This window comes from Diplotaxodon limnothrissa, linkage group LG7 (genome assembly GCF_057381915.1).
Source record: "Diplotaxodon limnothrissa isolate DT_005_m linkage group LG7, D_limnothrissa_male_GT1.1, whole genome shotgun sequence".
In the NCBI taxonomy this organism is placed as follows: Eukaryota; Metazoa; Chordata; class Actinopteri; order Cichliformes; family Cichlidae; genus Diplotaxodon; species Diplotaxodon limnothrissa.
The window spans coordinates 17,001,007-17,136,214 of NC_140602.1; the positions used below are offsets into that span (position 1 = coordinate 17,001,007).

At 40.8% G+C, this 135,208-nt stretch overlaps 6 protein-coding genes and 1 pseudogene across 7 annotated transcripts; 3 read left to right on the forward strand and 4 right to left on the reverse strand.

The window, feature by feature from the left end:
• Positions 1-37,008: 37,008 nt before the first annotated feature.
• On the reverse strand, positions 37,009-45,981 carry hbp1 (HMG-box transcription factor 1). Its single transcript, XM_085357570.1, has 11 exons — positions 45,935-45,981; positions 44,390-44,553; positions 44,121-44,298; positions 43,664-43,784; positions 43,418-43,532; positions 42,868-42,986; positions 41,861-42,017; positions 41,570-41,714; positions 41,090-41,377; positions 38,077-38,218; positions 37,009-37,937 (listed from the first exon to the last, which is right to left on the reverse strand). The coding sequence occupies exons 2-11, from the start codon at positions 44,526-44,528 to the stop codon at positions 37,920-37,922; spliced, it is 1,422 nt and encodes a 473-aa protein (XP_085213696.1). The 5' UTR covers positions 44,529-44,553; positions 45,935-45,981; the 3' UTR covers positions 37,009-37,919.
• A 1,569-nt stretch (positions 45,982-47,550) lies between these two features.
• On the reverse strand, positions 47,551-52,954 carry prkar2b (protein kinase, cAMP-dependent, regulatory, type II, beta). The gene is made up of 11 exons (XM_085359351.1): positions 52,690-52,954; positions 51,605-51,640; positions 50,498-50,550; positions 50,326-50,409; positions 49,970-50,076; positions 49,672-49,825; positions 48,390-48,491; positions 48,226-48,300; positions 48,053-48,121; positions 47,827-47,962; positions 47,551-47,684 (listed from the first exon to the last, which is right to left on the reverse strand). Exons 1-11 carry the CDS (start codon positions 52,952-52,954, stop codon positions 47,551-47,553), a joined length of 1,215 nt encoding a protein of 404 aa, XP_085215477.1.
• Positions 52,955-58,527: 5,573 nt separating this feature from the next.
• Positions 58,528-63,958, reverse strand: hsp90b1 (heat shock protein 90, beta (grp94), member 1). The gene is made up of 18 exons (XM_085359350.1): positions 63,811-63,958; positions 63,240-63,342; positions 62,779-62,920; positions 62,570-62,686; positions 62,154-62,485; positions 61,788-61,899; positions 61,549-61,677; positions 61,245-61,361; positions 61,022-61,159; positions 60,848-60,925; positions 60,681-60,746; positions 60,160-60,429; positions 59,818-60,063; positions 59,560-59,696; positions 59,391-59,469; positions 59,071-59,226; positions 58,770-58,865; positions 58,528-58,667 (listed from the first exon to the last, which is right to left on the reverse strand). The coding sequence occupies exons 1-18, from the start codon at positions 63,857-63,859 to the stop codon at positions 58,644-58,646; spliced, it is 2,391 nt and encodes a 796-aa protein (XP_085215476.1). The 5' UTR covers positions 63,860-63,958; the 3' UTR covers positions 58,528-58,643.
• Positions 63,959-69,381: 5,423 nt separating this feature from the next.
• Positions 69,382-79,752, forward strand: nt5dc3 (5'-nucleotidase domain containing 3). The gene is made up of 14 exons (XM_085357571.1): positions 69,382-69,756; positions 70,746-70,930; positions 71,382-71,456; positions 71,551-71,606; positions 71,713-71,803; positions 72,811-72,948; positions 73,760-73,820; positions 73,982-74,084; positions 74,723-74,824; positions 74,968-75,049; positions 75,148-75,234; positions 78,155-78,295; positions 78,425-78,489; positions 78,597-79,752. The coding sequence occupies exons 1-14, from the start codon at positions 69,465-69,467 to the stop codon at positions 78,856-78,858; spliced, it is 1,740 nt and encodes a 579-aa protein (XP_085213697.1). The 5' UTR covers positions 69,382-69,464; the 3' UTR covers positions 78,859-79,752.
• Positions 79,753-80,397: 645 nt separating this feature from the next.
• Positions 80,398-83,303, forward strand: parietopsin. Its single transcript, XM_085357572.1, has 4 exons — positions 80,398-80,773; positions 82,289-82,617; positions 82,767-83,012; positions 83,148-83,303. Exons 1-4 carry the CDS (start codon positions 80,422-80,424, stop codon positions 83,301-83,303), a joined length of 1,083 nt encoding a protein of 360 aa, XP_085213698.1. The 5' UTR covers positions 80,398-80,421.
• Positions 83,304-83,318: 15 nt separating this feature from the next.
• Positions 83,319-87,927, forward strand: LOC146628100 (uncharacterized; annotated as a pseudogene).
• Positions 87,928-89,899: 1,972 nt separating this feature from the next.
• On the reverse strand, positions 89,900-121,115 carry LOC146628101 (A-type voltage-gated potassium channel KCND2-like). Of its 2 annotated transcripts, XM_085357574.1 has the most exons (6): positions 120,004-121,115; positions 94,068-94,230; positions 93,430-93,528; positions 92,207-92,305; positions 90,938-91,158; positions 89,900-90,074 (listed from the first exon to the last, which is right to left on the reverse strand). In XM_085357574.1, the coding sequence occupies exons 1-6, from the start codon at positions 121,113-121,115 to the stop codon at positions 89,900-89,902; spliced, it is 1,869 nt and encodes a 622-aa protein (XP_085213700.1). The 2 variants fall into 2 exon arrangements, with proteins under 2 accessions (XP_085213700.1, XP_085213701.1); XM_085357575.1 differs by lacking the exon at positions 93,430-93,528.
• Between the last annotated feature and the right edge of the window lie 14,093 nt (positions 121,116-135,208).

The following is a 135,208-nucleotide window of genomic DNA, read 5'->3' on the forward strand; positions in this document are numbered from 1 at the left end:
GATTATATCCCCAACCTTTTACAGTTATGACCAGTTTTTAAATGTTACGTGAACCTCTTGGTAAGAATTTCAATTTGTGACTTGAACATTTTTCATTTTGCTAAAACTTTCAAAATATATATGATTATACAGTATATACAAGGCACTGGAAGATTGTGAATGTCTTTTAAATCATTTCTACAGTTTAACCTTTTCTGATTTGAGATTATTTAGACTCATTTTTAGAGTTTATATGTTTTAAGAAAAGAAAACAGTTTGCAAATGCAGGATGTATTTTTCTCTAGTCGCAACATACTTTACCAGCATTATATTGAACTATAAATCCTTCTGTAGAGCCTAGATGTACTGTAAACATGCATTTAGCAGAAAAATAATGAAAATATCAAAAGACAATGACTTTTCATCCAGCAATTGTTGCCAGTTGCAGAGAAATATTTGAATATGACCCAGTTTTAGGAGATTACTTGCGTTTTGCTGACGTCAGTGTCTAAAACGCTGGAGGCCTGAGAGCTTCTGCATGAAAGAAAGACGTCTTAAAATTTTAGGAACGCTATGCAGGAAGGAGGGCTGTGGGAAAACCTTGTTTGAAGTTTCAAACCGGCTCAACCTCAAGAGCATAATAAATTTAGAACTACTAATTTCACTAGACTCTAAGCCTTAGTGTTGCATTTAAAAATCTCTGCGTCTCTGATAGAGAATTGTTAGGTTGCTGTGTTACTCGGAGTCTGCATCCTGCAACTGACTGCTTCATTGCTTACCTGGAGTTTTGTATGAGGTGTGTAAAAACAAAACAATCGGGCCCATCAACATGCTCAAAACCATTTTATACTAATAAAACCTTGTTAACCTTCTAAATAAGCTGTCAGGACCTTTAAGAAACACAGCCAGCTCACTCCGTTATTAAACTGCGCTGTTATTTGTCCTGTTTTGTGCATAATTCTCATTGTCCAGATTTGGCTCAGAGATAACTGCAGATAACAGATTCCAGAAGTGAGTTTTGTGTTTGTAGGAAGATGTGGGTGGGCACCTCTATCAGAGTCCATGTAGATAGGAGTGCAAAGCTAAATAAGTAAAGCACTCTCTCAGAAATGCTAATCTGTTTAGTAGGCTCACTGTTAGATTTCCTGTAGCATAGTACACAATTAAAGTGATTGTATTGATTCTACATTTCCACTGCTGATAAAAAAAACTAAGATAAGTCATTACTGCAGTCATGGCATATCCTCTTCTGATTTTAATAATGTGCTTTTTCAGCCTCTATTACATTCTCTCAAAACTGCCTCCTGTCCTTGTGAAGCATGATGCTGCTTGATGGATTTCATGGCGTTTTCTTGGCCTTGTGCATTGAATCCTCCCCCTTCTGCATTCCCCTGTGGCAGCAATTATCCCTCAGTTTGTCAGAGGCTAATGGCTTTCTAACCGAGTCTCCGCAGGTAGTTTACCTGTTTGTGGAGGTTAAACGGAAACAATGCGGGCAGGACAAAGATCTTCCCCCCCCCCCCCCCCCCCCCCCCCCCCCTTCATCATTTTATGGCAAACAGCAGGAAACAGTGTCCTCAATATATAAGTGTCATCCTTCCTGTCTCTCAGATTGTCACCCAACTGCTCTTCATCCAGTTTGCTGCAGTATCGTGCTGTTCAGCTTTGACTTGTACTTGACTCCTTTAGTCTCCAGTAAACCTCAAAATTCAACCTTACACCAAATGTATGCCTATGTTAACACATTTAAAATTTACAGTACGCTTTCACATCAAAAAGTTAATTGACAGTATGACATTTTTTTTATTTGTTTTACAGGTTTTTTGATAAATTGGAAAATTTCACCTTGCAAAACTATTCCAGTGCACCACCATGCATCCTTCTTCTCATTCCTCCGCACCACATATATCTTTGCACCCTGCATTTTACCTAGCCCCTACTCAGCTTCAATCTTCTTTCCAATATCCCTCTCCTATGGTACATTTTCCATTTTCTATTATCATTCTCACACAGGGCTGTCTCTTTTCTTTAGATCCACAGTTGCCCATCTGTGTGCCTTTTTTCAAAAGCTTTTCTTTTTCTGCCTGGACTGAAGGACACCATCAACATCTCTAATATCACTTGCTGTATTTTTAAAAAATGATTCTTACATTCCTGTTCCCCAATTATTTGCTAGCTATGGGACAAACCTAAAATAAAAGTATCATCTCTCTCACCTTCATCCAAATGAGCACCTCTTCGTATTGATTGAGTACTAAGTGCATTAGTGCCTAAACATGGACTCTCGCTCCCAGCCTGGTAAAGCAATAAAAGGCTATTGATCATCCTGCTCATCTGACATCTGCCTTTTTTGTATGTGTGTGTGTGTTTGTGTGTGAGAGAGAGAGTTTCAGGTCATGCATTGCTGATGGAAGTGTTTGTTACATGTTTTTTTACAGAATTTTTTTTTACAGATTATTTTTTTCTTGCATAGTAGAGACGTGTAGCAATGTAATGGGAAGCTAATCATTTAGCTATGCACAGGTATAAGCCATTATGACAGAAAGAATAGCTTACAGCTGCTGTCCACCTAATTGCACCTGTTGACCTTTCCGAGGCAGTTTGGTGCAAAAACAGGATTGCATTCACAAAAACAGTCCCGTGTAATTATTGTACACTGGGCAAATGAATTTGTCAGAGTAGGTTTGTGGGATTTCGGTATGGATTTTTTTGCTTTGGGCACAACATCTACATACTACTGTCTGAACTAATTGTTAGTGAATGAAATCTCAATCATGCATCCCTCTATTTTCTTCCACTTTTCTGAAGTTGGGTTGCAGTGACAACAGCCTTAAGCAAGGTTTTCTCTCACCATACGGTTCTTGTTAGTGGATCCTGAGGTAATCCCAGTCCAGAAGAGATATAGCTCTACACCAGGTTCTGGGTACACCCCAGGATACCCAGGACCTGGGTATCCCGAAAGAATCTCTGAATGGATCCACCCAGGAGGCATCCTTGAAGATGCCCAACCCATCTCAGCTGGCTGATCCCAGCCACCCTACAGGGGAATTTCATTTCAGTCACTTGTATTCGCAACTTTAATATTTCAGTTATTACCCAGATCTCATGATCATAGTTGAAGCTTGAGACATAGATTGGTGAATCGAAAATTTTGGTTTTTAGCTCAGCTCTCTCATCACCGTGACAGTTCGATTCCTGCATTACTGCCTGTACCACACCAACTGACACTTGAATGCTTCATTCCGGCATGGACGGCATGAAAAAGTAAGGTTAATGTTAATGTGCATCATGGGACTGTAATTGTGATAATAGATACTATTTTGCTAAAAGTGTCAGCAATTACATGGAGGGGAATTTCTGAGTGCGAATAAATCAGACATCACTTACATTAACAATCATTGCCGAGCTATCTCAAAAGTAAATTAGGTACATATTTACCCAGCAGCCAACTATGATGATCACAAGCTTCATAACTATATTTCTATTAGGATATATTTGTCAGAAAGCCCAGTCTGTGTTGTGCTGCATGTAATTTATGAATTTACTTTCATATATAACATATCTATATATTGTAAGTACTGGATTCATTGTCAGTCTTACATAACTGATTATCAAGTTCATATTAAAAAGTGAAAACATTTTTTACTGCAGTCAGCTTACATTCCCATTCCCACTTCATCATTAGCTCATGTGGGAATCATCATTAGGTATGCCAGATAAAAGGAAAAAGTATGTGGAGAGAAGTGGGAAAATAAGTCAGTATGTTGTTATAGGATAATCGTTGCTATATGCATGAAAATTATAGTCTATGTTTGTTGAGGGGGGATGATAATGGAAAACTCCAGACCTCAAACTTAGATTTGGTCCCTCCAAAGCTGACTCCATGCCTTCCCACATGTTCATATTTCATAATAAATGATTTAATATCATGAAAGGTTTCTCTGGGTGTTTTTGTAACCTGTGATGCATCACTCAGTTTCCTTGACCATAGAACAAGGTGTTACCTCTGGGTAGTGAATAAGAAGGCAACGTGCAATCATAGAATTTCGTAACCTGACCGTAAATATCAGTTGCTGTACATTTAATTTAACTTTGATCAATCTTCCCTTCAAGGAAACCCCGTAGCTCACTTTCGCTCGTACAGTAAAGCACAAACTTGTTTAAATAGCAAAGATTCTGTGTTCAACTCAGCTAACATTCATGTGTAGGGTCATCACTGATGACAGTTCCCAGTGTCCAAGTCCAAAGGCTGTGCATCAGGTGAGAAGCAGAATCAGGAGCATTTTATCAACATGTGCAGCTGACACAAGATCAAATGCAAATACTGTGCAATGACATCATGGGTATGCTAATCAGCACTGTTAAGCTGTGTGTCATGGGTTAAACATGCCTGTGACATTTGAGCGCCTCATAGAAAATACAGAGATATGCAATATACAGTTCATTGTCATTCAACCTAAAAATACCACAATCTAAGTTTTGGTCCATCTGCATCAGAAAAAGCTGAACAGCTGTGTTACTATTAAGCAGTGCAACTTCTTAACTTCTGCAAGTTTTCAAATATTTAATCTTCATACAGTTACAGTTGATGTGATCTAAAGTGTGCAATGTTTTGTCATTTTAACCAGAAATGTTTAAGATGTAAAGCTTTGATCGTGCTCCTTTTTTGTGTTCTCATCCTAGCCGGATTCAAAGACAATTATTTATTACACATACAAAATATTCCACTTTTACATTTTTCTGTAGTTGCAGGGTTCCAAGATGGATGTATGGCTCAAATTTTTATGCTAAATGCTAAACACAGCACAATTCCCATACCACCAATGTATCAGTATCAGATCAGAGCATCAGAATGAGGAGAATAAAACACAGTAAGCCCAGCGAAGCCTGGAGTAGCATTTGTTTGACCCTATCAATCCTAAAAAAAAAGGTTTGATCCATGCCAACAACAATCCTTTAGAATAGCTTGGGGCAATAATTCATGGTGCATCATACTTCTTATATTGCTCAGCATGTCCTAAATTATTCTGTACAAATTTCAAGGCATAGAACAAAGTGTTATTTGGGTTCACTTGTGTTCCTGTCCCGTGTTTCTGCTTCTGTGTTGTACACAGTGTCCTCTTGGTGTCACTTCAGAGTTAGGACAGCTGGCACAGGACTATTTGTTTCCCTCTGTAACGTCTTTTAATTTTGAATAAAATTAGATCTCACAGGGCCGTAGCTTATATGCAGATCCAAGTCACACCAGTTTGTCCTTTGGGCTACTGGTACCCTTTTTGCTACATTGTGCAATATGACGAGCCTGCTCCCCTCTATGAAGAAAGAATTAGCATATCTGAAAAACCCATTGCCTGCACAGGTCTTTGACCATTATGTGCATTTGATAATTTTGTTTCTCTCGAAGTGGCTTTTGAAATAGAATTCACAGATACAACTGTACGCTTCTGTATCTCTTTCCCACTCATTTTGCTCAGAGCAGTGGAGCAGAAAATGGGAGTGTGGTGCATGGGATTGTGTTTATGTGCGTATGTGTGTGTGGAAGGGGGGGGTGTACGTACTTGTGCATATTTGGAGTGGGTGTCGTTTAAAAGATGTGAGATTATGTGCATGTGAATTATCTGGTATTTTCTTATGTGGTTCAGGGACATCAGCTCATTTATCAGCGAACAGCCTAATTACATTAATTCAAAAGCCACGTGGTTTTCAGGTTAAGTGACATTTAAATTTTGCAGTCTGTTTTCGAAAGGTCTTTTTAACGATGTTGCACACGATGGAGAAGGGTGTGTGTGCATGTGTGTGTTCTTGTGCGCGTGCGTTTTTGTGAGGGAGCGAAGCAAAAAGACAGAGGGGGTGTGTGCATAGAGAGGTGAGAGAGAAGGAGGAGGGATGTGAATCCATGATTAATGCAGTATTGCCCTTGTATGTTTCAGAGGAGAGAGGACGGAGGTAAGCCTAACAGCATTAGCATTCTGCTGTACTCCTGGAGTAGTCTGCTGTGCCACTGTACAGATGCTCCATTGCCTTTCCGATTACTTGATATGTGCTTCACAGACACACTTTAGTCTGGATGCGCACTAAACAGACATTTTCCAAAATCAGTTTTAGGCCTATAGTGTACTCATAGATCGCTTTATTCTTTAATACAGTTTTTTATGGTGTGTCCATTCATCTGGTCTCAGCTGTCATCTCTCTTCATAGCTCTCATTCTAATGCTATTATTGAATACATAAACAATAGAGTTTGCTACCTACTGTAATTGGGGAATCGCTTTAATGGTACTGGGAAAGTGAAATATTATTGCCTTCAAGTGACAATGTTGTCCAAGGGCCTGGCTTCAAACTGACTTCAAAACTCATCACATATTTAAATCCCGCCACGCTGCCAAAAACCTTTGGGGTGTTATTTGGAGTAGTGACAGCAGGCACTTCAGGGTTACTGGTATGCAGAGCAAGCCGTTCCTGCACATGGAAGAGCTACTAGCCTGACGGTGCAACTTTTGACATTTCTGGTTCTGTGCTGCATTATAATGTGAAATATGAGCACCAACCTAGCAGAAAACTCCGTCACCAAGTTAACTTTGGTTCTGTACATGCCTGAGCAGGACCAATTCTGTCCAAACTACAGACACAGGCGTCCCAATTTAACATTTTTCTTCTCACGTGTGACACAGATCTGAATGTGAGCAGCAAAAAGCACAAGAGCATTATTTTTCTAGTTTAAGTTGGGTCAGCTTTTGTTAAAACCTCAATGAAACAACTCAGAATGCTTACATTGAGGATGAACCCATGCTTGGAACAATCATTCATCAGCACACAATATATGAAGTATTTAAAGTTTTAAGTGTTTCTGCAGCATTATTTGTTCTCAGGAGCAAAACCATGGTATACAAATTGACTGCTGATCATTTTCAAGACCAAACAATCTTCTGTTAGGAGTGTTTTCCAACCTTTAACATATACGTAGTTTGAAAATGACAAATTATTTCTGTTTCTGTTGCTTGTGTTACTCACTTATGGCAACAGTACCTCAACAGTGTTGAGGTAGTTTTTCAGAAAATGTAATTCATTATGCATTACTCATTAATTTCCTTAAAAGTAATGCAATTCATTATTTTTATTCACTGTACAGAGTACTTTGTTATACTACTCAAGGTCAAGGTCAAGGTCAAGGTAACTTTATTTATACCCAAAGGCAAGGTAAATTTGCTTTACAGAAAAATGACAGCATTACCTTACTGTGGTCGTGAAGCGTACTGTCACGTAATTAAGGTCTAACGATATGAAACTAAGGCTACCATCCAACACACACACACTTTCTTTTCCTTTTTGTATGAACACAGAAATCAAAAACGTAAAGCAAAGTTGAAAACGTGCAGCTTCAGCATCACTCTGGGGTTATTGCTAGCTTTGTGTTAGCATACTTCTGTCCAGATGCTTGCTTGCTAGCTAGAGTGGTGCTAGCATAAAAATGTGGTTTTTATGCACACATTACAACACAGGAAGTAGGGCTGATTGTAGCACTAAGGAAGAAAAGAACATGTTTTTTGGAGTTTTTTCTTTCTATCTGCCTGTCGTGCTGATAACTGCAAAACCTTTGTAATATGAGTAATGACCTTATTGTAACTCTAATGTAATTACTAACTTATTTAGTACGGTAATTTACAGTAATAAAAAGTGCATTTTCTTCTATCTGACAAATGTAATGTGATTGCAGAAGCACGTTATTTTGGAATGCATTACACAAAACCTCATGACAACAGTAAAAATCAGATGATGGAAAAGGCATTTTTTCATGACAATGCAAGAATTTGCTGTGAAACCATGCGTCTTGGTATGTTGTTTTTACTTTGACATATACTAACCACCAAAACATTGCTACAGTGAGCACCACCCCATCACCCCAGCCCTTTCACACTGAAGAAATTACTTGAGGAATGCAACAAAGCAGACCCCAAACAATTAGCCAGATCCAACCCCAGACCTACTCAGCAAAGAACTCAAACAATCTATTGTCACCTTTGTGATCTGGACATCAAAGGACACCCTCGGAGCTCCTGCATCCATGACCGAGAACTTTAACAGGTAACAAAGGCAGTGATGAGCAGTCAGGTTTGTAGTGTTGTAGCCTTGCACATGCCTATGAGAGGCTGAAGTCTCCTGCTGTATAAAAAGCTACATCAACGTAGAGTCAGCCTCAAAAGATGCACAATAATGAGATATGGATATTGTGGGGGAAAATAGACAGCTCTTGACATTGCGATGGAAAATTGATCTTTGCATTTACTCAGTCAGTACCTCTCAATGGATCAAACCTAGTATTTCATTAACATCCAGAGGTAAACCATATGTTCACACTGGTCGTGTAGAATTAAGTAATGCTTGGAAGTTAATCACAGGTCTAGGTACTAAAATGGTCAAAATCTCATAGTTCTTATATTTTGCGGTATAAAAATTGTCATCTCGTGTTATTGTGGCTGAAAGAGGCTTGTTTCAGAAACAACGTGAGCATCTCTTTGTGTTGTAGGAACTGCTTGATTTTTGTGCCGGCAGTGGAGGAGCTGTTTAAGAATGTCTTTTTGATCCATAGAGCCGAGATCATCACAGCTGCCATTGTACCAATCGATTCCTGCATTTACCCTCCAGTGCTTGTCGTTGTCCTCGTGTTTCTTCTCCGCTGGGTTAAGGAAATGTTTGCACACATGGCTTGTTCGGGTACTTATTTCTGCTCCTGCCTCAGGTCACATATTGAGCTGAACCTGGCAGTAATGTTTGTTATATTGTCGGTCAGACATTAACTCTGCATTGTCTCCTTGTTACATGCTGTGCCAGAATGATTTTTTTAGCACTTTGACCTAACTATCATTCTTAAAGGACAATCAGTGTGGTATGGTTATTTTGTCTATACTCATCCTTAAGTTTGAATATCACCACAGATCAGTTTCATATTGTTAACTAATGGAGTCTTGGTTAATCAACCAGCTGATATGCCAAATGTATGTTATCACTGATAATGTGTATACACTCATCAGCCACTTCATTATATCATGCTAGTTCTGGGTTGCTTTCCAAGCAATCCTCGGAGATATATTGACATGATAGAATCACAGAGTTGCTGCCAATTTGCTGGCTCCACATTCATGATGTGAATCTCCTGTTTCACCACATCCCAAATGTCCTATATTGGATTGAGATCTGGTGACTGTGAAAGCCATTTGGAGTACATTTGAGAACTCATTGTTCTGCTCAAGAAACCAGCTTGAGATGATTTGAGTTTTGTGACATGGTGTGTTACCCTGCTGAGAGCAGCCATAAAAAGATGAGTACATTGTGGTCATAAAGGCACGGACATGGTTGGCAAATATACTTAGGTAGGCCGGGACTTTTTAAACAAGGTTTTCGCTAATGGGCCCAAAATGAGCCAAGAAAATATCGCCGACACAATTACACCACCAGCAGCAGCCTGAATTGCTGATACAAGGCAGCATGGAGCCATGTTTTCATTTTGTTTATATTATTCTCACCATATTCTCACCCCACCATATCAATGCTACTATAGAAATGAAGAGTCATCAGACCAGGCAACATTTTCACAATCTTATATTGTCCAGTAAGCATGACAGAACTGGAGCCTCAGTTAGGTTATGAGAAAGGAGTGGCCAGTGTGGTCTTCTGCTGCTGTAGCCCATCTGTTTCAAGGTTGGCATGTTGTGTATTTAGAGATGGTATTTACCATACTTGAGTTATAACAAGTGGTTATTTGAGTTGCTCTTGCCTTCCTATCAGCTCGACGCAGTCTCCTTCAAGCGCCGGCATCAACAAGTCATTTTCACTCGGAGAACTGCAGCTCACTGGATATTTTCTCCTTTTCCAGAACATTCTCTGTAAAATCTAGAGATGGTTGTGTGCATAGTCATCCTAATCTAAGGAGCTTGGAAAGAAAAGCGTCTGGACTTCTTTAAGTTGCTTGAAGACGTTTCACCTCTCATCCGAGAAGCTTCTTCAGTTCTAGGGTCAAATGGTGGAGAGTCCCAGATTTATGCTTTGTGGGCGTAACCCACCGAGAGGGACAAAGGACCTCCTAATGATCCTCTACCTAATCACATGAGCATTTTCACACCTTGGCTCATGTGATTAGGTAGAGCTTAAATCTGGGACCCTAGAACTGAAGAAGCTTCTCGGATGAGAGATGAAACGTCTTCAAGCAACTTAAAGAAGTCCAGACGCTTTTCTTTCCAAGCTCCTTAGACTACAATGACCTGGATGACTGAGAACCTTCACAGACATAGTCATCCTAAGTTCATTGAAAATGTTGGGCAGTATCATTATTTGAGTTAATTAGTCAATAAACCAGTTAATTTGTGATTACCTATGAAGCAACAAAGTCACTATGTAACTATTATAGGGATAGTATATCTGAAATTATTTTAATAATGAAATGCATACAGATTAGATGAAGTTTAACTTTGTTTGATGGGTGTAAATGTAACCTTAGTATTGTAAAACCTGTTACTTCATTCATTTCAGCAGTTCTGAAACTTTTCTGGCACCATCATAGACTCACATGAGAAACTGGAAAAACCTCAAACTCTACACCTTAAAGGTCTTTTATCAATCTTTAGAAAGGAAAAAAAAGGATCCAGGTTCAATTTTGCTTAAATAATGAAGGTCAACATTTTCACAAGATTCAGTAAAGTCCTGCTTATTAACTTCTGTACACTTCTTATTTTTCACCTGGTTGTCCACACCCTAACCAGAAGGGTTTCGGCATCCTACCATGGGGGGCAAACAGTTTGAGAACCACTGATCCGATCCAACACTGCTGAATAACAGCTGAAGGAACCAGTTTATATCTTCAGATGTTGCAGACAATAGGCACGTAACTGGTGCACCTGATGTCTCGGTAATTTCAGAAATTGTCTGAACTTATGTCATCGGATGGGATTTTCTCATTCATGCTTTCAGGAATCATAAAATCTTCCCATTCTTTGCTATCGATGTCTCTGCAGAGGGTACAAATGTCAGCCTCAGAGGTAACTTTTGTTCACCAAATTCACAAATGTGATACGCATATTTTTAACCTTATTCACATCAGTTACACAGTTTTAATAGTGTTTTTTCTTTACGTGCTGTGAACTAAAAAATGACTTTCATCAGTTAAAATGTAAAAAATCTGCTATTTAAACAGCAAAACCTTATCCACGGATAACCTCAAGTATCACGTCTTCCTTGTATACATAGTATTTCAGTGTAGTTCATTATGCAGGCATATTGTGTTCAGCCACATTTAAATCAGAATCTGTTTTCAGTTAACAACCCACATTCATCTGTTCACATCTTCTACCTTTGATACTATCATCCATATTTATCTGGCATATTTTAGATGTGCATAACACAGTGGTTTGGATGTGCACTGTGGGACTTGTGAACGTTGTTAGCCAAAACAGCTTGCATATGTTAAACTATAGGTAATTTCCATAAGTTATCATTGATTACCATGTAATTGTTAACGTCTTTTAGAAGCATAGTTATTAGTTAAAAATCTTGCTGAATGCTAAATCCATTTTATGTCACTTACAATACTTAAACACTTCTGTTCAAACAATATATAAGTTTTAAAATTTAAGTGAAGTTTGTCTCTAGCTCAGAAGTAGCAAAAGTGTTATTTTTCACAAAAAAAACAAAGCCTTCAGCTCCTGCCTAGTCATGTGTTGGACTGGCTGTCTGAACAGTCGTTGCAGTGGCATCTTTTTCTTTTCTTTCTTTCTGTTTTTCCCTTTTTTTTTTACTGCCCTCTGCTTCACTGCATTGTGGAAACGGATGACAGCACCGATACAAACAATGCTATACAGTTACACACCACAGATTCAAGTTTAGAAAACTTTTTCTTCCCCTTTTCACGTTCCGCCTTTAAATATCTTTTGCTGCAGCTTCACCATTTATTGAAACAGACGTAACCTTTGCTTTCCCTCATTGCATATGGTTCCCCTGTGCTTTTGGTGCATCCTAAAATACCTCTAAAAATTGTTTCATGTGTTACTGAAGTAGGGAAAGCAGGCAACCTTTGGGCATCCAAATATGAGTCATGAAATAATTTGAGTCCTGTGGATGTGAGGATATCTTTGTGTTGGAGTTAAAAAATATCAGCAAGCTGAAATGTCATGGGGGTCGTGTCTATTAGTGAATAGATTTTTTTAGGGGGATCAGGACCTGTTGCTGTTTCTAGGAGTGACTTTCATGACTCTTAGCTTTCCCCAGCACCTGGGCCCCAGAGCTGGGTTTCTGTGTTTGATGTAGCTTAATTACTTTAACTGTGCTGTAGAAGTCAAGGTCTCCACCTGTCTCCGGTGCCTGAAGTATAGTTCATTTTGCATCTTTAGCTATCCTTTAAATTTTTAAATGCTCTGCTGAGAAGGTGATTGGCTGCAGACTCCCATCTCTGCAGGACCTGTACACCTCCAGGACACTGGGGCGTGCAGCTCGGATCACAGCTGACCCTTCACATCCTGGACACAGTCTGTTTGACCTGCTCCCCTCAGGCAGGAGGCTCCGGTCCAGTCGCACCAGAACCTCTCGCCACAAGAACAGTTTCTTCCCCTCTGCTGTTGGACACATGAACAGTAACCGTATGACTGTTCCCACCACTAACACATGACCCTACGCTGTGTTCACTGCATCATTCCATGTTTGGCACTGATCACCACCTGCACTCATGTATATATCATGTATATATCTATCTATCTATCTATCTACTTAGCACTTTTAATTCTTATTCTTATTTTTATTTTCATGTCTATTTTAGCGTAATTTATGACAGTATGTTTGCACTGAAGCACCGCAGCAATTTCCTAATGTTGTAAACCTGCTCAACATTTGGCAATAAAACCCTTTCTGATTCTGAAATTGACGTCAATTCACTCCTGCTTGGCTTGAATGATAGTCAAGTAGCATCCTTCCTGCCACTTTCATATACATAACTTTTATTTTACAGGAAATTTTCCTCTTTATTTATCCTGCTGTATCTCAAAACATTTTATTCTGAAAGCAGCGTAACAACAACAAACCAAAACATATGATAAAAAAAAAGTATTTTCAGCAACAAGACGAACAAGGAGTGTGTAACAGATGGTTTGACCTTAACAGAGACTTGATCTAAATATCCTCAAGTCAGTCTGATATTACAGAGACAGATAGAGACAGAAATACTGAAACAGACAAAATCTGCAGAAGTGCGGCAAATTTTCTAAAATGCTCACGCAGATAAATTGTCTGGTATTTGCATTTCAGCATGGACGTCCCTGCCAACTATGTGTATGGACACTTGTTCAGGAACCATTAATACTATTTTTCCATAAGCAGGCACATCTTTTACCCAAAATCACCACCTTTTCCAAGTAGTTCCCCCAAACTGTGGCCTCCTAAATATGGACAAAGTTACAGCTTAAACATTTGTCATCCATCCTGCCTTTGTATACAAAGTCCTGCTTCAAACAGGACTGTTTAGTGTCCAGTAGCCGTGGTTAATACATCAAGGCACTGACACATTGCGTGTCTGTCACTTAGCACTTGATACCCTTAAATGTGACTGTATTGAAGATCTTCTTTGCATTGTTTTTGAAGGGGTACTGATTTAACATCAGCGCTGCTAATGCTGTATTTATACAGGGTTTTTCTTTGTTAAAAATAATGCAGTCTGTATACCTCTGTCCACCCAAATCGTACACAGTGAGTCATGGCAACATATTTCAGGCTAATGTACAAAGAGCAGGTATGTAATTTCAAATATTGCAGCTTTGAATAACTGAAATGCTGTCAGAACCACCTAAAGCATTGCTTTGGACATCATTCTTTGTTACTGCACCTTATGCTCTAAATTATTTTCTGTGCTGTCAAAGTGTTTAATGATAATATGCTGCAGATGATTCATTATCACTGTGGTTTAGAACAGAGTATATAAAATGAGGCTGATATTGCTCAATTCATCTTAACCCATGCATACGCTGTATATGACCGCAGACTGTGTTAAACTGCGGGACCAACATCACCCTGCGCGCCACCTTTTCCATCTGCTGCCCTCAGGGAGAAGGTACAGGTCTATACAGGCCAGAACATCCAGACTGGCCAACAGCCTGTATCCACAGGCTGTGAGGCTCCTGAACTCTCTGCCCCCCTCTCACGGACAATAACCATATCCAACTTCTTAATAGCAATGAACTGGTCTGCATTGGTGCATCATATCTTTATTCTCTTCCCCCTCCTGCCCCCCCCCCCCCCCCCCCTCTTTCTTAAATAGATAACTATTATATCTGATATCATATCTCACAGTACAATAATATTGAATGGGTTGCATTGTTGTATTTTGTCATGTTTCTCAGGTCTTTGTCTGAATTTCTACGAACATTATTGCTAAGGATTGTCTTATTGCATTGGAGTCACACTGGGTTAAATATGTACACTTGGGTTTTAAGGGGTATTTATTATTTTCTTCTCTTTTTTGGGTTGTATGGAAGCCCCAAACGCAATTTCATTGTTCTTGACAATGACAATAAATAAATAAATACTAAAATACACAATCACTAATATAAATTCTCAGCTGTTGAATATTTCCCCTGAGATGTGTATGCAAAGCCAAATAATGTACTCTCTCCTCTGTTGATAATTAGAGACGTTCACCTAATCAGGGTTGTGAGACCACCTACAGTAATGTTAATATATTAAAGTCCCCGATCTTCCCGGTGAGATCTTATTCCTCTGCAGTTCACTGTGTTAGACTTTTAAGACCCAGATCTTCTCAGCGGTAGCTTCTCCAACCCTTATTTTTCAAACATTGTATTATTCTCCTGCTGTGCCCCAGGTTTGAGGCTGTTGTCGTCATTAATTCTGGACACAGCGCAGTGTTGCTGTGACCCATTATAACCCACATCTCCATCTTGGTTCTGTGGTGATGCATTGCTCTATAATTCTCATTAATAATCCCTACTGCAAATAGCATGGTGGTGGGATGAGGCATGGCAAATGCACTACAAAAGGTAAGAAAGCAGTGTTTAGATAAAGCAAAGCAGAAGTAGCTGATGGCAATACTGAATGGAGTATTAAACCACCTGTGTAGGTTAATTACTGTGATGATCCATTAAAGTAGCTATGTCCACTGATGCTCCTGGGAAATGTAGTACTAAACTAACTGGTCATGGTTGTGTATTATTAACTTTCAAGGAGCTAAGACAGACCTGAGGGAGGTTTGTGATATCACAAATATAAGGCAGACATGTTTCCCTCCCACAGCCTTCGCTGTAGCTGAAATGATAAATATTTTTAAGGAAACAATCTGTTTGTGCTTCCTCAAGTTTTCAGTGTTCAAAATGTAAATTTTACCATTTAAAACATGTCTGAGGAGATCAGTCATCACGTAAAGCTATTATGTTTTCTAGTGGTGAGGAAAAATGTCAAATAATTAATCGATGGGAGATAAACAACATGTAATTTGTGATAGCTGCGAGTCTGTAGCGTTAGTGCAATAATTTATAGCAAACAAAACTGCTGCAATGTCAGGAGAATCTGGGTGTAGTACACAACAGAAGACAGGCAGAAAGATTCAAGGGTTAAGCACAGTTGCTGCCTGGGTAGGACATGCAGGACACGTGACATGCTAGATGTGATTTCTCTGGAATATTACCTGCACTCTACTCACACAGACTTTTTCCTCTGCAGGTTAAAGGCTGTTTAATGTCTCATGTTGGACATTTCAGGTCTCGCATCAACCTCCATCAGATAATGTCTACAAAAGTTGTACAAAAAGGGTGCAGTGCATGTGGAAGAACAAAAAACTGTTAATGAATCATTTATTCTGTCGGTTCACAGAAATTTACATTATTGCGGTGCACTTTTAGAGCTTTCAGCAATACATCGCATGGATTTTCTTAACAACTTGTTGACAGTTTTCTAGTGTCTTTCAGGATGATTTGTAATATTTTACAAAGATGCATATTTGCTGCAAAAAAGCAATGTTTGTGGATCTTTACTGCTAGCGAGCGTTTTTGTAAATTCAATAAGGAAGATCTGATCTCTTCTCTGCCTGCTTTCCTGGGTGGTCTGCTGCTTTTCTGTTCTTTACATGACTACAGCTTTCCCACGCTGTCAATCTCAATACTGACATCATTACTTTAGACTCTCCACCTCCTCCCCATCTCCACCTCAGACACCTCAAGCCTCAGTCTTCATCTTCTCCACCACCAGCAGCTAGACTCTGTGGTGTCCTGTCCTAAATCCTATCACCACTGGGATTCTCTTCTGCCGTGATGGTTCATCGGAGTCTGATCGCTAAATACATAAATTTCACTACCTCAATAAATCACATTCAATTCTTTGGAGTCTGAAGGCACTACAAGCTCCATCGCCAAAAGTCACGCCATGTGTGTTGTTAATTTGTGTTATTTTTAGACTACACATGCACAGATAATGGCCTGCATTGTCAAAAATTTCATGTAGCCAGTGAGCTGATATTTCTAGTGATTGTTGTTAGCACATACTGTACAGTACAGTGCTTTAGGCTGCTGCTGGATTTCTGATATTCTTCATATCATAATTAGATCTAAACAGCTGAGATGGTCTTATCAAACACGCAGAGCTTGTTCGGTAGTCTTGTTAGTAAATGGAACTGAGGCAAAAAATTGGACTCAGACATGAAGGACATACTCTATTCACTGCACCATTCAACATTGTGCAAAAGTCTTATAGTCTAAATTTTCCTGGGAAAAGGCTTACAAAGCAATTTACGTGCAGCATTTTATTCAAACAAGCAAGCATGGAAATGCTGTATAAAAGACTAAAACAAAGCTTGTACAATTATAACGAGCTTGAAAGTCAATATTTGGTATGACCACCGCTATTCTCCAGCACAGTATGAGCACTCTTTACTTTACTGTGTTTCTCTAAGTAGCCCTAAGCTCTCTAAGCTCTTCTTTGGATGCTGCCTGCCTTTTTGTTGCATTTGCTGTCCAAATGATCCCACACTGCTTCCAAAATTTTGAGTTCTTGGCTGTGGGGAGGCCAGTCCATGACTGATAGGGTCCCATCGTGTGTTTGCGATCGTTGTTATTCTGAAAATAAAGCCGTTGCCAGTTAGATGTTTTCCTGATGGTATTGCATGGTGGATCAAAATCTAACAGCAATGTTCTCAGTTCATAATCCCATCAGTTTTGACAACATCCCCGCCACATTATTGACTGAAGCTGTAGCTCTGAATCAGAACAGAGCCACCTCTGTGTTTTACTGAGTGCTGTTGACTCTCACTGTTGTACCTCACCTGATGAAGGCTCAATCATCCACATGAAGAAATCCCAGAAAGTTGATTCTGTTCATCTGGAGGCAGCTTTTTCAGCTGGAGAAAAGTTTCTAACCTATAAGAGAGGATCCTTTATGAAGATGACAAAAGCCTAGAGAGTCTGATGGAAATATGTTTGCTGAAAATAAAGCTGTAAAACTATTTAATATCCTATTTGGCAGAGCGAACTTTCTCTGTGAAACTAGGGGAGTTTGTATCCTCTACTGCTTCTCTTCAATGTGGGGTTCCACAGGGTTCAGTTTTAGGCCCGCTTCTTTTCTCTCTATATCTCCTACCCCTTGGGTCTATTTTCAGGAAACATGGGATTTCTTTCCACTGCTACGCCGATGACTCCCAGATTTATTTCCCACTTAAAAAGATAAATGGCTTCTCAGTAGACCCGCTGCTCAGATGCCTTGATGAAATAAGGACTTGGATGGCTTTGAACTTTTTACATTTTAATGAACAGAAAACAGAAGTGATGGTTTTTGGTGGCGCTTCTGAGGCCACTATTATAGATCTTGGTTCACTGGCACAGTATGTTAAACCAGTCATCACTGATCTGGGAGTTAAAATAGAGGCAAATCTTAAACTTGAAAGCCAGGTCAGAGCTGTTGTAAGATCTAGCTTTTTTCATTTGAGGGAATTAGCCAAAATAAAGCCTATCTTATCGAAACAGCATTTTCAGACAGTAATCCATGCCTTTGTTACTTCTAGGCTGGATTATTGTAACGCACTTTATTTTGGGGTTAGTGATGCGTCCATTAGGCGCCTGCAGGTTGTGCAAAATGCTGCAGCACGTCTTTTAACTGGAACAAAAAAGTTTGAGCACATTACCCCTATTTTAATTTCACTCCACTGGCTACCTGTACATTTTAGGATTGTTTTTAAAATTCTCTTATTTGCTTTTAAATCTCTTAATGGCCTGGCCCCCCCCCCTACCTCTCGGAGCTACTACAACCATATACACCTGCCCGTTCCCTTAGGTCCGCCAATCAGCAGCTCCTTAAGGTACCGAAAACTAAGTATAAATTTAAAGGTGATCGTGCTTTTGCTGTAGCTGCTCCAAAGTTGTGGAATGATCTGCCCTTGCATGTTAGGCAGGCCTCTTCTCTCTCTGAATTTAAAAGTCTTCTTAAAACATATTTATTCGCTGAAGCCTTTGGCATTGATTAGAGGGGTTGACTCAATTTGTTTTAACATGTTTCAATTTATTGTATCTGTTTATTTTATCGTATCTCATTTTAATTTTCTTTACGTATGCTATTAACATGTACAGCACTTTGTGAAACTCTGGTTTTATGTTAAAGTGCTTTAGAAATAAAGTTGGTATGGTATGGTATGGTATTTGTTTTGAGGGTTATCTCTCCCATCTTCCATTTTCTTCTTTTCACTATCTCTGACTGGATCACTTGGAAAGGCTTACCTGTTTGAGCCTACTCACTATTCACTCAAATACAGGGCTGTCAGGCCTAAATGAAGAAAACAAGAGCATATGTTGCTTGCCACCAGGGTGACTAGGAACCTCACTGACAAGGCAGTTTGGCACACTACAGAACTCCCAGAATTAACAGTATGTTGAACGTCACTGCCAGGACTCCTTGATGAATCCATCACACTGTCACTGTGATACTCAGAGGATTCCTCATTAATTCAGGTATTTTTTCACACGACCACATTCACTTTAATGGTAAATGGTGAGTCTTTCTATGTAAGTGCTTTCTATCTACCATTCACACACATTCATACTCTGATGGATGTATCAGAGAGAAACTTGGGTTTAGTATTGTGCCCAAGAGCATTTGGCATGCCGAGTGAAGCAGACGGGGAGCGAACCCTCTGATTAGTAGGTGACCTGCTCCACCACCTGATCTACAGCTACCCCATAATTGTGATACTGTTCTCTTGATTGTCTATTGACAGTCACTGAATTGGCTGATTTATTATTAGTAGTATTTTTTTAAAGACTGCTACTATTACTTTTAAATGAGATTTCAGCTATATTTGATTGCTCAGGCCAGCCCCTTCAGGTACTGTTTCTCCATCTGTCAATCTTTCTGATTTGTTGCATGGCAAAAAACGAAAATGCAGCTCACAGTATTGACCATTGCAGATTTATGTCTTAAAATTATTTGTCATTTTTTTAAACTGTGGGCAGCTAACTGCAGGCAAAAGCAGAAAAACATTTGATATCTTTCTGATTATCACTGATTCTGATGGATGGACAAATGTTACAGGTTGCAGGTGGGCTACAGCTAATTCAGCTAAAACAAACTGCACTAACTTGTTAAAAAATACTGCCTGTGAGGCATGAAGTTAAGGGATTATTCAGACAAGTGTGTCATTTTCATCTGGTCGTTTTTCAACAAAAAAAGGTGACCACTTGTAAAGGAATGTGCTCTAGCTTGATCACATCCATTAACCCTAAACAAGTTGTGTTTACTGCTGTGACCTAATCACCACATGCTAGAAAAGTTTAACATGAAGGGTAAGGGCTGCCTGCTCACTGAGTTTATTAGTGGATCCGTATGTCATGAGGCAAATGCAGTAACCCTGGTTCAAATATTCCCTGAGGCCAGTTATTTCCTTCCCCCGGTCTTTCTCCCAGCTTTCCTGGCTTCTCTCTCTCTCTTGGCTGTTATACCTGTCACTTAAGTGTCAACCCAGGGTGGAAACATTAAATTCAAATGTCAGCATACCCAAGATGATGATCCATGTGGAACAGAGGAAAATGAAAGAACAGCATTGCTTTGTATACAAAGTTTTCCACAAGTATAGGATAAGAACAAATATTCAATGTTATTATTTTAGTGTACATGCTTTTTAATATATATACATGTGTGTGTGTGTGTGTGTGTGTGTGTGTGTGTGTGTGTGTGTGTGTGTGTGTGTGTGTGTGTGTGTGTGTGTCATCTCTGGTAACACTGAGATTTCATGATTTTTCTTGGGAGTGACCAGCAGGGACAGGATTGAAAATCAGAGGGACAGCTCAGGTTGAGTGGTTTGGAGACAACCCTAGAGAGAAAAGCTTGATGTGGTTTGGACATGTGCAGAGGTGGAGTGCCACAGAAAAGATTCATGGATGTTGTGACGAAGGACATGCAGAGCATTGGTGTGACAGAGGAGGAGGCTGGGGTTAGAGCAAGATGGAGGCAGATGATCTGCTGTGGCCATCCCTAAAGGGAGCGGACAGAAGAAGGAGACCATCTCCGGTAACACCGACAGGACTGCTAAAAGTAAACATCCCCAAAAACTAATAAAGAACTGTACAGAGCTGGTAATGTTACACTAAAATCTGATATCTGAGAGAAGCAAGCCAGGTCACTGTGCTGTTGCTCTTATGTTCTCATCTTGGAGAGCCCAAAATATGACACCACTCTCCAAACCATCTAAATATGCCTCAGTTCATTCCCACCAATTTAGGTGTTTAGAGGTCAAGTGTGTTTGGTTCTTTTGTATTTATTTGTATTTTCAGTAAAATGCAAATTCTCCGCTGTTTACATTTTTCATAACGTTTAGATGGATTGTTGCTGTTTTATACGATCCTCGGTCTATCACGAGAACCAAAAAAAGACAGATTTGTGGGATTTATGAGTATGGATTTAAACTCCAACTTGCAGAAATGGATTTTTTTTTTTTACATCTAGTTTTGAAATGTTAAACTGTTGGAAGGCGCTCCTTTAGTTGTCCATAAAGATTAACTACTCAAGTGCAGACATCTGGGGAGACTTCCTCAGCAACTGTGATGCTTATGACTCTGCCTGCACACAGCAAACACTTGATGGCTTAACACTGGGATTTCCAGGCTTCTACCGTTCTACCTTTAAAAGCCGGAGAGCAGTCAAATGCTGGAAGTGGAAGCTAAATTGGCTAGTCATTCATATGTATATTAGGTCGTTACCTAGGAATTCTGGAGGGAGGGGAGTGGGGGTGAGTGATTGAGGGGGTGGGGGAGTGGAGTGTTTCAGTTTGCCATCTTAGGGAGAAATCAACACATGTCCTTTGTATGTCCTTTGTTGCTGACATTTATTGATGAAAACAGTACAAAAAACCAACCATTTGTACACATATTTACAAATAATGATAAAAAGTGAGTGAGTACATTTCAACATTTTCAGCAATCACTCACAATCCTGGCACTGCCACGGTATCTGTCGTCTGCATTTACCACATGTGTACCTGTAGCAGTGAACACATCGCACAGTGGCCTGATTTTTTTTGCATCTGTGTTTGACCTGACACGTGGCCCTTTTTCCAGGGCTCGGTGTGGAGGGTTGTGTCCGAAGCAACTGATCTTTTCTTGGAGAGTTTGTGAAGTGCCACTTAATATACTGATCATCACCTACTGTAAGTGTGAAAGTCCAGGCATGTCGCTCCATCTGTTAAGAAGAAGCAGTGATTATTAGCTCGCGTTAGGGTTGTTGTCACTGCTAGCTGCCCAAAAAGCAATGTGTTCAAAGATTAACCTTAAAGCTTGGAAGATTTGTGCCAATGTATGAGAGGGGGAGGGGGTCAGAGTACTGCATGTATTATTCAAAAACACTTATTTAATCATCAAAAAGAAAGAAAGAAATGCATTATTGACCAGTTGCTCCGCAAATAACTATGACTTTATTTGTTTGAAAGCACCGGATAGCAGTGGTAAGAATCGGATAACAAGCAAGGGCGCCGATGCAGTCTCCTCGTCTGTCTCTGATCCTCCTGACTTTCTCATCCCGAGAGTATAACCGTCATCTGTGGGCTAAGATCAGTGTCTTAGCTGAGAAGATCTTCTTTCCTCATATGCAAGCTATGCAAGTGTTTTATTTTGTGGGTACAGTCACAGGACGATCACGAATGGTGACAACCACGTATTTAATGATTGGTTGTTTTTTTTCTTCTATGGAAGATCAGAAAGACGTGCTCTATTCACACTAAGTTTTCTATAAAGATAATTTTGCATTTCTGCCACATTGGTTCTGTTAGACTGGACAAAAGTTGCACAGTTTTTGTTCAGTGTAATTTTGCAGAAATATTTCAATGATTTTTTTTTTCCTGTGGATGGCTGAAGGAGAATAGAACAGTCTGGCAGACTGTGGCATAACACTCTTTCTTATTTACATAATATGTCAAATTCACTGGAGAAGCAATGATATTAGAGTCCACTGGTGCTTTTGCAGCTTTTATTTAAATGTTGGGGGGGGGGGGGGGGGGGGGTTCTTGCTTCTCCATCACAGCAAGAAAATTTTTTCTCACTTAACATAGTGAGATTACATATCCACTATGACAGAAAATAATACACAATCGACATAATCTTCCCTTTGCCTGGAACAGTGAGGAAAGAGATGAGCAGGTAGCTGATAGTGAAATAAATATATAAATTTCAGAATCAATTTTCCTCAAAAGTGTATGTCACAGAGTTCATCAAGCGCCATCTCTGACCTTAGAACTTGAGGCGAGTGAGCGCACCTACATGAATGAATGTGACAATTACGTTCAGGCTGCACTGCGCTTGCTGATCAGATCAGCCCTGTGTTTACATTCCTGATGCCTCCCATTCATCACGTGAAAAGAAGACTATTTTTTAAGCGCTAAGCATCACTATGAATGAATTATGCGATCGTTTTATAGCTGAACGTGGCAGAAGTCCTTTTTGATTTGCACTCCAAAGATAAAGAGGTGTGTAATTCAGCAGTGCTTTTGCTTATTTTATCCATTTTATTTTTTAGACCTAGTCAGCCTCGTTGATTTGTATTGAATCTGGCAGAGATGCAAAACTCTTTATTATCTGCTTTGACTGGCTAAGAGCCTCAATAAGTGGATTGCATACATGTACAGATAGTAGTGCTATAATATGTAGATTAACTGAAATGTCATCTTTCCAACTTTCTTAGATTTTGCAGGTATTATGGGGATTACTGAAACATGCTGCAGAACATAACCATTCAGAAAGCGATGATAGCGCAACCATCAAATGGTCTCTGGCAAATCCTGCAGAGACCATATGTCAAGCAGTATCTTTGAAAGAGTTACAGCTGGGTATTTTCCTCGCACGTTCACATTTTCCTTCAGTACTGATGGCTATAAAAAAATAAATAAGAATAAAACTGGGCTAGTCTCTTGGCGCTAGGGGTTCCAGAAATACCTGCAGGTGATAACTAGCTGAGACTTTGTAGCAGGTGTCCTGTCACCTTCACCATTATCATAGCTGTGAGTGGAGGTGGTAATTAACTGTTGTTTGCCTTTTTTTAGAATGTTGCCATGACAGCTCTCCCTGTCTCTCTCTCTTTTCACCACTATTTTCTCAATAACGGTCACCTACTTCCAAATGTCTCTGCTTCTACATTTTTACCCTCTAGCTATGTGCCATTACACTTGTTCCTCGTTGTTACATATTTTTTTAAAATAGAAAGTCTGCACAATGCAGTTAAAATAGAATCATCTCATCTTACAAATGTGTGTGCATGTGTTTGTGTTTTCTTCAAATAAGGATGGTTTTGATGGGCTGACAATGTCATCCATCACGGTCAGGTCAGTTCATGCACTCTGCCCAGTGGGCGGTGGCCTGCAGGTAACAACAGCTGCAGCACGGTGTCTCAGTTGTCATCGGGGTACCGAACATCAGTGCGACAAGCCCTGCCCATGTCAGCCTGTTGTAATTCAATGGGCGCACACGTAAAAACATCCCTGTTCTTGTTGTGCTCTGAGCCCTTTAAAGCCTGTTCTTTGATCGATGTTGATATCCAGGCATGTGGGTTTTAAATTACAGTCTTGCAAAAGAAGAGAAGATTTTTTTTATAGTTGGGTTTATTTATAACAGTTTGAAATGATTAGTAATTATTTGTTAGCTGAGAGACAAATGCTTAAAGGGGAACTATTAGAGTCATTTCTGGCTCCATATTTTTATTCTTGAACTCATCACAGGTCATCACAGCGGGCGGCTCCGCATATCGGATTTGGCTGATTTTTTTTACGCCCGCTGCCCTTCATGACACAACCCCCAAGGGATTGGTGTCTCCTCCGGGGGGCTTTCACTTGTCCTTGTTTATCTTACCTACTGAGCTTGTACTCGTGCAGCCCTTCAGTCCATCCACAGTCCAAAACAAGTCGTTTTAGCTCCATTCTCTTGAAGCCAATTTTCTTCTGACTGGCTGCACCTTGCAGGCAGTAGATTTGAAGAGCATAAGGGAGGGCTTGCTGTGTTGACAGCTAGAGCTGTGTGCCTGACATGACTATATGAAGTATATCTGCTCTCACTGACATGATTCAGAGCCAAGAAGAAAAAAAAATGGAGAGGTCTGACTCCTGATCTTTTCCTCACTGGGATTACTTGCACATATGCTGCCCACAGGATTTGAAACTTTTACCATGTTTAACATGACCATCCTCCATTGTTACAGTGCAAAGATGACAGAAAATACTGAAAAGCATATCAGATCTCTTCGAATTCTCAGAGTTTCTGCAGAAATCCTCGTAATTTTTACGGTCCACAAAGCTATTCTTGCGACCTTTTTCTTTTTAGCTCTTCCTCTTGTCTCATTCAAATGCACTTACTGCAAGTTGCTTTGGGCAAACGTAATTGTCCCGGGAATGTAATGTTAAGGTTCAGCCATGTATTGTGCTCAGAGGGAAATGGAACACTTAGAAATGATTCTCAAATAATCTGTAATCTACTGTACCCGTGGATTTGTTTTTTCTGTGGAAAGATGATTCGGTGTTGCTGCTGTTGGCTTCGAGGTTTCCTGCTCTGTGTGGATTTAGTCATATGCATCTTACAGCGAATAAGCATGTGGTACTACCTCTGCTTGTGCTTGTCTCCCTTCTGTAGCACTATAGCTAGATGCTGAAATTCCACTGTCTTAATGCGGGGATGAGGATGAAAAACGGGTGTATAGAGAGTGCAGGTGGGATGATGGGGTGACATTACTCTGTAATTTAGTGAGTGAGTAGCCCCGTGAACACCAGGCTGCGGCACACAAAAATGAACTCACTTCATATCGTTATGTATTAAACTCCTATTAGGTCAGTCCCAAATCATTCCGGCCCACTTCAACCCCTGACTGTGCTACCTCCCTTACTACAGATGAGTTTTTTTGTGATGACAGTTTGTCATTCAGAGTCAGTCACTGGTGAGTGAGCACCATCATAGCCATGATGGATAGGTCCCTTCGAGGGGACCCTTTCCCCCAAAGGAGCAGAAGCTCAGACTTGTCCAGGTCGAGTTTTCAGGCAGTCCATCTCAATCTGCTCTCAGATGTCAGCCAGGCAGGCATCAATCTGCATGGAGTGTAGCGTATCTGGGAGCAGATAGGTCAAGGAATATGAGGACAGAAGAGTCTGTAGCGGAATGAAGCTCTCGTGCTACTGCGAGGATAGGCAAACTAAACTGGTGGGGATCTAAGAGGTAAGCAATTCTGTTTTGGCCATTTGTGGGTCCAGTGTGTGTTGACAGTGTGATAGTGATAGCGGCAAATTTGACAGGAGTAGAAAAACCAGACAGGTTTTGATAGGGTTGGTCCAAAAGGAGAGAAGGTTGGAGGTGACAGACTAGTGGAGGATAGATAAATGGTAGCAGGTGGGAGCAACTGGAAGTCTAAATAGGAGGCGGGGTATAAGATTGGATTATTTTAAATGGAATTAGATTGTCCAGGTGTTACTGAATGAGCACGTTGTTACCAGTACAAATTGTCACATTAAAAATTATGTCTAACCTCTCTAGTTCAGTGACAAATGAAGTAATAACATGAAAATAGTGTCACGGCGAAATATTTGTTATTTAAAAACCAGGATAACAGATATTAATATTGTGACTGAAAATACTAGTGCAGCATCATCAAAAGGTGAGTATTAGTTGAAGAAGGAGATGATGCTTGAGTAATGATATCTCAGGTCTGCGAAAGCTCTCCTGTGCATCTGCTTGAACACTGGTGATGGAGAACAAAGGCGATAAAGAGCAGACATGCCAGCATTAACATGCTACTGTAAATCACTCAGGCTTTGGGGGCCTATTTTGTAGATTGCTTGCAAGGCTCAAGCGCTTGTTATCTGTACATGTTTTCACCATCAGAGAGTAAAAGGTTATATCTTCTGTATTTCATCTTCAGCTGGTTGATTGAACTTGATTTGATCCTGTATTCTTCTGTGCTGAAATTGATCTACCACAATGATGTCTAAAGTGTGCTGTGTTAAATCTAGCAGACCATAACTCAGACAGCACTGTAGCACATTTTAATGGTTTTACTGCTGGGAGTGTGCGAATGAGGATGATCTGTTTGGTTGTTAAGGATGTTTTACTGAATTAGACACACAGCCCCTGTGGAAATGCAAAATAGCTGTTTTCAAATCATGCAGACTCTTAATTCTAAATCTCTAAAGCAGGGGAGTCAAAAAAGTCAGTCAAAATTGGCCTGTAAAGACTCCAATCCAGCTAACTGAATGGCTTTAGAAAATGTGAAGGGGCGCATACATTTTGGACTTTCAGCTTTTGCTCCTCTATCATGGTCATTCAAAGAATCCTTTCTTTTATTTACCACAGCAGCATGTCTCTATCATGTAGAAAAACTGAGACGTACTGTTGATTTTGCATTTCTTATCTTAAGATATCTCTGGGATAAGATGTGTAGTTAAACTCTTTTACACTGACAGGAGGGAACGTTTGACTGCTCCAGCCCTCTTAAGATCAAAGTGGGCTGCATGTGGCTCATGATGTAAAATGAGTTTGACATCCTGCTCTAAAGAGACACGTATGTTTGCAGGAGCGCTACTAAAACTGACAGTAAATTTCATTCTCGTGATTCCCGCCAGACATCCGCGAGAAGCCGATATTCTGCAACAGCATTGATTTTTTTTTCTTTCTTTTTTTTTTTTTGTACGGTCTCAAATTACAAACTTCAGCTGGTGTTTTTGGAAATCTTTGTTGAATGTACTATATACACTTGATGGACAGACCCGATATCAAGGATTTAGCCATACCAGTGGGCTTAGAGCAGCAGCTTATTAGGTTTTCATTAATGTCTCCAAAGATTCAATAAAAGATAAAGCATCCAGATCTGAAGCAGTGCTTGCCCCTCTTCTTCTGTGTCCTTGGCACAGACTAATTCTCACTCATGCTGGCATATTTATGGTGTGAAGCACAGGTTGACTGCCAGGTTAAAAGATTTACTTTTGAATTTAAGAGGATGTTTGGAGTGAGGGGGGCTTGAAAGAAAGTTCATATTATGTGGTTGGGAAATAGGCCTGTATATATTGTGAGGCTATAAATTTACCAGTCTTCAGATATTTTTACTACACTGTTTACACCGTGACAACTGTCACTTTTATAAAGGTAGCTTCGGATGCAGAAGGTCTTTGTGCACTATGTTCTAAAGTACTGAGGGCAGCAGCTTTATGGCAGTATTCGATTTTTCAGCCATTCTATGAACTCAAGGAATGTCACAATTGATCTGCCTGCCAGCCTGTCCAGAATAAAATCTCTATTTATTGGACGTACTGCTGAAATTTGTCATTTCTACGATATAAATCTGGATGTTTTTTGACAATGCCTCGATTTTTCAACCAAAGCTTTCAAGTACAGTTAATCTTTGCATATTTTATGGGTTTGTTGGATTGCCAAAAGTTATTTATTTTACTTATGCACAGTTTTCAGGTCAGAATTGATCTAACATCTATCTTAGGTCCATTGATGAAATTCCCTTTTGCTGTAACTGGTGTTAAGTAAGTAAGTAAGTAAGTAAGTAAAGTTTATTTATATAGCACCTTTCACAGACATGTGTCACAAAGTGCTTTACAAGAAAGGTAGGAAAACACAATACCGTCATAAAAACATCATAAAAACCCCGGTCTAATTAAAAGCTTTTTGACATAAAAATGTCTTTAGCTGCGTTTTGAAGGCAGAAATAGAGGAAGTGCATTCCAAACAGCTTGGAAAGATCGGTCCCCTCGAGTTCTGAAAAGAGTGTGGGGGACCACTAAAAGGTTTGGATTCGCTGACCTCAGGTTACGAGAAGAGGTACGTGTACAAATCAAATCAGCAATATAGGGAGGGGCCTGTCCCCGTAATGCTCTAAAGGTTAAAACTAAAATTTTAAAATGGAACCTAAATCTGATTGGTAGCCAGTGTAGCGACATTAAAACAGGGGTCATATGAGCTCCCTTGTTCGAGCGGGTCAGTAGCTTCGCTGCAGAGTTTTGAACAACCTGTAGACGAGCTAGCCCTTTCTTGTTTAGACAAGTAAACAGACTGTTACGGTAGTCGAGTGTTGTAGAGACAAAAGCATGGATTATCATCTCAAGTTCACTTGTTGACATGATAGATCTAAGTTTTGAAAAGTTCCTCAAGTGAAAAAAGCAGATTCTTACTATCTGATTTAAATTTCCCTCCAAAGAAAAAGCTTAATCAAAAATAGCATTTAGATTTCTAAGGTTATGCTTCTGTGAGGAACCTAAATCACCCAGTCGCTGTTTAATATCAGACATTGCACTGTCTGGTGCAATAATCAAAGTTTCTGAACTTTGATCTTATGAACTTCAGAAGGCTTAAATGAGTAGTATAGCTGAATATCGTCAGCAAAAAGATGATAAGATACATCAGGAAACTACAGTATTATCTAGCCTAAAGGAAGGATGTATATTGAAAACAGAATAGGTCCCAGCACGGAGCCCTGAGGAGCTCCCCACAGCAGCTATGTAGATTTTGACATAATCTGGTTTGCAGATACACTAAAACTCCTTTCAGATATGTAGGATGAAAACCAGTCTAGAACAGAGCCAGACATCCGAACCAGGTCTCTCAGTCTGTTTATCAGGATGGTATGATTAACTGTGTCAAAGAAAGAGGTAAGGTCTAACAAGACTAGGACTGTGATGATAAGCTGGTGTTAGTAGGCCAAAGGGCTAAGCACACAAGATGAACAGTTGTTTCCATCATTCTTTGTCATTATACGCATGATCTGCTGCCTCACAGACCTGCTACCGCTGCTGAAGACTTACAATATGCTGACAGGCTGCAGGGTCCTGTGTTCGAGTCTTGCTTCCTGTTCACCCTCTATTCTCCAATCAAAAAAAGGTTGATATATTCCTTTAAATACTGTATAGGAATACTTAAAATGACATGTACTTTAACAGAGGCTTTGGTCTACAATGAACCCCCCTGCTTTGTGCAAAGGCATTGTCATTGCCTGTCTATGGAAGCATACAAACACCACTACACACAGTCATTAGCGCTGAAATTCTCCTTTTAATTCATATGTAAATTGCTGGAGCCTGATTAAGTCAGGATTAAGATAATGAAATTAAACAGCAAAGGTTCAGAGATGGTAAAAAGGTTTTGAGAAGAGTGTGTAAGGCACCTGTGGGAGTTTAGTAACAACAATGTCTGGATGTCTCAGAGCAGCAGTGTTGTTAACCTGTATTGTTACCCTTCTCTGCGGCTTCCTGGGCTTTTGTTTGGGATATTTAGTATCGTTATGTAGTGTAACACAATAAAGGACCCACGCGCACAGGGTTGTAGGTTGAGTATTATTATTTTCAGAGTGTCTTTGCGGCAGCTTTCAGCTCACCTCCCCTTCTGTTTCACGGTGCACACAGTTTTGTCTTCTTATTCCAGCGACATATTCAAATGGAGAGACATGATCAAATGATGGAGGTCAGATGTGTGAGTCAGCCTCCCCTGACACCACACCCTGAACTCACTGCTCCACCCCTCCAGCTGAGCCACAAACCACACCCCACAACATGCTGATTAAAATGATTTCCTTCACAGATTCATAGTCAAATTAATCTCTCTCTTACTCTCACTTATTAGCAGTGCATCAGATGGTAGCTTATGTATTAGTTAATGAGTCACTCACACTTGAATTTATTTAAATTATTGCTAACATATGTCGAAATACAATATATAAGTCAATTACTGAGCTTCAAAGTCAATACTTGGTATGAACACAGCCTGAACTCTCTTACGTTTCTTTAAGTAGTCTTCTTGAAGGACATCCAAAGCTCCACTTTGCCTTTTTTTTTCTGTTCTCTGTCAAGATGATCCCACACTGCTTCAATAATATTAAGGTCCAGGCTCTGGGCTCTGGGGAGGCCAGTCCATGCCTAATAGTACCAGTATTCAGTTGTGCGTTTGGGTTCATTGTCATGCTGGAAAATTAAGCTATTGCCAGTGTGGCGTGATCCACATGGTATTGCATAACAGATGAAAATCTGACAGCATTTTTTTCCACTCATACTTCTATCAGTTTTAACAAATCTGCTTCTCACAAAGGCTCCTGAGCAAATAAGAGGGCAATAACATTATGTTGAGGTAGTAGTGATTTAATTTAATAAAAGCATTTTTTTAATCCACCTAAACATATGAGAACAATCAATGAATTATATTTCCCAGTGAGACCACATTCTACCAGTATTTTATGGCACCTTATAGAAAAACTATTTATTAAGCATCCATTCACTCTCAGTGAACCCACTGGAACATAATGTGAGCAGAGTCTGATGCCTGACTCCATACGTCTCTCTTTCATGTCTTGAAGTCTCATTAGCTGCGTGCTCTAGGGCTATTGATCTCGAACAGACGTTAATTACATTATCAGAGCTCGAGTTCTATCCTTCGTTATAGTAAACACAGGAAATGAGCATATGAGGCTGGTTTTAGTCATGTACTGACTCGGGCCTCTAAGTGAACCTCCAGTTTCACTGCTTGAATAATATTAATCAATTAATATACGAGCAGCAATAAAAGCTCCTTGTATCTTGTTTAATATTTTCCTGTGAGAGATGCCTTTTGCTTTCTAGCTTCCTCTCTCTTACTTCCTTTACATTTGCAGTGAACTAACAGTATTTTTTCTTGATTGTTAGTTTTTGAGAATGAATCACTGCACCACTTCCTGTCCCAGTCCCAAGATCCACGCTCATTCTGTGGGTTATTATTATATGTTGAATACAACACATAACAGGCAGTAAGCTGATTGGTATCACTTCTAAATACATTACCACTGAGTAGACTGATCATAAATGTCATCTGTGACAATTAAAGATTAGTGGATTCAACAATCATACATCGTTAATGATACTTTAAATAGAATATCTACATTGTGTTACTGTGTTCCAGCAGCGTATTGGACCTAATGCAAGTTTTTCTTAGTTAAAGGCTAATTCATCAGTACAAAAGCTCTTTTCCCGTCCTGTTAGCACAGCTGATAAAAGGAGTAATAAATCTGGCTAGCTGGATGCCCGGAAGCATTACCCTGGTACAAATGTCTCAAAGTGGGGGAAAAAAGGCTTGTTTTAAAACTGTCAGAACACTCTCGGGGTTAAGAAATGCAGGCTACTTTATCAAGGACATTTCCAAATTTCGTACAAACATTATATACTACTCTATTCACAGAACACCACAAAATGGGAAAATGGGTCTAACCTTAATGGAAGAAATGATGTCTTCTCTGGTTGAGAAGCAGTTGCCTCACATGACTTCAGCTGGCAGCTTTGTTAAACGGTACCTGCAAACCATCAGGATGTAGGCCTTCTCGCTGTAGTAGGACATAAAAAGAGTTGGAGTGACCCATGAAGCGAGGGATTAAGATAAACACAAGAAGACAAAGATAAAGAAGAAAAAGATATTAACAGCAGACAAATTAGATTCTAGATGCTTGGATCAAAATTAAGGACATCTGTGAACAGACAAAGACATGCTAGAGGAGTGCTTGAAGTCTTTTTGTTGGGAAGTCTAGATATTTACTGAATTATCCTGATATTTTGACCTGTACTGTAGTGGATCACAGTTGTTTTGGTGATTCTTTGAGTTTTTATGTCTCCTGATAGATTTTAACAACACTCACTAGATGAAGTGACGCAAAAATGACACATTCTAACAACTGTCCTCAGGTTTTCATGATGTTGACATTTTACTTTGTACCATAAGCAGCTTAAATTATATATTAATTAACAAAATTAATGTTTTAATTTTTCATTGCCCTTCTCATTCTCTGATCATTTCAGCCCCAGTTTACTTGGTTTTTAAAAGGTTCTGTAACCCAATTGTGACACAACTTTTTTTTCATACTCCAAACTCAGTCACGCAGAAAGTGTGCGTTGTTAACATTAACAGCTATCGCACATAATCCAGGGCAGCAGCTACTCTTTGAGCATTAGTGTAGATTAGTCTGAAACAGCGGCTTCTCTGGAGCAATGTTCAACTCGTGTGATTTCTGTCCTTTCAGCTGTCCTGTTGTTCAGCTGTCAGAGCAAAGTGCAAATTCTATCAGCAGGAGTTTATTCAATCCAGTTTTCCCCAGCCTGAAACCTGTGGACCGAGAAAATGGAACGATTTCCCCCCCTTTCACAGTGTTCACGCACCATCCAATTAGAGCGCCGAAACACAAGGGACAGCGCAATAGGCAGGCAGAAATGTGGGCAGTGTTAAAGGACAAAAGAATGGTAGTACGGCAGGTCATAGAATATTATTAGAGAAGGAAGGACACACAAAGAGGCGCAGAAGTGGTGTCCTTGAATGCCAATTATGTGCTTGTATATGAAAATTAATTGAATACATTAACAAATGAAAGTTCACTCTGTAAGTACATGTGTTTTCTATGTGGTGCAAAAACTGAGTATTTTAGAGCTAGGACCAATATATTGCCCAAGATTTTCTTTTGGTTACTAAATCAGATATAAATGTTCAACTGCTCATTATTGCAAATATCCAATTAGCCAATCACATCTCACAACCAGCTCTAGTGTTTACAGAAAATGGTCCAAAAAAGGGAGTAAAATCTCCAGTGAAAGACAGGTCTCTGGGTGAACATGTCTGGTTGATGACCTGATAGGAAAAGACCTATAACTGAAAAAAACGATTACTCAAACTAAACTAAACAACCAAGGTATGCGGAAGAGCATCTGTGAACACACACCACGATAAACATCGAAGCAGAAGACCACACAGGTACACTGCTGTGAGCTAAGAACAGGAAACAGACTACAATTCCCATGGTTTTACTACAACTCAGCAACAGAAGAGGCCTTCCAGCTGTTCTGTTTTTCAGCTGTAATAGCTAATTCTATCAGTTCAATTCAGTTTTATTTACAGAGGCTTATATCACGGCTGTGTGTGTCGAGATGGGCCAAAATCTCTGAGGAATGTTTGAGACTTTAAATAGTAAAAACACTCAAATATCTTTTAAATCGATGTTTTCTTTCAACTGCATTAGGATTGATTTTAAAAGTCCAAGCTGTCTTATAATTTAATTATATACACTTAAATCTATAGATCAAGTTCCAAATCTCTGACATGAATAAAAATGATTAGTGTTGTTGCGATTTGGCACTACATGAATTGAATCGAACTGAGTAGTGCGCAGGATAGTGGATTTCTTGGTTTTTATACCATACGAGAATTCTAGGGTGCATGTCTTTGTGGCATGCACTTTCCCACCAGACAGATCTCCTGCTACATGCTGCCACTGCATCAAAAGGCGTCCCCTGAATCATCGTTAACCTCGGCGAGCAGAGATTTCGTGATGATAGGTGTCGGTCCTTCCCACACAGCACTGATGGAAAGGACCAACACCTTCTTCTTCCAGCGGTCAATTTTAAATCACAGGGGGTGACTGCGTTTCTGCTTGAGTAAGGCAAAAGTGGCAAGTTAACAGTCGCTATTCTTTTCTGGACTCTTTGCAGGTAGAACAAAAGCAAAGTGACAAATATCTTTTAGGGTCGGTGCTGAGCTTATCCATCACTTTGGTAGCAGAGCTGTCAAAAATCGGAGTGTTCGGCAGCCAAATTGGGATTTATGTTTTGTATTTTAGGGCAACTAAAAGAAATAAAAGTACTGACTTTTCTCTGACGCAACTAAAGTGTAGGTTTTTTTGTCTATTTCTAGTATCAGTTAAATAAAAAAGAAAAACACAGCAATGTGTTTTTCAGCAATGTGAAATTGGTAATATTAAAGTGCTTTTCAGTAGACTTAACACGGCTGAAAAAAGATGCAGGGGCATCTCACTCTTCCAAACCTTTTATTTAATATGCATCAACTCCTAATGAGAAGTTTGTGCATATTAGATAAAGATCACGAGCTCGTCTTTTTCTTAAATCCCAACCTTTAACTGTTTTTTATGTTCTCCGAGTCAGACTGTTGCGAGTGATAGCTTTGCATTTTAAAGCAGCATTTAAAATTATTCACTGTGCAAGTAAAGTTCAAGGAGAATTAAGCAACCAAGAAATTTTGTAGTAGGATGGGGGAAAAACACTCAGTGCAGCAATATATCCTATCACATTCTCTTGTGACATGTTATATACAAACTGTATGTTTTTGTAAATACATACAGACGTTCTAAAGAGAACTCTAGTCCCAATTTTAGTAATATCACCATAATGACCAACTGACTGTAAAGAAGAAACTCAAATAACAAGGGAAAACATTTCACTAAGCTAATTAAGCTGGCACATTATTGGAATTATACTTATTATTATTATTATTATTATTATTATTATTATTATTATTATTATTATTGGAATAACATTGATAATCCTTATACACACTGATGGAATGTAATGAATAAATCCACAAGTTTTGCTTTTTTTGGCCTTTCCTGTTCTGATGCTCAGTTTGATCTTCAGAAAGTTGTGCCTAAAAGCATCGAGCTGCAGTCATGCGACTGGCTGATTAGACGTTTGCCTTGAGGAGGAGTTGAATGTGTGCGCCTCACAAACTGGCCAGTGAGTGTATCGTGATAGTATCGTATCTTGTGCTCCCTTAATTCAAACATCTATCAAACAGACATGATTGTGTGGACTGGTGGGGAATAAGTGGACCTAGATTGCCTAAAAAGCACCCTTTTGTAGCTCACTTAAGTGACACATACGTCTTTCCCGTCACTACTGACAACCCAGTGAGCCTGCAAACATGTTCAGCTCTCTTCAGATGCCAAGGCAAAAGTGAGCTGCTGCTGATGGCTGTAAAGACTTGCCTTTTTACAAGTCATCTCCTTTTTTTTCCCCCTAAATCGTCAAAGCATCTTACACTGCGACATGTGACAAATAGGCCTCTTGCATGCATTCAGCAATCTACTCACATAATATCACACAATGTTTGTCCCACAGAGCTTCTTTTTTGTGCTTTACCAGATTTTAAAATGTGTAATGCTTAGTGTGTGTTAGTGGGGGGGGGGGGGGGGGGGGGGGTGGGGAAGGCAGCCATGTATCCATAAGAAAAATGTCATTAACACATTACTGCCAAACACTTTGCTCTTACAAAGACACCAAGAGTCTGCTATCTCTCAGTGAATTACTAAAGCTAATTGCCCCTAATTAGAAAGCCTTGATTAAGGTGCAGCTTTTGATTCAGGAGGAAGCCAGCAGTGATGATCCCCTGAGTTTCTCGCCATTCTAATTTTTCATTTTAGTATTCGTCATTTCTTCCTGCAAAAATAAAGGGGCTTTATGCATGAAGGCAAGTCATTTGTCCATGATTGCAATTTTTCTGGATGGCTGTGTGGATTGCAACTCAGCGACCTCTCACATGAATTGTCTCTATCTTTATTCGTTTTCTAGAAAAATCATCCAAGATGGCATTTTTGTACGATTTTTTTAAGGGTTTCCATCCTTTTGTTAAACGTGAGAGCAGCAGACCTTTAAAATCCAAATGTGAGAGGACACAGCTTATGGGTTTTTACTGTTAGGTGTCAGGTTTGCTCACTGTCCACACCTTAATGTTCATAAATAAGACACCACAGCCGTTTCTGTGTTATCCTTATGGCAGTGATACATTGTTTTAATTTACAGAGCAGTGACAAGATTTGAAAAATGCTTTTAATTTTCCACCACAATTATGACATTCTTTAATTCTCCTTTCAGACGTACAGCAGCGTTCAGCCAGAAGCACGTCAGACTCAACTTTTCATTCCCCTCAAAACACCATAAAGTATTAAACATCGACTATTTTAGAGCAGTCTGCTATGGATATGCTATAATTAGATTCCTATGCTTGAAAGGCCTGCAGGGTGTTGATCATTGTTATTTTATGAGGCATGTTTTTCTCGCCAGTTTTAAAATTACCATTTTGTGCTAGCAGCCAAACAGGGACCCACAAAAAATTTTATAAGCATAAAAATGCTTTTATTTGAGCACCAATCACCCGAGGACTATATTACTCTTTTATTGTTTAATTACAGTAAGGAGAAAGGAAAATCATTTTCTTTCTGTTTTTCATGCTGAAGCATCATTTTGTAAAATTCACACATGCTTTTATACATGTTCCCTTTATGATGACCTAGAAATCAGGGTATTTTTTATAAAGAGAAGATTGACATGGAAGAATCAAAAAGCAACTGTCTCTTTACAAAAACTGGGTGATTGCACCCTCTGGTGGTAACCATACATATATATATGTAACGCCTAAAATGATTGCTTAGATTAGACAGACAGACAGACAAACGGGCGCATGCCAAGGTCAGATTCCACTGAGCATAAGATTCAGCTAAAACCTTTAACGCTGCTGTCATTCAGCACAAGAATGAATTCGGCACACTTCCAACTTTGTACATGGTGGCTTTGGTGTGGTAGACAAACAAAAGATTAAACTGCATTAACCTGTGATGAAACTGTCAGTCTTTCCCAGTTGGACTTTCAGCTCAGTGAATATTAAGAGCTTTTAAAACTTGCTCATGTAGGAAACTGATAATTACTCAAAGGATTACCAGAACAAGCTATAAACACGTCAAAATATATTCACACTTAAAGCCAATCACCAAAGAAACACACAGCTGGAGAGAATTTTAAAAAATTATTTATAATATGATACAAGGATATTTTGTGCAAGAGGTTGTTGGTGCTGTAAAACCTGTACATTATGAACAAAAGCATTTAAAACTTAAGAGAAACCTGAAAGCAGAGCATGGCTGCTGGGCCACGATTGTGTCAAATGGCTAACTGTCAAGAGACGAGCTGTATTATACAGTTTCCCCCTGTATACAATGGCTGTATAGGATTAGATTACATATTTATATAAAGTGCAGAAGAAATAAACACTTACAGTGAAAGCCTGAAGTGCTTTATGACTGAGTATAAACCCACCACCGCATGCGGAAAGCCCTGTCATCATGTGACCGGGTGGTCGGGCAAAAACGACCTAAAGACTTGCAGGGCAGTAATCACAAACTGTTCGCCATAGTTCAGCGGCAGAATATGCTGTATACTGTAATACAAAATGTTTTAATAGATTATCTATCTGTGCAATATACTGAATATTAAAAATATCACTATGAACAGGTTTGAAAAAGTTATCTGAAATTCCCCCTTTTGTCTTTTTTTTTTTTTGACTGAAGCATAGCACCACAGGCTCTCATGTTTTCCCACCACTAGATATGAAATAACCTGAAATTCATTCTTATTTCAGAGGAATAAGACCATTTTTGACATTAAAGATATAAGAAAATATATGCACTGTTAGTGACTAGATTAAATGCTTTGTATATATATCTCATAACTCTGTTTTGTCACTATAATGTTTCATGGTTATAAAAAGCAAGTGAATTCAGCATCACAGTCGAGTCTCAAGAATACAGGAGAGCAAAGAGGCATCAAGCGGTCCATCAGACTCTGTCCAGCACCTCTCCATGCCAAAACAACAGCAGCCAGGGATGTGGGTAGATTATCTAGGTCTGCTGGGAACCCTGTGCAAAGACAACAGGAGTTGTAGATACACAGCAGACTGGACCCATGTTTAAAACCATAAAAATGCAATGTCAGTGTGCAATGTGGAATCGGTTGTGAAATAGAAATCGGTGCGTGATATCTGATTTTGGTCCTTACCGAGTTGGTTCTTTTACGTTTCCAACAGTCTGGATTGAGCCTTTTCTGCTCTTCGGCCAGGGCCTTGGCCTCCATGGTGTACATCCTCCTCTCCTCGTTCTTCATCTTCTTCCACTTGTCACCCAGAATGACACTAATGGCTCTGGAGCGAAAGGTTAGAGACAAATCGAGATTCAGTTTTTCAGATTTTTGACATGCCAGAATGTGTCTTTGTTTTCCTTTTAACACCGTCCCGTTTGCTCCTTCTGTCCAGGATATAGAAAAAGCGGCCCGCATACGTTTGATTAAGAAGTGAAACTAAATGTCTTTAGAAAAAAAATGTACCGTAAATGTCGGGCTATAAGCCGCTACTTTTTGCACAAGCTTTGAACCCTGCGGCTTTTAGTCAGGTGCGGCTTTTCTATGGATTGTCCGTGATTTTTGTCATATCGTAAGACGATTTGTTTTGTGTGTTCCGCTGTTGTACGGCACTACGTTGCCTGGCGGAAGGATCGGGGTTCAAGAGTGGTATGTTAGTCACATGTCCGTCCGCCAGGCAACGAAGTGCCGTACGAAGTAGCGCGAAAAACAAACTTCAAAGTAGCGCTACGCATTCAGCGGGAGGCGTGGATGATGAGCGGCGATAAACTTGCAAGTTATGCCCAAAAAGCAAGTTATGCCCAACTCCACCGGTGGATTCTGACAGCGTGGAAAAGTGTGAAAACATCCACGATCACCAACGGATTTTGAAGGGCTGGACTGCTGCATGATGGAGAGGAGGACACCGCCACGGCCCTTCTGAGGGTGTTCGACTCTGACACTGACAATGAGGATTTCTTTGGTTTTGAAAGTGACAACGAAGGAGAGAAGAAGAGTGGATGACGAAGCCATCCTGAGCCTGTTTGTATCCGACACTGGAGAAGAGGACTTTGGTGGTTTTAGTGCGCAGGAAGAAGAGAAAGATGGTGGTGAATGACTGACTTTTCTTCTTGTTAAAGCTGTGTCACTGCACCTGAGCCTAAAAGGTAGTCCGAATCTATTTTTCTGGTGTGCTGTAGGCTACTGTTATGTACTACATGTGCAAATATGTACCCATAACTTGTTTTTCAAAATATTAATAAAAGTGATGTCTCCAAACAGCCATCTCTTTCCTGACAATTCCCTTTGTGCATATTCTCTTACATATGATAAGTCAACATTGAAACACCTGCGGCTTTTGGTCAGGTGCGGCTAATGTATGTACAAAACAGGATTTTCCCCTGATTTTAGCTTGTGCGGCTAATATTTAGGTGCGCTTTGTAGTCCGGGAAATACGGTAATTTAATTTAATCTAAACACTGTCAGCTGTCAGTGCTAAATCTGTGACAGAGTTTTAGAGTGGAACCCCAAGGTGTAGATTAGCCTCATCTACATCTAATGTTTCATGTCCACTCTAACTTTTGACCTAAGAAAATAAAAACAGCTACACTTGGTTTTACTATTGCTTTTTTAACAATTAAAGCTGGTAAGCCATCTGTGGGTGGAGAATAAAGCCTTAATTATAATGTGCTGGGAGACGTGTGTCTTCATACAGGGTTTGGGTTCCTAAATGAGAATAGAGTTTTAGTCCTTCTGGTTTTCTACGACTTGTTTACAGCTTGTCTACATATCAGAAATTCTAACCCACCACTGAATGAACAGCTTCTCTATCAGAAGCATGACCCACAGTGGCTCTGCTGTTTTGTTTTGTTTTTTTGTTTGTTTGTTTTGGGGGGAAAGTTTGGGTTTCTTGGAGTGTTATTTTATCCTTGCTGTCAGGGCTACAGTGGCCAATAAGGAATTATCTTTGTGTTCAACTACAAGGCAACCTCTAACACAAGTTGGCGTGGGAAGGGAGACACAAAGCGACCATAAAGCTGTGGGCATTTTGAATCATGTGAAACTGTTCCACATGTTCCTCCGTTGACCTGGGGTCACAATAACCCATTTGGCAAACAGGTCAAAGGGATACATTTTGATCCAAGGTCACAGAAAAATTTAAACTAAAGGTCTGATAAAAATTAAATAATTAAAAACATCTAACCAAAGAACATCTAACCATGACAGGGGGTTGGTTTATCAAGTCACTTAATGCTCACCTATGACTCATTCAAGCATTTAAAAAAAAATAATTTTTTTTTTAAAAATCCATCTTGAGCAAATCTGAAAGTCATGTCCCTGAAAAAAGTGCATCAAAGCTCTGGCTGTTAAGTTAATCCATCTATTGCTCAATGAAACCTCATCAGAAGTTATCTCAATTGCGCTCAAGAGTCCATTATTAAGGAAGGGAAACAAGGAGGAAAGGCTGAGGTATGCCAAATCAGAAGTAGAAGTAAAGTGAAAATCAGTGAGAACAGGTCTGATGGATCCAAATGTAAAAGTTCAGGTTCAAATCATCGTCAATATGCACAGAGGAGGTAAAACGTAGAGTGTCTACAGCCACCTGTAAAGTATGGTGGAGGCTCTGTCATGGTTTGGTGCTGCATTTTAGCCAGTGCTATTGGAGATCTTGTCAAAACTGATAAAATTATGAAAGGTAATGACAGATTTTGATCACAATAGAACACGAACAGTCATGGTTTGGGCTCCCCAGAGCTCTGACCTCAACATTGTTGAAGCAGTGTGTGATCATCTTGAAAGAAAACAAAACAAAAGAAAACATGCAACATCCAAAAAAAGAGCCTTGAATGTCCTTCAAGAAGCCTGGAGAACTATTCCTAAAGAAATGACCAAAAAAAAAAAAAAAAAAAAAAAAAAAGAGTTCAGTCTGTATTGAAAAATAAAGATGTTGATACCAAATATTGGCTTTCAGCCTTGTTAGAATTGTACAGACTGAGTCTTTGCCTTACATAATCTATATATTTCCAACTATGTTTGCACGTTTCATGAAATTATTGCACTTTTTTCATATTTTCCTAGCAAAATATAGAAAAATTAGTGGTGGCACAAGACTTATGCACAGTGCTGTAACTGGGAATATCTGTAAGTATATTGTATTTCAGTGACATTTGCACACCTGTTGTCCTTTCCAGGATACATCTGTGTGTACTCCACCCTGTACTTCTTGGCAAAGAGCATGAAGGCATTCATTGGCCGCTTGCATTTCGTAGGTGTGGCACCACTGGCTATCCCTGAGTTGTGGCTCCTGTTCGATTTGCTACTGGAGGAGTGAGGGGAGCTGGAGCGCTCGAGTTTATCACAGTCTGGACTGACAGCACCCCCACTGGACAAGGAGGCCCTCCGTTGACGAGCCATGCTGCTCAGAACATACACCGCTGAGGAATCTAGTGGGGTAAAGTCATAGCTGCAGGAGACAGAAAGGAAGGATTCAATTAACCAATCAATAACCAGAACCTTCTTCTGGTGTGTGGAACAAACAGTATTTCTAAACAGCCAGGTTTCATGTGAAAATATTTACAACTACTTTGACTTATCATGTATCCAAGTGAATGTGAAACGACTGCAAAAAAATTACATGACCATCTAAAGAGCATACCTTCTGAAAGTGTCAAAGACGACTGAGTCATCACAGTTAATGGCATCTGGGTGGTTTGGCGGCAGGCACACATCACCCAGCTGCATCTCATAGCAAGGGATCCCATGGTGCACCACAGTAAGACTTGGATAAAAGGAAGACCACCCTGAAACAGGATATTATATATTAGTTTGATCCTAAAGGTGTTTACTGAAATGCAAAAACTAAATAGATTGGATTCAGCAAATTGTTTAAGTGGAAGATTCTAACAGCAAAGATCAATTTAAAAGGAAAGAACATGTGTTTTTGTACCTTTGTTTTTGACAAAAAAGGGGTGATCCAATCGGCATTCAGCTGTTAGCAGGCCTTCATCTTGTGAGCCCGGGTCAAAGGTCAGTTTCAGAACTGCCTGCCCAAAGGATAATGTCTCCTCGTGGTTCACCAGTTTAAGCCCATCAGAGCCATATCTCTGTAAAGGAAACATAAATGCAGATAAGAAATGTTTCTATTAACTGGAAAAACGTGCATGACAAATTCACTACCAGAGAAGAATTAGTGTAGATACAAATCAGTGTCCAACTGCTTAAAGACTCAGTACGCGAGACACCCACAGTGCTTAATGTAATAGACCACCTGTGATTAAATTTTTTTTTTTTTAATTAAAAAAAAATTTAAAAACCAAATATTTTTAGAAATCTGTCAAAAACTAAAAATAACTGAATTCATGTTTTTATACCCAAACTTCAGCCACCACTGGAGAATTTAGAAATTACTCAAGCGTAATATTTGACCACTAAAGCTCATTTTTCTGTTCGGGAATGCAGTTAAATTTATTTTAATTAACAAATAATAATTTGCTTTAATATTATTAATATTTATTTATTATTTATTTATTTATTTTGCAAAACCGGAAATTTGAAAATTTGTGGAGTAAAGACACTAAATTGATTAAACAGTTTGTACACACTGGTGGATCGACCATTACAGAAACATAAAAGATCATTTTAGTTATTACCAATACTGTTAATTTAGGACAGCTGTGGCATAAACCTTACTTGGGTGATAGTCTAATAAATTAGTTAATTACTTTACACCAACACACACACATATATATATATATAAAAACGACCATTGCTGCAAATCATTTGAGACTCATTTGTGCACACAGTTACTCAAATTTACTGTCAGTCACTTTCTATAAAGTACAAAGTAAACTACATATTATAAAGCACCTTATACAAGTGTCCACAATGATTTACTCATCTAGTCAGACTATCAGAATTTTTAAGACATACTAAAGGCACCATACGTTGCCATACCTTGAAAGAGGATGAGGATGGAGGCATGCTTTCATCATCTGAGTCATCATCCGAATCCCCGAGTTCATCAGCTTCCTGCCACTCCACATTTGGACCTCGATGGAAGCGCAGACGAGTCCCTGAATAGCAACAGAACAATGAAGCATGACAAATTAGCATAAGTGTGCTGATGTTGCAGAGAGGATGCTAGAAACTGGATGCAATGCTGCTGTTTGGACACCAGAGGTAAGAACTGGTCTTCTTTGCAATTTGTGCTAATCCTAGTGGAAGAAAATGTTAACAAAATCATCCTGAATGAATCTCTAGTTGTCCTCAGCACATTTTGAAGGATTTTCCTGCCTTCATCAAGTGATGACATTTGAAAAAAAAAGTGAATTTTGCATTCATGTTTAAATATCAAGCAAACACTATGAGGAATTTTCAAGACAATTGTTTCAAGTACTTCAAACGTTCACCATTAACTCCAACATGTGTGACTGAATTGACTTCTAGGTGTGTGTGTGTGTATGCACTGATGGATGCATATGGTCATGTATTCTTATTTATGCACCTTTTAGGAAACAATGCCAGGCTGTGGAGGGCCAAGAGTGAGACCATGCCATGTCTTCATCATCAGAAAACGATGATGACATTGAGAAAACCCCAGACTCTGATTCACTGCTGGCCTGTTTTTGATAATTAAGAAAGACAAATTACAATCATATCAGCATTGAGACAGGTTGAAAATCCATGCTGAGTCTGTCAGAATGAATGATTATCAGGTTTTTGAGTGAGAATGTTAGAAATGAAAGGTTACCCTGACACGCCTGCGCTCCCTGAGGTGGCCTCTGGACGGGTTGGGTGCACTACTGGCTAACGGGGGCCGGGCATAGGAATGTAAACTATTGCTGTTGCCAAAGATGTGAACTGGAGATGATCTGAAAAACAGTGACAATGTCACAAACATCAGTAGTTAGTTTGTTACGCAAGTAGATATATTTGTCACACACTCAAATGCACTTATATGCAGCTTTATGTGATTCTTTTGTAATTAAAACAGATTTTGCTCAGTCTTGGTCATAATGTTGCATGTCCCAACTGCAGTTAAAAATCTGCACAATTTTAGGGGCTATTTTTGCTGTTGTTCTGCTAAACTGCTACTCTTAATCTTGTGAAATTACCCCCAGGTGTACTGGGGTGTACTGTTACTACATGTGTAAAGGCGTCTCTGTGTTTACATCACACATGCAGGCATTCCTTAAACATCTACAAACCTTTTGTGTGGGGCGTCCTTCAGTAGAGGGCTCTGAGGACTGGTGGCTATGTTGGCCAACTCGGCAAGCCAGTTGGTGCTAGGAGAGCAGCTGAGCTCCTGGTGAGACACTGCTCCAACTTGAAATAACCTCGGAGACCTCTGGTCCTCCTCCACCTCCTGCAGCTCTGGCATGTCGTCTAAGGAGATAATTCAGTACTTTTCATACGCATATCTGAAGGGTTCGGTTTGCTTAACTGCAGACTGCACATTCTTTTTGGCTAGTTTTACCATACTCCATGTGGCACCCAGGAGGGGAAGGCAGGTCCTCATTACACTTGAGCGGATCGAACGACTCGTCCATTTTCAAGATGTTCGGTTTCCTCTCTTTCAAAATAAAAAACGGGCTACTGTCCAGCTTACTCAGCATCCATCGTCATACTCTGACACATCATCTGGTTTTGGGCAAAACCAAAAGACAAAGTTAGAGCTAAAATGGAGCTACTGCTGTCATCTGAATCAGGGCTGTGCAATAACCAGTTGCACTTGAAGCCCTTGAGGCAACTGTTGTTGTAATTTTGCACTATATATAAATATATAAATAAAAATTTAGCTCCGTTGAATTGAAATATGAACTAAATCAAAATAAAGTCTTTGCAGTTATAAAGTTGTATGTATGTCTGCGTTTGTTTGTTTTTTTTTATGGTAATATGGTTTGAAAGAATAATCAACTGAAAGAAAAACACGACTATAACACCCATGAGCTATCAAAGATCATCACCACAGCAAAACAAAAACACCACAGTTAGTACTGAATCATTGCATATCACGTATGACATCAATATTACGGAAAAGGCACAAAGCCTTTGGGAACTCCTTTGTCTCTGAATCGACACAGCAAACCTCTGTGAATAGTCATGTGACTCCCTGCGTGGAGGCCTTGTTTATAAACTTAAAAGGGTTTGACGCATGCGTACCAGAGCTCATTCATTCATAACTGCGCAGCGAAAGCGAAAAATACCAGAAATTCGTCTTAAAAAGTGTCTTACCGACGGTGGAAAACATCGTTTTTGAAAACAAAAGTATGTGAGTGTCAATGACAAAGTAAAATATATCATTCTTATTGGGAATTTATATTGTGTTAATCGACAAACAATGTATGGAAAATCGTTAAAAATATAAAGGTGACCGTGACTTCCTGAATTTAACACATTTAAATGAAAAACTGACGAACACTAACGGTCTGCCAACCGATCAAAGGCCGCAGGTTCGGAGACACCGTTGTTTCGACTTCGTAAGCAAGGATACACGAACAACATAATACCGTTCAGAAAACGCTTCAACAGTCTTATATTGTCGAAAAAGACGGTTGGGGACTCGGCCTGCTCTTTCTCCAACATTTAAATGCAGCAGTACTTTCCTTCGCTCAAACCTCGAAGCTCTGGGGTCTAACACTGTAAACAAAAGAATGTCAACAAGTTGAGGCATGACGCAACATCTTTGCCCCGTTCAAAATGAATGACACGAAAACCTATAGAAGCATTTTGACGGCATTTTCACACTATTCAAAGCATATTCTACTAATTTGAAGACTTGTTTTAATACAAACAACTGCTGTCGGATGGGTTTCTTGCAACAAAAACAACGAGCGTCACAACGGAGAAAAAAAAAGCCCCACTGTCGATCTCAATCTTCCAGTCGACGTCAAATTAACGCGTGACAACCTCGCTTAAACATTATACAATAATTGCAAAGACACGAGTCTCACGTGGACCGAGTTAAAAATTACTTTCAACCGTTTATTTCTTCGAAAAAACTCACCAACTTCCCACTTACCAGAGCTGTCGACATCAAGTAACTCTGTGGCATTCACTCGAGGGGAGGGATTGAATGGCTCCAGAGGAAGCTCCCCATTGGTGCGCAACAACGTCAACAAGACGAATTCGGATATTCTATTGGTTGATATGTTTGAGAAAAATAGGAGAGGTGTCCCCTAGTTTGTTGTTTATCCTCTCATTGGATAAAAGTATACGCCTGTTACTAGCCAGTAACAGCTGATTGGCAATAAAAGGAACAATACATGACTATTTTTTATCTGCAGTGTTGCAGTTACAGCAAGAATCACATGGACACATCGTTTTAAAGATTAAATTCTCTTTTTCGTAACGAAATAATCTCGTAGAAGATATGGGGACTGCCATGAATAATGAGTGGGTCAGTAAGAAACTGACTCTTTCATTCTTTTAACAAATACTAACCGGAAGCACAAATACAAAAAAAAAAATCTTTATTGACATGAAAAGTGAAACATACAGTACTTTTAGCCAGTATTGTGGGTATGCCTTCAAAAATGACCAGTCCTACGGGGAAGGGTGGGGGATAAAATCTGCATGTTTAACCAGTTAAACCATGTAAGCTGCAGACAAAATACAGAAGACCTCAGTTACTTTAAAAAGAGAGAAGTAGTAAGAGAGAGGACCCACTTTAGATTCCTGTTGAGCGTAAAACTGTAGAAGTTGTTGGCAGAGGTAGACAGCAAATATGGATGTCATAATAATGTATGTTTCACCTATGCAAAAACAGTATTACCTAAATTTTACATTGAAACACAGAAAAATGAGTTGCCTTAAGATGTTGCCTGTAATGACTACTGTCTTGTTGGGCAACTTATGAAGTTTAAAGTGGGCCTATTATAATAACAGTAAATACTCCGTTTTAAAATTATACAGCAATGTGTTGTGTGTTGTTACAAAACTATCAGCTATCTCTCTGAACTTTGCTTTTTTGAAAAAAGAAAGAGCATAGTACTCCGCTAACTGCCACAAACACTTAGCAACAGTGATACGTGGTTTATGAGCATGTATTCCAGGGACTCCATCTTATGCTAAACAGGAATGTATTTTTGTAGAAATTTTAGGATACTGCCAAGTTTTTTTGTTTTTTCATAATCAAAATGTCAAAGATTTTATCCTTTACAAACCGTTTACCCTTTCTCAGGTTTGGGCCCTTTTGTACATGTGACGTTTGCTCGCACTTATCCAGTAAGAAATCAGCTTTGGCTTTTGACTTTGACACGCAATGTTTAGAAATTTACAAACGATATATATAATATTGTACGTGTGGCTATAACACTGTGGAGAAAATGTGAAAGTTAAAAAAAAAATGCTCAAATTACAAACAAGTAATGCACCCAACACCGACAAGTAAAATGCACACTTACATTTTTTTTTTTTTTTGTAAGGTGAGTGTTGTGGAAAATGTAATTTAAACAAGCTTTAAGCAACTCTGCTTTGGCTTTACTTTTCGGCCATAACCTTCCGACAACGTGTGTTTTATATATCTGACGCTCAAATGGTTTATGTAGGTGGATATTCACATTTCTTGTAAGAAAATCTGTTTAAGTGGTTACAAGCCTTTTTCCATCCACCCATTTACAGTCCACTGCAGTCGCTTCATGCAGTCTGTTGCTCAATTTCAGGGCTACTTCCAAACAGGGTCACCAGCTGCTCCTCATAGTTAGCAATGTTTCTCTTCATGATGTCCATGCATGGGCCTAGCAATCTCTCAAAGGCTTGAACATCCATGACTGATAAAGAAGAAAACAGATACAGTCAGGACTTGGAGGTGAATTTGAAAAGGATGGTACAAAATAATATGTGTTTTACTGGGAGATGTGCATCTTTGGCGCGATATATGAACGAACGAGCACAAAACTGCACAAAATTTACCCAAGCATTTGACACTCCCCACAGCATAGGCAGATGCAGCTCTGGGTTTGTTTGTGACGAGAGCAAGCTCCCCAAAATACTGGCCCCTGGAGCATGTAGCGATGTCCACCTCCTCTTCTTCTTGGTCTGTTTTTGTCTAGCAGAGAAAAAGAAATGCGTACTCTAAGTTTCCAGAGATTTTTTTTTTAATCAAAGGCTTGTCTAAAGGGTGGCGGTGCAAACTTACCCGACTTCTCTTCATAGTGATTCTAACCTGGCCAGATTCGACAATGTAGAAGCAATCCGCTAAATCACCCTATGACAAAAAGCAACACAGCAATTGCAAAGGAGCACAAAAACATGTAGAATTTTAAAAAAAAAAAGTCCAATAAAAGCAGATTGTACGAAGACATTATTCACCTGAGCAATGATCTGCTGCGAGTCGCTGTACACCCTGGTGGATAGCACGTCAACTACCTTCATTCTCTCTGACACCTGTGCATGAAACATATTTGGTTTGCAAATGTTTTACTGTAAATATGTAGTACACTGTGTAAATGCTGGAGGACAATGTTAATCTTGACCTCTAAAGATGTAAGCAGGGGTAGAGTTTCAATGAATGCCTCATACAGCTTCCTCTTCTTGGCATTGTTTTTCACTATGATCCTCCTGAATGTCAGACGATCCTGAAACAGATTTAAAATAAGGCTTCATTAAACACAATTTCTGATGACACTGACCCTGGGGTTAGACAAAAACTAACAATTCACACATTATAAAATATTATTCATAATAGTGCTATACAGTAATAAAAATAATAATAAACATAATGATGAAAAATCCCCAACCAAGAAGTCCAGACTGATCTCATGTTGTGTTGTGTTGTGTGCAGTGCCGACGTGGGACAGTTTCCAAATTCGTTATACTATTGCACCAGGTATGACTGTGCAATGACAATAAAGAGTTATCTTATCTATCTTATCAAATAGCTCACATAAAACAATAGTGTGCACTTATAGTTTGAATTTAAGAAAAGAAAAGAAACAGCACCATCCATGTGTCATTATGTGAATGAAATGAATGAAAGGACACCAAGCCTGAACACAAAGAAAGGAAAAATATCACAGACAGCATGGTCAACAAAGCTTGCAGTAACATACTGTGCTGCAGGAAACATATGTGACTGCAGAGGGCGCCCTATAGCTGACAAACCTTTTTCCCCTCACCCAAAGGCGCAAGCAAGGCTGGAACCTCATGGTTTAAAGGTTGCTAAAGTTGGACCCACTTCAAGTTCATATCCTATCGCTTGTTTACAAAATGAACAAGGGCCATAAATAAATTTTCGACCGTTTGACTGGATGCATTTTTTGGCAGCACTCTTCCTCCTTGACCTAAACCAATTGGTGGTCAAAAGGGGCTTCCTGTTTGAGATTAGAGACTCAAATAAAAACAACCTACAAGTCCTCAGGTGAGCACAGGACATGGCAGCAACCTACCCAGCTGCACTGAGAGGACTTAACTGAGACGTTACCCGCAGTTCAGCGATGGTTCTCATAGTCACTAATAAACAGCAGCTTCTCAGAAACAAGTCAGACTGCGACTGGATACTTAACTGGATGTTTTGCCAGTTTTCCTTAAGTAAAATAGCATCCATGCTGAAATGTAACAATAAAACGAACAGAGCCTGGAGGTAAAACAGCTGCTTTCGCCTTAATTTGTGTTCACCTAATGATGGTTTCCACACCGTCGCAGATAAACTCCCTGCTTACTTAAATCATGACAGCTGACAGCACAGCATGCTATAAAAACCCGATTAAGGATCCAACTGTGCCATTGCAGTGGGGTGCGGTGTAATGGTTTACTCACTAGGCACCAAAGGGCTCCAGGTGAAGTGGCGATTATTGTGGCCGCCCTGGGGGTGTTGTACATCAGCGCCAGTTCTCCAAAGCTGCCTCGGTTGTCATAGCAGCCCACCAACTTTTCCGTGCCATCAACCTTCACGAAAATGTTAAACGTGCCACTGAATGGAAAGGCAGCGGGGAAAAAATATCTTCAGTTAGCACAAAACAATGATTTCAGCAATTATTTAGCAACTGTGTTCACTTTTTCAAGTTAAATAACCAACTATGATGCGATTTGAAATTCACGAGCAAGTTAAACCCACCTTTCGATAACGTAGAAGTTGTCCCCGTCATCATCTTGATCAATGATATGTTCCCCTTCCGTGCAGAACTTCTCGAACATGGCATCCAGCACCTGAGACATCTCTTCCTGTCATGGGGGCGGGGACAGCAGTCAGACAGTGAAAGAATCATGCAGAATGCACTCAGAGTTTGTTTTCGAGTTTCCAAAACAAATAAATAAATAACTATCTCTAAAAAAAATTAGGCACGGTGTACTGGGCATGCAGCAAAAAAAAAAAAGAAGAAATTTACTGGCCTTGGGCCATGTTTCCCTTTGTTTAATTTAGGATATGGCAGGGCACAAACCAGAGAAGAGCTTATGGAATAATCCACTCACTGGATCCAAATTCTTGAACAGAAGAATGTCCCTACATGCTTCCTGTAGTCTCTGTCTCTGCTCGTCAGTTTTGGGGTGAGTGACCTAAAACAGATCACGAATCACACTTATAACCTCTGAACAGTTAAACCAGTTGTGTAAAAACAATAATCACTGGATGGATGCAGTTTACCCTTGGCTCTTTATCCTCATCATCTTCATCAGGATTGAATGCTTCAGCACACACTGCATGACACAAACACACGAATCACATTTACATTTCTCTTATTGATGAGCAGCAGCTATTTTGTCCATATAGTGTTTTCGACTCTGGGGCAGTTTTCTTGTTATTAGCGACAGTAGATGTTAAAGGTGTTTGTAAATAGAATTGTTAATTGATCCCTTATTAATTGCTTGTTTCTTCCCATCCGCGAATTATAACGCTGAAGTATACTAGCATCTCTAGGGTCTCTGAGAGCTCACTTCCAGTGGAACTGTCTACCAGGTCTTTATTTGAAAAAGCTTCACTTTTTCTTTAAATGAACTTTTAGATGAATAACGACACCTTACATAACATCTGAAAAACAAATGTTCATCTTCAGGTGGCCCACGGCACAGACTTCATCCCAGTCAAACAAAAAAGGCAAATTCCAGGGATGATTCAGGACCAGTTCAGGCAATAAATCTTTCAATAAAAACAACTTTTCTCATCTTGAGTACAGGAATATGCGGTGATGGATGACAGCACTCTTACCACATTTCCTTCCTATATGTTAACAGAAAGATGGGGTAGTGGTATAAAAAACTTTCAACTTGACACAGGCTAACGTGGAATATGGTAAGTGACCAGCTTAATGTTAACTTAATTGAATCTGTTTTCATTTCATGTGCAAGATTTACGGTTTGCTAAGTAAAAGATGTTCGTTCCCCGTCTGAAGTGATAAGAGGTAAGGTAAATACCCAAGTTATTAATAAATAATTCTTTCCATTCAGAAAGGCAAACCAAGCAGCTATCCAAACACAACTAAGTTATGTGAAGCCGCAACTTTACTATTGCTACATTACTCACTGACGGGTTCGAGACAAAGTGGCTTCACAAGCTGTAACATATCAACACTATTACAATAAGTGGAAGACGGTAACAAAAGACAGATGGAAAAATACTTAAGTATCACTTGTACTGAAGCCAATCTGACGCAGCCTCGCTAGTCATGTGTCACAGAAGGCTTTATTTAATGTTTTCAGCTCAGACACTGTCCAGAGTTTCCCTCCTTGACACAACAGGAAGATGGTAACTCACCTGATGCTCTTCGGATGAATCTGTTTATCACAGGGGCTGGAGAAAAGAAAAAGAAAGATATATATATCTGTATTTTTTTTTTTAAAGCATGTTAGATTTCACCATAAAAGATATCCATCCATCACAAACTGTTATTGCTAGTAAGGTTTGAGGCCGTTGTATTTCGTTATCTACAGCACAAGTGGAGCATTCTCATTAGGGTCTATATTCATCTGAGTAAAAACTGAATGGGGGACAGCTGCTTTGAAGTGGATTTTAGCCTTTGAATCAAATTTAAATGAGAAAAACAGTGCCAAGCTGCTACACAATAGGTCAGTATGAAATATACATTAGATAGGTCTCGTCCATTAATGGCCTGCCAGCCAGTGATGACTGGGGAATCTCATTGAAATATGGGAGGCATTAATGGTGGTTGGTTGGTTGGGGGGGCACAACAATGACCCAAAACACAGACGTTTAACAACTGCATGCGAGGCATTTCTCCTTATGTAACCATTGCAGCCAGTCTTGCAGAAGCCACCACTCATTGGGATGCTGTGTCAGAGCTCTGGGTTGCTTCTGGCTGCACCTCATTACACTCTGGCAGCAGTCACTGTGTTAAATACTTCAGGAAATGTAGGCCTGTCGACAGCACATTGTGTACTACCTGCATCTATATAACAGCTAAAGCTATAGGCCTTTATATTTTACAAGCTTTGTCTTTTTTGGGGGGTACATATGAAGGGGAGGCCCACCGGGCCTGCACCTGAGACAGAAAACATTTAAACGGTCCAGATGTTTTTATGACTATCATAATTATTTATAAAGCAAAATAAGCCGCAGTGTGCAGGTGCTATTCTCTGAGCAGAAACGTGAAGAGCATAACACGTTCGTGAACCAGCATTGAGCCTCGGTGACCATATATGGCAAATGACAGAGCCGTTGTAAATGTATGGCGGCAGCATCAGCGCGCTCGATGTGGATTTTCATTCTCTCCCACGGCCATCCATCCATCCATACATGCTCACAATTCAAAGCAAAGCATCTCGAGTCAAGTTCAGCATCCCCCCATGACAGAAACACGCACGGTGAATGTGTTAGCCCACCTATGAATTCCTCGTCATCGTCGTCGTCCTCCTCTCCGTTTTCCGAATCGATCTGCATGGCTTCGTCAATGAAATTGACCGCTTTCCCAAGTCTCGGGGCCGAATTTTGGTCATTGCCAAATGAGGCCTCTTTGGTCTCGTTCTCCTTAAGCTGGGTGAAATACTGTAGCGCAAACTCGAGCAAGTCCCTGGGCTGATTCCTCAACACTTCCACGGTAAAGCTCTGTAACAGCTCCGTCAGTCCTTCAGGAATTTCTATACTCATTCCTGTTATCAGTCTATGGATGTGGACAAAACCGGTTTGCTGCGAATTTCAGTGATTCAAAAGCACCCAGATCAGGTTTTCTTCCCGTCGTGTTTTTTGGTTGGCTTTTTTTTTTAAAAGATGCCGAAATCAGCAGACGGGTGTGTAGTCAGACCACCCGCTCAGCAAGCCCTCCACAGCGGATCCTCTCTTTTTCTTGAATGAAAATGGCTCTGGATTTTTGGTCCGAACATCTTCTGCTGCTTCTGGCTAGGAAACCCACGCATGTGACCCAGGAATCCATGGCAACCACCTATCCAGAGATTGCGTACGAGCAGCAGCGGCGCAGAAACTGCAGTCAGTCGCAAAATACAAATGATGGGAAAGAGAAGCCCTGGGGAAGGCTCTTTCAGTCATAGATCGATTTTTCACTAACAGAGATTAGATCAAATATCCTGCGGTCTGGCATGTATGTTTGCCGTGGTTGTTCGCTCATACTTACCCTAAACGATTAAAAATATGATTAAATAAGAAGGGCAACATCGCATATTATTTAAAAAGAAAAAACAACAACAGCAGCAGACATAGCAAGGATAAAGACAAAAAGGTACTGCCATGCAATGATAAACACTGAATCTGAGGGAAATGTACTATTTTTTGTTTACATGTAATTCATATTTAAACAGGTAAACATTAAAACCTAAGGCCTCTGTAAAGACCTACAAATCAATAAAGATTCGTTCTGTATTTTTATTTAGGCTTTCTTCTTTTTAAAGGCGCTAATAAGAAAAGATCGTTTATGATAGTTTAGAGAGTTTGGAGGCTCATTTCTTAGGGAGAAAATAATAATACATGTGCTGGATATTTTAATGTCACGGGACCTGTCAGAACACTTTGACCACGCCAGAATGAAGTTTCATTTCAGAATCAAACGTTCCCCCGTGATATCACGGACTTGTGTAGCTGAACATTTAGAAAAACGGCTCAGACAAAGAAAAAATAAGTCTAGGTCTCAAACTAAAGGCCATTAATCATAGACTTCATATGGGCATCTATCAAGAGATGAACTAATGATGCTTTTCTGTGGGTCACAATATGACTGAGCCACAAAAATGTACATCCATAATATGAGTTCAAATTTGGTTGACACTTTCTCATTCCAGAAACATTTGTAGGAGTGACATGAGTTCACAAGCCTGCAAAACTACATTCTGTCAAACAGCTAATCCAAAGAGCTTAGCAGAACAAGGGGAAGTAGAGCAAAACAAGGGGGTAAGGGTTAAACTGGAATGCAGAGCAAGTGGGAAGTCTGCCCACTTGCTGAGGTTGGGTGACCTCAGGTGAGTTTTAGTCATGGCATGTGGTGGCACTACTACTACAGTGTGAGAAATCCCCCCCCAAAAAATCCCGTCTCATATTGTGTTGGAATTTCAAGGCTTCCAGCAGAGAGAAGGTTAGTTTGAGGGAACAGATAATAATTGTGCTAAAGGAGCACAGCTATTATCTGCCATGGTTATCATTCCACTGTGGCTCCACTATGACACCCCTCCCCCTGCTGTGGCCCATATCTGTCACCCTTTAATAAGAAAGGCGCAGCATTTTCTCACTCCGGCGAATGGGAGCATGTCGATGGAGCGACCTGTAATGCTCCACTGCTGCAGTTTAGCTGTTAGCTTTCAAACTCACTATTTCAGACCACTGTGAACTATAAGACACCCCCCACACACACACACACACATCTGAATACAGCACAACGCCATCATTTCATACTGTAAGAGTCAGCTGCACAAACACACACACTGTGCGTCAGCCCTGTTCACTGAACCATAGATCCTGAAGACTGTTTCTACTTTAAGCTTCACAACAGACCAGTGGAGCTTGCATTGGTGTAATTGTTAACTACACTTAAACAGCGAATAAATAAATAAATATATATATGTTTAAGTGTAGTTAACAATTACACCAATGCAAGCTCCACTGGTCTGTTGTGAAGCTTAAAGTAGAAAGTAGAAAGTAGAAACAGTCTTCAGGATCTATGGTTCAGTGAACAGGGCTGACGCACAGTGTGTATATATATAAATATATATATATATATATATATATATATATATATATATATATATATATAAAGAAGATAAAAGAACACATAACTTCTAGCTACTCTTCATCAGACGTAGATTGGTTTTTTTAGGCCTGCAATTTTTTCTTTTGTTCTTCACTGGCATTCTTGCACGTGTATTTAAACTGAAGAAATGGGGGGAAACATGTCTTTTTGCAATACTTAAATAATACTTGCCAAGTGAAGTGGGGCGATATCAGCTTCGAAAGGGCTCCGTGTTTTTATTCTTTGGCTTTAACTCAAAAATGTAAAGCTGAAACCTCTTAAGTCAATTTAATGACGTAATAATTGAGTACGTCCTTCTTTAATTCATTGGCTGCTAGAACCCATTTTGAATGTATTAGTGCCACCTACTGGACATCCCACTACATTACAATGTATTGTTAAACTAGTTAAACAGTTGATGTTGCTTCCTGTTTCAAGTGCCATTAAGTTGCCGTCTTTCCTGAGTGTGTTGGAACAAATGTATTCCTTGGGTATTACTAAGGGTAAAATAAGTTTACTGTGTAAAATTAGATAATTAATTCAGTGGTGAAGCTGTTCCACATCCTTGTGGGTTTCATTGGTGCTTTCCTGTAAACCTTGAAAAGCCTGTGGTCTGCATGTTTAGGTCATTGTAACAGATTCTGAGATAAACCCACACAAGTAGATTTTATTAGATTTAGCATTTAGTGTACAATATTAATATAGTCAAAATCACTATATCCAACAATTAAGGCTAGGCACCTAGTTCTGCTCACGTTCATGAAAGAAAGAAAGACAGACAGACAGACAGACAGACAGAAAGAAAGAAAGGAAAGAAAGGAAAGAAAGAAAAAAGGGCATGGCTCAATGAAGACATCCTGTACAAGATGCATCAGTCTTCATGACATTTTACCAGTAAGCCATCTCCCTGGGGTTGCTGTAGAGAAACCACAGGGGTGTCACCCTCAGTGCACTTAATTTTTTTTTTTTTTTTTTAAATGCATCCTTCCTCATTAAATTTGCATAAATGTGCAACCGAAAAGAACAGTAAAGTATCCTAAGTGTAGAACAGCTCATGTCACCATGACTCTTTAATAAGAATAATAATAAGAATCACTTTATTTATCCCGAGGGAAATTCTTTTGTCATGTACATGCTCAAAGTAGCAGGAGAGACAGAGGAACAGATGAATAAGATATACAATATATACAATAAGAATAGTAGTATACAGTAATATACCGGTACAGTAGGATAGTGCAAGACATAGTATCAAATAACTCTAACGAAGTAATATATATAACTATAACCTGGAGAATAAAGAACTATCAGTGCAGGCGATTCTAGAAAGTGGCAGTATTGTGCAATAGAATAAAGGGAGTAGCAGCGTATGATGGGGGGATGAAACAAATATTCAATAAGGTACTGTTGGATAATATTGCATGGTCTGAAAGGTAACACAATAACGCTGGTAATAGTCTCAGGAAAATCACCTACAGAGTGAGGAAGAGTTATACAGTCTTATTGCCACCGGTAACGCGTTACTGTAATCTGATTACTTTTTTCAAGTAACGAGTAAAGTAAGGGATTACTATTGCAAAAACGGTAATTAGATTACAGTTACTTTCCCGTAGGAACGCTGCGTTACTAAAACCGTGATTTCTTTTTGTGAGAACGTCTCATGACATTGGTGACAACAGCTGTGTGCAGATCAACAACGGATCATATGAGTGCGGGAGAGAGTATGAACATGCCGTGTTTAAAGCGTGGAAGTACTGACCTTACTTTGAGTTTGATTCCATAAAAACTGACAAAAACATTAGTGTCCATTGTGCGTGGGAAGAAAACTTCTTTTTACACCGAAGAAAAACCCCTAAACTTCCAAGCAAGCACAGAGTGCGCTATGACATAATGGGAAACTCACGGAGAAACTAGCGGATTCTTCCACTGACCGCTGCGGCACACCTGCACCAGGGTAAACCTCCGCCTACATCACTCCTGCTTTACAGGTGAAAATAGAGCAAAAGGACCGCTAGTCTTTGATGTTATTTTCTGCTGTGTTTTACTTGCATCTATTTGAAAGAGTGTAAACACAAAACATATTTTATTTTATGTGCTGGAATGTGCAGAAAATAGGTTTAAATATTAAACAAATTTCTTCCAGTCAGAGAATATTGCATATAATTAAATTTTTGCTTGATGCATAAAGTTAAAAGATTAAAACTAATAAAACAAGTTTTAAAAGGGGACCTTTCCGTTTGATTACATTTTGTATGATGGATTATGCAGAAAAAGTAGAATTGGGCTGAAAGATCTATCGCTTTTTCACCTATTCAGGTTGTAAATTGTGTTTTTAAAAAGTAACTAAGTAATTAATTACTTTTGAAAATAAGTAATCAGTAAAGTAACGGGATTACTTTTTGGGGGAAGTAATCAGTAATTAGTTACTGATTACTTTTTTCAAGTAACTTGACCAACACTGGCCACCGGTACAAAGGATTTACTGTGGCAGTCAGTTCTGCATTTCGGGGCAATGAGTCTTTTGCTGGGTTTGCTCCGATGGTCCATCATGGGGGTGTGCATGGGGTGACAGGGGTTGTCCATGATAGAAAGCTTTTTTCTTCTTTTTTTTTTTTAAAAAAAGCATTCTCCTCTCAGACACATCCAGGTTCTCAAGTCTGACACCCAGGACAGAACCAGCCTTTTTAAACAGTTTGTTCAGCCTGTTGGCATCAGCTGTCTTCACCCCACTTCCCCAGCACACTGCTGCAAAGAACACGACGCTTTCCAACACCGAGTGATAGAACATGGTCAGCATTTTCCTACCAACATTGAAAGACCTGAGTCGCCTCAGTAGGAAAAGCCGACTCTGCCCTTTTTTGAAGATAGCATTGGCGTGCTTGGTCCAGTCCACAGGCCAAGTGTACCCCCCCCCCCCCAGGTACCGGTAGTCCTCAACGATCTCCACATCAGCCCCTCTGATGGTGACAGGGTTAGGAGGAGCCTGCTTCCTAAAGTCCATAATCAGTTTTTTTTCCCTTGTGATGTTAAGTTGTAGGTGGTTTAGCTCACACCACTCGACACAGCTCTCCACCACACTCCTGTACTCCTCCTGTCCATCCCTGATTCAGCCCACAATGGCAGAGTCACCTACTAGTGGGGCGTCCACCTGCATTTCCATGAGCTTATTTACATCGCTTCAGTCTGAAAACAAACTGTAAAAAGTGTCATGGCACCCTATGCATGAGTAGATGTATTACACTGCAAGCTACAGCCAGACCGTACTTTTGATATGTTGGGATTAAGATGACTGAAAAAGAATAGTAGCCAAGACCTGTCTGAAAGCAACTCTTTCAGTTTTGAATAAAACCAGAAACGATGCAAACATTTTTCCACGAAACATTTATTTGATCAATAGACAGGATCACATCTTTCCATAAACAGGTCAGTTAAATATTAACAAATTTACAGTCATGAGGAATGTAATACAAAAGAAACAAAAACAAATATTCGCTTTAAAAAACCCCAACCCAGGGACCCCACCCAAAATAATGTGACCACGGTGGCACTGAAACAGAGACTTAAGTCCATTTTCCAGCGCCACTGTTACACGCTCTTCCCTTCAGTGCTTCACAGTTCATCCTTGTCTTTTGTCTGCAAGCATGATTAGAGAAAGGTCAGAAGAGTAAACCACTTCAACATCTAGATTCTTAATTTTACATTGTCCTCAAGCAAGAGTGTGTGAAGTCTTCTTACCGTTTCTTCGTCATCATCCTCATCCACAGTCTCCTCTTTATCTTCAGAGTCATCTTCTGCTGGTCCTTCAGGCTCCTCCTCAGGTTCTTCTTCAATCTATAAAAGAGCCATGATTATTAAACATATCCTACAGTCTTAAAAATCACTGCACAAATACTTAACATTTTACAAAGAAGATTTAAAAAGCAGAGACAAGACTAAACTCAAAAAAGGCTCACTGCTGGAAGAGGAATCATTAGTTCAGACACCAAGACATCTGCTATGCAAATTAGTACACCATACAAGAGCTGCAGTGACTTGCCTGTTCATCTAGTGGTACATTCAAGCTGAGTCGGAGCATGCGCTCTATTCTGTCTCCATAAGCTTTTGTATCAGCGAGCTGGTATCCTGAGCGCAGTGTGGCTGTCTCAAACAGAACCACAGCCAGATCTGATGCAGTCTGGTCCTCAGCATCAGTCTGGGGGGTGTGAGGAAAAGAAACTGTTCAACTATGTGCTCTGATTGGTCCATTTTAAGTTTATTCATGTAATGAACTACATTTACTAAGTAATTTGATGGTAGTCTTAGTAAAGGACCATTACTATAGTACAGATAGACAAAAATGACAGTGGTTAAACTCACATTGACTCTATTAAGCAACTGCTTGACAAGAGGATGTTTGGGGTTGAGTTCTAGTGTTTTCTTCTGGCTGGCGTAATAACTGGAAAGATTCAATGGAAATACAGATTTAGAACAAAGCAATAGCAGTGGGAGTAATAAATGCAAAGATGAGCCCAGGATTAACACTCACTTTGTGGAAATGTCCTTTCCTGTCTGGTAGGCCTGTGCCTTCATGATCCTCTCCATGTTCCCTGACCAGCCGTACTGGCTGGCAACCAAGGCGCAGGGTGAGTTGGTTAGCCTCTGAGAGAGAACAGCCTTCTCAATCTGTTGGGGAATAAAAAAGCAATGCATTAAATGTTGCAGACATAAATGAGCAGGTAGAGCCAAAATTAACTGCTTCTACAGCTGGCGCTCATGCCCCATTCTTTTAATGTCACAGAATTACCTTGTCCTTTAGAGCTTTGTCCTTCAGCCAAGTTGTGAGAGGTTCGAACTCCTTCTCCAGGGCCTCCCTCTTCTCCTTGGTCTTTTCACTCTCGTCAAATTTGACACCTTCCTTGGCCACGTTCTGGAAGCGTTTTCCATCAAACTCTGGCAGTGCCTGGATGCAGTACTCATCCACAGGCTCTGTCAGGTAGATGACCTCATAGCCCTTCTTCAGCAGCTTCTCAACAAAGGGAGAAGACTCAGCCTGTAGTGGATGGAAGAACAAGAGACATGAGAATTTCAGCTAGTGTAGGATAGTTTACACTTCTTTCTCCTGACCAATAAACACACATTCACTCACCTCTTTCCTGCTGGTGCCAGCCATGAAATAGATCTTATCCTGCTTCTCTTTCATGCGCTCCACATACTGTTCCAGGCTGGCCAGGTCTGTTTCACTGTTGGAGGTCTGGAAGCGCAGCAGCTTAGCGAGACGGGTCCTGTTGGAGTGATCCTCGATCACACCCAGCTTGATGTTTGTGCCAAACTCCTTCCAGAACTTATCGTTGTACTGTTCCTCTGCAATCTTCTTAATCATGTCCAGAGTCTTACGGACCAACTTCTTGCGGATAACCTGAAAAAGATAAAGTAGGTAATGACCATTTCATACTGCATTAAATCTAGCGTTAGTTATTCAGAATCTTTAATTTATGGTTTCATTTAACCATGTTCTAGTGCCCCCTGTTATTCCTGAAAGCACTTTATGATTTGCACTACATAAAAATTGCTTTGTTGCTTCATTATCCATTTTAATCAAAGGCTTCATTGGTTAATGATGACTAAATGATGGAATGGGAAGCGAACAGGGCTGCACGTTGAGCTCACCTTGAGCAGTTTGTGCTGCTGCAGAGTTTCTCTGGACACATTCAGAGGAAGGTCGTCAGAGTCGACCTAACAAAATAAAGTTTCCCTTAATCACAGTGCAGGTGATAATGTAGAGACCAAGCACATAACATTAGCATGAGACCAAATAAGAGTTAAAAATAACTCACCACTCCCTTGATGAAGTTCAGGTACTTGGGCATCATGTCATTGAAGTCGTCTGTGATGAAAACTCTCCTGACAAACAGCTGCGAATGGAAGGCATTTACTTTGAAACTCAGTTTTTGGGGAATTGCTGAAAAAGTTGAATAAATCTGATACCAAATATTGCTTAGAGTACACACCTTGATGTAATCGTTCTTCTTGGAGCCATACTCGTCAAACAGCCCACGGGGAGCTGAAGTGGGCACAAACAGGATGGACTTAAAAGTGACCTCACCCTCAGCTGTGAAGTGGATGTGAGCCATAGGGTCATCATTGTCCTGTTGGAAGATGGGTAAAGTTTATAAAAATCAGACATTAGTATACCAGCCTATAGAGCCGGTTTGATAAAGTATGTGTGCCTACCTTTGAGAAGGTCTTGTAGAAAGCCTTGTACTCATCTTCCTCAACCTCCTTAGCAGGCCTCTGCCAGATGGGCTTGATATCATTCATCAGTTCCCAGTCCCACACAGTCTTCTCAACCTACACATCACACAATTATATAACTTTTGAAAAATATACATTTTAGATCAGACATATTTTCACAGACTTCTATTTGAGTAAAATAGTCCACAAATCTTAATGACTCAGTGGGACTTTAACCCACCATAAAAACTGTTAATGATCACACTCACACATAGTCTCAACCACCATTTCTTCATCAACATACCTTCTTTGTTTTTGGTTTGTCTTTGTCTTCTTCTTCCTCCTCTACTTCAGCCTCATCTTCAGAAGCCTCTTTCTCTGGTTCCTCTGCTGCCTCAGCATCTTCATCAATGGGCTCTTCAACCGTCTCAGTCTTGAATGTTAAAAGAAATTATGCAACCGTTTGTTCATTTCCATATTTGTCAGTTTCAGTCTGGAATTAAGTCTGACTCATAGTGTTGAAGGAAATGACAAAGTAGTCACCTTGCTGGCCCACACATAGATGGGGAAGTTGATGAACTGAGAGTATTTCTTGACAAGGTTCTTGATGGTCTCCAGCTCCAGGTAGTCTGAGGCCTCCTCCTTTAGGACAAGTCTGCAATTAAACAAAGACAAGATTAAATGTAAAATTCCAGGCTTTAACATTTCAGACTCATGTAGCAGCATGAAAATACTCTGCAGTTCTTCTTCAATAGAGGCTGTACATTAACAACACAGACATTAACTACGATTTCATAAGCTTTGACAAATAAAATGAGCCACGCATTGAAATTAATTTCACAAGAGCTGTTTAAAAAGATCAAGAAACCAAATCTGGTGTGGGCAAATGTTAGCACATAAATAACATACGTGATGGTGGTTCCTCTACCCAGTGTGTCCCCACGGGGGTCCTCAATGACAGAGAACTGATTTGAGTCAGACTCCCAGATGTGCTGTGTGTCATTGTTGTGCTTGGATGTCACAATGACCTTGTCAGCAACAAGGAAGGCAGAGTAGAAACCGACACCAAACTGTCCGATCAGCTCTGAGGTAGACTGTTCCTCTTCCTGCATCTCGGTCATCTTGTTAAGGAATTCGCTGGTGCCTGACTTGGCAATGGTTCCCAAGTTCTTTACTAGCTCCTCCTTGGTCATTCCAATACCAGTGTCAGTGATGTGCAGCATGTTCTTCTCCTTATCAGACTGGGGATAGAAATAATGAAACTCAATTAGTGGATGCACAGCTTTTCCATTAAAGGTGTCAGCATTCAGTAAGTTAATGCATACCTTTATTTTGATGGTCAGCTCTTCATTTGTGGCCATTGCATCCTCGTTGGTTAGGGACAACAAGCGGATCTTATCCAGAGCATCCGATGCATTGGAAATCAGCTCCCTAAGGAAGATCTGCAGCACAAAACAAAGTGATGAACTCTGTGAGAAATGTCTTAAATAAAAATATGTAGACACAGGTTTGAGTAAAGATTATTCCTGCCCACCTCCTTGTTCTTGTAGAGAGAGTTGATGATCAGCTTCATCATACGGTTAACTTCAGCCTGAAAGGCATGTTTTTCAGACTTTTCCCTGAGTTCCTTAATCTGAGCTGCATTCAAACCGTCCAACTGGATTGCCTCCTCCTCTCTGAAGGCAGACAGATGCAAATACAAACAGGGTAAGAGAGGAGAACGACAGCAAATCTTTGCTGCCAAACAAATCTGTTGTCCTTTCAGATAAGACTGAAGATGAAAGCAAGATACATACAACTTCCTATTATTACAGGCAACTTTACAGTAAAACTTACACACCTCTGCCTCCACTGTAACGCCAAAGTGGCCCTGAGCACTTGTACACAAGCTTTATCTTCTTGACCTTGTTCTGCTAAGATTTAGTGGACTTTTCCCTGATACAGTAACTGCAGTTTTCTAGAAAGATATATGGACTTACGGAAAGTAACACCTACCTCTGCACCACTTCATCGTCTGTTCTGGAGCCATCCCTGCTTTTACCCAAGTCCTCCTCTACTGTCCCGTCAACGTCAAATTCATCATCTGCCTTTACAGCAGCTGTCAAGGGAGAAGTTGCTCGATTAAAATTCATTATCAATTACCGGGAACATGTGGTAATTTTAGACTCATTAAGTTTTTAAAGCACTGTGCAAACACATGCTCACAGTCACCAAATTAATTAAGACGTAACGTCTGACCGTGTCAGCCTTTTAATCATTATTTAAACGTGCATGTATGCAACAGTGGAGGTTAGCTAACATGAGACAGCTTCAACACAGGTGGTGTTTCTGCTAGAAAGTTCTGGAAAGGCAAGGAGATTAACGGACACTGGCGTTACTCTAAAATAACAGGTAAATTAAATACGCTCTCCGTTGCTTTGACACCTGCAAGCCTTTTAAAGTCAAGTACAGAGAGAACGTACAAACTCCACAGTGAATGAAAAGAAAAGCAAAAACCAAGTTAGTGCTAGCATACGGGCTAAAGGTAGCTAAAATAATGAATAATTAAAAAAATACCACTACTCACCAAATGCTAAGAGTGCAAAAAGAAGCCCTATCACCCAGACTCGTTTCATTGTGAGATGCTTCCTGACTGACTGCCTGCCTGACGACTTGAGCCTTCAGTTGCTGAGACAATAGCCGGGAGATCAGCGCATGCAGCACTGGCTTTTACAACGAGGAATGACTAGCTGTCTCTCCCACCAAAAGAGTCCACTCGCCTTACCCCGTGACTACCGACCAATGGCTGTGCACCACGCACGACCGTCGACCAATCACAATACAGTCTACGGTACATGTTGTCCAATCAGTTTCTTCAACATATGCCTAGACCCGAAAATCGTGGCTGGACACCATTGGCTAGGAATGAATAATCAGCACATCACTTCCTAAAATTTACCTTTCATTGTAGGGAAAACATCACTGACAGCACTTCCAGTTAAAGTTCCAGAGCCAAGGAACACACTTAGGATTAATAATAGAAAGACGGCGAGTGTTTGGTTTATGGCTCCAAGGTCGTTTCAGTCTCTACAAAAGTAAATGATGCAATATTTCTTGCTGTGTATATGGCGCGTTATTCTGGAATTTTGCATTCCCTTTCCTTTAAATGACTGGATGCATCGTAATGCTGTGGAAGCATAAATTATAATGAATGAGTCTATTTCAAGTTAGTCACCGAATCTAATCCACTTGGTGGCGCTATATAGTTAGCAAGCTGAAATGGCAAATGCTAATGTTTCAGGAACTAGTTCTAAGTGTTCTCCCGCAGATCAGGATATCATTATTGTGCTGCTTGCTCAGTTTGTTTTGTATCAGGGGTGTTAGCGATCGTGTCAGCAGCGACATTTAATGTGAATCTTATTTTAAAAAAATGACAACCATCGTCAATACTGAACATCTCAAATGTATTACACTTGACTGTCTGACCAGTGTCAGCTCCTATTAAGTGTGATGTTTCTCCAAATGTGAATGGAAAAAAGATCAGAATTAACAATTTAAAGATAAATAATAAAATACTGTGCTAGTACTTTTTTGTTATAAGGTCAATAGTTTGATTTACTACATTACAGTAAGTCATAGTTCTATCTTAAAAATGATTTTTCCAGTCTAATACAATTTTCATAAAGCATCTTTTAAACAACAAAGATTACCGAAGTTCTGTACACAAAAAGGTGGATTACATAATAAAATACAAGATATACACATGTGCGCACATGCCCACACACATCAACCTAAAAGGACTGCAAAAAAACACAAAACAGCCTTAATGCCTTCAACTCTTATGCTGGGTCAAAGCAAAAGAAGAAAAGCTCGTTTTAAAGGTGGACTCAAACAAATGTTGCGCTTATGGCTGAGATAGCTTGATTCAAACATACAATGCAACATCAAAAATCAATTGTAAAATACACAGGAACCAGTGAAGGGAGGTCAGGACAGGGGGAATATGCTCCATTTTATGGGTTCTATTAAGAAGGTGAGGAGCTGCATTTTCTTTTTTTTAAGCAGAATTAATTTGTTTACCCAATTTTAAGTCATAATCCTTCTGCTTACCCAATCCAAGATCATAATCCACAATTCAATGTGAACCTACACAGGAAAAACATGCAAACTCCACACAGAAAGGTCTCAGCTGGCTGGTGGATTCAAACTCTGGACCTTCTTGCGTTTAAGTGTCAGTGGTAACCACTACGCTGCTATATCATTATTAGTCTCTATTAGTCTTAGTCTCTGTTCACAACGATTGATTAATTTAGAAAGCACAGTGGATTCTAAATCAGACAATCAATATGTGCTTGAAGTGCACACTTTCATCTTTAATTCACTGTGTTTAACAAACCCTTTGCAGACACTGTTTAGAAATTACAGCACTTTTTATACATAGTGCCCCATTTTCAGGAGCTTCATGGCCAGGTGAGGCCTGTTCCCTCATTACTCCATGACAAATCAAGGAGATCTGCAGTTCATTCCAAGTGCTGAACTTGTATTTGGTTACTCTTCACTGGAAATCTCAATATGAGTTCCAAAGAGATATTGATGCAAGTGAAAAAACAACAACAATCATTACACTAAAACCCAAATACATCCATCAGAGAGATGGCAAAACCTTCAGGAGTGGCCAGATCAATGAACTGATACCTTCTTAAAAAGAAATACACTGGCGAGTTCAGCAAAACCAAAAGACCTGAAAGACCACAAAATAAAGTGGATGATCACAGACTTCTTTCCTTGGATAACTTTGATGAAAGGTTGAGTCTTTTCATTTGAAAAGCTCTCATACGTATGTGAGATACTTAATATCTATCTGAAAATGTTAAATGTTTGGACCGAGAGATTTTGCATTTTCTTTTCCTTTTTTGGTATCAACTAATGAGGCAGACTAATTATGTGATTGGTTTGGTAAGAGCATCCCAGAGAGGAATGATAAGTTATCAATTAAGGAATAGCTTTCCACTTACATTAATATAGAGTAAACTGAACCAGACAATGTTTGTTGTCTTTGGATATAAACCTTGAATTTGGAAAAATTAGCAAAGTCCCAGAGTATCTAGTGATATAAGACTCTAAGCCTGTTCACATGGGATTTCACAATTTCTGCTATGTAGCTAGTCCATCTAGCTAATATTAGATAGATGTGATGTCATCTGCTAAAAAAGTAAGAAGCACATACTGTATTAGCCTAATAGCTATATTGTGAGCTATCTGGAGGTGAAATAATGACTTTTGGTGTTGCACTGATCAAAAGTCTTGAGCCTTCTCTCCACCTCTGCATAGGAGGTGAAAGTTTTAGTAGCGTTTGCATGCATATGTGCACGTCATACTTTCAGTCTGTAAACACGATAGTGCCAAAGGTTTTGAATGAATTATGATAAAACTTTGTAGGGGTGTAGATGATGTCATGTTCACAATCCATTAAAATGTAGCTCACATCCACCAAGGTCTTCAAGGTCAGCTTAAGAATTAATTTATCAAAAATCATCCTGTCATGTCACATTTTACCTCTGACCTCTCCCTCAAGATCAGTAGATTATTCCGGAGGTCAAATTGATATAGAGCTACTGCAGTTGTTAGTTGGTTAGATATATGGGGCAGCAAGGTGGCATGGTGGTGGCACTGTTGCCTCGCAGCAAGCCTGAGTTCATTTCCACCATCAGGCCGGGGCCTTTCTGTGTGGAGTTTGCTTATTCTCCACGTGTTTGCGTGGGTTCTCTCCGGGTACTGCAACACACGTACACACCTGCTAAGTAGTGTTGACGGTGAGTATTACACCAACTCATCTTGACAATGCTGTACAAGCATACAGCGAATGAGTGCTGATCTTTATCCACTAAGCGGCACTATTTAGCTACTGACTTAAAATATACACCTTATAGTAAACACAAATGATAGAAAAAACACTGGTGCAAGTTTCTCCCACGAATGTGCATATTATTCTACTGCTTGCTCATTCTGTTTACATGTTTATGTGGGCAGCGGAACAAACAGAAGCTAAAAGACACACAACTCTTTCTGATAATCCTCGTCCCAAAAGGATAGATAGATAGATAGATAGATAGATAGATAGATAGATAGATAGCAGAGGTGTGGACTCGAGTCACATGACTTGGACTCGAGTCAGACTCGAGTCATTAATTTTATGACTTTAGACTTGACTTGAAAAAATGTTCTAAGACTTGTGACTTGACTTGGACTTTTACACCAATGACTTGGGACTTGAATTGGACTTGAACCGGTTTACTTGAAAAGACTTGATATTTTACCCCAAATATAAAATTTAACATGCATATTATATAGAGATTGAAAATGTTACGTCATTCACGGGTAGAACCGCAAAGGATTCTGGGAACTCGTGGCAAGCGGTACTAGCGCACGCAGGCTTTCAATTAAAATCAGTTATACAGCGATAAAAAGAAACACAAAAATGTCAAGAAGCCGTTGTATTATTAACTGCAATAGCCGGTCGCATGACAGCCACGGGAAGCCGACGGGTAAAGAGATCGGTTGTTATCGGATTACGTCGTTGAAGAGAAATTGTTCAAGCCATGTTTCCGAAGTAACAAAGACGCGACGGATGGCCTGGATTGCAGCCATTCAAAGATCAAATATAACGTCCCAGAACACTCCAGCTCACAGGTTAGTCTGCTCCAAGCATTTACACGAAGGTCAGTGTTTTTTAGTACTTAATACGTCATTTTCATAACATAATTAGTGATATAGGTTACAAGCAAGTCTGGCGCTGAACAGAAATTGTCGCGCTATGCTCCTTTATTTATTGTGCATAAATAGTGAATTGTCCTGACACAATATTGCGTTTCGCTTCTGTTATTATGGTACACTGACAAAAACATATACTTTTATTCACAGGATAAAACAGGTTTTTTGTATCACTAATTGCCCAGTACGATTACAGCATACAATATTATTGTCACTGCTACATTTCTGTGATGGGTACCAGAAATTATTTCCACTACTAATTAATTACCGTTGAGCTCAAAGGTCCTATTAATAAACGGTTAAGGAATGTGTATTTATGACGACAATTTGTGAGACTGGTAAACTTATGATACGTACGATGGTCTTTACTTTCTACACGGTGCATTTCAAGGTCCTGTACCCATCCGGCGGTAAACTGTACCTGGGCTTGTTGCAGTGACCGGAAGTTACTAAACTTCATGAGTGTATGCACTCACTCCAAGAACCGTATGATTATAAATATGCATATAAATATGCTAAGATGAGATAGCTGACTTCATCTAACTAGCAAATGTTGTCCAGGCTACGTTGGTGATACAGTTTTTTTTTTAATGTGTATGATATTTTTGTCATGCGATTTTAAAGCCGGTGTTGTGCAACACCGGTCCTACAACCGCATCCAAGAATAACATGCAGCTTATCTCAGAACTGTCGGTGAAAATTATTCTTGGAGCTAGGTTTAATTGAGCTGCATTTTAAAGAGGTGCAATTTCACAATTTGTGTATATTTTCTAAGTTCACTATTTTGTCATGTGTTGAGAAAAACACAGATTTTAAAATTACATGGTCTAATATTTACATTTAGCATAACTGCAACATTATTTTTTCGTTTTTTTTTTTTTTTAAAGACTCGAAAGGACTTGAAATTCAAAGTTTCAGACTTGTGACTTGACTCGGACTTTTACACCAGTGACTTGAGACTCGACTCTGACTTGCCTGACATTACTTGAGACTTGACTTGAGACTTGAGGATAAAGACTTGAGACTTACTTGAGACTTGCAAAACAATGACTTGGTCCCACCTCTGATAGATAGATAGATAGATAGATAGATAGATAGATTTGATTCAGCATTCAGTCTTTTATTGCTCTCATATTTTATTGGATTTCTACTCTCTAATAACACATTTACTACGTGTTGGCTACCTGTGATCCCAAATGATGGAAGGGCAGTAAGGAGCAAGCATAAAGTATTAGAAATATGCATCTTATATGCATTTATAAATATATTCAGGCTATGGGAGGCACTGAACGTCAAACGCACGAGCTCCTGATTGGCTGGCTGGTCGTAACCTTACCAAACAGGGAAGTGACGTAAGAGCAACTACACAGAGACAGTTTCTGTTTTTGCCGAGGGAGCCCGTTGCCGCATGCAGTCGGCTGGGGAGTACACCGCAACCTCCGCACGGTCCGCCACGCTCTGAACAAAGCTATGGCGCCCTGGTCTTTGCCGCTCTGTTCTCTTCTGAAACACACGGACTGTCTGCAGAAGGCCAATATTTTTTGTAATGTCGTACAGGGGTTACACCACCACTACCATCCGGTAAGGTCTCGGTTATGGAAACGGAATTTCAGAGCGGTGTCCCAGGGAGTTGGTCAGCTACTCTCCCACGAGCCCAGAGCCGGAAAGTGCGCAGCATCTGTTTGTAGCAGCTCCTTAGACGGTCAGAACACGACAGAGAGGCTGTGGTCTGTTTACGATGAGACCAAAAGACAAACTGGAGGTAAGGTCACTGTTCACAGTGAGGCGGCTCCTCATTAATAATTACAGCCCTGCCCTAAATACAAAGCTGCTGTTTCTTTATAACTCTGTCATGGCTTGTGTTTCCTGCTGACTAACTACATCTCGCCATTGCTCTATATTAATAGCTTCTCAGACAGCAGACTCTAAATGTGGAAAATAGGTTGTACCTGTAACTTGATTTATTTGTGTATCACTGATGCTAACAAATCCCCAATGTCTACATTTCGGAACCTTAAAACCTGCATGTTTTTATTTATTGCATTACTGATTAATGATCTTTTTTAAAGGTCAGAATTTGTTGGGAAGTTGACATTGAAGGGTTAAATCAACGCTGTGCTGATGTTTGACTGAGGTGTTCTTTTACACACCTTTTGTCCACTCCTGAATGAGAGTAACCTTGGGAGTTGGTGTGATTAGCACTGTTGCCTCACAGCAAGAAGCTTCCCGGTTTCCTCCACATGTTTTAGCTTTTAGCGTCAGGTGAGTTGGTGACTCTAAACTGGCCATGGATGTGAGATAGATAAAATATTTTAGGTGCATAGAATCAAGAGCTGTATGAATGCATCCCCCCCCCCCCCCCCCCCCTTTTCTAATGTATTAGTTTTTACATGTTTGTCACAATTACATATTTTCAGATCCTCAAAAACTTATATTCACTTCTTCCGATTACTATAAATGATTTTAATAATGCTATAAATAAAATAGACGTGACAGTCAATGTAGGCAATATACTTATTAATTATAGATGAAATATATACAATAATGCAAGAATTTATTATAAATATTTTTTAAAAACACAGATGTTAATAATTGCTGTACATGTGTCTGTGCAAAGTTTTGCTGAGATTGGCCCACTTGTTAAGAAAGAGGTAGGATATATACAGATACATTCCTCATCTGTATTATTGTTTATATTTCTGAATTCAAATAAGCTGAAGAAAGCTCTTGTGTTTTTATTTTTCTTCTCAGATCTGATCTCCGTTATAACTGCCAACTCTGTCGACCCAGACACTATTTTTGCCAACAATGAGATGAGTCTGCGAGACATAGAGATCTACGGGTTCGACTACGACTACACTCTGGCATTCTACTCCAGCCATCTCCACACTCTCATCTTCAACATAGCACGGGACATCCTCGTCACTAACCACCGGGTGTGTGTTGTGAATGATTCTACAACCTGACACTACTGATTAAGTCACCCCTCCGCTCCACCATAACTGGTTGCCCACACATGGCCACCCATCCCTGAGCCCGGTTCTGTCCGGCTTCTTCCTTTGAAAAGGGAGTTTTTTTCTTTCCACTGTCACCAAATGCTTACTCGTATGGGTCATCTGATTGTTTGGGTTTAGGGTCTTTACCAAACAATCCAAAGCGTCTTGAGGCGGTGGTTGTTGTGCATTGGCTAAAAACAAAGCAAGTTAATTTATGTAACATATTCTTAAAGGTTGTCAGTGTGCTAAGGTCTAAAAGAAGCTACAACCCTGTTTAAGCTCCATGTGCAAAAGTACATTTACCTTTGTGGGTAATTTATGTTGCTCATTGGTTTTAAGTAAACCTAATGCTTTTCTTGTCACTAAATGTAAACCTTTGTTTTTTTTAAAGTATCCAGAGGGCCTGCGAAAGTACGAATACATTCCAAGTTTTGCTGTAAGAGGACTTCACTATGACGTCCAAAAGGTGAGAGTGGAGCTTCCATTGTCTTAAACTGTTTAGACAATCTAAGAACGATGTGAGGACCATCAGTATGATGATTATATTTAATCATTTTTAGGCATTACTGATGAAGATAGATGCTTTTCACTATATCCAGTTGGGAACTGTATACAGGTATGTGTGCACTTTGTTAATTCCATGTCTGAGTAGTGACCATTTATATGACGATACAAATGACATGCTGTTTAGGAATTTACATTGTTTAATGTTTTTGATTCAGAGGTCTTCATCCAGTTCCTGACGAAGAAGTAATTGCCATGTATGAAGGCTGCCATGTTCCTCTGGAGATCATGAGTGACTTCTATGGCAAGGTGATCAGCACTTCCACACTGTCATGTCTCCACACAGATACTGTAACAAACATAATAATTATGATAATGACTAGGGCTGGGCTATATCATACCGTTCACGGTAATACCGGTATAATGTTGGGCAATGATAGGAAAATGAAATATCGCGACAGAATATGGGTAAAACGGGCATGCGCCGTGCCTTTGCTTACATATGAACATGGCGGCGACGCAGAATGAGAAGAGCGAAAGCGGATCGTTGAATGAAACGGATGAACCAGAATTGGTTTGTAAAAATGCTGCAACTTCAGTGGTGTGGAACTGGTTTGGCTTTCATCCGTCAGATACACAACAAAACACTATTTTTGGTAGAGCAGGCTAGCGGGCCGTCGTTATTACCGTGTTTTTTGGAAAATACGGCACACTTAAAATCAATCCTTTGATTTTTCTGAAAATCGACAGTGCCCCTTATAATCCCGTGTACCTTGTTTATGAATTCTGGTTGTGTTTACTGACCTCGAAATGATTTTATGTCGTACACGGCGCTCGAGAGTCTGTCAAATGTTTCAGTACGACTTTGCTAAGCTACAAAGCCGCACAGCTTGATGGATTGTCAGAGCATTACGGTTATCGTAGGCAGGAGCCTCGCGGAGTGATACGTACTGTGCTTCAACATAATATTACCGTATTGTATGTGTATAACCTCTTTTTAAGTTTTGTGGATATTATACATGGTTATGCTGAGGATATGTCGGCCAGTTTTCACTGGAAATGCCTTTTGGTTAAACTGTCAGCAAGGAATTTGCATTTGCACTGTTAATTTTTTATATAACTTTAATGCACTTAAAACAGCTGCTTGTTTAAGTGAAAATACATTGATGGGTTTTTTTTTGCAATTATAAAGTTGAGGAGTTGTAAAGTGTTTTGTCTAGTGTCAATTATATCATCAGTTATATCGTTATCGCAGATTTTCAAATGTATATCGTGATAAATATTTTTGGTCATATCGCCCTGCTCTAATAATGCAGAGTTCACATGGCCATACGATGAAACAGTTCATGGACATATTCTCCCTGCCTGAGATGACCCTTCTGTCGTGTGTCAACGACTTCTTCATGAGGCACAACATCGACTATGAGCCAGTCCATCTCTACAAAGATGTAAAGGTCAGCTGTCTTGTTATCGCTGTACCTTGTTTTAATGCAATGATTTAACAGCACTCTCTTTTTCCTGATTGGATCTCGAAAAAGGCCAGTGTGTGTGTGATGAGAATAAATCCAGCCACATGTTCATGACTGTAACTGTATTTACATGTTTCCAGGGAGCGCTGTGGTACTCCAGCCATTCGGTTCCATCTTATATTTAGATCTGAAAAGCAATGTCTAATTTTAGTCAAGCATGCTCGCTTGCAGCCATGTGCGTCTGTTCTCTGGTGGCTCCACGACTTCACAGGGAGACCGGCGAAAAATCTGATCTGCGTTCTCCCTTTGAGGCCAACTGTCATGGTGGGCTTCTCAGTTCTGTGTCACACTGTAGGGTATTTGTCAGATCGCTGTCTTTAAAAAGTCCTCACACTGACTCTCTGTTCCGCTAATGCTTCTCATGTTTGCTCAAGGACACCCCCTTCCTCCTTTTTTTAATTACTTTCAAGCCCATTTTATTCTTTTTTACTTCTTTTGTGCATCAAACAATCTTTGTATATGTTAAACATCCTAAGTTTTCCCTGAGGGGATCAGGATTTCAGGGGAAAGTTTACTCGCACACTCATTGATTCAAACACTTTCTCAGTGTGTCACCAAAGAAACTAAACTCTGGGGCTTTCTTTCTTGATATTCATTTGTATTCACAGATGCACTTGCTTTGTGCTTCTAAGTCAACTGTTTATATTCACAGCAAAGTTGCTATTGGACCTGAATGTTAACATAGCGTCGCTGAAGTTATAACTTGTGGCTAAGGGCTGTTTACTTTTCTTCACAGGAAGCTATTAGGGATGTTCATGTCAAGGGCATAATGTACCGAGCTGTGGAGGCGGATATTGGTAATTTTACTTTGATTTATATTACTTAGTTTGAACTAATGAAAGAAACGATATGGCCACATCTGAATAGTTGCCAAGAAATAAAAACACAATTTAGGCTTAATGAAGCTGTGATTTACAATTAAAAGCATAGGGTTTCTTTTCCCCCTCTCTCTTTTCAGAGAAGTACATTTGCTATGGTGAGCAAAGCCACGCTGTGCTGAAGAAGCTGTCAGCGCAAGGAAAAAAGATGTTCCTCATTACCAATAGCCCTTTTGACTTTGTGTAAGTGAGAGCAAACAGAGTGCAAGTGTTTGTTGACGTGATTAATTAAAAATGTCGTGTATTGGTGTACTAATGTTTAATTGGTGCCGCTTTATAATGCCCCAAGTTTTATGGATGGGCAAACACACATCAGCAGGCTGGTGTTTGTAATTCATTGTAAATCATTCACTGTGAAGCCTTTTGAAGTGTCTTTTTTTCCAGAAATATAACAAGCTTGTGCGTATCCAACCTCGAAAGGTTGAAAAATCACTGAAATTATGTCTTTGATATAATATTTTGTTACACTGAGTTATCAGGATGGGCCTGATGTGTGCTACAATGTGCACGATCTCGTGTTTTTATTAATGTCGTAATTGGAAGAATGGGCTTCATAACTGTGTTAGTAAATGTGTAAATGTTAAAATGAGATGTTGATATTTTAATTAACAGGCAATCTAAGTTGTGCCCAGCTGGGTTTGGATTTGACTGTCCTCCATTTTTATGAATTAACAGGTGGACCAATTTGCAAGTTTAACTGAGTTTACGCTAGCCTAGTGCTGCATTGACATGCTAACCCTAAGCTTAGTGTTATTGCACCCTCATAACGAGCTCTAAGGCGTTGCTGACAAAGTAAAAAGCGGAATCTTTGTTTGCTGCAGGGATCGAGGAATGAACTTCATCGTAGGAAAAGACTGGAGGGACTTGTTTGATGTTGTCATTGTTCAAGCTGATAAACCTAGTTTCTTTAATGACAGGAGGAAGTAAGTAATATGCTTCTCATACTATCTTCATGTTATGTTTTAGGGCACTTAAATAACACATGCCAGTGTGGCTACATTGTGTTGATCGTTGTATAAAAATGTGCATCGCTTTACTAAATATCCAATTTGCCGTTTTGTTTTAGACCTTTCAGGCGAGTGACAGACAAAGGTGTGCTGCTGTGGGACAGAATTCACAGGCTGGAAAAAGGGCAGATCTATAAACAGGTACTGTGCTCATTTAACAATTCTAATAAATCCCACTGGATACACTGCATGATGAAACAAATGGTTAATCTTTCTTTCTGTATGACTTTGGTATTCAGGGAAACCTTTATGAATTCCTCAGGCTGACCGGCTGGAGAGGATCCAAAGTACTCTACTTTGGAGATCACATCTACAGCGACTTGGCAGTAAGTTGCATATTTATAACAAAGCATTAAAACTACACCAAGGCCTGCAGTGTTAAAAATTATTGTACTATGAATACAAACAAAGAGTGGAACCCCGCTTTGACCATGCAGTGCTTTGATAATGCTCCATTTAGTGTGTTTTCCCAGAACTCAAAGGTCTCAGGCTGGATTATTCTTTACAACAATCTAAGTCTTACCTGTTCTGGAAGAAGACAACAGGGTTTGAAATATACAACTAAATGCACTGAAGCCTAGTTACTTAGACGCTGCATTGGGTTTGGCTGATAAATTAAAGGGAGACTTTTTAATAAGAGCACAGCATCAGGTCAGTTAAACTTTGGGGTATTGATCTGGTCAGTTAAGTAGCAGAGGGGGTTGTTAATAGGTTTTAGTTGCTTTCATGTTAATTACATTAACAACAGGTGCACTAGTGGAGCAACAATAAATCTACCCCCAAAACAGGAATGGTATTACAGGTGGAGGCAACAGAGATTTTTTTCCCTCCTCATATTTTCTGTCTGTTTTTCACTAGTTTTGCAGTAGTCCCACTCCTCCTCCTCCTGCTCCTCCTCCTCCTCCAAGTCCTCCAGTCATACATGCAATTTCCATAAGGTTTACTGTGTCTCCCAGCACAGTCTCAGGAGCATGGAGGAGATTCCAGGAGACAGGCAGTTACTCTAAGAGGGCCAGACAGGGCTGTAGATCTGTTTTTGCACAAAAGAGCAGATACAGAGGAACAGGATGAGAATGCCAGAGCTGCAAAATGACCTCCAGCAGGCCATTGGTGTGAATCTGACCAGACAAGTAGAAACAGACTCCATGAGAGTGGCTTGAGGACTCAATTGGCATTTGCCATAGAATACCAGAAGGGCACCCTGTGCTTTTCACAGATGAGGTTCACCCTGAGCACCTGACAGACATAAAAGGGTCTGGTTTGGGCTTTATAATTGTGGAGAACGTTATGCTGCCTCTAATATTGTTCGGCATGACTGGTTTGGTGGTGGGTCAGTGAGGTCTGGGGAGGTATAGCCATTGAGGCAGGGACAGATCTCTACAGGCTAGCCGACGGCACCATGATTCCCATTAGCTATCAGGATGAAATCCCTGGACCCATTGTGAGAACCTACTCTGATGCAGTGGGTGCTGGGTTCCTCCTGGTACATGACAATGCCTCATGTGTGAGAGTATGCAGGCATTTCCTGGAGGATTACATAATTGATACCACTGACTGACCTCAATGTTCGGCTGATCTGAATCCAGCAGAACACCTCTGGGACATTATGTTTTAGTCCATCCAACGCAGCCAGATTGAACGTTAACTGTCCAGGAGTTCAGTAATGCCCTTGTTCAGATCTGGGAGATTCCCCAACCGTTGTCTCATTAGAAGCATGGCCCAATGTTGTCAGGCATGCATGTAACCACATGGGCACCATACAAACTACTGAGTGTAGATTGATCATTTTGATTTTCATCAAATGATCTGGCTTCCTTTCATTCCTAACACATTACACAGTAGGTATCAGTACAGATATCCAGTAGGATTTTTTCCCCCCATTGACATTTGATGTGTTTTTAAAGTGATCACTTAAGTTTGTATGACACACCTGCTGTAAAGATAGATAGATAGAACTTTATTAATCCCTCGGGTAGGTTCCTCCGGGAAATTCACTCATGAGTAGCACAGCACATCACCACCTCTTATCTTTTCATGCCTGTAACTCAGGAACTGGCAACAGCTTGGACAAAGCAGGTTACATATATGTATAAACTTGATTAGCAGTAAAAGCTGATTATGAGAGGTAGATTTTATATCGTTGGCATGATGCCTTGCAGGTGGCAGGCAGCCAGGAGTCAGTTATGTCGTCTTGCTTGTTTAGAGAGATGGAAGCTGGTATTTTGTAGTTTACACTAGTCACAGCTTACACTCAGGCTGTCTGGCTGTGGAATGACCTCATTGCTGCAAGTGGGCACAGAGTAGAAACATTTCTGAGTTTCCTCTTTTTAATTACTCAAGTCCAAAACATGTTCCCGCTTTGGATGTGTTGCAGATGGCATTTTCAGAGGTCATGTTCCTCTTAACTAGCAGATGAAATTGTTATAGTTTAGTTCTGGTTATCTGTCTTTACTTAGACATACTACCGTAAGTATTGAAACACTGTGTGTTCTGTGTTTATTATTGTTTAATCAGAATCGTGTTTATTGGCCAAATATGTGCAGACACATACAGGGAATTTGGTTCCGGTAGATGGTGGCTCTCAAGCACAAGCACAGCAATGTAACACACACACACACACACACACACACACACACACACACACACACACACACACACACACACACACACACACAAAGCTGTGTAAACCAACTATAAATAACTAATCTAAACTTATATACATAAAATACAGAAATGAAATGAGGTGGAATGAATACTACAGAATGTACATAAGGTGCAGTTTCAGTCTGGCAGTGGGAGCAGTGTGACAGGTCAACTGTTAAGAAGGGAGATGGCGAGGGGAAAGAAACTTTTCCTATGTCGGGTGGTCCTGGTCTGCAGGCTTCTGTACCGTCTGCCAGAGGGCAGCAGATCAAAAAGTCTGTGTCCAGGGTGTGAGGGGTCTGTGATGATTTTCCCTGCCCGTTTCCTGGTTCTTGAGAGGTACAGATCCTGGATGGAGGGCAAGGGGGCACCGATGATCCTTTCTGCTGCCCGTACAGTCCGCTGCAGTCTGCTCCTGTCCTGTTTAGTGGCTGCACCATACCAGACTGTGATGGAGGAGCACACGACAGACTCAAATGATTTATTTCCTCCATACCCTGTGCTAAAGATTCACGGCTCAAGCCCCAGACTGAAGGAGTATATTTCTAAATTATTGGCCTATCATGATCATGAAGATGGATCTACTGATCTTTTGTTCAACAGGATCTAACACTGAAACATGGCTGGAGGACGGGTGCCATCATTCCTGAGCTGAGGAAGGAGATTAAGATCATGAATACACCAGAGTACGTCCACATGATGACCTGGTTACAGTCACTGACTGGACTTATTGAACAGATGCAGGTCAGAAACCTAGTATATCATCCCTCCTCTTAGTCTTTTATTTGTATTATTATTGTTATTGTACTTTATAAACTTTAATTTCATTCTTAAAGTTTTTTTGGTTCACATTTATGCACTGCTCTCTAACAGGTGCACAGGGATCCAACGTCTCGAGCTGTGGTCGAGGAGTGGATCAAAGAAAGAGAAGCCATGAAGTAATAACAAAATGTTTTATTTATCTAAAACCATTTTGGATAATTTTTAGAGATATTGTGGAATCGATCTAACCATATCTCGATGGTTGTGTTTTCATATATTACAGGCCTCATACCAAGGACATCTTCAATGCTCAGTTTGGAAGTCTCTTTCGAACATACCACAACCCCACTTACTTCTCACGCCGACTCTCGCGCTTCGCTGACATCTACATGGCCTCCATCAGCTGCCTGCTCAACTACGACTTCCAGCACACCTTTTTCCCTCGCCGTACTCCTCTGCAGCACGAAGCCTCCTACTGGCCCGAGCACGGTTCTGCCGGTTTAGGTGCCTCCTCTCCAGCTCCACAGGACCAAAGCAGAGTGTGATTAGCAACAGAAAACCACCGTAAAAAGCAAAACGCAGAGGCTGAATGATCTCAATCATTCGTTCATTTATTTAATTTTATTTTCTTCAGCATGCCACATTTTGAAGTGAGCTCCAATGGTGACAGTTGATGTAAACTGTTTATGAAATTTGTGCTTTAAATTAGTAATTTATGTCCTTGTAAAACAACAAGTCTTAAGATGAGTAGTTTATGTTTGACAGAATTGTTTAATTAAACGAATAGATGATTTTATGCAGTACAAACAACAGGGGGCAGTCACGCACCGTTTTTGTTTTCTCCTATTTCGAGCTGTGAATTGCACACAAATCATCTATGCCTTTTATGTCCTTTGCATCTGTGGGTGTAATGGATATTTACAGTTACATTACAGACTGCGTTGCCTTAATCCCTTTGTTTACGTTACTGCAGTATTTACTTTTTGCAACACCCTGATATAACTTTGTTGCAATTAGCTTTTTCAGAAAAACATTTGCCAGCCACAATCTCCGTTGATGTCATTATTTGCTGCACATTGTCAAGCAAACTGCACTTTGATGTTCTGAGACGTTTAATAGTTTTAGGAGTTCTCACACAGCACAGCCTGTATGTCTCATTTTAGCACGTGAGAAATGTTCAATTTTCTCAGGAGAAAAAAAAAATTGAACATCATCGCTATATTTAGCATGAATGTTGCTTTTTGATGTGTGAAGGAAGCTGCGTTTTGGGTTTGTTAGGTTTGACACTTTTGTAGGAGATGAGTAAAATGTTTTGTGCTGTAACCGTGGCTATATTTCATATAAACACCCAGCACGCCCCTGCGGGCGGTTTATCCTTCAAGCTCCCAGGCCTCTGGTAGAGGACCCGATAGATAGATAGATAGATAGATAGATAGAGAGAGAGAGAGAGATATATATATATTATATATATATATATATATGCTGGAGTTTTTAAAAAAGGAATATCAAAGGGAAAATTACAGTGGCCACAACCATGACCTCATAGTCTTGGTCTGTAGTTTAAATGATGTGTTTATGAAGTGTTTACTTACGGTCTATTTCATTATTTATTAAACTGGAAATGGCCTGATCCTAACCCAGTGATTATGTCGTCATTTAAAAGGGCATGATCTGATCTGCCGACTTAATTAGCACGTATGTGTTCACTGAATGAGTAATCCATTCATTCTTTGCTTATGTTATTGGTATTATTACCTATACAAACAACAAAAGGTTTCATAGTTGAAATTAAATTTTCAGGACTAATTGCACCGGTGTTAATAACCACTCGAGTTTCTAATTACAGTTATAGCAGAGGGTTTATTGGGATTAATCCCCCACCCAAATCGTGTTACTGACTAATTTACCGTATTGCATCTGGGGCTTTAACTGTTAGGCAGGTGCAGGCTCTGGGATCTTAGAAAGAAAAAAAAAAAAAGCCTAGTGCTTTGACAGGGATCAAAAATGATCAAACCAATGATATTGGCTCCTGAGCTGAGGAGAGAGTATCTGGGGGTTCAGTCCCTGACCTCATAGATGCTTCATTAAGGCTGGATAGTTTGGGCACCATGGACACTAACAGCACACCTCTGAGCTCCAGCTCTCCATTCCCTTCCATCCAAACTGAGGTGGTGACCGTACCACCAACCATCTTCCCTCATGTGGGCTACAGCATCCTTTCTTTCCTCATGTTCATCAACACGGTGCTATCAGTGTTTAACAACAGTGTGGTCATAGCCGTGAAGCTGAGGAATTCGGCTCTCCTACAGCCAATGAACGTTTTGATCCTCAGCCTCGCTGTGTCTGACCTCATGATAGGCCTTTGTGGCTCCCTGGTGGTCACCATCACAAACTACCAAGGCTCCTATTTTATTGGACACACAGCCTGTGTGCTCCAGGGATTTTCAGTCAATTACTTTGGTAAGTTTAGTTGTTATATGCGGTGTTTTTGTATGTGTGTGTTTCTGGAGTTCAGACTTTCTGTCTGTCTTACTGCCTTTGGTCCATAAAATCACATTATATTCTACCATTCTTATGCAGGTGACACTCAGTTGTATCTATCATTTTACTCTGATGATGTAAATTCTGTTCTCAAACTAATGAGCTGCATTGATTGCCGTATGCCTTGAAACTTTTTACAACTGGACAGGGACAAGACAGAAATACTTGTAGTTTCTTATTTATTATCCCTGTCTCTGAAACACAGTGAGCAGTGAGCTGAGTCAGGGACCTTGGCATTATTTTGGACAGTGATCTCAGTTTTGATAATTACTCATTTAAACCAGAACTGCTTTCTAGCACTCAAAAATATATTAAAAGTTGGAAAATTCTTATCTCAAACTGACTTTGAGAAACTGGTTCATGCTGTCATATCAAGGATGTTCGAATATTATAACGCTGTGTTTTCAGGACACTCCAAATCATCAGTAGAATTACTTCAACTCATTAAAAACGCAGCAACCAGAATTCTTAAAGGTATGAAGGACAATGATACCCCACTATTGAAGGCACTGCACTGGCTCCCAGTACAGCATGGAATTACCTTTTAAATCTTTTTAATAGATCACAAAGCTCTTAATGGTTTGAACACCCCCAGTACATCTCTGACTTGCTCACTGTTTATGACCGAGTCAGACCTCTCTGGTGATCAGGTGTAGATCTTGACGTTCCTAGAATCAGATCCAAATATGCTGATGGTGCTTCTTTTAGATACTGTTGTCCTGCTCTTTGGAACAAGCTGCCTGCTGACCTGAGATCAGTTACATCTGTGGCAACATTCAAAAATAGACTCAAAACCTTTTTTGTTCAAACAGACCTACACACAGAGGTTTATATGTTTGTTTCTTCTGTTAAGCACATTGAGTTTACACATAATAAAATGTAGTGTATGAATCCAGTTGCCACTGTCATTCTGTCACAGTGAGACATACTAATTAAAATTACTAATGCTTTAGATTTCAGTGCCAAATCACAACAACAGTTGCCCAGGGAGCTTCATATTATAAGGTAAAGACCCTTACAATAATCGAGAGAAAATTATCCTTGTAAGCAAGCATTTAACAGTGGAAAGGAAAAACTCAATTTTAACAGGAAGAAACCTCCAGAAGAACCAGACTTAGGGAGGAGCCTGAAAGCTGAAGGCTCTGCTTCCCATTCTGCTTTTAAATATCCTGGGAACCAAGAAACATTAGAAAATCTTACATTTTTGGAGCATCTTTTTTAGCATTTCAAGAAATGACTTTTGTTTCTTTTGTGTTTTATGAATGTTTTCTTTGCATGTAGAGTTTAGTCACGTGTCAGATTTATCAGATATCTTCTTCATGACACCCGAGCATACTCAAAAATCATTGGAGTTGATAACTCTATAAAAGAAAAGAAATCCGAGTATGCCTTGAACTGTCTAAATGTCAGTTATGTTTTCTTGTTGTTGTCTAGGTTTGGTGTCTCTCTGCACTCTTACTCTTCTTGCCTATGAGCGATACAATGTGGTATGCAAGCCAAAAGCTGGTTTAAAGATGAGGATGCGGAGAAGCATCTTTGGCTTGCTGTTTGTCTGGATCTTCTGCTTGTTTTGGGCTGTGGCGCCATTATTTGGCTGGAGCTCCTACGGACCTGAGGGGGTCCAGACATCCTGCTCACTGGCCTGGGAAGAGAGATCATGGAGCAACTACAGCTATCTCATTTTCTACACACTCCTCTGCTTCATTATTCCAGTTGCAATCATCATCTACTGCTACTTTAAACTGCTGAAATCCATGAATAAGGTGGGTGTGTAATAGCTTTTGCTTATTCATTACACCATTTAAGCAACATTTAAAATTCATGCATCTATCTATGTTTGCTTGCAGTCTACCGCATGCATAGTAAAACAAGTAATTAGCTTTTAATGTGGCCCAACGTTGCTCTCTTCTAGCTGAACAGGAGTGTGGAGCTACAAGGTGGGCGTTCCAGCCAGAAAGAGAATGATCATGCCATCAGTATGGTGTTGGCTATGGTAGTAGCATTTTTTGCCTGCTGGCTGCCCTACACAGCATTGTCATTGGTGGTAGTTATAGATCCAGAGCTGCACATTCCTCCTCTAGTTGCCACCATGCCAATGTACTTTGCCAAGACGAGTCCAATCTACAACCCCATCATCTACTTCCTTTCCAACAAACAGGTAAAAGCACACAGGTACTGTAGAACTGAGATAAAATCTTGATTGTGAACAAAGATTGAAGAAACACTGTTTGTGAAATTATTGCTCATATTTCCTGACAGTTCTTGTTCTTGGTTGTTGTTTTTTTCCTATCAGTTCCGTGATTGTGCTCTGGAGGTGCTGTCTTGTGGCCGTTACATTCCTCATGGGTCCACCAGTGTCAGCATCCGCATGCACTCTGTGAACAAGGGGAGCTGGCTGTCCTCCTTTGGCAGAAGCGTCAACACACACAGCAAGGTGTTGCCTCTGTGACAAAAAAAAGCTGTCATGGTTGTCAGCGTTCACTGGTGCCTCATCAAGAAGACAGACCAGGACACCTACAGACTCGAGTCTGTCACAGAGGTACCAACGTTGTTAGAGAACAGAATCAGCTCAGAGGCTGACAGGGATATTCAGAAGGTTGGACAAAAAAACGGGAAACTTCACAATAAAATGCTGTAATGCAACCCAATACCATGTAAATGTTGTGTTATTTTTTTGTTTTAAATGTATTTTCCTGACTAGAATATTATATTGCGTGGTTATTTTGTAGTCTCTTCTTTTGATCTGTAACATTTTACTAACAAAACCAGTAATGATTTTTACTTATGAATTGAAGGAGATATATAACAAACAGAAATACACTACATAAAAAATGTATGTGGTTTTCAATTTCTTTCCATTTTTAAACACACTATGGTTAAACACACCCAGACTGCAGAGAAAGACTGCGGGAAACTGAAATCCTAGACTTTTTTTCTTTTCTTTTTTTTGCATAAATTTAATGCAGTGGATCTTTTTCTACTCATTTTACTCATATAAGACGTCATTTCCTATTTTTCTTCCTAATATTGTTGAACTGTTGGGTAATGAATTGTTAATTCATGCATATAGTAGACTGTGTGACCCTTTTTACATTAGGAGGACTGTTCTGGGAATAGGTGATCTGTTTTTATGGAAACTATACAGCACACCATCCTCCTGTGTGATAGCATTATGCAACAACAACAAAAAAATTTGAATTAAAGTCAACAGTAGCCAGCTCCGTGGTCTAATCAATACTGACAGCTTGGTCAAATAATTTTATTTGTTTTTGGATTATGCAATAAGTCCTTCCTTTTCCCAACTCTCACACTTTCCAAACGCCTGCTGCACAAAAACATTGCTCCGGCATTATTTCTTTGTCGAGCGCCTTTGTGAATACACAATGTACTCGGTAAAATTATTATTTTTTATTCTAGGGAAATAGCAAAGAAAAAATAATATGCTTAAATCAGTTTTTCTCTACCCACAAAATCGCATTAGGAAAACATGAGAAATTTCGGTGCACTTGTTAAGCAAGCTTGCTGCACAGCTCACCTTGTGCATGTTTTAACAATGAGTAGTCAGTCAGGCAGTAAAAGACTTTCATTTTACTTGGTTAGCCTGCTCTGTGGTCTGGCAATTTTTCATTTGTATTATTTTGTGCTTTTTCGTCTGTGTAGACAGTTCAAAGGGGCATTAGGCGGTTCAGAGAAGGGTAACATAATAACATCTCTGGGTCTGATTCAAAGGCAGGACATCGTGTCCCACGTGACACGTTCCTGAAGCAACGATGAGTCACGAAGAGAAAAATGCATTGCTGATTAACGATGGAGTAAAAGCACCCAGTTGAGGAGAATTTTTTTTCACTCTTGAGTTGGTGCTAACAAACAGGATAATTAATTTAAATCAATCACTGTAACAATCCATCATTAGTTTTACTCAAAAATTACTATGTGACAAGTCAAACTTCAGCTTTGAGCAGCTGGACCGTTCCGTCTGTGAGCAGCAGATCAGTTTTTCAGTGGTCCTAGTCAATGAAATCCAGCCACTCAGTCTCAGGCTTCAGGAACAGCCACAAGCACGGCGAAAGAGCTAGTTTCCCCTTTGGCGCACTGTAGTTATAAAACTGTAGCAGTATTTTTAAATTAAATCTACACGTCACATTACATCACATTACACTGTGCACAGCTGAGTGATATCTTTCAGGTAATTGTTTAGTGCTCTGCTACAATATTTTACATTGTCTTTTTTTTTTTGTCTGTATGTAAGCTTTGTTATATTAGTGTGAATCTGTTTCACTCTCTTGCTCACATTGTTCCCACCCACCTGTTTGGTGCGCTGTAAATATTGCAGATGGGCATCTGCTTCGGAATAAAGTGTTTTTGATCTTTTATCTTGTGGTTATAAGCTGCACATTGTCTTTGGCGTCCAGATATTGTCAGATGTGCGATAACTGATTTTGTTCTTTTCCAGAACTTCTGATTTGATTCCATATGTTACTGGAAGATATTTGATCAGCCTAATATGTTAGATGATCAAAAGCAAAATGCATTATATATTAATCTAATCCCAGATTTGGTGTAGTCCATAGCTTGCATATTTGAAGCAAGGAGCATTTCACACTTTATCTCCAAACAGGATTACACAGTGTCGTGCAATAATCCTGCAGCATTGCTCGCTTTATATCCTGAGCCAATTCAAGAACTCCCAAGTCATCCATCTGGCATGCTTAATGCAAAGCTTTTAACCTTTGTGGTGCACTGTATTAATATGACACGGACAGCTGTTCAGTTCGCACATATGCGCACAGTATCCTGTGCATTACAGTGCCATGCCGTCATCATCGCCGCATTATAGATTTGAACCCCTGCCTGGTTTTTTTGTGGTTTTTTTGCAGTTATATCAGGATTGAGACAATGGTGACGTAATTGCTATTTAATTAACAGCCATCGTTTCCCCCCAGTTGTCTCTGCTGTGAATACACTGCAGAGCTTTTAATGAATGTGAACACTGAGGACTCCCAGGTGACCCGCCGGTGCTGTCGAGTGATAATGAAAAGGGCGGATTCTTTGGCGCAAATTGTCTGAGCTACAGGTTTACCAGTTAATATTATTCAGTCAGTGGCGATAAGGGACGCAGGCTTGACGTGCGTTTGGTCAGCGTGGAAAGAGTGATGATAAAGAACTAAATATGTTGGCTCTTTGAATCCAGAGATGAGAGGCGAGCCCACACCTGCACTAGACTCTGGGAACAATACAGCCTTGGAGGAATACGTTGAAATCGCATTTGTGCTGGCGAACAGCTTTATTCTCTCCAGCACTTCTGTTGTGGGGGCTGCGGCAAATGTTTTTGTCATACTGGCGGTGTATCGGCAAAAGTCCCTGCAAACTTCCAATAACGCGCTGGTGGTCAGTCTGGCTGTTATAGACTTTCTGAGATGTGTAATCGATTGCCCGGTTCTCTTAACCATCGTTGTGAGTGTGTATCGAAACAGAAAAGTGGACAGTTTCATCTGTGATGTACAAATGGCCTCTTTTTCATTCAGCTGCTGTATCCAGTTGTTAACACTGGCGTGCATAAGTGCAGAGAGATACCAGGCCATTGCACAGCCCTTCAAAGCCAATCAAAGGAAAAGGCGAATTAAGGCGCTGATTCCTCTCACATGGACCTTCGCTATTCTGGTGTCTGCTTTTTGTGTGATATTTTTGAGGGACTCACCTTTGCATATGAAATGCCAACGACAACAGAGAGAAACGTTATTCTCTTTTGACAAATTTGGGCTTTACATGCTATTCCCACTGTGGGCAGCGTGTTTTGGTGTCATCATTGGATTCTACGCTCGCATATTTGCCCTGGTGAGATCACACAGCCGTAAAATATTTGACAAAGGTACTTTTACTCTTGCTACAAAAGACAAAAATGAAGAGAAGCCGGAGACAGAAAAAGCCGCAGTGGTGGAAAATGAATGTGGAAGATTTGAGCAAAACCCCACTTTGAGCTTAGGCAATGCTCAGACACAAGCTGAATCAAATTCACCCAAAGAAAAATCAGTACAATCTGTCTCCATCAATTCAGAGGATAAGAAAGAATTTAAAGATACAGTGAAGATGAGCAATGCAGAAACAAAACAAGCTCGGCCCCTTCCAGTACAGGCTACAGTGCTTACTGAGAAAAAACCTTTAAAAACAGAGCAGTCAAACCCCCATGTCATGAAGGTTGAAGTGAATCTGTCAAATGGAGATGCTGATTCAAATGTTAAGAGCTTAACCACAAAGCGGGCGTCAGTCAGTTTCAACACACAGGAACAGTCCAAAGACAGACTGAAGTCTGAAGAAGAATCCAAAGAAAACAGCCTCCTGCAGCCCCCATCATTGCCTGCACCAAATGTAAATTCTCAGTCTACTACTATCTTACTGACAGAGCCTGACCAAGCCCTAAACAACAATGAAGGAGAAACACTGACTGTTGCCTCACAGGCTCAGGTGACCGCTTCACCTCCAGTCTCAAGCAACGTCCCCGAAACAGAAGCAATGCAACTCCCTGCAGCGGTAGAAGGGGCTGTTTGCATGATGCCTTCAAAAGCAAGTAAAGAGAGAGCAAACAAAAAGAAAGAGGGCAAAATGGCTAAACGTGCTGGCTATATAATTCTAACCTTCCTCTTATTCTGGTTACCACTGATCACAACGATCCTGGTGAATTACTTGGTTCACAAAAACACAAACTCACAGGTAAGTGCCTGCAGAAATAGGCTTGTGATTTCTCTCTATTATTGCAGGGTCGTTACCTTACAATACAAAACACGTCCGGGGGGGGGGGCTGTTGCTGTGATTTAGTGCTATGTAAATGAAATGGGATTCACATGAAAATCTCTGTTGTGTTATACAAAGTTAATCTAAAGATCTCTTAATTCTTAAAATTGCCTATTGTTTTTCAGATAATTATCATTGAAGACATGGAGGTCCTGTCAGTGTCTGTTGCCTGCATCACGTCACTAAGTGACCCAATCATATACGCTGCAGTAAACCCTCAGTTTTCTTCAGAATTTTATCGGCTGAAAAACAGGATGAAGTCCATATTTCATAAGAAAAGATAGACTTTCCACCCCTATAAACATCTTTTAAGTGGCTCTAGACCCAATGACTGTATTCATATTCGCTGTGCAAGTGAATATAGAATTTAATAACGTTTGTCTAGTCATTGTCCAAATATTAACTAAATTAAATCCCAGTTGTCAAAGTGGGATTTTTCTTTTTTTTTAATTTGGGTATAAGAAGCTTATTATTTTATATGCCGCTGCGTTATCTTAGATTTTATGCAGGCTGACTTCTCAGCAGTTACTAAACACTGCAGAGCAGAGGCAGTGCATGCTGTGAGAAGCTGCCTGGACTAACGCAATCAGCTCTGCAGGGCGGGTCGGTGCTGCGCTCTCTGTCAAACAATCACAGAGGCCTGCAGTCTGCCTCCAGAGACCCTGCAGCCGCGACCCACCGCTGGGCCAGTCAGGTCTTCACATGTCCTCCAGCAGCACCTAATTATTATGCCATCCTGTTATAAAAGATGCTCTTTGAGTGGTCGTGAAAAAAACATTATCAGATCTACCTAATTATTTTCTTTCTTTTTTTGTAAGAAAAGAAAAGACATGGGTCATTTAATGGATGTTTCCATAGAGCTACAGTATTTATTCTATCCACTGCACCAAATGCACAATGTGTGTGATCATTTGTCCCCTTTTCCCTTGCCGCTTACATATGTGGTCCGTGACAAGACTTGTGTTTCATTAAAAGCAGAATTTACATCATGACATACCAGGCTCACTTGTTTCCTTCCCACCAATCTCGTTTTTACTGACAAACCAACAAGAAGCAGAGACATACTTTAATAAAACAGAATTCGGCAATGAGAGCATGCAAATCCTTAATTCAACCAGTTAACAGACAGAAAGAGAATGCCAACAAGTGTCAACTAAATCTAGAAATAAGAGAGGAGCCAGCTTCAAATGCGGTTGAGAAAGTCCTAACTGAGATATTTACAACATGAAAAGTGTACAAAATGGCCCTTTGACACAGTAAACTCCACTGAGGCTTGCTTTTGAATATCATAAGAATTGGTAAGTCATTGGGATTGATGCTCAAAACTCTCTCATATAGTTTTCAGTCCAAATACCACGTGTCCACATTAGGGTTAGTATTAGTTAAGTGCCGCCGAGAACATTGACTTATGTTTCTACCTTGTGACCTAACTAATATATACCCTGTATAGTTCTCAGTATCAATTATTAACTAACGACAGCGGCTGTCACACAGATCCATATCAGGATGTCAAATATGTAAGCTAACACAGAATTCGTCATTTGACTTTCACTTTGCACATTTCACAAACATGGTCAGGATGCGTAGTATATTTTACTCGTCATCGAGCGATGTTTTTCAACTAGTTAATGAGTCAGTTAATGAATATTCACAACAGTTATCCATTCTGGTGGATGTACGATTTTTGGAATTTACAACAGTGAGGGGAGCGTTAGAAAACATGTCATTGAAGGGGGTTGGGGTTCAAAACAATCGATGTAACAAGCAGTGAGTGAAACGAATGTCCCGCGATGTGTAAAGGAGACTGATTTAATATTCACAAAGATCGCCTTCAGGCAATGAATATGTGTGCTTTGTCATCAGAGGCCATCGAGAATGACCTTTAAACATCCGCATTTCCTCCTTAAATCATAGACAACAAATATGACTACATTACATAATCAAAAATAAAGTTGTTTTTCTTTTTTCCTCAGTATTTTTAGGCAACGACGATGACCACGCGTTCCTCGCCCTCTTCCTTGCTCTTGCTGTGCTTGATGGAGCAAGATCTGCTGGTTCACTTCCAAGGCAGCTGTCCACATCATACTAATACCATGCAGAGTTTGACATCAGATGAGATAACAACTTCAAAAAAACCCTCGACCTCTGTTAATCTTATAATCCTTCTTAGATTATGGCAGGTTGATGCTCGGTGGTCCCTCTCCTCAGCATCTGGTGCTTCTTGAGACCAGTTAGCCGACCAGATAGGCGTGACATCTACAAGGCAGATACTCGGACAATGTTGCTCTGAGAGTATGCTGTGGTGGTGGAGCCGTCCCCGTCTGATGAAGTCACCACCGGGGCAGATAAGCTGACCATGGAGGGAGTGATGTAAGGTTCATCACATTTCAAGGGCACGGTCTCGTCGAGTTTAGCGTTCAGGCTGGCGCGACTGTGAAAGAAAACAAAGGAATTAAAAGAGGCTGAAAGGTCTGAGCTTGCAAAATGTACACGGCACAAACCTGTTATTTAATATGTTCTTGTACAACGTATACACGAGTGAGGATTGTATACAGGCATGAATACACGCCCTCTTTATGAAGTGGTTCATCCTGTGATGCGTATGCTGTAAAAATCCTACATTTTTAATTTACTGTCCGAGAACAGTCCTTTATTGTAAATACTGAAATGATGTTCCACACACGGTAGACGTTTTCAGAGCAATAGCACCAGACTACTCCACCCAGTTTGGAATCGCAGATTCTTTTTTTTTGACCTTCTGAAGTAACAAGAACTGCAGATCATTGTACTTGCCTATGGGAATGGGTTTGCTCAGGGGAATCTGCTGCCACCCGTTGTAATGAAGAGGAAGGGTATTTAATTTGTGGTACTCACAGGGGGGGAGAAAAAAGACCTGTTACTCTGCATAATCCACTGAATGTGCTTTCAACAGTTTTCATGAGAGCAATTAGGCAGGAAGCAGTTCCAGTGAAAAACAGTGAGGATTATTCCGAGATAACAGGAATACTGTGCTGGGATAACAGCATTAACTACAGCACGTTAGTGCGTTTATGTCAATACAACCTACATACTGTATATATGCCAGCTGTACTGTCGATCTTTTTTTTCTTTCCTTGTGCTTGTAGCTGCTTGTTCATTTGTTGCTCTTTGCTGTTGCTGCATATCTCCACATTTATTGAGGAGGGAAGAGGTGACATCACTTGTAGATGTATGATCAAATCAAAAAACACACAAGTCATTCATTTAATTTCTCAGCATCCCAAAAAGCACTGTGAAGTCAGAGAGACTACATACCTGTTAGCCACTGGCCTCTCTCTTATCTGTATGGTGCTGAGCTCCTGGTTATTTGTGCTGGGCAGGCTGAAGCTGCTCTTCTTTCTATGGCGTCGAGAGCAGCATGAGCCCAGGCCGTGCGGAGATGAGGACACGGAGGAGGTCCGGGAGCCGGACTTGTTCATTACGGAGACCTCCATGCAGTTTGCCTGAAAGGTCTGCTCGTCCACAAACTCGTGATTCTGGAGAAGGAAAAAAAATTGGATTCAGTGTTGCTTATGAATCACTCTATTACATCGATGATTGGCTCTGCTCAATGATGAGTAAAGATGTTTCACAGTAAAGCCTAAACAGACTGAACAGAATCCACTGCAAAATTGTTTAATAATTGGAAAATGAATCATCAAGGGAATAGAAATATATTGGCCCAGATGTCCATATTAAGTGCCATCTGTGAGAACATTCACAACTGTTATCGCTGTGAAAAACAAGCAGAACTTGAAGGTCAGCCTTCAAGTGTGTTTCGGGCCCCGCCAGCAGGTGGCAGAGAGCGGCTGTGCAAGATCTGATGCCGTGCCTTGAATCTTATAGCTCACCTCTGTCACTCTTGGTCTGCTCTCTGTCTGTTATCTATAATGCACACTGTAAAAGACCTGATGTAAACCTTTTCATCGCCACGGGAATAGTGTGAAACCATTTTTTGGAACTTTTCCCAGATGAGAGGCAAGCCGGTTAATAGGAGAGGGATCATCTCATGACATGAAAAACTGATTCACTCCCTGCATACGTCTGTTTGCAGAGTTTAGATCTGCACGAGTGTAAACCTCATGTTAGAGCAAAGAATAAAAGAGGCCCCTGCATCTCTAAATTATTGATACAGTAAAATGAAGTACGCCGGTTTGTTCAGATGAAATAATCCTTGTGGATGGCAGAGCCACGGTATCTTTAGCATGTCGCTGGCTCGGGGACTCAACATTTCCCAGCCCCATTTAAAGCTATTTTTAACTTAGCTGAACAGGAAATAGATTGTACAGTCTGAGCATAGATGAAAAAAAAAGTCACTTTGTTTCTATTTGCAACTCACTGTAACAGGTTGGAACTACTGATGATACAGCGCAGACTGTAGGAGTAATGCAATGAAAGGAGCTTTTTTCCCCCCCACAGAGAGCTATTTTAAACCGTGTGAAGTCTGTTACCAAGATAGTAAAAAATGAAAAGTACCAAAGCTTTCATCTTCCAATCGACATGGCTTTAAGGTCTTCTAAGATTTTTTTTGTCTGTTTTTTTTACCGTGGTCTTTTCCAGGCAGTGCAGCAGATGATGATGCTGGCTCTCGAAAGGAGGGCTGGGGGCCTTCCCCACCAGGGCTTGTCCTGCCTCCTTGGAAGCCTTGATAGAGTTAAAAGAGAAAAACAAAACAAAACAAAGAGAAAACCACAGCAGTGTAGATGAGCAGGGTTACATTCTGCTAGTAGACAGTCAACAGCAAGTAGCTCGGCGATGTAGTGGCGAGGACGCAAAAGCACCGAGAGTTGAAATGCTGATCTGTAGCATGGCAGCCAGTCCACTGAACCTAGTGACACGGCGACGTTTTAGGGGTGGGTGCACAGAAACTGCGACTAATCGCAGCGTCTTTACGCTGAGAACACTGGTTTTCTTATTCTTTCACAAATTTGATGATAAGAAGCAGGAAAAGTCCAATTCGAGGTGAAATCGCTTTCAATGCGGCAGCAGTGGCACACCTAGACACAGATCAAACACAGCGTACCAAACACAGCAACAGCATTCTGCACCATAATGTCACCACACATATGAGACACACTTTATGAAGCTTTGCGCGGCTCTGGGATGGACGGTATGCTGTATTAGTCTGCACTACAACCTGGGATGCTCTAGAAAATACGCACAAAACACACAGCAGATCCAAAAAAACACCCCCCCCCCCTCCCCCTTCAAAAAAACCCCTCCCCAAATCAAACAGCAACAAAAAACAAACCAAAACAGAGTTTAGAGGAGATGTGGGCTGAGCGGACAGCCTCCACAGGTGACATACTGTCATGTAAGCCTTTGTCTCCCTCCTTCCCCTCCAAACCCTGTTGGACAGACATGCAGAGCTTGGTTAATGAGTAAGTGTGAGTGTAATGGCTGAGGCTCCACCAGAAGGCAAGTATGCCTGCCTGGTCCTCCTGCTGCATGGACAGAGAGAGGGAGTGTTGACAAGGAATGTCAATGCTGCAGCTGAGAGGGTTGATGTAAGAGAGGACGATCACACTGAAGCACTGGAATGACAGCAGCCCCTGTGTTACAGCATGAAAAGCTTCCCCGTGTGTGTGTGTGTGTGTGTGTGTGTGTGTGTGTGTGTGTGTGTATAGTGTGTGGTGGCATGCCCCCCCACCCCCGACCACCCTACCCACACCCCTGAGCAGAGTGACATGCAAGCATCAGCGAGGCCCCGGTCAGTCAGCCCCCACCCCCCACCCTCAAGCCGCTGCTTGGCCCCCAATCCGGTTTACCTCCTCCAGTGAGTCGATCAGGAGCCCATTTTGTTTGTAGCGCATATAGGCATTAGTGCCTCGAATCTTCACAGCACGGATTCTAGCGAGGCGAGTTTTCTGTTTGAACAAACAGACCTCTGTTTTAGCCTCTGACAGTTTGTCCGTCACACTAATTGGCTACGTCTTCCTCCACCACCCCTCCTCCCCACCCCGCCCTCTCCACCCGCCCCGGCAGCCGCAGTATTTAGTGGAGAAAGGGTATGCCCAAATCTACGATTAGGAAGTTCTGCCTTAGCAAACACTTTTAGAAAGAAATGCACATATTGCTATCGAAAAAGCTGCTGACACAATACTCTGAAGATCATTTGTTCTGTCATTGTCATTCGCTCTTTTATTTCCCTCGTTCCCCTCCCACCCCGAAATATACTTAAGCAAGTCAATACACACATACGCTCAATAGACACACAATACGCAGAAGCACAATAAAAGATTAATATTCTGGAAGATAGCGTTTGCCCTGTCATTCTGTTACATGCGGATAAGACAGGGACAGAGAAGAGGGGGAGAAAAAAGAGGGCAGATAGAAGCAAAATAAAGACAGATAGGGGGAAAAGGAAGACAGTGGCAAAGGAACGGGGAAGGCGGGGAGCCAATACCCTCTGTGCTCGTCGTTTCTCTGCCCGCTGGCTTTGGTGGTAGATACGGCTGAAGTTTGACACTATGACAGGGACAGGCAAGGCAATGACCAGCACCCCGCTCAGAGAGCATATGGACCCAAACACCTTCCCTACGATTGTTTTTGGCACCATGTCACCGTACCTGAAACACACACAAAACAGATAAGAGTGAGCACACTGGGTAGGAACACAAACAGGGAAAATCTTCCACTCAGGAGGTTTATTTAGCATGTCAAGTTGTTGCGTGTGCCTAACGGTATTTTTAATAGTCTTGAAGATAGTTACGGTGACCTTGGGATATTTCACACCTTCAAATAAAAAGTCACACATTTGAAGTGGGCGAAGAATAAATAGGACTCCCTCTGATGTCACCTCTCCCCGGCCTAGTTTCTACACGCCATTGCGATGTTCCTCTTTTAAAACACTGTTTCATATATAATTACACACCTGCTGGCATCAGCTAATGCTTTCACGTCGTGACCAAATGCGCTACATATCCTCCGTGACCTCTGTTAGCCAAACAGCTTGTGAAAGATACAGCGAGTAGTATCACGTTGAGTAAAAGCAAAAAGGGGAAGGGAGCAGTGTGATGCCGAACCCCGGAGAGATCGATTAAGTCTGTGGTCCTCGGCGACAGCCACCGGTGTGTTTTGTTCTTATTCCCACATTAAAATGGAATATGGAGACGCAAAGGGAACCCAAAAATTCAACACAAAGAGAAAAGAGCTTTTCTGGCACACATGCATGACACAGATGAGGAATGTTTCATGGTATACCTGAGCACAATTAAAGCATGTCATTTTTCAATGGTGAACAGGCTGCATTCAACAGATTAAAGGCTGCGCTTCTGTCAGGTTGGACTGACTCATCCCCAGTCCCATCAAATTAACGTGCCTGTCTTCTGCTAGAAAGCCAAATCCGTCTCTGTTCAAGGCAAACCTGAAATCAAACTGTTTTCGTCACCTCGTTTTCTTTACTTTAGCAGGCACCCTCAGCACCACTTACTACGGTAAGCACTAAAACCAAGGATACCAAACTGAAGAAGAGAGACACTTCCTGACTTTCCCTGAAACTTTGTTGTCTTTTCACCTGTTTTATAAAAGACATAGCTTTGGAGATACTAGGCCATTATATGCTCCTATTTTGATGACAAAATTTGATTTAATGCCAACATGTGCAACAAAGGTAATTCAGGTCATTCATAAACACTGTTATAAAATGATATCGCAAAATGTAAAAAATTTGCAATACAATCCCAGGCATGTCTGAAAGCAAGAGACATGCCTGAGGCTAATATGTTCACGAGCTTTTGAAAAACTGCCACAGTGAAGGTTTTAAAAACCTCAGTTTCTATTTTTAACATGTGGTCGAATAAAACGTGGATTTTGTCTCACAATGTTAAAGGTGTGCAGCTTTATTTCCTTTTTTGATGTTGGACTGTGCGCCGTGTTGAGCCTGGGTTATGCTTGATTGCGGACACGGACACAGATAGCTGGACGGCCGAGTTGTAGTTCTTATTATACTTCTTTAAAGTCCACTGCCTGGGCGCGTGCGTAGTTGGTGCACTGTTATCTAAATTATCTGCGCTGTCACAAAATTTGGACAACCTCATACTCAATGTTTGATGATGAAATTTATGTTATGGGGCCCAAGCAGAAATCGTGTGCACGGAAAGTAGAAATCTCGCTTTATTGTTTGTGGACTTTTAATTGGCCAACATTTCTTTACGGTTAAGGTTATATTACCACTTGTTCTTTTGGTATGCATGAGATAATTTTTTGCATGTGGACGGCGACTTTTTTCATAACGAATTTGGAAAAAAGTCCCCGTTGCCTGAAGCCTAAAATGGGAGCTACTTTAACAACCTCTAACAAATCACAGTGCTTTGTAAAACACGCAAGAAAACTGTCTCCACTAAATGTGGAAACGATAAATTCAATTCACCTCATGAGGCACAAACACGCCGTCTATTACAACCAGGCTACAAGGAGGAGATGCTAGCAGCTGGTGATGTGCAAAACACATGTAAACAAATGACTCCACCGAGCTTCGGGAGAGGACTTGCTAGTTTCACTCCATGTGACGGGAAGAGCAAATGGTGGACGGAAATTACTGATGCGATTACAGGTGGATAAACAGGGTGGTTAAAAAGCTGGATCTAAGATACAACATCCCAGGTAGGAAACATCTTTCAGTTTTATAAGGCGACAACATTGTGCAGCTACTGAGAAGTTATTTATACTTGAATTTTCCTGGGAAAATGCTACCTTTGCATTTGACTTGCAATAGATTCACACTTCAAACTAGGTAATGTGTCATCAGTGAAAATGTGTCCTCATTGTAAAGTTTCTTCAAACATTGTGATATAAGGTTGAGGCTATAATGGCTGCCCCTAGCACTCAGGAGGAAATGCTGGAAAAAGATGGAGGTATTCCTTCTCAAAAAAGGCCAAATCAGATCATTTTTGTGTTTGCTGGGTGGTTAAACAAGCTGTAGCCCCTGCTACTATATACACATTTCAATATGGATTTTTGTATGGACGATGGATTTTATGTAAATAACATTTTTTCTAGTGCTTTACCAGCTCACTGCTAGTTTATTACAAATGCATCCAATGTAGTATATTATATATGAATTTATGTTTTTTTTCCTCATTCATTTATGACATGTGTGGGTTGCATAGACTACCAGATAGTCCCCCCTGGGACAATAAAGACAATTCAATCCAATTCAAACATTTAGCTGCAAACACAGTGACATCCTGTAGCCACATGCACATCTGATTACTTTTCAAGATTATTACTTTATCAAATAGAAAATCCCGATGTCTCCAAGGCAATTAACAGATCCAGGGAAAAAATCTGCAAATTCATTCGTATGAGCATAATCTGCATATTCACAAGCGGCTCTGTGCTGACATGCTAGGCCACCAGCAGCACTGGGACTTAAAATGAATGATTCAGGGCACGTATGTTTTCCGTGTCATCTAAACATCTCTCCGTGTGCTGCAGAGGACCGGCAATTCACACGTTCGCAGGTGGGTGAGATGAATGAGTGAGACCCTAATGCGCAAATGACCTGAGTAGACCATTACCTCCCGAGAGTAAGATGAATGCAGGTAGGAAGGAACATCAGCATTGCTCAGTGGCTGTGACAGTAGTCCGTCTCTCAAGTGAGGCAGGGTAATGTGAATGTATCGCTACACGGGAGGTTGACTATTTCATAAATGAAGTTGTCTAATGCCCACAGACGTCTGCTTGAGTCATTAGCTTCAGGTTTCCATCATGTTGGGCCCAACAGTCTGGGCTTTTACAGAGCTCGGGCGGAAAGATGTAAAAGTGGACATTTTAATATCACGCTTGATGGGACTTCATGTACAACAGTTTGCTTTCAAGTTGACTAATCTCGCACAGATGTCATTAGTTTTGCAGTTCATTACAGGTCAAGTCATTTTCCTATCTAATGGCAGACAATGACTGAAAGCAGGTGTCAATTATAGGTTCTGGATGTGCTGCTGAAAGCCTATTAAGAGATCCATAAAAAAATGGAAGACAGCATTCCCTCGCATGTACTTTACTGCGGCGAGTGGAGTGATGCAGGCACGTCTGTTGTGGAATACAGTGTGTTGCAGTGACTGTCTTCTTTTGGAAGGAAAGCCTAGCAGCGAGCAGATGAGAAAGGAAAGCAGCAAGCGCACTCTGGAGAGAAACAGTAACAGTGATGGATTGTTCATAAGGGAAAGCTGAGATACACAAAGCCTCGTGGATGATGGCAGAGGTAGGAATTAACAGCAGCTGCAGATTAAAGTAATGTTCCTACTTTGTTCTTGTTGTCTCTAAGTACCAGGTACTCACATTTGCTACCCCTGCTACCCTAAGCTGACACGGGTGAGACACAAAGACGGATGACCGGATTCTTATCCTCACTGCAGAGGATGAAGAGGAATGTCGAGATGACTGAATATCAATTCCCCACTTCCACCCACCTAAAACCATACTGTGCTCGCGCTGGCGCCGGCCTTTAAAAACAACGCATTCTGTAGAATTGTCCGACAGCGAGATGACAGCATTGCAGATGAAGCTCGGCGCGCCGAGAGAGAGTGAAACCGCGGGGTTGCCTCAGACTGTAGGAGAAATGTCAGACTCAAAGGAATATTTGAATTCTAGAAACGGGGGGATGAATGTCCTCACCTGGCTTTGGATAATAGACCAATCAAACATTCATGAGTCCCTGTATCAACCTGCGTGGCAGAGTTTGTGCAGTTGACCTTAAAAGCAGTGCGGTATTCCATCAGGGGTGCTCTGAGACACTTCTGTACATGACCTCACCGCCTCACAGCTAGCGCCAACACCTAAAAACAGGGACACGCTTGGACACACAGGAACTGACACACAGTCAAAACAGACGCTTGTTTGTGTGTATATGTGTGTGCGTAGGGCCTTTAATTTGACATATAGTTAAACCAATCCTCCTTCCTAAAAAAGCAATCTTGTTCCTTGATTGTCTTCCAGAACCCTGTGTCTGAAATCTGACTGCCATCTGGTTAGTGGGAAGTGAAAAAAAAAGATATCTGGATGACTTTGCAGACACGTCATTTGTTTATTTCTCTTTTCAGAGACAGGGCAGGTTCGTTTTTTCCCCCTAAAGATTAAACTAAATGAAATGAACCTTTTCAGGTAATAAACTATGCCTGAATGGCCTTTTCTGGTCATTTGTACCACTCTGTCTGCTGAACACAAATAGGGTTTGGTGGCTGATAGAAATTACAAATCCCTACTTTAAGCGAGCATAAGCTCAGGTTTCTGAAATAAGCACAGAGGCCTGAAGTAATCACACTGCTGTCCCAACAACTCACATTCCAGTTGTGATTACTGCCAACAGCTTACCAGTGCTGACAATTAGGATTCAAGGAGGGCTGCGGCAGATCTTTCAGAGGCTTCGTCAACAGCATCGAAGACCAGTCGCCCAGCGGCGCCTCTGTCGCGGTCTTCCTACCCTCCTTTTTGTGGATTTTAGTACGAAACTAGCTCACACACTGCACAAGTGACTATAGTAAAGTGCATTAATCGAAGCAAAGTGAATATCTAACGTTCAAAAAGCCTCACAGTGTTCGCCTGTGCTGATAAGCGATCAAGGTCAAGGTGTTCAAAGGAAGAAGAATCCTATGATTAAGATAGTGAAACTGCTGGACTGTGAGGTGACATCCTATTAAATCCTTCATGGTAAAGACATTAAATCTCACTTTCATCAAACCACACTTTGATCTACTCCAATTTGATATTTCAGTGAGAAGCAGTGGAATGAAACTAATTTAATTATTAACCGTTTTGATTCATCAGCTGATTAGAATACAGATGAGTTAAGCACACTGTCCTTATCTTGTGCGCCATCTATGCATGTTGTTTTATAGCAATAATTACAAAGGGACCTGCAATCTGAAAATCTGAATCTCAAATTAATTTCGGTCTCATTTTCTTCCCTGAGACTGATTTAACTTCACATCCCACTCAGCATTTGTCTTTTATGCTCGGAAAGTCACAATGAGCTTACTGTGCTAAAACAAGGCTTTCATATATTATTTTAAAAAAAGGACTTTTATCAAGCAATTATGTGCAGGTGAGCCACTTTTACTCTACATTTTCTTAGACTGGTAAACTCCCACCGTGCATTGTGAATCAAGTCTCCTCAACACGTCTTTGATCATTCTGGGAATGCACAATTTTCTGTTTGACCTTCACCGAAAATCTCATGGCGCACAGACTCCCCATCATGCTTCCAGAGGTAATTCACTGGCTCCGTTTCACAGTTCAGTGGTTTCTACAGTGCAGACAAGCCCTCCAAACCTGTGAGACCAAATCCTGTCAATTATAGTGAAACTCTGATACTGTCACCGACTGTACCAATCAGAAGTTGATAATGACAGCGAGAGGCAATAAAACTGTGCGGGGACAACGGGACAGTGGCAAGGTCAGGAAGTATTAGGCGCTCTTGAAGTGAAGACATCTCTTGTGGGCAGTGCTGTGAAACGTACCACAGAGATTAAAGTGTCAGAGTGGACGCAACATTAAAATCTTCTCTAAGGACTTAACACAGACTCTTCCAGATATTAGCCTGACCAGTTGAAACAGTCTCCATTTCTTTTACAAGTCATGACAAGGAGCAAATGGAGCAATGCTGCACAACAATACTGCTCTCTGTACCTTCTCCATGAGGCTGAAAGAGCACAATATTCATCCGTGCTGACAGTTAAATAATAGATGTTACCCCCCCACCCACCCACCCCCCACAACAAAAAGAAAAAAGTAATTTTCCTCCAGAACTCTATCATACTATGAACTACGAATCGAGAATTTGAGGAAAATAGATTACACTGCCTGGATGTCATACAAGGCATATGAACATGAGTGACAAGAGGATATAGATTCTCTGACATTGTATTTGTGAAGACTGCAAGATTCATGGGTTACTGAGAGGTTGTAAGGGTGCTTATGTCATATTAAGAGCCTTCATTAAATGTTTGTTTCTAAAAACACAAATGAGCTGACCAGTCGGCCATTCTTTTATGTGCCAGTAGGTAGTAAATCTGACCATGTAGTAGGGCTGAACGATATATCGCATTTGCGATAATATCGCGACATGATCAAGTGCAATTTTCTAACCGCAAAGGCTGCGATTATACTGCGATTATAAGGCTGTCCAAATTACTACCATATCCCAGAATTCATAGCGCGGCCCAGCCAAACTCCAGTTTCCAGCAATGGCGGCCGCTACTAAGTTTTAAAATTACTCATACTAATCTTTCTGGGTCACAAAATAAACTTTTAACATATTTTCAGGCGAGAAAGTAGTTGTGTAAACATCAAATATCTGCTCGGTTTATCAAGATATCCCATATTTGCAAAAGTGCTTTGACGTTTTCAGAGGCGCCTGCTACCCACCAGCTCGACAGCTAGCCGGGAGCTCGAGGGTTACTGATGCGGCCGAGAACGGCACAACTCCCGGCACATCATTTTCAGATCACCGCGGAGTTTCGCTGCTCGGGTTAAACGTAATATATAAGTCACTTAGACAACCTAAAAATGTTATTGTTGGGCTTTTTTCAGTGTTTTGTTTGTTCGTGAGTAAATCGGTTTGGCTGAGATTAAAGTTATTAGATTAGATAAAATAAAACTTTATTAATCCCCCGGGTGGGTTCCTCCTTGGTTTTCACACAGCTGACTAAACGTCAAACAGAAAACTTATTAAACAGAAGTATGAGACAGTCGAGAATTTACACCAGTGTCTGGTTATATTTTAGATAGCAAGAAGCAGACGGCCGAGTTTATTAAACTCCACCGAGACAGCGGTGACGCTAATCAGAACTAGACCGTCCAATTTCACGCCTTTAAACTTTAAAGGCGTGTTTGTGTGTGTGTTTATACAATTGCTATTATGTTTGCACTTTATGTGTAATGTTACTGACTGCAGAGATCAGTAAGATGTGTGTATTTTTTATTTATTAGTTTTATTTATTTAATATTATTTTTTAATTGAATGACTGTCTAGTAGTTCACAGATGTCGAAAAACTGAGTGTGGTAAAGCCACTGATTTTTTTTTTATGTATATTTCTGCAATCTGCACATTGTACTGACTTTCATTTTAATGTTTACACCAGGGTTCCTTGTCAGCACTTTATGCTCAGATGTTTGTAAGCTAAAAATAAACTATTGTGTATGTTCAAATATACTGTTGTGATTGAAGAAGTTAAATAAAAATGTCAGTCATCAATTCATGCATCACCTCATGTCATCATAACAGAGGTCTGTCTTCCAGGAAAGAACAGTTTAAAATTAATGTAATATAGTATTGGCCATACTATATGATGTATTGCTTGTCTTTGTTTAATAATACAGAAGACAAAGACCTTAAAAAATAATCGCATCGCAATCGCAATATTGGGGCAAAAAATCGCAATTAGATTATTTTCCATAATCGTTCAGCCCTACCATGTAGTAAGAAAATCGAAGCTGGATAGACATTCTTGTATGTACAGATATACAAGGGCAAGTGAAGGTAGCAGAATGAAAGAAAACTCCCTCTCTCTCGCGCTCATAAATTTATATCATTGATGCACCAAATGTGCATCTGTTTCGTGTTTAAAATAAATTAAAAATATTAAGGACATTTTGTATTTATCTATTTCCACCACGAACAGACTGCAAAACAGTACAAATTAAATCTTTGTAATTGCCAGATAGACTGGCACAATCTTTGGAGGCTCGCACTCAATACACGCTAGCACACCTACAGTATGTACCACTGCAATGCTGGGAGACACACCACAAGGGTTCAACAGTCTGACACACAATAAATGAACATGATCTCCAGCATGATCCCTGAACGCAACATATCATTCCTGATGTTCTGCACCGCATCTCTGGCAAGAGGCCGGGAGCACAACATTCAAAATGCTCCCTCTCCTGGGTTTGGACACCACAGACTGATGGGATTAAGAGTGTGTGGGCTGATAGGACTCTGCTCTGATGCTATCCCTCAGATATACATCATTATAGAGAGGGGAATCCCACAGGCACTGGGATTAGCCCGCTAGATTTTCACTGCAGGTGATAAGGGAAAGAAGGAGAGGCTGGCAGAACTACACAACATAATGGGGAGAAGGAAGCACAGATAGGGGAGGACCAGAGGACCGCACTGCCTGGTGTTATGCATGCGGTAGGAAAAACAGGGTGCTCAGGTATGAGTAACTGCAAACAATAGCTACAGGGAAGGACAACTTTGTGATAGGTGCCTGTCGCAGTCTCTGCAGGCAGTAATGCAAAGGCTGCATTGTTCTGGCTGTTTGCTGAAATGCAGGGAAAAAAATCAAATTAAAAAAAAAGAAGTGTGGAGCAGATGCGCGAGATCATTTTTTATGATTTTCACAACCCAGCTGAGATCCGGTCTCTGCAGATTTGTGAAAGCTGACGAGTGGAGCCAAAGGTTGGGATGTGAAGTTTGTGGGAGCAAGAATGTGTGGCTGCGTGCCAGTCAGTGTTAACGCATAGTAAATGAAAGCTTTTGTGGTGCTGCAGTGTCTATATAATTTTGATCCTCCAGCTGAATGTTCACCTCAGAGTCTCAGGAACCACACAGACCTAATAAAGAGCGGCAAAATTCCTCTCTTCGAACCACGAAGACACAGATAAACCATATAAAATAATCCCTCACGTATGGCTCTGGCAAAGGCACCTCAGCTCTCTCTCTCGCTCACATATCAAACATGTATTCCCTCAGCCCTGCAAATCCCAGCTTAACCCTCACCCTGCAAAACCAGGCAGCTAGTTATCACCGCGGCTTTGACATTAGCATGCACGCCCTCTCTCATTTGGGAGATCTTCTTAAGAGTCAGGGATGATAAAAAGCTTTCCTCTTTACTGCTCTTCCGCTCCTGACTTTGACTCACCCTTCCTCTGCCTGGACCTGCCTGCCTCTAACTATGAGTTGGAGATGAAACGCTTCATTCACTTTCTTTTTCTCCTCCTTTTCTATTATCATGCAGTGCTAGCACAGCCCTGCTTGACATTTTTCTTTTCTTCTGCTCCTCTCCAGTCTCCAGTCTACACCTGCTGACACTTGAGAAACAAGCGCAGTACTATGCAAAAAAGCGCCCTTTTCCCCCCATTACTGTATATGCCGAGTCACCTCTAGGCCCACTTGAGCTCCTTATGGTCATAATTACAACCATTTCCTTGTGCCAATTGCTTTCGATAACTAAATGAAAGGCTGTTTTGTATTATTAAAAGTTTTAAGAGGGTTGAGTGTTGACCTGGACCAAGAAAAATAGCATGCCACCGTGTAAATATGAGAATTATGATTTGTGGCTATTAAAGCGAGGCCTGAGAGATGCTTTAATCAGTCTGGACATGATGAAACCAAGGTAAGCCAACTCAAACATTGCTCAGAATCTTAATTTGTCATTGCATGTTTATATTTCTGCCCATCCGCCTTACATCATTCCAGAAAGCCAAGGGCTAAAAATATATTCCACAACGTCGGTATAATACTTTGATAATGCAATTACACTCCTTCGTGACTGAATGGGGAGGGCAAAGGAACATGAAAGACTGGGCTGAAAGCACGAAGGGGCGACAGAGCTATGGATTATAAGGGAACGTGATAATAAAAATGAAATCATCAGACACTCAAGCGATTATGCTAATGAACTCGTTCTGTATTCATCGTAGGTTAATCTGAATGCTGGCAAAAGAGCAGTGGCATTTTCTTGAACGCCGAAAGCTTTCATTGAACTGGCAGCAAGTTACCTCACCTCCGGAATCTAAATGCCGGAGGCAGGGTTAAAGGTGAAAACTGAATTTCTTAAGATGATCAATTAAGGAAAAACTAGCAGTAATGACAGCGGTTGCTGTGTTCGTGGCATTCGCCGCATTAATACTTGTGTTTTTTCCAGTCTAAAGTAGAAAAAAAAGTACACTTCAAAGTAAGATGTGGCTCTTAAAGGCAAAATGCACCAAAACCAGCTTTCCTTAAACTGAAACACAATAAACACCAAAACCAGTGGCGATGCTCAGCTAGTATTGACCAGACGAGATTTCAAAGGGAACCTTGTGACCTTTGTTGTCTGGTCAGGTGATGAAGCGGAGAAAAAAACGTGAAAGGTCTTGTGGATTAGTGCCTCTGTGTTGGAAAGGGGAACTGGTCCAGGAGCCTCATCACGCTGACAGCAGATTAGTGCTCCGCGGCGCCGCCAGAGCAGACGGCACAAGATTAACTTTGATGTGCGATTCCACGCAGAGCAGCCGCTGGATATTAGCTTCCTCCACCAAATGGCCCCTTTTGCCCTGACTTTGCAGAGTGTGCATTCACAAGCTACGTTATCTAAAAAAATCTGCTCATTTAACAGGAGAGTACAGCGTCACCAGGCAGAGGTAAAGATGTATAGCTCTTTTTTGGGCTATATGTCCCTTTAGGTCTGCATTTACAAGTTTCATTATGTATCAATTCATCACTTTAAAGGGTAGGGGGGGGTGTTTTGGGGGTTTTTAGATGACATAAGGGTACTCCATCAATTTTCCAGACAAAGATCAGTTTTATAAGGAGGAGAGCTACTTGTAAAAACAGCTGTGTAATTTTTTCTGTGGATCTCAAAGGAGGTTTATCTGGTGTATATATAACCCCTGACTATGTCACAGCAGTGTCATCAGGGTTATCTGTACTATAAGATAAAGCCAGAGTAGAATGGGGTTTGAAAGGTTTAATGAAACAGTCGCCCGTCGAATGCCTCACAACTGCACATGTAATACAAAAACGAGTAGGCCATTAATTCAGCAGCTGTTTAAACTATTGAATTAAAAAAACAAATTGGAAATGCCCGTCACAATATAGCAGAGCTGAAGGTGATGTGGCGATCCACCATTTCAAACTCAAAGGTTATTCGATTTCCAATTACAGAAGACAAATAAAAGCTGCCCATTTGAGAAGCTGACATCCAAAGTAGTCAGCTGACGTGTCAATTGATTCATCGTTATGACAAATGATGAAAATTGTGGTGTTAAAAGCTCCAGACAAGCTAACCAATGGACTGGCTTAAAGGGTTACTCATGAATCAAGTCGAAAAATGAATTTTGGTCTTTAGCTGCGGGCATGTTAACGTCATAACAAATGGTTAAAAGAAAAAGACTGAAGGTAGGCAAAATAAATAAATAACACGAAAAAAGTTGCAGGATAATACGTGTTGAGGAAGAGAATCAATTGTCCTCAGGCTTTAAAAAAAAGTTCTGTATTCTGTTTGAGCTGCAACTTTAAATTGTCTGTATCAGCTTTTTGCACCAAACAGCTGCAGCCTCTCATATATCGGTTCACTTCCTGTATACACAAGACTATACATACATTCAGGATGCTTTGTAAGTAGTTACAGTACTCAGGGCGTAAATGGCCTGTGCCAATGGAGCATTGTCTTTGAAATAAATATCAAGGTAGAAAAATACAGCTGTTAAAAATTATATATGTATATATAAATATAGGAGCAGTCGCCAGTTCAAAGGGACACTTCAAAATCTCACAGTAAAAGTGAGAGGAATAGCCGAGGTTGGAATGAGACGGAAAGAGTGGCGAAGCGTAAAAATGTACTGAGCGCGCTCTCTCCCAGAGAGTGTGGACGGCAGCCAGACCAGCGACAGCAGCGAGCCCAGATAACAGCGAGTACCAAGGAAGCAGCGAGAACCTGCAGGGAAGAATTGGGAAGAGCTGAAGCTCTCCTAACAGCTGCAGACTGGCCCCCGGGGCAGAGCAGAGCTACTAGCTGCGGCCCTATCTACCATCGCCCCACCTGCACCACGCTACATCACGCACATGGGGACATCATTACTTTTTCCATTTCACTCCTCGAGACTTCTCCTGTCAAATCAAAAAATGACATGAAAAGTAATAACTCGGGGGCCGTGGCGACAACAACAACACAAGCAAAAGGTCATTTTGCCAGTGAAAATTGGTCTTGCATCCACACAATCTATCAGTCATCAACAGGTTTATTGCGATGTCTGCATTAACAGCAGGGGTGGCTAAAAGCCAGAATTAAACCGACCTAGGCCCAACGCGTGCTTGATGACACAACTCCCATTATTTATAACTTCGGCATCTTTGCCAGCGCTGAGGACGAGCTTCCTGGTGAATAATGATGTTCAAACTTGGAGGACAAGGCGGATAAAGGCACAGCTTTGGCCCCCACCACAGACAGCACATTCAAATGTACCGTTAACAAACGTGACTGAATGAAGGTTATTCGTTTTAATCACACCACAGCACGCCCTTCCTTCTACTATCCCAGGGGGGTTGCTATATTTAAGCACTTTTTCATTCTTTCTCCTTTTTTTGGTCTTGGCTAATGGCAAGGCAATTGCTATGTGGGATGTTTGCCCTTGAAGAATCAGACAACATAAGGAGACATTTATACATATTGTAGATGTGGCGCGAGCAAACTGTATCATATTCGGTGGCTACTTTTTTGACTGTGTCATGTTAAGAAATCAAATCCCAGCCTCGTTATCCTTTATTTCTCTTTTTTTTGTGATGTTTTCCCTCCGACACGTGTTGGTTTTAATACCTGTGCTGAAAGAAAAGCTGTCTGTCCCGGGAGAGAAAGAGCAGGGACATTCATCTCTCATTTTTCCCACTTTCTAATTGGACTTCTCCATCTGTTGAGGTCTACAAATTGTCTTCTGGGGATGCTTTAGCTAAACCATCCTATCAAACACGCAAATACAGGAGGGACGCTCTTCTTGGAGCTCTGCCATAGCAGGCACTGAAAGAGTAGTGTGTGTGTGTGTGTGTGTGTGTGTGTGTGTGTGTGTGTGTGTGTGTGTGTGTGTATAAACCTGTATGATGTATGATTAGTCCAGCAGCATACTGCCTGGAGATAAGTAGATCTACGTGATGCGCTGAACTCTGATTGGAAGCTGGCAGAGTTGGCTTCTTGGGAAATTAATCTATCTAGCACGCAGCAGATCTGTCAGTAACAAGTGACATACTTTAATAAGAATTATTTCACCAGATGACAATGTGGATGGGTGCCTGAAAAACGGCGTCAGTAGTATTGACTGTTTGTCACATATGCATCTAATAAATGTTTCTCCTCTGCAGTCCCAGAAGAGGTTGAGCAAACAGAATCTAAATCTGAAGAATAGGCAAAACTTTTTTGGGGGCGGTGGGTGGATTCTTTTCCAATTCTCACTCGGAGCCGTTAATGATATGGGAAATTGTGTTCCTCATGCTTGTCACTCTTTACATCCCATTGACTGGGAGTTGAATACTCAGGAGCGAGCAGTGGAACGTGTGACAGTGTATTTGTGGTGATGATTACAGCCCATTAACTTTGATGGATGCCATTTCATAGAAAAGACGATGGGAGTTGAAACAACAGCAGCGCAGCTTGTTTTCTGTCTCTGACATATGTGCGCAAAAATCTCGGGGAAAGAAACTGCAGTTAAATCCATGTAAAATGGAATTTTTGGATTCAAAATGAGACCGTGTTTCCTTTGGAGGTTACTGAATGTCACATCTGACACTTTGATGCTGGATCAGTTTACGTGAAAGCTCGGGTATGATTGTCCTGCGACCTCCAGAGGACAGTCTACCACAGATTTCACCATATAATACATTGCCAGTGAAAATACTGTGAGACGCATATGTGTGCAATTAAATAAGGCTGAGCTGGTTCTGGAATTGACTGCAGTGTCTGCCTTTATTAAGGTTAACTATCTGGGCAGCTTTTTTTTCCTCTGCACAACTCACTTTGCCTTTTGGCCTCAGTCAAAGTGAGATACATTCCATTTGTCTGTGTTGGTTGTGTAAAGATAAGAGAGTGTATGCCAGAAATCTAACTCTTAAGCTCCTTCGTGGGATTACAGACAATTGGCTAAGAGGAAAATACAAATAATCATCAACTGTTTACGATTTCCCACTAATACCTTTGAAAAAGGAAAAAAAAAAGATGAAAATCCCCCACATGGAAATGCAGTCCTTAACTGAGATACTCCTGTGTAGGACACCTGCAACAAGATTCACAGGCAGGAAATCCTCTAGATGGGAGCTGGACCCACACTGCAGTAACACCCAGACAAGCAGAACAATCTACAGTAGCTACCGTCTATCCCTTTTCAAATAGCGCTTTCGAGTATTGTTGTTTTTACATCCAAGAAATCCAACCAGCAAAACATCAGAAGGCACTGATAGGCAAGATAGGATTGGAATTTCTCTCCCTCTCTCCTTTTGGACCTTTAATATGTCTGCCTTGTTTGACCTTATTAGTTTTCTGCCTAGCGTCCCCTGTGAGGCATGTAATCACTAAAATAGGGGCTTAAACTGTGGGCTAAGAATCAAGCTTTTTTTCCCCCCAATGATTAAGAAGTACTCTGTTCTTCTACACAGAAATACTTTGTTTGAACTACATGTTCAGAGGATAACACAAAGTCGTCCTTTTCAAAAGATCTGTATAATTCTATCTATTATATGGATAACATAATGCACCCAGTTAAGCAAAAAGTGTCAGCCTAAGCCGCTGTGCTCACGCACCTCTAACCGACAGTGTTTTCTCTGAATCACTGCCCAAAAATCATTCATTAGACACATCCAAGTGATAGATGGTTATGCATCTGTGGACTTGATATTAACTGGGCAATAATAAGTTTTTTGGGCAGACAACGATCAGCGATCACTTTCACCGCCGATTTCTTTCTCCAGAAGTCGATGAATTCGCCCCAAGTTGTTCTGTGCTGTAGCAGGTGACACATTATCAGGGGAACACAGACATCCCGCATGGGTGCTTTAAGTAATGCTCAGCACAGTAAAATGTGAATTAATCAAGGAGATAGCCAGAGAAAATACAGCTGAATACATTTCTCTAACAAGATATCCTGTAACACTGATGTCAAAGCAATCAGACGTGAAACTCCTTCAGTGTGATATTTGAGAAAATTAAGGGGTCTTAGTATTGAATAGTTATAGTTATATATTTTAACAAAACATAGTAACAGGGTGTAATTGGATTACAAAAATCGGAATACTTCTACAGCAACACAAGCACTGTGAGGCTGTAGTCAAACATATGGTTGCTTTGAACAGACTACGTGCTCAAACCTGCAGTACCAACATGCTGGTGTTAAGTAATGTCACCGTTTTACAGTAGCATGTCAGGACGCTCATATCTGGATATTGCAGCTATTTTTCTTTTCATTTCATCATAAAACTTTATTGATCCTGAAGGAAATGCATCAGTGTTGGTCAGCGGTTCACACACACAATAAAATAAAGTGTTTGCTCTATAAAAAAGACGAGAATAAATCAAATAATAAGTCAAAAATATCTTAATTAAAAATACACTCGCTCATCCTTAAGGTCCATTAGGTCCACAAGGTGCTCCTGCACTTTTCTAATCCTTCCCCCTGGTAAAGTAATGGGAAAGTCCATTTTTGAAACAGTTCATGGATTTCTGTATTAGATTTCAAATCCCTCCATACATGTGCTAGAAAATAAATGTAGGGATGAGTTTGCAACACACAATTCCAATGTCATTTCCTTTTTTTGGAATACCTTTCAAAAGTAATTTCTTGTAGAAATACAGTGGTGCACGAGAGTTTTATTTTTGTTGGGGTGGTACAAATGTTGTTTTTCATGCACTTTGCTACTAAAGTTTTGTTATTTCTCTGATATAGTGAGGAGCAATCATAAGAGTTTTTATAAGTTTCAACAAAATCTTTTAGTGGCAAACAAAAGAAAGATTTTGATTGTGGCAGTGGTGCCTCTGCCAAAGCTTTTGGCCACGATGCACTTCCTTTCACTGCAATTCTTCATTGTGTTCATTAAACAGTTTGTGTGTCATTAGTTCAGTTGGACTGTGTTTTTTGTGTTGTGAAAATAAATGATCAGAATTCACAGCAAAAGCAGATTAATTTTAAAGCCAATTCCCAAACTTTTTCTTGCAACTGTAGATGTGACTAAAGTGGCGCACTGACTTACAGATCAGCTTTGCCATTCATGAAGCCATGCCAGTAAATTGGCTTAAACAACTTCTGCTTCTAGCTGTTTATACAGAAACCTGGAAGGAAAATACTATGCTTTATCACAGTGGGACAGTAAATTACGCTCAATACACACAAGAGACTGACACTGATATGTGCTGCTTTCCGCCGGTCGTGTAGCTGCTCTGAGTTTACGGTGGGTGGGCACAATGAACCAGCATCGCCGGTTCCCTCTGTGAAGATTTAATGCTCGGTTCTCGAGAATGTGACAGCAAAGAGTTGATTTAACACTCTTTCTGCAGACCGTAGTTTGTGGTAATTTAATTGTGTCGCAGCGTTGTGTGTGACTGAAATGTTGATGAGCTAAAACAACACCTTTCTGAGACATTAAAAAAATAATAATCACACAATGAAACACTATAATAGTCACAAGCTGATCCTTATTGCAGGCCTATTGCGCCGGGATCATTCAGACTGCCTTTATTTACTGCCTCAGGATTTTAGCTCTACAATATCTCATCAAAATGTTAAAATTATAGAAGAATACTAATGAAACCTGTACACAATTGTTCTTTAAAGATTTTTGAGCGTGCATTCGCTCAGCTGAAGCTCCGAACCTGACGTAAAGTGATGGCGCTGCAAAATCGCAACCTAATATGTCATCAATCCACGTTGGACAGGAAGGAGATAGTCACAGAAGGATAAAACGGTGAAGATTTGGTGACACCACCGTGCATGAGAAATTCGTTTGAGGTGAAAGGGAAACATATAGGCCCAGAGCTCATGCCCTGCTTAGTTTCTGTTTGACCAAATGGCCTACATTAGGTGATATATTTAGCTATTTATAGTAGCTGGGGCAGGCAGGAAACAGCTGCCATGTGTCAGGGTGACAGGCTGACATCCCTCATCTCAGCAGGACCTCCCTGCCAGGCAGACAGGAGGAAGCTCTTTATACCTAAACTGAAATGGGACATAGCCTCTTATCATTCATGCTGCATACAGAAACTAATAATCTATGGAGCCTGTGGCAAAGACTCAACAATGAAACTGGGTTAACAGTGGCTAGCATGGGCAGCTCGATTCAAAGCCAGACTCGTGAGCTTTGCACAGCTCTGTTTTCTTTCTGTTTTTTCTTTTTTTCTTACAGAGAACACTGTGGATTTCATTCAAGCCGGATCAGTATTGATCATGAGGAGCTTTTATTGTGGCATCTTGGCGGCGTAAACTGGCACAAGATTCCTCAGTTCTGATGAAATAATGTGTTGATTCACAAGCGCTGGAAGCAGAAACGGCCCTAACCAATCTGGCGCCCTAGGCAAGATTTTAGGTGGCGCCCCCCTACATCAGCAGTGTAGTGTAATGTTGTAACAAATAATATTTCTATTAAATAAGCTCTACTTTGCATTTTAATTAACGTGGGATTATTTTTTGTATTTAGAAATAATAGTACCAACTTTTTTTTTTTTTCAACATTTGTGGCACTGGCGTGGCACTCCCTGATGGACGGCGCCCTTAGCATTTGCCTATACGGCCTATGCCACGGGCCGGCCCTGGCTGGAAGAAACGTTCAGGCTGACAAACGGGCAGAATCAATATTCACGACTTCGCTCGAATCTGCAGGCGTTCAGGTATTACGGATGGCTGTAAACAAAGTTTCCATTAACGTGCTAGCGTCAAGGTCTTATTGTTTTCTCGAAAAACTCATGAAAACCCATGCCTTACGTTTGTTTGGGGAACATGAAAGTCCATATTGATTTCAGCTTTTTTGCAAAACGCATGGCATTAAATGGCGTTAACATAACATACTGCTGTACAATAAAAGTCTGACACAGCCAAATGAATGTATGCCGTGTAGCTTTTAAAAGTAGATACTTTAAAAACTGGGGTAGGTGTCAAGGTAATGTGCTTCTCTCATTTCAGCCTAGTTAATGTTTTGCTGAGAGGCTTTAAAACCAGAACCGCTTTCTTTTTAAAACCTTATCTACAGTGAAATCCTATCGCTCTTCAAATGAAGTGTCAGAAAAAGCACGAAAGCAAAGCGCGACTTTGAATGCTTTTTTGTTTCTGTTTCATTCACGCAACAGACTGATTGTTGCTGTTAGCTATAATCTCTGAATCTCTGCTGATCACAGATGTAGGCTTGTTAGCTGAGGGGTATTTCTGATAAAGAGACAAATGTCAGGGGGAGGGAGATTCGCACTCTGGCATTACAAAAGCTGGCACCATTTCAAGATATTATGTTTGCTGTGCTGTCCCCAACGCTCGAGAGAAATAGTGGGTGCAAAGAGCAACACATTTCTCCCAAGCTCCTCACAGAGACGGGCGAGCCTATCGTTGCCATCGTCTGCGAAACTCTTCCGCCCCACGCCCGTGCTGCGACGTCGGATTTTGAGGTCAAGAAGGGTGCGAGGGCTGGTTCGGTCTTGAAAAAGCAGTATGATGATTGCTAGTTCCACATTTATTGTAGTGACGGTGGCATCTAAAAATTTAAGAAATAAAAAAAGGTGACATTTTCTCCCTCAAACTACTCCATGTTGCATGCCAATATGGGCGCTGTGCAGTGTTCACATAGGAACAGTGGGCATTAAAAATGTTGCAGCTCACCATGAAAACAAACACAGCTTGTACTTTGTATGCTGATTAGTTTGAGAGCTACACAAAGGTAATAAGTGCAAGGGCATTGGCTTGCATATGTAAAACTCAACAGTTTATTATCAGTGACCTTTTTTTCCCCCTCCGCAATGTTAATGTGACCATGTGGCTCATACCAATTAATTCCTTTGTTGTTTCAACACCATATTGAGCTGATAATGAGTTTGTTGACCTCATGGTGAAACCCACACCATGAAATTTTAAACAAGTAAGTGGTACTCGCTGTTTTTCTCCAGGGAAACTTTTTAGTTGCTGTTCTTGTAGCTATAAAAAGGGGTCTGTGCAATGTGTGAACAGTTTTGGTGTAGCAAGCAACGACGCTACACTTAAAGCATGGTTTGGTTGATTGGCAAGAATCACTTGATTAGCTCTGAATCATGATTATGTTAGATAAGCACTCAGCTTAGGTAAAAATAACTATTTTGGTAAGGTACCTAAATGATTGCAGTAAAAAAAAAAAAAATTCTCTCACTTTTTTAGTGCTACTTGCTGAAATTATCGATGCTGTCACTGTTATTCGGAGGACAGTGTCAAATAAGAAAACTGCTTCCACTCAGTAGTTGTTTGCTGTAACCAGCTCCTGTCAAGGTTGCTCATTAAGAACATATATGGGTCATATCTTTCTTCAAACACAAGCAAACGATGCTGCAAAGAAACACAACAGAATATGACAACACACACACAAAAAGTAAAACTACCTCGTCTAGTGTGTCAATACATCATCATCAGCAGGATCAATAACGCACAGGCCGGTTGTTCCTTTATTGCTGTGCTTGCACATGGCAGTCGCTTTGCTGGTTCATAAAAGTCACGCAATATTATTTTCTTGTTTATCATTAAAATTGTCTCGCACTTTAGCGCACGTGTAGTTATTTTATTAATAAAGAACTGAAAAAAATAAATGAGCAACGTCGGAGATGGTGAAGATATCCTCAGAAAATATATTAGCCTCATAAATCATGACAAGTGGTCCTCTGCTACATATATTACCTCCGTGAATATTACCACCTTTATAATGAAAGGCCTCTAATTGATATGGGTGATTCTGGGATTATCGCAATAATAATGCATTGCACACCCTCTGTGTGTTGTGCTGAATACATTTTTATTGATCTTGATATGATAACTGAATTGATCTAATGCTAAGCTCTTTGTAAAATATATGATTAAACCTAAGAATCTATTTAGAGTACGTTGTACGTTTCAACAAAGTGATGAGGAGGCATTATGTGTGTCTGCATGGCAGACAAGCCATTTTCATCTGTATGTAAATGCTGAGTATGTAAATAAGCCATGCAGCACCACAGAGGGAAATAGCTGTTGGGCTTGGATTTATCATTTGCAAACTGTTTGATCCTCTGATCTTGTGGCACATATACACATCCGATGTCTTTTTACAACATATCAAATTTCAAGATCATACACAATCACATAACAGGCGATATTTCCTCGTTTCATTCATTCACTCAGGCTGGATCGGGGTTTCTTGGCTGTTAAGATCGGGTGGGAGTGGAATCAGGCATAACAAATGCTTTCTAGCAACAATGGAATCTAGGTGATGTTTTTTTTCTCACATATCTCCTTATTTCCTAATGCAATGATGCCGCATTCATACGGTGCAACTTTAATCTTGTTCTGAAAAATTCCATTAATCTCGTACGTTGCTCACAATACAAAAGAAGAAATGCTGAGGAGTTGCAAAAAGAAAAGAAAAAAAAAAGACACTGGTGCCATATTTTATATCCTCGCACTGCCTTACCAAGGCCCAAGTGCAGAACATGCTAGTCGATTTCCCTGCTTAATGCAGCACATTGAAAGTGAATTAATGAAAATCCCCCCTCGTGGAATGAGTGTTATTGGGGCTGCCTCGAAGATGGGCTGTCAAAGAAATCGAATCAAATGGGGGGGACAGCCATTTTGTCCTTGCCATATAGATTATTTATCAATCTGACCATCCGCAGTGACGCATGCCTGCTTTTAGAGTCAGTTCACATACACAGTAACCTGACATCAACCTACCAGCTGGCCATAATCTGTTTTTCAGTTCAGGGTTGACTGACCGCAAATGCATTTTCTTTCTGACGCTGGATTTTTTTTTTCAGTGAAATATATATAATTGAAAACTCATTTAACACCCAAATAACCAAATAGAAACATCTACCTTTCAAAGCACAGGAGTATGATGTAATAAATATGCAATATGTGAATGGCCTTAAGATTTTAATCAATCATTCCACTTCAAACCTTCAAAGCACCCTTTTAAATCTCTAACTGCCAGAGTGAAACTGTTTGAGCAAACAAAGAGGAGAAAGAAAATGCAGGGGCTTGCGTGTTTTCAATTTAGCACTTTTTTTTTATGGATTCCTTCTTTCACAATGATCTTAATCTCCTCTGAAGAAAGCTGCCTGGTACCCTCCCCTCGCTTCCACTCCTCCATTTCGCAGTCATTTGCATGGGCAGAAAGGAGCTCGCACAGAACACATTTCAGTGCCAGGTTCCTCTCATTAAGTCACCTGTCACTTCAGGACTATTATACCAGCCTCGTATTAGCGTCACCTCTCCTCCCCAATAAAGCACCTGGAGGACCGCCGTGAGCCCACAGGCTGACGGCGGCCTACACATTTCACATTAGCCACTTCTGTTTTACACGGCGCCACATCACGTCGCTCAAAATGGATTGCTGATTTTCATAATGTGCATAACATACACAATGGCAAGTGGTGTAATTTATTCTACTGAACACAAAAATTACACCAATTGCGCTACATAATCAAACGCACCAAATGTTCTCGCTGACTGCCGAGCTCAGAAGGGGGGAAAAAAAGAATTAGAGTAAAAAAAAGAGTGAAAATTCTCTGCATTGGCTGCCAGGGGCACGGCAACTTATCCAACCGCATGAGGACTATATCATCAAGAATGCGTTTGTTATCTCTTGGGTACAGATACAGTAAAAGGCCCTCCAGATTGTTCCTGCACGTTTCAATTACATTTGACATGCGGTGAAGGGTTTCGACTTCAAAAAGCTTCGCTCTCTGCACCACGCTAAACCGTGAAGCTGATGCTTTGCGTTGTAGTTTTCGATCGCCAGGGGGCTGAGGTGTCAGAACTGGCAAGCATGATAATGGTTATACTTCTGCTGGCTTATGGGCCCTACAGTGACCCTCGTGTCTGTTAACCTTGCTTTCTCTGTCTTATAAATCCTATCCTGAGAGGTTTATAGGGCTCACTTGTCAAGCCGTTCCGGTTGTATTTGGTGGGTGGAGCTGCAGCACAGACAAACGGCATAGGTGATAAATTCTGCATCTGTTGAGTGACTACAGCGTACACGCGTATTTATTACACCGCAGGACAATTTACATAGTAAATGTCACAACAAATCAGTAATTATAATGACCATTCCTCCTAGGCATCTTGGTGGGCAACGAGTACATTTCAATATATGGAAACTGTGTGTGGGCTTGCGTGTTTGAGTCAGAAGCTCGAGCCTATCGTGTCTATCAAAGGTAATGTTTGCCAGTGTCCAGAGGAACGTGTCTAGGTTTAGCCTACGCCAGACTAAGCCCTGTCCTCCCCACTCCTCTTCCCCTGTGGGTTGCGCTTGGCTTCCACCGTTTTCACAGCTGCTCTCAGCAGTGCACTCCATTACACCTTAAATCACTTAAAAGATCTGAAGCACCAAAAACTCCCTCTGCAGCTAATTCACCCTGACCATGTGGATCATCCAGAGAAAATAAGAGCAGGAAAACACTGCAATGTCTGATTCCAGCCTAATAAAGTGCAATACCAGCTTAAATGAACAATATTAAATCAAGACACTAAATTATACCCTCAGACTCACTTGCCGTTATCAAAGATACCGCAAAGCTGCAGATAAAAATCTCATATTTTACACCCAGTTCTTGAAGTTCACGGCAGAAGCAGATTCCTCTTTGTTGGATATCCGAAAGCAGCCACAGAGATTAGGCTCAATAAAGAAGGAGGGATAAGTGGGTCTTGTCCTGTGTTTGGTGGCACAGAGGAGTAGACACACAGAGGCATGACACGCAGCTGCACAGTGCTATTGATTCTCCGCTGGTCTCCAGGCACCCTTCCCTTTCGTTCAGGCTGCCTGCCAAGTGCCTCTGAACAGGAGCCCCTGCTCTCCCAATGTCTGCACGTCTGCTTAAGCACAATCAATGGGCCATCAGCAGGGGAGAGAACGCACACCACAGTCTTTACTTCCACGGGGTGCAAGTGAGGGGAAATTGAAAATATATGTAGTGGAAAGGCATCATGATACCATGCAGGCATAAAGCATCATTGACTAATCGAATGAAATCAAATGCTTTCAAAGGCTTCAAATGGAGGTTCCAGCCAGTAGTGCACCCGCTAGTCTCTAAATAGCTTATTTGCCAGCGAATGAAAAGACAACCCCATTCATATGGGTCTAAATACCTATTTGTCAGACGTGGATCAATTTTTCTCCATGCTGAGCTCTGATACATACCATCAGAATATCTCATTTCCCCTGATCAGATAAGCATCTGAAGGTGATTGGAGAAGAATATAGCAGATGCTTTTCTTACATCGCTGTATCAGTAGACATGACTCTGGTTTGTAGGCTTGTATGAGATGTGTTTTTTCAGAAGCACGCCTTTAAAGACAAGGATGGATCGTGAGAAGGGGCTGACTTTGTCTTACACTGATGAGTATTCAGCCTCTCCAGCAGTGGTCCACTATGCAGCATTCTGCAGCACTGTAAGGCTTCGGTTCAGGTTGCGAATCTGTCAGCCGGGCTGTCATGGATCACAATGGAGTGACAAAGATGTCCCCATTACCAAGGACATTTCAGTTTTGTCCTCTCGCGGCAAAAAACATCTTTTTCAAATCCATCTAGAGCAACACAAAGACTCCGAGCTGAATGCAGCAATATCTTTGTTTCTCCCCAAAGATAAATAATGAACCCTCTTACACAACTCATCCTTCACCCGCGCTTTGAATCCAAATGGAAAGCACGGCCGATGCAGCATTGTGTACGAGGTGGCTCGCTTCAATCACCAGATCGTGCCCATTACTAATTATGCTCTCATTGGTCATTTCGAGGGTGAGTGGTAGTTCGACTGATATTGAGTGAGCACAGAGGGAAGAGTTGTATGCCATTAAGAAGACAGAAAATCCACTAACTCAGTGTCACCCGCAGCATGAGCACAGATAGAGGGAAATGTCACCGTTTAATTATATAACAATTACAATAATGATAATAATAACAAAATATGCTGCCTGCAGAGCTGAGGGGTACTCAGGTGCTGAGTGGCTGCATCAATGCAGATGTGAAGGAAGACAAAAACAAGAGGGATTATTCCCCCCCCCCCCCCCAATCAGGTTGTGCGCAATGTGGAGATCCCTGTGTCAGTTCAAACCAACAGTAATAATGATAGTAGTACAAGAAGGAATACATTTTGAACTTAATATTCTCAGGACTGTGCCTTACATAGCTCCAGCTTATGCACTGCTGCAGACACACACACAAGTACACACTGCCAGAAGCAATTTGTTTTTGTAGTGTTTGCTTTGCGATGTTGTGATTTTGAAATTAAAACCCGGGCCCTAATTTCTGTGTCATCAGCGAAGAGGACTAACACTGGCTGAGCGGCTGTGCTCAACCTCATACGAGCAGCAGCAGCGAGTGCTGAAGCAACCGGTATACGTTGTTGTGTTTTTCCTTTAGTGTGATTGCGATTCCCCCGTTGCTTAAACTCCGCATTACCTTTTTTGTTGATTTTTGTTTTGTTTTGTTATGCGAGCAGGCATCGGGTCAAACATATCGACGGTGACAAAAGTTTGCAACACACAGAGGTGGTCCGAAAGCGCATCACCAAAGAAGACTGGGAATAATGCTCATAACAACAATAATAATAATAATAACAGCAAGCCACACAGTGCAGCTGAGCGCGCTCATCAATACAAATTAATTTGATGTAATCGTCCAACCCGAGTTTAATTATTCTATGCTACATCAGCACGTGGTTGCGACCGGCGGTGTTCGCGAGCATGAAATTGGCATTCAAATATTTACTGCACCTTGTTGAAACGGAGAGAGGGGAGCTAAGAGAGGGTGAATGAGAGGCGGAGAGGAGGCGGTGCAGGGAGAGGAGAGGTGTGTGTGTGTGTCCCCTATACGTTGCTTTGCCTTTAATTTGGCCTGTTAATGCGGTATGTGGGAGCGTGGTCAGTGAGCTGTAGTTTGTTTGCTCCTATAGCTCGACAATAAAAGCGCCTTTTTTAAAGACACTGCGGTAACCTTTGGAAAGGCATTCGGTAACGACCCTCAGAAACGGGCAGGGACGGTAGCTTACCCTCAGAATGATAAGAGGTGCTTGTGAGGGGCAGGCTCGCTGATTGGGGAGCGAATCGACCACGGAAGCTTCTATAAAGCACACTGCTCCTGCTCTCTGATTGGCTGAGCATTAATACGTTCAATGACCCACACCTGTGGCCCAGCTACAATTTTCTAAAATATTTTTATGCAAATTAAGATCTACTAGCTAATTGTAAGTGCTCGTTGAGAACACTACTACATAATAATTGTTTAATTGTTGGTATTATTGCAGTAATATTAATTTTGAATTTTTTCATTGTTGTGTGTTATGTGTGTTTATCGACACAGTAACAAAGCCGAGCTGGTGAGTTGTGGTGTGTCTCGAGCGCTTGAAGGTTTTTTTTTTGTTTGTTTGTTTCTTTTGTTTTTTAATGGACTTTTGCAGCCACCTACCCCAGTGTTGTCATGGTGACAATGGTGTACCAAAAGGCTGCGGGGATACTGGTGAACTTGCTGGCCGTGGAGCCTTTCTCCGCATAAAACATAACCGTGGCAAAGATAATGATGGCCATGGTGAGCGAAAAGAGGAGGAAGCCCAGCTCGGAGGCGCAGCTCTTCAAGGTGTAGCCCAAGATGCGCAGCCCAGCGGAGTGCCGGGAGAACTTGAAAATCCGAAAAACCCGGAAGACTCTGAGGGTGACGAAAGCACCGCTCACCTGGTCGTTGTCGGTCATCACCAGGCCGATGTAGTAAGGCATGATGGCGACCACGTCGATGACGCTCATCACACTTTTCATGAACTTGTACCGGCTGGGCGCCGCGATTAATCGGAGGAGGTACTCGACCGTGAAGATCATGACGCACGCGGTGTCCAAACAAAAGAAGGCTAGAGCGTAACGGTCTCCACAGGAAATCTCCTTTGACCTGTTGGGCAAAGACCCACAGGGAACCGTCTCCACCACGTTGGCCATCACTGATATGGCAATGAAGAACCCCGTGACATAGTAGAAGACCAGAGCCAAGGTGCTGGTGTGGGGGTTTTCAAAAGCCCGCCACAGGTACTCCCGGAACGTCAGGTTGACTGGCGTGACGTCATTGTTCATGTCCATCTCCTCGTCATCCTGAAGCCTCTCCGCGTTTTCGCGCCTTCGGTCTTTGTACTCCTCGTAGCAGCAGTCCCCGATGATCTCGGGAATAATACCAAAGAACGCGAGCTCCTCGTCGTACGCGGATATGCATTCTTGGCGCGGATAGTGTAGTTTCCCCGTGCGGTAGAAATTGAGGATGTGTCTGAAGATGTCAGGGTCGCGGTCGAAAAAGTATTCGTTTGTCTCCTCGTGGAAAAAGAAGTCTCTCTCCGTGCTCCCCAGCAAAGTGTCCGGGTACCTCTCCAAAGTGGTTCGCCACGTTTGAAACTTGGTCCCACTCACGTTGAGGATAATAAGTCCGTCCTGGGCTTTCCTCTTGTCTTGAGGAGGCATGGGCATCGGGGTGCTCGCCACGGGCATCCATCCTATGGCCGCTGCTCGGGCGAAGGGAAGCCATGCCGCTACACCTGCTGCCATGCTGACCTGTAGTTTCTTTTTTAAAACGACCCTGCTCCGGTTATCACAGTGCTACGGCTCGGAGATGAATTGCATCTGCAGGAAGAACAGATAGGGACAGTGACGGTTATAGGCTTGTGGAGCAGAATGTGATAAGAAAACGCATGAGCCCATTTACTTTTACTGATACTCTATGGTGTTATGCGCAGTATCACTCTCCACAGCCTTATCAACAGTGTAACTGTTCAGTTATGGAAGCCCACTTTGCGGCAGAATATGAATTAGATTTCGATCATCATCCATCAATAAAAGCAGGCGTGTTTCTTCTTCTTTTACCCTTCTTTTACAAAAAAAAGGGGAAAAAAGAGTAAGAGAAAAGGGGAAAAAACACCCACCTTAAAGAAGGTTTCTCTTTAAACTGCATCCACGGCGAGTTCAATAAATACCTATCATAGGAAGAGAATACTTGCGATTCCGCCACCCATCTATGTGTCACTGCACCCAGACGAGAAGGGGGGGAAACAGTAGAAAAACGTTGCATCAACAAGTTAAACAATTCAAGCGCCAGTGTTTCAACAGAGCGGTCATCTGTCCAGGCGCGAGCCTTTCTTTTTTTCTCTTCTTGACATCCGCAAGGCTCATGTGCACAGGCTTTTCCTCCCGTTGCAGCTACTCCTCAATAAACTCCTGTTCCTTTCGTCGACTGCAAGACCATCCTCCCCCTTCCTCACCAACAAGCCCCGACTGTGGAGAGAGGAGAGAAAATCGTATGCAGAGAGAGGAGTGGTCCTATATCTGCACCCAGAAATTCCTCTGCTGCTTCACTGTGGGGGGAACTAATCAATGCGTAATGGTGGTCTCAGTAGGCGGCATCGCCAAAACCTCAAGTTAACGCTTTTGTTTGTGTGTTTTTCCTCTCGTTGCACACCAGGGACTTACTCTCAGCCGTATATTACTCCGCTCTAATATTATGCATATTGTATAATGTCGCCAATATAATGACATGTCTTAGATAGAGTGGTTTGTTTTCTATGGAGGTCGTAATGAACATCGGCTTTATGTCGACGCATTAACGCACATATAGTTCCTCAAGGCGCATTTTTTTAAATGTACTCGTGTATTATTATTTTTTTACCAATTTAGAGGGAAAAAAGTAAACCTGACACCACTCTAGCTTAAAGGAACACGTGAGTGCGCGCATACTCGAAATTTTCTGACTGTAATCTTCAGCCTGAGTTTGTTTAATTTTTTTCTACATAAAAACAAACATCCGATCTCAGATCTGCAACAAATCCTGATCAATACGGTTTCCTGGACTTGCACTGTTGTGTAATGCTGTTGAACAGAGTTACACAGCTTAAAAGGTCAACATCATTGGGCTACACCGCTCTACTGACATTTTTCCAAAATAACCATAATCAATTATATGTCTGGCGTGCTCTATAACGTAACAACACTGGCTTTCCAAGGGAATCGAGACAGCTGTGTCCACTGTGTAACACGTGTTTAGACTCAGGCCATGTTTGGCTGTGAAAACAGCAATTTGGGACATAAAGAGCACGTTCCCAGTAAGGATTTAGCTCCCGTTTTAGCCAGTTTTGTTTTTCAGCACCGCGGACAGCACCCGTGTTGTCCGCTTCTCGTGCAGACGCCTGCGTGCAGGTTACAGATTACAGGCGTGTTTTGCCCTGCAGTCACATAATTGTAGAGCTTCTCCAGCTTCAGCCAAACGGTCATGCTTAAGTAAACGCGGCTCCTTGGAAATGGACGGTCAGTGCAGATATGTGGATTCACTCACTTTGGCAAATTTACTGCAGCTGTTGCTCTTATGTAAAGTACTGTAATTTGTAGCAAATGAATAGGAAGGGGCTCCCTTTCTTGCCAAAGGACAGTTTGGCACTATAAATGGCTCCTGATGGACACATTAGATGTTGCACCAGTTTGACCTGTGGCCTTTTACTTTCCAGATCTTCAGCCAGTGCACTACATTCACACCCAGCCTCTGTTCCCCTCTGGCACCATGCCGGGTTTTTGTAGGATGAATGCACAAGACTGTCAGAAGTCCCATTAGTGTATGCTGAGCATGTCAGAACACACTCGGTGTTCAGTTTGAGCCATCGGGCCCAGGGGCTATGTATTCATCAGGGCATTTAAATATTCCAGCGGTTGCCAAATGGCACCAAACACAGGCTGAGGTGGTTGCCAGACTAGCTGCAAGCTTGTCACATCTCACATAGCATCAGTGTTTTAGTTTAAAAGGAGGTAAATGTGGTTGTTTAGTATCTACATATGGTATAATTTAGACTGCACACGGCATTTATCAGAATTTCTGCCATTTAATAGTTGCTTTATGAAATGAATACACGATGAAGCAAATTAACAGCTTGGGTTTTCCTTTTTTTGCCTTTTGTTCTTTATATTTCTGCTTGCATTCAGTTTGTAAAATCAGTCATCCCAAGATATTCCAACAAGTGAATCCACCATTCAACCATATGTTCTTTTTGAAAGAACAGTACGAACCTGTCATTTTGCACAGTTTCAGTCTGTAACATGATAGGAGGGTCAGAACGACATCATCCAAAGTGCCAACGTGCAGCACTTTATGAGCACACTAATTTTCAAGAAGCTCCAAGGTCATTTCAGATGGCTGGTGTTGACACAGAGCTGTGCAGATTATTTAATTACAATGTCTGTGTGTTTATGGATTTAGTCTTTGAATCATGTAATTAGCATTTGTCCTTAACAAGGTTGAAAACATCATCCTGGTGTTTTTGTGGTATTTTGTTTGGACGTCGGGTCATAAATGGAAATCTTTGATGTGGACTTGAAATGAATGCATGTATATTTTTAAAACAGTCTGTAGTATTAATAATAATAATAATGATGATGATGATGATGCATATAATTACACTCTTGTTCTGACTATCTAGATTGTGCTTCCTGACATTTTGATGTTGCACTACTGAAGTGACTTGGAGGCTTTAAGGATTAGGTTGTGTAACAGAATAAATTCTGTAAACGGTTCCTTAAGTCTCGTAACCCAAAGGCACGAACCCAAAACAAACACACACTGTCTGATAAACCCTTAGACATTCATGTGGGCTTACACACACGCGCACAAACATACACAGCTATATTTTTTTGGATTTGATCCATTGACAGTAGCAGTCTGCCCGCTGTAGTACACTGATGCAGCCCACACTGCAGCCTGTTTTCTGTATTCCATATTTAGTTGGGTCCAGCTCAGTGATTGAGATGATTAAACAGATGAGTCCCCTTCACTGGATATGCGCCAGGACTTGTTAAGGAAAAAGCCAAGAGGGCAGCCACCATTTGATTCGGGTCATCAATAGAGAAACTCCAAATATTTGAAACTATTGAGGCAGTCTCAGAAGTTTAGGCCAGAAATAACTAGTGAGCACGATGAATCATCTGCAGTACAAATACTCACAGCAATGCCTACACCGCCTTTAAGGAGAACCCCATAGGCGAACACTCTCCAAAGGCTTTGATGGAAGGACAGTGGGCTAGTTTAACCTGATAATAAACTTTACATTTATAGACTTCTTCAATGAGATGCGGGTCCATGACAAGCAGTATAAAGGTAATAAATAAAAAACAAAAGGATGAGCTGTAAAAAAAAAAAAATCCCAGTTAGAGAGAAAATGTCAGAGGAGACTTAAACAGGCAAACTGCACGTGTAGTACCCCATTTCGGGCTTGGCGATGCCCGGGCACGTTTTATGAAATGCTGCTAAATGAAGTCATAATTTGTCATCATGACCTCTGAGCACAATGACACGCTGATATCCTCAGGTGAACAGCCCACAGTCACACCGCCCATCTCCCACCACGTCATCTCCCTCAGCTGCCTCTGCCTTTTCCTTGGCTCTAATGAGTTATTGACCCCCTGCGGATGTGTAAAATAGAACAGGTCTTTTTGTCTTTTTATTGCAAATGCCAGCTGGTGTGTTAGTATCTGCATCCGTGCGTGCGCGCATGCGTGTAAGCGCACATTCATGTGTGAAGCTATTTATATGCGTGTTCATGTGCTCCAGTATGTACTGCAAGGAAGGGAGTTGCCCAGAGTGGGAGGCTGATGCTTGAGGACTTTATGACTAGTTTCATCCCTGTCAGGATTGTTGGGATAATCTGTAATTTAACAACTGCTGGTTGTCAAGAAGCTGCAAATAGGACATACAGGGTATGTGCGCTTCAAAGTACCTGTATTGTGTCATTACAAGCATATCATTATTTTTGTTTTATTTATTTTCTTGACTTGACACTGCTGACATAACTAAAACAATGAAACTAACAGCACTGGGGAAAAAACATACATTTGCTGTTTACAAATCTACTCATTAATTCAATTTATCATTTCTATTCAGGACTTTCTGCTCGGAATCAACGAGAAGGGGACAAGCGTTTCACCCACTGGCGCATTTTTAATTGTTTTCACCCAACTCTTTCTCACTGCGTCTACAGGGAAAGTGGCTCTTGTCATCTGGTGAAGAGGTGTAGAAGGCATTGCAAGGGGAACGGAGGTGTCTGTCACTGTGAGTGCTTGTGCCTATAGCTAAAACAATATGCTGCAGCATGTCTGGGGCTCTGAGAAGTGGAGTACATCACTGCACCATCAGCTGTGTGAGTCCCTTAACTACTAATGCACAAGGGCGCATCAGCTGGAAAATGTAAAGCGTGGCCGTGAGACTGAACTGAACCGTACTTTCCCTTACCTTGGCTTGTCTGTTCAACCTTTTTAGAATCTCTTTTGGCCTTGCAACGGCACAGAGGAATGCATTATGTGTATGTCTCTCAGTGTGTAATTAAAAACCAAAGCCAGCATGGTGCCCAACTGGCAAACCCTTGTCGAAACAGTAATTCTTTGCAAGGGCATTGAGTTGTTTACCCGCCTCATCTGTTGATTGCGTTCCCCATTGCAGAGGTGCTGAGCAGATGCTCTGTGTGGATCTAAACACAAGGCTTTTAACAGGTTCTCACTGTCTGTGTGTGCAGACGCAGCCTCCAAACGAAAAAGAGCTCTTTTCAAATGTGGCAAGTGTTAAAACCTTTATGTTCCAGCTGCTTCTCTGCAATGAAGTGATGGTGAAGAAAGGACTTGAATTAAGAAACTTAGAATCAGATCACACATTCATCAGCACACTGTTCCTCACGTGTGTGCTCGAACTGGAGCACAGGGGATAGCAGTTGGAAAAAAGGGGAAAAAAGATCGACTCTCCTTCAGTATAGAAGTCATATTTGTTTGGCAGATGTGAGGTACCATTTCTCCGGATCATGATTGCATTGCCATTTCACTTGATTGATACGTAAATGTCACTGGCTTTAATAGTTCTGCCTCAGACAAAGGTATTCTTTTTTTATTCTCCTTTCCTTTCTTCTGTCTTTCTTTTAGATTATCTGGGTGACCATCCTCCCTTTAAGTAATAGGATACATTTCTTTCCCTTGATTTTGAGGATTCAGCTCAAATCCAGAGTGACTCGAGTTCGAGTATCATGCTAGGAAAAGCTTTAATTCCTAGATTACCATCGCCATCATTACAAGGAACCGACAGTGCGACAAAGGGTCAGGAGGGGATCAGACTCTGTGGAAGGGTTGTTTATTTGGGCAGTGGCAGTGTGGGCTTCTCCTGACGTCATTTATCGGGACTTGGCATTGGTTGGCCTGACCAGTGACATTTGCTTTCCCACCATGTGGCCCCTGTACTTTGAGGCCAGATGGCAGATGATGCCTCCGAAGCAGACGACACACAAACACCCAAGCGAGTGTATCCACACACACACACACATGCACGCACATGCGCATGCACATGCACACACATATGTGCACAGACAGACATGCATTTACATAAGCAAGCACACACACATGCACATAGACTGCTCACAATCAAGTCTCCCTTCTCTCAGCAGAGGGGGGGGGGGGGCAACAGATCGATTTGTCACCCAAAATAATTTATAAAGTCCTGATAGAATGCCAGAAAGTAAACTTGGGGAAAAGTGGATGTATTATGATTGGAGCCGGGTAGATCGATGCTTTCCTCTCTCTGTGAGGCTCAGCTTGTTTGTTCAGGGTGAAATATCATCATGAAGGCACAGCTCACAGCTCTTACACCTCCCCCTTTATGTGCACTGCAAAATTTGTTCTTCGTTCGCTCTCTGTCTCATGTCCCCTTCTTTTTTTTTCTGCTTTTATCCATACCTTTGTCCCACATGAAGAAACGGTCAGTCATCTGTGAACAGCATACAGTGGAACCACCGAACAGGGATTTGTCATTGAACCAGGTATCTGGTGATTTTGTCCAGGGAGACAAATGTTGATAGGCACGCTGTACTTGAGCGTTGTTGTTGAGCGCACATAAGCGTGGCCTATTAACCCGCAGACAGGAGGCAAATCAATTTACTAGCTCTGAAAGTTTTATCAATCATAAGCATCGCGGCTCGGAGGAAGACGGAATGAAGAAGGGCTTTCTCTAAGTACATCATATCAGTAAACTGCGATAAGCATCAGCACTTTAATCTGAAGCTTCTTTGAGCCGCTTTTGTCAAATGATTTCTGCCTTACTAGAAACCGCACAAACCACAGTCGCAGAAAATTATATGGACGGAGGGATGATGACAAGGAGCGCGCATGGTGATTAATCCTCAAGAAAAGCCAATTGTGAGCTGCTTTTCTTAGCTTCTTTAATTATTTCTAATTTGTCTTCCTGCCGCATGTTGTGTAACTTCCGAGGCTATAAATGAACAATTCTTTTTCAGCGAGAAATTGATTCCGAGTTCACAATTTGTGGAGGTTTATTTTTAACCTATAAAGCACAGTGTGAACTGGTAGCATCATTATGAGGTCACAGAGGAGGGTATTGGTAAGGTAACAAATCAAGCAGAGGAACGGAGCTGCACACTGGAGGGGAAAACAATTCATTGCTTTCCACTAACTTTGTATTGCATATAGGTTCCTTCTTGTCGATTCTTTCTGCTAGCATAAGAAAACCTAAAAAAAAAAGGCCTTTAAGTCTCAGCCTGATGGGATGCACTTGCAGCAGTGTAAAGAACCCCAGCTAAGCAGGTGAACTGAAAAACCGAGCGTTTCAGGAGACAATAGTGGATAGCAGCAATGAGATGTGAGGCATCAGCAGGAAAAATGGGAAAACTGTGGGATCTGAATGCTCAGTATGTCTACGTGTGCTGCAAGCAATTTGTCAGTGAAATGTCCTGGCATCATGCAAGTTGTATGAAAGTGGAATTTAAATCATTTAGAAAGGTATGAGTAACATAATTTGTGCCCTAGAAAACTACAGTAGTTTCCTGTAACACATAGCTACATTTTTTTTAACCTCTAGCCAGTTAAAGGGTTTTTGTTTGTGTTTCAGACCTCAGTTGCATATTGTAGTGGTGCCTGTTTTACACTCCAGTGGGTGTGGTTTGGTGGCAGGAAGCACTCTGTCATTATAAGAGCTGAACTGTAATGTCAGTAGATGACCTGGGTGCAATTTGTTGGGGGTGGGCAGCTATGAATCAGCTCATCTCACTTTTGTTTCATAAAATTATGTATTTATTTAGTTATTCATTTTAAGCTTCAACCTCTCAGATTCTCACCTTTTTTTCAGGGATGATGGTGATGATGCCTAGCAACAAGAGATTACAGGTTCTGGCTATGATTTTCGAACAACAAGGTGAAAACTCCAACAATGAGAGCACCATTCAGTCATCCACCCATTCACACACTGGTGATGGCAAGCTACATTGTAGCCACAGCCACCCTGACAGAGGCGAGGCTGCCGGACACTGGCGCCACCGGGCCCTCTGACCACCACCAGTAGGCAACGGGTGAAGTGTCTTGCCCAAGGACACAACGACCGAGACTGTCCAAGCCGGGGCTCGAACCGGCAACCTTCCAATTACAAGATGAACTGCCAACTCTTGAGCCACGATCGCTCATATCATATATATATTCTTGAATGCCAGGAAATTTGATGAATACAGTGAGTACATGTATCAGTTGATAAATAGGTGAAGGATGTTCTTAATCTGTGCTAACAATTGTTCATTGATCTAAAGTCCTGAGCCACTCAACTCTTTATATTTTGTAAGAAAATGGGAAATAGGTGGAGTGATTTATTAAACCTACAGAGAAATAGTCTGCAAGGCAGATTCTAATGGTCTTGAAAGTCAATATTTGTATAACCACCTATATTATTTAACATAGCCTGAACTCTTAGGCCTCCCTTCTATAAGTAGTCTTCAGGAATCCTTCTCCATGGCTTCAAAGCTCTTCTTTGGCTGCCCTTCTGTTCTGATCCCACTCTGCTTCAGCATGTCATACTAGGGGTTAGCATTGGTGCACGAAGCAGGCTCTGATGAGAGTTAACATGCTTAAAGTCTCTATTTACAGTCAAGTAATAAAGCACAGATAAAGTGGTGGGGGTAGTGGGATTGGACTGGCATTAAGGTTGCACACACAGGAGCTCTGCAGAGAAGAAGACACAAAGTTGCTTAAATGGAGACTGTGTCTTTTTTGTCTTACTTGTAGGAGAGGTGAGCTTGAGCCCCTGGTGCAGCTCTTGAGCGGTGGGTCTCCAACAGAAGTGGAAAAAGTACAGATATTCTATACTTAAGTAGAAGTACTGATACTAGTGTTAAAAAAAAACTCCAGTAAAAGTCAAAGTACTGATGAAACTTATTTACTCAAGTAAAAGTAAACAAGTACTGGCTCTTAAATGTATGCAAAAGTTAAAGTAGCTCTTTGGTTTATACCTGCTGTTTTTGTGAAAAGCTCACTGAACCGTGTGCTATAGTAATGTAATAATAATATAATATTAGTAGATGGGAATACAAACTTTGTTTTAGTCTAAATTTTAATAGATGTACTCAACTTCAGTCAGTTAGTAGGAGCATGAACAGCAAAGAAGAAGGAAAATGTAGACGGGGGGCTTTGCTCTAAACAGGAAAATGAGTATGAACAGGGTCAAAGTGGTTAAAGTTAGGCACATGGGGAAGCCCTACAATCAGCTGTAGTGCCTCAGCATGGGGAAAAGAATTACAACAGAATCATTTATATTGAGAGCTATAGTGAATTTTTTTAATGTACAGACTGCGATTAGCTGATTTGGGCTACTGCTGCTCTGAGGTTTACTGCTCTTTGTGGATTTACACAAACTAACCCTTTTATCCTGCATTAAACTGCAGAGTATTTTGTCACATGCATAATGTCACATGTACAGACCCAATATCTGATTTAAAAACATGAGGCGTTACTTGTAGGAGTTAAATTTTCAGTTTATCAGATACCACTGAGGAGTCCTTTTAACATCTTTCTTATCTTTCTCCATCTCTGAGTGAAGTTAGCATCTTTCTTTTCTCTCCCTGTCAAAAACAGCAGCTGGACCTTTAGCTAGCAACACAAACTGCAAACAAACACTTTGTGTGTTTGCTGATGTTTCTTTAAACTGATAGAAATGCTGCATTTAAATTTAGCTGCCACTTTAAAAATGTTACTCCCTTTATGCTCATCTTCTGTAGGGCTAGCTAGAAGCTCAAGTACCTCAGCAACTTATGGACATCTGGACTCATTCCAGTGTTGTGCCAAAATAAATAAATAAATAAATACATAAATATGTCCCACTTTAACCCCAGACTATGGGACACGGTGCCTCTTCCATCCGTTTTTATGCAACATCCGCTGATAATATATGAACAGGACTGTCTTTCATGTGTTACTGTTTAGGCTCAAATCAGTTTGATGTTTGAAGGCGTGCGGTGACATGAAATAATAACTCTCCTCAACTCCTAAACAATAACTCTCCTTACTCTTTTTTCAGTAATAAGAGAACAAGACAATTAATTGAAAGGAACAGAGAGGCTAAGAGTTAGCTGTTGAAAAATACTTGTTACGGGATCAGAGTCGGTGGTGAGGAACCAAGGCAGCCTTCTGCTTCAAGATAACCTCCACACGATGAGCTGATCTGGAGCAGGTGCAGAAAGGACTGGAAACTCCACCCAAGGACGACTAATATCAGTGAAATTAAACTTAGTGTCAAAACCTCACCTTGCAGCACCACAACCTTCGGGCTCCAGGGAGGCCAATCTCTGACTAATAGTCTTCCATTTTTGTGTTTTTCTGTCCAGCTGGGTTTTTTCTGTATTGGCAGTGTGTTTGATATCATTGTCATGTTTTAAAAAAAAATCACACACAAATTGTGTACCAGAGGCTCCGATGACTGCAGCAAAGCCAGACTGCAAGCCAGAACCCCGTATGTCTGATTTATGTATAGAGTGGATGTATATCACCAAATTATTTTAAATGTGGGGTTGTGGATGCATTACTATCACTTAGGGGGCTAATGGTACACTTGATATGATAAAGACACTACAATATCTATCTATATATATATATATATATATATAAACAATCAGATGATCTCTTTTAACAGGAAAACACAGAACCAGGCTCAGAGGTAGCCATCTCCCACAACTGGTTGAGGGTGAGGGGAAAGATAAGAGAGAAATGGGAGGCAGGACAAAAGACCCACTACTGAAGGGAGAGCCAGAGTTTAATAATTACTAATGATTAATGCAATAGCGGTGTATATCCCTGTAGGGAGTGAAAAGATGTGATGTGAAGAAACGCTCAGTGCATCATCAGAAGCCCCCCAGCAGCCTCAGTCTACTGCAGCATACTCAAGGGATGGTTCAGGGTCATCTGATCCAACCCTAATTATAAATTTTAAGCCTAATATTTAAAATAAAGAGGGTGTCAGTCTCCTGAATCCAAACTGGGAGCTGGATCCACAGAAGAGGGGCCCAGAAGCTGAAAGCTCTGCCTCCCATTCTACTTTTAGGAGCTCTAGGAACTACACGTAAGCCTGGAGTGTGAGAGGAAAGTGCTTTGCTGGGATAATAAGGTAGTATGAACTTTTTAAAGATATGATGGGGCCTGAAATTAAATTAAATTTTGGATTTAACAAGAAGCTAGTGAAGAGAAGCTAATGTGGTAAAAATATAGTCTGTCTTACTGGTCCTTGTTAGTACTCTCTCTCCAGTGTTTTGGATTAAGTGGAGGCTTTTCAAGGAGCTTTTAGAGTAGCCTGATAATAATGAATTAAAATAGTTAAGCCTAGAAGTAATAAATGCATGAACTAGTTTTTCAGTATCACTCTGAGAAAGGACGCTTCTAATTTTACAGATGGAAAAAGCAGCCCTACATATTTACTTATGCACGTTGAAGGATATATCCTGATCAACAATGACTCCCACATTCCTCATGGTGTTATTGGAGGCCAAGGTAATGCCATCCAAAGTATCTGTTTAGAAAACACGCTTTTAAGATTTTTAAGGCAGGGTATATGACCCCAGTTTTATCTAAATTAAAAAGTAGAACACTAGAGGTGATCTAGACCAGCAGTCCCCAACCCCCGGACCACGGACCAGTACTTGAGGCTTGGGCGTGAAATTTATGGTTTTCAGGGTTTTTATTGGTTTTCATCATTATTTTTTTTAATCGTTAACTCGGTTTCTCTGGGTCTTTTGCCCTGTGTTATGAATAAATCTTTATTTTTTTGGTACTGGTACTGGTTTTATTTTGTTGTATTTATCCGCGACACCTTAAAGACCGGTCCGTGAAAATATTGTCGGATATAAACTGGTCCGTGGCACAAAAAAGGTTGGGGACCGCTGATCTAGACCTTATGCCTGTAGTTTAATTAATTAGCATCATGTGGCTTTTTGGATGCTTATCATCTACGAAGCAATGACAATATATACAGAGTTTTTTAATAATATTATCTTGGTAAATGCATTGAGGAAATCAATGACTGGTTGTGCCACAATTTTCTCCAGCTAAACAAAAACAAAACTGAGGTAATAGTCTTTGGCGCCAAAGAAAAACGATTACAGGTCACCAGAGAACTTCAATCTATACATCTAAAAACCACAAACCAGGCGAGAAATTTGGGTGTAGTGATGGATGCAGACCTAAACTTAGAAAAACACATTAAGACAATAACAAAGTCAGCTTACTATCACCTCAAGAATATATCAAGGATAAAAGATCTGATGTCTCAACAGGACCTGGAAAAACTAGTCCATGCATTCATCTTTAGTAGGCTTGATTACTGTAACAGCATCTTTACAGGTCTACCTAAAAAATCAGTCAGACAACTACAGCTCATTCAGAACTCTGCTGCTCGAGTCCTCACTAAGACCAAAAAAGTGGACCACATCAGTCCAGCTCTGAGGTCCTTACACTGGCTGCCTGTCCGTCAGAGGATAGACTTTAAAGTTCTGATGCTGGCCTATAAAGCTCTGAATGGTTTAGGACCAAAATACATCAATGACCTCCTGACCCAGTATGAACCATCCAGATCCCTCAGGTCATCTGGATCCGGTCTTTTATCAGTTCCCAGAGTCAGAACCAGACACGGAGAAGCTGCATTCAGCTTTTATGCTCCTTATATCTGGAACAAACTCCCAGAAAGCCTCAGATCAGCTGAAACACTCAGTTTATTTAAATCCAGGTTGAAGACTCACCTGTTCTCAGCTGCATTTGAATAAAGCACCAAATCCACACTTTAAGCTTAAATTTCAAAACTTACATTTAACTACTGATTTTATCTACTGTTCTGATTTTATCTGTTTTGATTTTATATACTGTTGTTTGTTTGTTTGTTAATTAGTTAGTTAGTTTATTTGCTTGTTTTATTCAATTTTAAATCATGCTTTTTATTTGTTCTTGTTTCTAATGTCTCTGTAAAGCACTTTGAATCACCTTGTTGTTGAATTGTGCTATACAAATAAACTTGCCTTGCCTTGCCTTGCCTAAAGAGAGTATGTATAATGTGAAAAGTATTGGTCCCGACACAGAACCTTGTGGAACTCCATGAATAATTTTTCTGGGCGACAAAGGCTTAAATTATATTAGGTTTATATGCACAAATCAAAATCTGTCAGATATACTCTGTAGTAAAATTTTGTGATTAATTGAACATTGTACTGAGGTCTAACAGGACAGAGATGAGTTCATTGTCAAAAGCTATAAGAAGATCATTCATAACCAGGGGTGCACATAAGTGGTCCGCAGGTGTGCACGCGCTATCAAAATAAAAGACGTGAACCCGATAAGAAGTTGTAACACGTGTTTGCGTACATATAAAAGGCACTGTTTTTGTCCACTAGAGTGGGATTTTTACGGCATATTCTGCACCACATCTCTGTGTGTTCATTATTTGTTTGAAGCCAGCTCACCTCCTGCAACCACTTCTCCGAGAATACACACTTCTTCTTCTTTTCTTTGGAGGTGGAGGAACACCAAAGTAATTGCTTAAAGGAGCTTGCTTCTCCGACATCTTTAAGAGTTCTAAACAAATGTCTGTCCTCCTCTAGAAAATCTTATGTACGCAAACGCGCGTTGCTGCTTCTTATCTGGTGCGCGTCTTTTCTTTGACAGCGCATGCGCACCTGCGGACCACTTATGTGCACCCCTGGTCGTAACCTTCACTTGTGCTGTTTTTCTACTGCTATAATGGATTCAGATCCTGACTGAAACCCTTCAAATAAACCATGCCTCAACTGATTATCCAGCAGTTTCACAACTACCCTTTCAAGGAATTCAGCATTTTGAAAAGAGATAATGAAAAATTAATTAAAAGATTGATAGCACTCATATCTCATTTTTTAATAGAATGATACAGCCTGCAGCAGGTTTGCATACCTTAGCATAAATACTAGCTAGACCGTCATTGTTCAAACATCACAAAGTCTGCCTAGAATTTTACACCATATTTGTTTATCTGTCGAAAAAGGACAAAATTTAAGAAGAGACTGTTTGTCATACCATGTAGAGGTATGTACCACTTTCTTTCCTATTTTCACTCTTGGTGCAGAACTAAGTTAGCCAAATGTGGGATGGGTAGATATGACAGCCATGGTAATCTTCTCATCTTACTCTCAGCAAGAAGGTAGGCAAGTGTGTTCCCACAAATGTTTATTTATTTATTTATTTATTCATGTGAAGCATCAGAGTTAGATATAGTTATATACCACTGAGCGAACCTTCTAATCGGCATCTTTAGCAAACAGTGTGTATAGAGTAACAGGGAAAAGACC

Bases quoted from the DNA above. Each gene is read 5' to 3' on its own strand.
- hbp1 (XM_085357570.1), bottom strand. From the start codon at position 44,528: ATGCTGAGTAAGCTGGACAGTAGCCCGTTTTTTATTTTGAAAGAGAGG. The intron at 43,533-43,663 runs GTAACCTTTCAT...TATCAAAAACAG, and splicing joins GGGAGCGCAGGCGTGTCAGG to GCCAGCAGTGAATCAGAGTC. The intron at 42,987-43,417 runs GTGCATAAATAA...GTTGCTATTCAG, and splicing joins CTGGCATTGTTTCCTAAAAG to GGACTCGTCTGCGCTTCCAT.
- prkar2b (XM_085359351.1), bottom strand. From the start codon at position 52,954: ATGAGTATAGAAATTCCTGAAGGACTGACGGAGCTGTTACAGAGCTTT. The intron at 48,301-48,389 runs GTCAAGATTAAC...TTTCATGCACAG, and splicing joins CCCTGCTTACATCTTTAGAG to GTGTCAGAGAGAATGAAGGT. The intron at 48,122-48,225 runs GTGAATAATGTC...TTTTTGTCATAG, and splicing joins CGCAGCAGATCATTGCTCAG to GGTGATTTAGCGGATTGCTT.
- hsp90b1 (XM_085359350.1), bottom strand. From the start codon at position 63,859: ATGAAACGAGTCTGGGTGATAGGGCTTCTTTTTGCACTCTTAGCATTT. The intron at 63,343-63,810 runs GTGAGTAGTGGT...CTCCCTTGACAG, and splicing joins TTTTGCACTCTTAGCATTTG to CTGCTGTAAAGGCAGATGAT. The intron at 61,160-61,244 runs GTAGGCACACAT...ATCTTCCAACAG, and splicing joins TCTACAAGACCTTCTCAAAG to GACAATGATGACCCTATGGC.
- nt5dc3 (XM_085357571.1), top strand. From the start codon at position 69,465: ATGGCGCCCTGGTCTTTGCCGCTCTGTTCTCTTCTGAAACACACGGAC. The intron at 75,050-75,147 runs GTACTGTGCTCA...TTTGGTATTCAG, and splicing joins AAGGGCAGATCTATAAACAG to GGAAACCTTTATGAATTCCT. The intron at 75,235-78,154 runs GTAAGTTGCATA...TTTGTTCAACAG, and splicing joins ACATCTACAGCGACTTGGCA to GATCTAACACTGAAACATGG.
- parietopsin (XM_085357572.1), top strand. From the start codon at position 80,422: ATGGACACTAACAGCACACCTCTGAGCTCCAGCTCTCCATTCCCTTCC. The intron at 80,774-82,288 runs GTAAGTTTAGTT...GTTGTTGTCTAG, and splicing joins ATTTTCAGTCAATTACTTTG to GTTTGGTGTCTCTCTGCACT. The intron at 83,013-83,147 runs GTAAAAGCACAC...TTTTCCTATCAG, and splicing joins ACTTCCTTTCCAACAAACAG to TTCCGTGATTGTGCTCTGGA.
- LOC146628101 (XM_085357574.1), bottom strand. From the start codon at position 121,115: ATGGCAGCAGGTGTAGCGGCATGGCTTCCCTTCGCCCGAGCAGCGGCC. The intron at 94,231-120,003 runs GTAGGTGGCTGC...TGTGTGTTTCAG, and splicing joins GTCACCATGACAACACTGGG to GTACGGTGACATGGTGCCAA. The intron at 91,159-92,206 runs GTAAAAAAAACA...TTCCTTCTCCAG, and splicing joins ACTGCCTGGAAAAGACCACG to AATCACGAGTTTGTGGACGA.